We start from the raw sequence: 114,400 nt of genomic DNA on the forward strand, positions 1-114,400 counted from the left end.
TGCCCTCTCTTCCTCCTTCAAAACTAGTTTAAAGCCCTGGTAATCCATTCAGAGAGCTCGTGCCCCAGCATGCTTGTGCACTACTTGCTCAGTTGGAGTCCATCAGAAGTCCACACACCTGGTTTCTCAAAGGCCTAGTCAAGATCAAATACCACAAACCTTGATCAGGACATCACCCCCACAGCCAGTCATTTACCTGACATGTTCTCCTTTCTGGGTCCCAGCCACCTATCAGGAGGACAGAGGAGAACACTCCTGACCCCTTCAGCACCTTTCTACAGTGTGCAAAGTGCCTTTTAGCATTCTTAGTTTCCTTATTGCATCCTGGGACCCCCTGAATGCCAATAAAAATCAGTAGTCTGTGGTTTAATGAGCTGTGGTAGAGCCTTCCTAATATCTTTAACATGTGCCCCTGGAAGATAGCATATATATTGTTAGTTATCAATGCTTTGAGCTGTAGACGGTTGTCCGCCAGATGGCAGTCAGGATGAGTGGTTTAAGTATTTCTCTAAGCAGATTGAAAACTGGGAACAATGTAGTTCTGATTCTTCTTAGGTGCTTCTACTTTTTTCAGTCAGACTGTAACTTCGGGTCCTTGTGTATTTTTTCCCTGTCATTACCTCCACATTAATACAAAAAATGCTCCTTGTATTTCAAAGTAGTTCAAGATTAATCTGAGGGGTCATGACAAAGTAGTGTTGCAAAGTGCCGTCAAGCACATACTTCAGACTTTGAATCTTGCTTACTCTAATTTCTGTCAAACTGCATATTATTAATGCAGTACCTGAACATTCTTCCTCGTGAGATATGAGTTCTCAGAGAATGAAAGGACTGAAGGAATAAGGCCTGTACACATGACTTGTGATATGTTTTCTATGTCAGACCCTGATCAGATCAGCAGTTCCAGGTGAGCAGAGCAGCTAGTGGAGTCAGGGGTTTCCTTGCATACCTGAAAAATGAAGGTAAATCAGCCACTGAGAGAACTTCGCACAGGTAGCTCTTATCAACAAGACTCACTTTTTGCCTTTTCTGAAACAATTTTGGGCTCCATGTCTGGCATAAATAGCAATCCCTGTAGACATTCCCTATTTAGCATGTGAAGAGACTGAATATCCTGTGAACCACTCTGTCAGTTTCTAGAATGGTTGTGCCTGAGACCTCTGCTCTGATCCCTTAAATACAGAAAGGATGATGGTAAGTAAGTGTTGCTTCCAGTTGGTCTGTGATGGTTAGTGCAGTGATGTGCTTCTCCAAACACACGACCCAACTAATCACATTGAATTTTTTCACTATTTTTTTTCCCTGGGATGTCTGAAAAGATTCTTAAAATAGTATTTGACGTGCTTTAAAAAAGAAGAGTAGAAAACAGATGATCGTTCTCTGCATCCTACTGCTTTGCTGCAGTAGGAGTACCTGAGGTGTTTTTAATATGCTCTGGCTTGGAGCTGTTACTTGTTTTCAGGGTCCATCTCTGGGACTGCTGCCCCAAGCATGCTTCAGTACTGTACTGATCTTAAGAGGACTTGCTTTTCGCATACAGTGTGTGTTGTACTGTGATGCAGCACAGGGGAACTAACCCCACCGACATACAGCTGTGCTTGCAGACAGCAGCGTCCTTGTGTTATATGAATGTTCTGCTGGTACCCTTTGTAACTCTGCTACATCCCCTCTGTCACCAGAGTATGGGTTTACAAGCTAAGAAGATCAGGACTTTATTTTTTTTCCCAGTAAGCGGGCAGGATCTTTTTGGAAACAATTACTTAAAATATACGGGGCAGTTGAGTCCTTCTGGATAGAAGTTACCTGTATAGCACTATGGGAGAAGGGTGGTAAGTTACAGAGAAGACAGGTGCACAAAGGACTTTCTGTTATTAAAAATTCAAGGGGGGTGAAAACCCCTTTCATGATTCTCAGGTTTACTGCAGTTGAAAATAAATCACCAGGTAAAAAGCAGCTGAGATGATGGGAATTATGACTGATCACAAAATGACTGTCAACGGCTTGAGCAGGTCAGAGAAAATGTATCCCTGGTTGCATCGAGACCAAGAGAATGTGAAGGAGCACTCGCTACCCAGGTGGGCAGGTGCCACCAAACTGGTGGGGATCAGCGGATGCACCGAGTGGACCTGAGCAAGCTGAAAGAGAGGCGCCTTCTGCAGTTCAGATGGGACTGATGCTGAGCTCTTGTAAGATGTTTTCAATGATTCCTTGGAGCCTGAACATCTTTTTTACTGTGACCGTAACAGACCATAATCTGGTACATGTCATTCTTTGAAACCTTCCAGACCAGACAGGATAAAGCCATGAGCCATACGATGCAATCTGTGCCGATGCTCTGAGCAAGACATGGAACTGAAGATGTCCTGATATGCTGTCCAATATGAATTACTATCCTATGATCCCTAGTGTTTCAGATAGCAAGAGAAGTGAAGTAGGCTGGGGACTCTTCTGAATTGGGAATATGACTATTGTAGTTTCAGTCTTCAAGATTAATTGGAATAGCACACTATTATACTATTGAAATAGTATTTTGAGGGCAATCAGAGATCTAGAACAGGCAGCAATAGTGTAGAGAAGTGTACTTTGGATTTTGTTTCCTAAGTTAAGATGATTGTGGGGCAAACATTAAAGAACTTTGAGAGCAAATGTTCTGCTTTTGATGCTAATGGATGGCAGACTGAGTATGAGTGGTGCCCAATTCATCACTAACAGAAAATGTCAATTACTGGTTAACAGTCCACAAAAAAGATGTGGAGCTGTTGCAGTGAGGCCAGAGGAGGGCCATGAAGGTTATCAGAGAGGTGCAGCACCTCTCCTACAAAAACAGGATGAGGAAGCTGGGCTTGATTAGCCTCGGAGAGGAGAAAACTCTGCAGAGACCTCACTGCAGCCTTCCAGTACCTGGAGGGACTTTTTACATGGTCTGATAGTGACAGGACAAGGGGAAACAGCTTTAAACCAAAAGAGAGTAGATTTAGATTAGATGTTAGGAGGGAATTCTGATCTGGTGGGTGGCAGCCCTGCCTTTGGCAGGGGGTTGGAACTGGGTGAGAGTTTAAGGTCTCTTCCAAGACAAACCTTTTCATGATCTGTAACTACTCGTGGGCTATAGACTAGTTCTAAGGGATTTCAAATAGGCTGAGAAAAGCAAGCCTTCTGACATGTAACAGTTTGCTGGCTTGGGGTGCATCTCCACTCAAACTTACAGCACAGGGAATCAAGGCTGTTTTAAGCAGGCATTCAGGCTGATGAGTAGTTTGAACAGTGTGTCATCAAAACTGCACTGAATAATTCAAAGTCCTTCACTATCTAGATTGAACTATTATGAAGACCTTTTTTTTTTTTTTTTTTGAATTGTGTATCCCTGCAAAGTAGTTTTAAAAAATACCAGGGGATAGACCTATCTCTCCTTACAGATCTCTACTGGGGCAGGAAGTAAAAAGCAGTCTTGCTAGATGTCTTATCCTGGATTCAGCTGGGACAGAGTTAACTTTATTCCTAGAAGTTGGTATGGTTCTGCCTTTTGGATTTCAGATGAGAATGCTCTCTATGACACTCATCATAAAACAGTATGGGTTGGAAGGGACCTTTAAGATCATCTAGTCCCAACCTCCCTGCTACGTGCAAGGACATGTCCCACAGGAGCAGGTTGCTCGAAGTCCCATCCAGCCTTGCCTTGAACTCCTCCAAGGAGGGGCTATCCACAGTTTCTCTGGGCAACCAGTTCCAGTTTCTCACCACCCACTTAGTAAATAATTTCTTCCCTGTATTTAATTTATATCCACTCTCTTCCAGTGTGGTAATAGCCATTGCTCCTTGTCCTATTGCTACATGCCTCCTCAGCTTTCTGCAGGCCCCTTTCAGGTACTGAAAGACCACTGTAAGTTTTCCTCCAGAACCTTTTCCAGGCTTAACTACCCCAACTCTCTCATCTTGTCCTCTTAGGGGAGGTGCTCCAGCCCTCTGATCATCTTCATGGCTCTTCTCTGGATCCACTCCAAGAGATCAACGACCTTCTTATGTTGGGGGCCCCAGAACTGGATGCTGTACTCCAGGTGGGGTCTCAGGAGAGCAGAGCAGAGGAGCAGAATCATCTCTCTTGGCCTGCTGCTCATGCACAGGTTGTTGTCTTCTGTTAACTTGCTGAGGGTGCACTCAATCCCAGTGTCCATGTTGCTGACCGATGTTAAGAAGTACTGGTCCCAGTACTGTTCCCAGAGGAACACTACTTATCACTGGTCTCCATTTGGACAGTGAGCCACTGACCTCAACTCTGAGCATGACCATCCATCCAGTTCCTTATCCAGCGAGTAGTTTGTCCATCAAACCTGTACTTATGCTATTTACTGACCGGGATGTCACGCGGGACAGTGTCAAGCACTTTGCAGAAGTCCACGTAGATGACATCAGTTGCTCTTCCCTTATCCACTGATGCTGTAACTCCATCAAAAAAGGCCACCAATTTTGTCAGGCACAATTTGTCCTTGGTGAAGCCACGTTGGTTACCACCAGTCACCTGATCTTGACTTTTAATGTGTTTAATAGGGCCTACTAGAGGATCTGCTCCATGATTTTTCTAGGCACAGAGGTGAGACCAGCCTGTAGCTTCTTGGATCTTTTTCTCCCTTCTTGAAAATGGGCATTATGTTTCCCCTTCTCCAGTCAGTGGGAACTTCACCAGACTGCCATGACCTTTCAAATAGGATGGATTTGATGGACCTTTCAAATGATGTCATGCTAAACTATAGCAGTGGGGAATTTTATGGGGACTGCTGTTGCTTGGGGTCTGGGTTGGTATTGACTGGTGGTTACCAAGTGCATGGTACATCGCTTGGTTCTGGGTTCTTTTTTTTTCTTCCCTTCATTAAACCATCTTTATCTCAACTCACAAGTTCTTGCACTTTGTTTTGAATTCTCTCCCCTATCCCACTTGCAGGTGGTGCTCCGCTGGCTGCCAAGTTAAACCACAACACACTGTCAGTAGGTCAGCATAAAGTGTGTGCTCCTCCTTGATTTAGGACAACCTGTGTCCCTTTCAGGCTGCATGGTAGTACATGGCCGTGGGGTTATTTTTGTTTTTGTTACCAAGTTCAATAACTCGAATGTACTATTTAGCAATTCTGAGTAATAGTGACACAAGAGGGAGTTATTGTGACAGATCGCTATTTTTACCTTAGTAACACTACATACAGTTGTTACTTGGTCAGATTCGGATGTCTATGTTTGATCCCTAGTAACTGTTGAGATGAATATTTATGCTGCTGTTCTTTACGTGATGGTTTCACATGGGTTGGCAGCTAAACCTCACCATGCTGCTTGCTTTAACGACCCTCCTCAAAAAAAGAGGGGGAGAAAATACAGCGGAAGAAAAATCTCAGGGGTTGAGATAAGCAAAATTTAGTTAGAGGGGAAAAGTGGAGGGAAAAAAGTAAAGACCACGTGGAAGCAGTGCGAGAGAAAACAACTGTTCTCTACTTCCCATCAGCAACTGATGTTCAGCTGCATCTTGGGAAGCTTAGCTGGGAGGGCAGATGTTTTTATAACAAGACAGCCCTTCTCCTCCCCTTTTCCCTGATTTATTGCTCCATGTGGCACTGCACGCTGTGGGATATCCCCTTAGGGAGGAGCTGCCCTGTCTGTATCCCTTACCCACCTCCTGCCCACCCCCAGCCTCTGGTTTTGGGGGATGGAGAGAGCCTTAGTGCTGTGCCTGCCCCACTCAGCCACAGCCAAACATCAGTGTGACGTCAGCACTGCTCCAGCTATGAGCGTAGAGCTCAGTGCTGTGTGGGCTGCTCTGGGAAAGCAGACCCCTTGCCCCCACCATACTGCTGATTTAGTCCTCTCAGCAAACTTTTACTTTCTGTGAATATACTGTGTATGTTTAGGTTCAGTCGTTGGCCACAAAACTTCTTTCAAGCACAGACACTGCAGGATTTTTATGCTGTGAATGCTTCAGTCATTTTTCTCAAGGGCAGCAGCCAACAAGCAACAGTGGAAGCGCAGTTTCTTAATGTTTATCTGCCCTCTCCCTTCACCCCTTCACACCCTGTTGTTTTTGTTTTGTTTTGTTTTTCTTCCCAATTTTTATTTATTTAAATTGTTCAAATCAAGTTGGGCAATTGTAGGCTATGACTCAGTAGTGCCTGAAGAATTAATGTTGAATGTTTTTCACTTTATACTATTAATTTTCTTCGAAGTGTGTCTGCATTTTTAAGCACCTCTAAATGCAGTGAGCTTGGATTTTATTACTCTTCATTAAGCAGAAATGAAACTGTTGCCGTAAGGAAGGATATTTAGAGGAGCTACTTTCTGTTCAAGGGATTCAGTTCCCTGTTCAGACAGACTGAAGAAGTCAGTTGGAGGCCGGAGACAGTAATGAAAATATTTCCTCTTAAGCTCCTAGGCAGTTCTAGAAATATGATTCATAGGGTAGTGAAGCTCTGGCACAGCTGCCCAGAGAAGCTGCAGTTGCCCCATGTCTCGAGGTGTTTAGGGCCGGGTTAGATGGGGCCCTGGGCAGCCTGAGCTGGTGGATGGCAGCTCTGCCCACAGCGGGGGGTATAGATGGTGGACATAGATGATCTCTAAAGTCCCTTCCAATCCAACCCATACTGTGATTCAGTGGTAATACTGATGACCCGCTGTTCTTCTGGAGACTGTTGCAAGCGTGTTAAGATGGTGCTCTGCAACAAACAACCCAAGCCACTGTAAGGAAGAACAGATGCAGCTTTGCTTTTTGTTTTGGTAAAGGAATTTGAGAACAGCATTTCAAGATTGAAAAAAAAAAAATAAAATCACCAGTTTTTTTTGTATACTTGGGATTCCAGTTTCAGTCAACATAAATTCATTACCTGCAGGTTTTCAAATGGAATGTATAGAGTTGTGATCAGATATCCAACAAATTAATTATCTCTCAGCTGGACTTTTATAAGACCCTCACTTCACAACTGATCCTTATTCACATCTTCGCTTTTTTTGGCAGTATGTACATTTGTGAACATCTGTTTTTAAGGATGAAGCACAGGAAGAGTAAAATTTCGTCAAAAATCTCTGAGCAGCACCTTGTAAGCTCACTAAGATTTGCAGCCGCTGCCAGTGAACTAGTCTGGTCTGTTAGTTGTGCAAAAGCAACGTCAAATATCCCATTAGTTTTATGGTTTTATTATTTTTAAGCTAAGTTTTAATAATACTGATATGCATTAACTGTGTTACATATTTTATATGTTAACCAAGACGATCTCCACTGAATGCAGCCCAGGCAAGCCAAAAGATTGGAACCCATGCTCTGAACTGTACCCACCCTGAGGTGCTGGTGCCACCAGGCTGGCTGGTGGGCTCAGCTGTGTCCTGTTCCACTGAACTACCTCTGATGTCTTCTTGCTCGTGCAACCTCCTACTACCAAACCACTGCTGTTGCAGAATACATCCTGGCCTGAAATGGAGCACAGTGGGACCAGAAGTCACATCATTTTAAGGGAAGAAAACTGAGAAATAATGCTTTCCCCATCTTTGGATTGTAAGGTGAGCAAAGAGCTTTGCTGCTCAGAGATTGAAGAGTTTGCAGTTGTCAGGTTTTGCCTTGAAGGAGTCTATTTTGCCACTTGGAAATTAATTCTATATTGTTGGTGTGGTACTGTGATTCCTACCCTTTAATTTGGAGAAGTGCTTTCAGCCATGTCACCTTCAAAAGGTGCCCGCTCCAGAGATAACATACAGGTCTTCTTGAAGCTGCTCATAGCATGTAGGAAGAGAGAAATATCTGTATAACACGTCATTCTTAGGTGTGAGGCTTTTTCACTTTTCTGGTCTTTGTGAAATGTATGTTTTTAAGAAACTTGATGTTGGTGATTGTTATTTCTAGATGGGCTCTTTTTGTAAGAGGTAATTTTTGTTGGTTGTGGTCCTAATAAGGAATCGTTGCTCATTGTGTTCTCATTATGGGAAATTAGAGGAAATGGCATTGTGTAGTCCTTTCATTAAAGTCATGTGAGGTTCATAATAATTCAATAATTCCTTCAGCCTGCTCGTACAAATGGCTATAATTATATTTCCCTGCCTTTGTAATCATAGTAAAAGGTTTGGGAAGCCTGAGTTACTGTAGGATGAAAACATCTGAAATGTTTCTGTAGTAAGCCTCAGAAGGCAAGACTCTTTGCCAGCATTTTAACTGATTGCAATTACAGCTGATGTTATGGTGTTGCAATACTGTAAGGGGAGATGTGACGGGAAGGAAGTATTGCGAAGTTCCGTATTCTGTTCTGAAATGGATAACGGCTTTGTGGCCTCCTTAGGAAAACACCTGATTCTTTTCTTGAGGAGAAAGAATATTCCTGAGAACAGATTAAGAGCATGTATGAATGATTAAATTAATCTAGCTTTCAGAATCCTTCTGTATATGTTAAATATGGACAGTTGCTCACTGCATAACATGGCCAATACTGTATTTTTTACCCATCTTATTAGTTTTGGACAGCTTGTATGTCTTCTGCTAATTATAGATCAAACTAAAATGATACAGTTCTGCTTTTTTCTGGCTTATTATACAATCGTGGTGTCTTGGTCAATGTAGTGCAGTGAAACTAAGGCCGCAGGCATAAGTCAGGAGTTTAAAAACATGGTTTAGAGGGTGCTGCTGTTGTGAAAAGCATTTTTTTTTTTTTTGTTGTTGTTATTTTAAAGTGAAATCAAGGAAGGACATAACTAATTTGTTTACATACAGTGCAGGACCTGACTGTTGGCAGTGAATTTTCACTCCCCCTGCCAAATTCAATCAGCAGGGAATAGCTGGACACTCACTGCAGAACTACACACAAATAAATGAAAATAAATCAATGAAGGACAGCACCAAACCTTCCTCTTTACACTCAGAATGAGGAATGAGGCCCCAGGGCACCACCCAACAAGCATATCAACCTAATGCATGATACAGCACAGAGTTAGCTTGTGCAGTGTCTAGTACTGGCACCAGCAGTGAGTAGAACTGTCAGTGGGACAAAGGTGAGACTGTGGCAGTGCCATCTTCTATGGGCCTGTACTGCTATAGAGCTGTATCTTCTACAAAATAATAGCACATCTTCATATGCAGAATATAGTTTTATCCTGTTACAGACAGAATCAGTATTACTTTTAAAGCGATCCTTTGCATCACGCATTATCGCTATGCAGCCACACATATTTTGTGATCTCACCATGAAGTACTCTAAACGCAGCTCAGTTTTCAATGTAACTTTTACCGTAGTGCTACCCATTTCCTGTTACACTGATCCACCAAATCTGAAATTATATCCATTTGAATGTTACCATGCAATTAAGCTGTATGATCTCAAGCACCCAGACTTTCCAACTGCGAGTAAAAACTACTGATTTTATTTTCTGTGCTGAATACCAGGAAAGTCTTTTCTTTTTTTTTTTGAAACAGACACTGCTGTTCTTTTAGTAGGGAAAAGCATGAAGTAGGTTGTACTCAGGAACTATGCTTCTAGTGAAGAAGTATTAAAACTTTACAAACAAACTGCTTTTGTGTTAATTAGGACTGTGTCAATACTTCTACAACAGTAAATTCAAGTCTTGATTCATTGAGTCGTCTTATACAGGCTATTATTAGCATGCTGTAATTTAAGCTGGCTTAATAATGTGAACAAAGATTCCTTTACAAACTGATGATGTCATGTTTTTCTGCTTCCTCTTGCAATTACATTAGGATCACAAATTCCTGGGAAGATGAAATTATGGCTTTGGTATTCCAAATTAGTCAATACCCTACCCCCAGGTGTGGGGAAATAATGGTTTTCACCAGAATGGTTCATCAAGGTCTTACTGATGACTGCATAGCAGCATATGGGGGGAAAAAAAGGAAAAAAAGGGTAATGTTGTAAGGGCTGGGAGCCCAGATAGCTGCAGGCAGGATGGAAATAGATGGAATTGTGATTCCATTGTTTTTTTAAGTTCTGCATTCCAGTTATGTGGGGTCAAAAGGTGATGTACATGCAACTTAACAAGGCAAAGGTTTGAAGTGCTTCTAAAAATCACAGTTCCAAAGGCCTGATGATTTCTTACATATTAGGCTGAGTTTTAGAAAAAGTTACATAACTTTCCCTGTCCCTCTCTCACACATGCTCTTCCTAATACACCAGTGAACCTTCAACCATTTCAGAGTTAAAACCAACCTAATGAAAACTTAGTTTCATGTCAGGCTTGCTTTTATCATTATATATCAAGATATTGCACATTTAAATTCTGCAAGGTCAAATGACAGTGAAAATGCACCTCATTTTTCCAGATGATTGCACAATTCTCTGTTCTGTGCCAAGTGTTAATTCACATAGACTCTCAGTAAGTGTGCAATGATTAATATCTTTATAGCATGTGGTGATAATACAGAAGATAAATACTTCTCAAAACTGAGCGACTGTTATGTAAATATTTGATGGGTGATCAGGATCAGATTTTAGCAGTAGTTCTTTGGTGTCCTGCATTGTTCTACCTACATGGGCAGCACATATTCCTTCCTCCAAGGAGTATCACTTGGGATCCGTCCCTCAGCCTCTGAAGCAGCTGTCCATGAACTGGCAGCTCACTGGCCAAAGGAACGCAGAAGCAGAAGAGCAGACAGTCAAAACACTGAATCTTCCTTTCAAGAGTATTTGCTTCCCTGAAGTTCCAGGAATAGCAGCTTCACTTTTCTCCTATCCTCACAGCAACAGTTTATCCTTTAAAACACTTGCACAAAGTAGATAAAAACACCCCTAAGTGTCAATGTGACAACATTTTTTGGCATGATTATTGCTGCATCCTAAAGGTTTCCAGACTCCAATGGCAAATCATTTTTGGTAAATGACATCAACTTTTTTTTTCTTCTGTAAGATGCATTTTCCCTCTCCTATTAAATCATTACAGATGGTGGTAACTGGAACAGTTATTGCTGCTTTCATTAAGTGTCCTCTGCATCCTGGAATGTCCTAAGTGCTGCAGCCTCCATGAAAACATTTTAAACAAAGGAAGCTTTAATTAGAGCGTGTGCCTCGTCTTCAGGCAGTCAGAAGGATGCTCGGAGATTTTACAAAGTTTAGCAAGTGAATAACTTCTTTTGTTAGGTCTGGTGTAACTTTCTGGTCACTTTAAAATATTGAGCCATCTTTCAGTATGTTAAAAAAAGCAATGTACTGTACTAATATGTGGATACAGGCAACTAATAGGCCAAGTCCAGGGTACCTGTGCAAACAATGTAAAAAAGAGTTATAGAATCATAGATCAGGCTGCCAACAGCCCCATCCAACCTGGCCTGGAACACCTCTAAGGATGGGTGCCCACAGTCTCTCTAAGCAGATTGTTCAAGCACCTCACCACTCTCTGTGAGAAACTTCCCCCTGACATCTAATCTAACTCTCCCCTCCTTCAGTTTAAAACCATTTCCCCTTGTCTTATCACAATATACCTGCGTAAAAAGCTGGTTTCCCTCCTGTTTATTATCATCCTTTAAATATTAAAAGACTGTAATGAAATCTGCCCAGATCCTTCTCCATTGTGAACAAATGCAGCTCCCTCAGCCTGCCTTTGCAGGAGAGGTGCTCCAGGGCTCTGATCACCCTCATGGCCCTGCTCTGGGCCCTTTTCAAAAGCCCCATGTCCTCGAGCTGGGGTCTCCAGTCCAGGATGCAGTACTGCAAATGGGACCCCATGAGAGCAGAGCAGAGACTGACAGTCACCTCTTTTGATTCAGCCCAGGATACTATTGGCCTTCTGGACTTCAAATGCACAGTGCTGACTCATGTTAAGTTTTTCATCTACCGGAACCCCTAAGTCCTTCTCAGCAGGGCTACTCTCAAGTTCTTCTCCCAGTCTGTACACATACCTGGGACTGCCCTGACCCAAACACAACAGCTTGTACTGGGCCTTGTTATACTATATTAGGTTGATATGGTCCCACCTTTTATCAAGGTCCCTTTGAATGGCATCTCCTCTGCCATATCAACTCACCGCTTAGGTTGGTGTCATGTGGAAACTTGCTGAGGGTATGCTCAGTTCTATCATTGATGTAACTGATAAAGATGCTCAAGAGTACCAGTCCTAAGATGAACCCCTGGAGGACAACATTTGTGATCAGCTTCCATCTCAACAGTCATTTATCACAACCCTTTGGCTGTGAGCATCCAAGCAATTCCTTATGCATTACCTCGAACTCATCTCTCTCCAGTTTAGACATATGGATGTACTGTGGGAACATGTCAAAGTCCTTGCAGAATCAAGGAGAGTTTAGCTTATAGTCTGAGTCTGTTTTTGCTTCATCACAGTTCCTTTTATACCTAATAGCAAAATAGATGGGAAATTTCAAAGTATTGCTGTACCTACATGTTAAAATTCCTGTTAATAGCAAGGGAAACATTGGCACAGTGCAGTCTTAGCATGAGTCACAGATGATCAAGGGATGGCAACATGGTTTCAAAACTAATAGGTGAATCAGTAGGCTACCCTCCGAGGTGACTGTGGGGAGTTAACTGAAGAAGTGAAGGCTGGTGGCTGCTCTGAAAGTTGGAGTGGATGATGAGGTTCAGGGTGTAAATGTCTGCTCTGTGGGAAAAAGGCAAGCAGACAGGAGCTGGATGACAAACAGCAGCAGGAACAAGTAAATGAAATGGGTGGGACTGATGGTACACCAGCACATCAACAGCATGGTCTGAAGTGCTGGGTTTTTGCTTGGAGCATTTTACTCAGTCAACCAGCCTGCTCATTTTCCAACTGGGATCAGGAGAATGTATTGCCACTGGGTATTTGCAGAGGGGGAAAAAATAGCAATTGCAGCTTAAATTGCTGACAGGCAGCAAATTCATAGAATCACAGAATCATTAAGTTTAGAAAGGCTAATAAAATCATCTGGTCCAACAGTCAGTCCATGTCCATAGCTACTCCTGCCCATGTCACTCCATGTGACAGCTACCCTTTGCTTGAAAACCTCTTGGAAAAAGCTCCACCAGCACTCAGGGCAGCCTGTTCCAATAGCTCATCACTCTTGCTGAGAAGAAGTTTTTCCAAATATCCAATCTGAATCTCCCCTGGAGCAATTTAGGACCATTGCTTCTCTTCCTATTACTGTTACCTGCAAAACGAGGCTGACCCCTACCTCACCACAGCCTCCAATTCCAGTTCCTTCAGCCACTCCTTGTAAGACAAATGCTCCAGCCCCTCCACGAGCTGTGTTGCCCTTCTTTGGACATGCTCCAAATTGTACAGATGTGCAGACAGAGTGCTGGCAACTGATATGCACAGGCCTGCAGCTTGCTTGCCTCAGATCTGTGGGCTGTCTGTGATTCCTTTAAACATCCAAACTAAACAAAACAGAGCATTTATTTGCTCCTCCCATAAGTAAGCAGGTACGACCTTCTCAGCAGGCTGATCCCACTTCTGCACCTAGACTGTTGGATTAGGAAAAGCAGGGCTTGGGAAGCATAGGGACTGGGGACAGGTCCCGGAGATGGGGGAGATGTGGTGGAGGCATGCTGGGGAAACACTGATGACAGTGAGCAGCCACGGACAGAGAGGCAGCACAGCTTCCAAACAGCATCTGTCTCGTTATCCAACTCAGTATCTGATGGGCAGTGGTGGTGGGCCTAAGCAAGAGCCAAGTAGATCTGCCACGGATGGTAACTGACTTCATCGGGTACAAAACAGCCTCCTGCGTCTGCATGGGCAGCAGCTTCTTGTATGCTCTGACTTCCCAGGGATGCTAATTTGGCATTAACACCTCAAAGTAGCAGGGATCTCTTCTGGGCTAGGGGCAAGACTGCTGGATGGCATCGGCATTGATTACAAAAGTGCATTATCTGTTCTCAGGGACTGTCTTCCTAGAAAGGATTGTGGGTGCTAATCAGGAGGCATATTTCTGGGGAGTATGCCATTCCATTTGCACAGTATCTCTCATAATTGCCATCTTCCTTCCAACTCTTGTTCCTTTTATTCTGTTTTATGTGGCTGATGGCCGTCATTAGTTGGCATGCATTTGCAAGCTTTAGGAGGGATCATAGCTTTATTTGTTCCAAACGGCACCGATGACCTAAATAATGCATGAAGCGCGTCCCTGAGTGCTCATCAGCACCGGCCATTACCCAGCCCTCTTGTTTCGCTGTACATGTTTGTGCAGTATAAAGACGATGTGTATCAACACGCATTACAGCGCTGATGTACTTAAGCGCTTTGGAAGCAGCGTGAGATGGGTGCCAACGCGCCCACCACCGACAGCTCTGGAAATCACGGGCCCGCGGGACACCGATAGGTTGCTATCTGCCCCGGCCCGGCAGGTGGTGAGGGCGGGCGGGAGGCGGTGCCGAGCCCGGTGTGCTCCGCCGGGCGGGAGTTCGCTCTTCAGTCACGACGGTGAGGGGAGCGGCTCTGCGCGGCGGGCCGCTTTCTCTCAGGGTTACGGGAAAAAGCGTGGCCGTGCCGCGCCCGCCGCCGCCCGCAGCCGAGCCGCGCTCCGCCGCGCTACGTCCCGGCGCTTCGGGCGGGAGGAGCCGTCCCGGGGCTGTGGGGCCGCGAGCGGCGCGTCACGCAGTGCAGCCGTGGAGCGCGGCGATGGCGGTCGTTTCCTGACGGCCCGGGACGTAAGAGCCGAACGCTGTCGCTGAAGTGCTGTGCTGCTTGCTTTGGGGAAGAAGGCGTCCCGCTCGGCAGCGGCGTTACCCGAGGCGTTCCGGGCTGTGGGACACACCGTCTGTACGGACGCGCTTTCTGCCCCGCGGGGCGTCGTCGTTTCCCGTCACGGATCTGCCACAGGTACCGCCTGCGCACGCTCGTGCGTGGACTGGGCGCCCTGCGCGGGACTCGGCGGCTGTGCGCGGCGTTTGGGCAGAAACGGCTAAAAATGCCCGAGCCCGGCTGCTGAGCTCTGAGAGACTTCGTTACGTGGTGCTCCAGGCGGGAGCACGGGGCAGTCGGCTGGCGTTCAGTTTGGATGTTAGTGTTACTTTGGTGTCTGTGTTGTGACAGTGCGAGTCTGATGGCTTTTTCTTGGGACGTGCAGGGTGAGTCTTCATCTAAAAAAATGTTGTTGTTGTACCGAGTAGTTTGTAGTAGTTGGTTCTGTCTGTGGTTCTGTCAGCCAGCGCTTTGAGCTGAAATATGAAAATATCGTTAGGATGAGTTTACTGTATTAGTAGAAAACAGAAGAAAAATGGCTCATACAGATGTGCTGTTTTAGTGTCAGTGTTTGGTTGTGTTGTACGGGCTGTCTCTTAGATAAATCATGTCTGGAATCAAAGCAGAGAGTACACTCAGCAGAACAGAGAACTGCCTCCTCTGCTGGGGACAAGGGGTGGTGTGCTTGGACACTCGTGTGCCAAGAGTCTGGTGGGGCTCTTGTGTTCCTTAAGAAGGCGAGTGAGGGGATCTGGTGTCACACAGAGGAAGATGAGGGATGTGGTGAAGATGAGCTGTGCAGAGGTTTCCCTGTTATGTCATGCAGGTGCTGCATTCATGCAGCAGAGACTGCACAAATGCCTGCTTCCTTCATGTCCAGCTCCAGCTGTTTCATGAGTTTGTCCACTGGGTAGGAAGGCCGTGAAACACTTAGAGTGTAATTTTTACCTTCACGTGAAGTTGATATGAGTACACCTAGGTGTCTGCATATGGAAAAGCAGAGGGATGTTTGAAAGTGGAGATGCAGGGTAAGCTTCTTAACCACTCTACGAAAGATACAGGATGGAGTGGTGTGTATTGTCTATATTCCAAATTAATTACGAAAACCAGGATAAAGTATTGCAGTGAGCTGTATAATTGCAAAACTCATTATCGGCAGTGTCTGTAAGTGTAGCTGTGGTATGGGGATTGGTAAACGGCACACTCATGGCCATCTTAATGATACATTTTATTCTCATCTTGTTCTGTCTTCTACGTGTGGGAGTGCAGATTTACCTGCATGGCCCTCCCTCTTCTGGTAACACGCACAGCACTGTGGTGGGTAGCTAATGCAACGTTGTGCCCAGTGAACAAATGCTCTGAAGTACAGAAAATCTTCCCTCTTATGTATGGACTGATACGTATTTTTCATGAACTCCAAGTTAAAACAGTTTCCAGATTTGGGAGGTAAGAAAGGGATTTGGATCTGGCTTGTAGAAAAAACCTCTTTCTTGATGAGAGTTCTACCTTTATTTAAAGGACAGTGCGTGAATCCCTCTGCAGGAGCAGTCCACGTTTCTCATCTAGTTGCTTATGCTGGCAGAGGTGTTTGGTTCAGTCCTGCTCTCCACCTTTCTTTTAGTGACCGTACCCAAAGAAAGGGTATGAAGGCAACTACCTTAATAATGGCCAATGGACTGGAGATGTGTGACAAAATCATCTCCCAGTGTATACGCTAACATCTGTGGTTCCTCAGACACTAAAGTTAAGAAGTAAACTCCCAGGGTCAGACCTGTACACAAGGCCTTTAAAACCTTACTCAAAAGTTTTTTCTTTTTCATGGCTAAAAACAGAATGACCATGCAGTGACAGTATTTCTAGTTCTAGTTTCAATTAGGGTAGTATTGTTGTCCTGCCCTTTCTTTTAGGGATATTTATCAAATTCCATATGATCATGTACTTAAAATGATAATAATAATCATAATAATGACCTTAATATCTTACTCAGCATTTTATATCCAAATGTGTTAACATGCTGCTAAACACTGTTCTATACTGAAGAAGAGGTTTTCTTAAAACAAGTTTTTCATTCGTAACTTTAATGTACACTAAACAAAGTAATATTATCCACAGTTATTAACTGAACTGACCTTGCCCGGCCACCACATCCTTCAGGATTTTAGAACAAAAGTATCTTATCATGATGTTCCTATTTTTTATTTAATTAATTCTGCTTAGAGAATGGCAGAGTCTTTCCTGTTTTTTTTTTTTTTTTTTCAGATTCCAGTCAATTTACGGCTTGTAAATTAAAAAGTCCTTGAACTTTCTGGATGCAGAACATTCTATTTTACTTCTTGTTGTGATATCTAAAGAACAAGTTTCTGTGGTTTCAAGGAGCTCTGCTCCACAACGGTCCTTTGGATGTCTCCGTAAACTTCCTAGCTTCCCCAGTATGTCTGTATTGTTTGAATAATACTGAGAACTTATTCTAGTGAATTAAATAGGTAATGGCAGCAAATTGTCATCATTTCAAATATAAATAGGTTTATTTTTCAACAGAAAATGTGCTTAGCTTCTTTGGCTTGAATTTCTATTTAACCGAAATACTACAGTGTTAATTTTTATTCTTCCTGGACTGAGGTTCAGCTAGCTACATTTAGTTAGGGACTACAGGCTATGAAACCAACGTGCCCAGGATCATTTACTGTGGCATCTGCTGCTTTTCCCACAAATGGTCCTATCAAAGTGCAATTTGTACGGCTTAGGGAGGTCAGAAAGGGCATCAACTGTCCCTCAGCTCTGCTGATTCTTTCAGTTTGTTTGTTCTTCTCTGACCTGTATGGATGAATCTTTGTTCTTCCTCCTCTGATACTCATCCTTGGATTTGTTCCTGGGAGCTGATGCTTCTGCAGCCTGTTTTCGAGGAAGGGGACTGGAGTTCATATTTGGAACTTCAGGCATTCTGTGCCTGAAATGTCCTCTTTTACCCCTGGGATTTGTGTGAACACTAACAGATTTGAATAGTGGAGTTTGGGACACTTATGTTTATAGCTTGTTCAAATGAGCCTGTTTCCAAATGAATTCTACACTAATTCACTGGCATAGCTCCCACCTGGATTCCTGTCAGTCAGCATTGACTGATCTGGTATAGAACAGAGGCTGTCTCTTTATCTGGTAGCTGGCATCATAGAGATGCTACAATTGCTACTAACATCTGAATGAAAGACATCAACAGCTCTTCAGTTTTCTATATTAGGGTTGCTGTAAGCATTGTATTTGTAGTTAGTAAGAAGGAATACCCTGCTAGGTCTGAACAGAAATGTTAGAGATTCTTGAAGAGTGCTTATGTTTTATGTAGGCTAAAGACATACTGCCAGTTCAATTTATAGATGTACTGTGATTTTCATTAATGGCATAACAGCTACCTTGTGTGCAGAAGTATGTGTTTGTACTATTGAAAATAATCTTAGAATTAGATTTGAATGGAAAAATCTTTCCTATCTTGGAAGAGGGGAGATATTATTGAAGTAACACCACATAGAAAATGTGAGGAAAAGTTGTCATGGGTCTTTTTTTCCTGTGGCTTCGTCATATATTTACACCATAATGAAATGTATTAAACTTCAAAATTAAAAATGGAAACCCTGAGGCTTTGCTGATGAGGCAGGTTTGCCAGACATGTTACATTTTTCTTTCTTTTTGAATGAGACCTTCATTGAGTTTCCCCCTTTGTGCCAGAAACTTCAGTTTGATTAATCAAATCTTTAAATAGTTCTTGTTGAAGAAAACAGCTATGTTACTGATCTGAGTTTAGCTTTTGTGGTTGTCTTTCAGTCATTCTGTCCACTTGTGAGGTTGGAAGAGTCCTCTGGGTCCATCTTTTTCAACACCAGCTCCAGCAGGGACATCCAGATCAGGGTGCCCAATAGCCACATCCAGGTGGCATTTGGAGATCTCCAGGAAGGAGTCTCTGCAGCTCCTGTGTCCAGCCACCCTTATGGTAAAGGAGTGCTGATGCTTTAACATGTTTCTTCACAGGTGCATGACTCTGCACTTCTTGTTGAACACTGTAAGGCTCCTGCCAGCCCGTCTGTCCAGCCTGTTGAGGTCCCTCTGGATGACAGCACAGCCCTCTGGTATATCAGCCTCTTCTCCTAGTTTTGGGTCATCTTTAAGTGAAGCATTTCTGAGTTTATGATGTAACTTGTTCATCACCAGACAGTTCTTTCAATTCTTTCACATGCGTCTTGAACAAGTAAACATCCAAACTGCTACTTAGTCATGTGTGATTAGAGTGACAACCACATAAGGTGTAAGCAAATCTGTAACCTGCTGAGTTGCTACACTGATTTCTGACATCTTGTAATTGGCAATTTGCACACTGAGTATCCAGCTGCTAAACTGGGGAAGGAGAAAAGAGGTGCTGTTACAGCATCAGTACTGAACCAAAGTAACAACTTACAGCTGGGAGAAAACATAATAGGATCTCCCTAGACCCTTTGCAGTTCTCTGTTTCAGGAAAGTCAGATACTTTAAAAGCTATTCACGTTTGCTACTTAACAATAACATTATTTTACTAAGTGTGTGTGTCTGACTGTGTAATGTGCACTGGAGGAGCACTAGAACAGAACAGAAAGTTGGATGTGGGTAGAGGATGTGGGTAGAGATTGCTAAGTACAGATGGGATCCTTGATCTTTGTTTAATCTTTTATGTAAATGCAAGGAGCTAGAATATTTTGAAAGCTTGTAGCCTGGCACTGCAGCTGGATTTCCCATGCCTGGTCTTCTTAGCACTGTGCTCCACTGCAGTAGAATATGCAGTAGTTTGGGATATTTTTGGCACAAGCATAACTTGAAAATAGGTTTATGACTTTCCTGTGCTTTTGAGTCTCAATTGCTTGCTAAGAGTGTGGGAGTATGGGGTTGCTAGGGTAGGACTGGTCATGAAAACATTTTCCCTATTCTTAGAAGTGCCTAAATGTTTTTTTTTTGGCTGAAAGGCAGCCTCAGTCTTGTCCCTTCAAAAACACAGAACTGGCATGCTAAGATTTCAGCAGAAACTGTTAGCGTTTTGAAAAATTCCAAGGATATAAAACAGATTTACTGTGGGAAATGTGAGGCATACTTAATAGGCCTTTTAATTATTGATTGATTGATTTACTATATGGCAGATTGTTCTATTTCTCTGTGCTAAGAGTTTCTGCATCCTTTGAAGTGTTTTATGCTCTAACCAAGTTGGTTCTTCTGCTCATACTTCCTTTATTTCTCACATTTATTTATTTATTTATTTTGCATGCGATCAATACAGTAATTTAATTTCTAGTAGAAGGATCGTTGCTCCCAGGTAAAATCAAATTTCCATGTCATGTTATAGGGTGTTCCCCCCCCACTACATTTTGTATTGAAATTGACTGTTAATTTCATTAAAAATTTTTGTGTGAATTGATTGAGACCTTCTCATAAATGGTTGTTGGCTAATCTAGAAGGCATTTTGTTCTGTAGTCGTGTGCCCTGTCTGGGGATTTGTTTGTTTTGTTCTTGGCATAGGTTGAGATAATATTTTGAGTAATCTACAATTAAGAAAACTTAACACCCATTTTACCTAGAGCAGTGAGATTGCTTCACTCTAGATGACTGTACTGTGGTGACTGTTTTATCTTCTTTTTACTTTACTTTTTTAGGAAAAACTGTGTTTTTAACATTAGTTTTATTTCCCCAAGTCTTTACAATTAAGAATAGATGTTGAGCTTTTGTCATGGGTTTTTATTAAAGGCTACGAAAAAGAAATAATAGAGCTCTATCATTTATGTAAAATGCCCCAAGCTCTTTCCTGTAAACAGCTATAAACGCTTATCTTCACATGCCACGCACAGGATTTGGTGTTCTCATGAATTAGTATTTCCTCCAAGATTAAAGACATATTCACTGAGCGAGCTGTTACAAAACATTTTATTTAACTATCTAATTAAATAATTAACTTTTTGAAATGGGGGAAAAAAAAGTTCTTATGCCAGTGCAGCATCTGTAATTCATTTTTGCAGAATGTTGATTTGTACTGGGTTCATCCTTCCTCCTCTGTTCAATATTTTGGATGAGGCTCATCATCTTGTAAAGTTCTTGATGATTTTGCTTTGTTTTGCTGGTATCAGTAGTTGCCTCTGAATCATATCAGTTGCACTGCAACCACTAGTCTCCTAGGTAGTAAAGTACAGTGGAATGCATCACTGTTGACCACAACTGCATAGCAGTCTTTGGTGTGTGTTCTACTGGGCTGGTTAAGAGTCATCTGACTGTTAGGATTTTCCTTTATTTTTGAGTGGAATATAGTTTTCATTTAGCCTTTTTAAGAGGTGGCCCTGTTTAATGCCTGTCCCCACAGAATAGTTAGGGAGGCCAAATTTCATGTAATTCTCTTTCTTACCAATCCTTGGACTTCTGGAGGGGAGACTTTGGTCCCTTTCAGGCCATGGTTGAGAGAGTCCCTTGGGAGGTGGTTCTGGAGGGCATGGGAGCCCAGGAAGGCCGGGAATACTTTAAAGAAGTCATTTTAAAGATGCAGAACACAGCAGACAAGCTGACAGGGAAGGAGATTGATCTAGCTGAACAGAAACCTTGGCTGGAACTCGGGAACAAAAGGAAGGTTTATGGTCTTTGAAGGAGTGGGCAAGCAACTTATGGGAATTACAAGTACATAGTGAAGCTGTGCAGGGAGAAAATCAGGCCAAAGCTCAGCAAAAACTGAACTTGGCAACTAGGGTGAAAAGCAACAGTAAATACTTCTATAAATACCTCAGCAGTAAGAGAAGGAAGGGCTAGGGAGAATATCCGTCCTTTGTTGGATGCAGAGGGCAGCTTGGTGACCAAAGATCAGGATGAGGCTGAGGTACTTATTACCTTCTTTGCCTCAGTCTTTAATAGTAGGACTTGTTACTCCCTGGGAACACAGCCCCCTGTGCTGGTAGACAGGGATGGGAAACAGAATAAGACCTGCTTGATCTATGATGAGATGGTTTTGGACCTGCTCCAAAAGCTGAGTGTTCACAAGCCCATGGGGCCAGATGGATTGTACCCTAGAGTGCTGAGGGAGTTGGCGGATGCAGTTGCCAAGCCACTCTCCATCATCCTTCGGCAGTCCTGGCTAACTGGGGATGTGCCAGAGGACTGGAAACTGGTAAATGTGGCACCCATCTTCAGAAAGGGCTGTCAGTCTCACCTTGGTGCTGAGGAAGATTATGGAATGGATAATCTTGGGAGCTATCACAGACCTGTTACAGGTCAGCCAGGGGATCAGGCCCAGTCAGCATGGGTTTACGAATGGTAGATCCTATTTGACAAACCTGATTTCATTCTATGACAGGGAGACATGCTTAGTGGATGATTGTAAGGCTGTCAGCGTGGTCTGTCTGGACTTCAGTAAGGCCTTTGACACTGTCCCCCACAACATCCTCATGGAGTAGCTGGCTGCCCATGGTTTGGATGGGTGTACATTCTGCTGGGTAAAACACTGGCTGGATGGCCGAGCCCAAAGAGTTATGGTCAACGGAGTTAAAGCCAGTTGGTGGCTGGTCATGAGTGGTGTCTTCCTGGGCTCTACTGGGGCCACTTCTATTTAAGATCTTTATTAATGATCTTGATGAGGGGACTGAGTGCATCCTCAGTAAGTTTGACACTGACACCAAATTGGGAGGAAACATTGATCTGTCTGAGGGGAGAAGGACACTTCAGAGGGACCTGGGTAGACTGGATTGATGGGCCAAGGTTAACTGTATGAGTTTCAATAGGGTCAAGTGTTGGGTCCTGCATTTTGGTCACAGCAATCCCAGGCAACCCTACAGACATGGGGAGCTGTGGCTGGAAAGCTGCCTGATGGAAAGAGACCTTGGTGTGCTGGTGGACAGTCTGCTGAGTATGAGCCAGCAGTGTGCCCAGGTGGCCAAGAAGGCAAATGGCATCCTGGCGTGTATCAGGAATGGTGTGGTGAGCAGGACTAAGGAAGTCATTCTGCCCCTGTACTCAGCACTGGTGAGGCCTCACTTTGAGTACTGTGTTCACTTTTTGGCACCTCAGTACAGAAAGGACATTGAGGTGCTAGAGCAGGTGAAGAGAAGGGCAACAAGGCTTGTGAAAGGCTTGGAGAATATGCCCTATGAGGAGAGACTGAAGGAACTGGGGCTGTTTAGTCTGGGGAAAAGGAGGCTGAGGGGAGACCAATAAGCTCTCTTCCAGTATCTGAAAGGTGCTTACAGTGAGAGTGGGGCTGGTCTCTTCTTACTGGTGACAGGTGGCAAGATGGGGAGAAATGGCCTCAAGTTGTGCCAGGGTAAGTTTAGATTGAATATCAGGGGAGGAATGTGACCTTCCCCCGTCTGTACAGATGCACGGCAGGAGACAAGGGTGGGTGGAAAGGGGGAGCCTGCGCATACTCAGATTGCACGGAAGTAGGGTGGCTCCTGAACCCCCTGCTACTCCAGGCACTCAAGTACTCACATAGCTCACCCACTAATTCAGATTGTGACCCTGGAATCCTGCTACAGGGGGGTTGTTAGGTTGTTATGGTTAGGTTGTGGTTGGACTTGATGACCTTTAAGTTCTTATCCAACCTGAGTGATTTTATGCTTCACACTGCAATTAAAAGACAGATTGGATCCCCCTCAGAAGGATTTCAGATATACTTGTCCCTTTCATCTTTTGGGAAAACTGCTTCAAATTTCTCGCATCATGCAGGAAACTAACACTTAGGTAAATCAATACCTAGATTGAACCCAAGTGAGTCATTATTCTTGTTATATAAATGCTTGCAAAGTGTTGAAGTTACAAGGGCATCTACCTGCTTTTTATTTATTTAATATTTTTATTTTTTGACAGTGTTTCCTTCCCACAGTTACTGGAAAGGAAATGTTCCAATGTTGGATTTGGATATTTATCTTGCTCTGTAGAAGCTCTGCAGCAGGTATGTTTCTTAATTACTAGCACTCATTTTGCCAATAGAAAATTTACCAGCAAGGATCCTTTGCCAAATATAATTTCTAAGTGTTACTAAAATGAAAACCAGAGTATTTTAAACATAGGAGTTAGCAGGTGATTAGGTAATGTACAGGATAGGGTGAAAGATTAACTTACGGTATTCTTGATCTGTCTGGTGTGTAAACTGTGATCTCTGTAAGTTTTGTTCTGTTTTTTTTTTTTTTTTTTTTTTTTTTTTTTTTTAATATATATATATATATTTAAAAGTTACCTTGTTAGCTGTTTTACTCTTGCACAGAATGATGGAGGACTCTGCATCTGGAAGTCATATCAGTGTTCAGTTCTTGTTGGGTTGTCAAGGTTTAACTTTGGTGATCTGATAGTCCAAATGAATACCTTTGTAATACACAAGCACCCAAAGAGCAGTGAATGTCTGCTGTTTTAGGTCTAGTTAATGCCAAATGTTAGTAGTCATTACATGAATTTCTGAGTAGTAACATTATCCCCGATCTTAAAAGCCACAATAACAGTAACAATGTGTGAAGGTTTGTTTTTTTTTTTTAAAAAAACTGATTAATTAGTTTTTTAGAACTGTGGTAGTTCCACAGTCAACTTAAGTTTGCACAGTAACTATTGAAATTGTAATGAATGTTGTATGGCTGGTTCTGAAGTGGTTAAGAAACAGATCTGAATGGAAAACCACAGGATTTTATTTTTCATCTGTAGTCTGTAGGTTGCTTCAAAAGTAGTGCCTCCTATTTATTTCCTTAGAAACTACAGCAGATACAGAAAGCACAACAACACAGTTTGGTAGAGCAGCCAAAAACTTTTTCAACATAGTCACCACCACTTGTTACACACTGTCAATAGCAAAGATATGGAAACATCATTCTTACACATACCTATATCAATAGATATAATATGGGTGCCATCTGAGCATTTTATTTGAATAGTGTTGATCTCTGGGCATATATGTTGATAAGTTGCCCTTTTCTTTTCTTTTTTCTTTTTTTTTTTTTTTTTGAGAGAGAGAGAGAGAGAGACTAGGTTATATGATAACTTTAATTTTGTTTTTAGATGAAACCTCTACAAGAGATGCTGACATTTTTCCTTCTTCTCCTGCAATTGAAAGAGGATCCACCCTGAAGCTATTCTGTGTTCTTGGAAAACACTACACACCTCACAGGAACGCAAGCCACATCATCTGGAAACTGAATCGTGAATTAATTGCTCAGGAAAACTACAATATTGTCAATGAGACTGTATCTAGTATAACTATCAATAATTTCACTCACAACAAAGCACATGTGAAATGCTTTATTAAGTACTTAGGGAAAGAACAACTTCTGGTTCACACTGAAGTGAAATCTGGCTGTAAGTAGAAATGTGGGGCAACTAATTTTAACGTTTTTGAATAACCTAAAATAAAAATATTTTTAAAACAACTCTCTTTTTTCCCAAAGTAAAGCATTAAACTTCTGGCAAACCTTATTCATGCAGGTCCATAATCTCTCTGACCCAGTGTTTGGCCAGTTAAATCAGTGCAAGTTTTCTCTTCAGTTGTTTCTCATGTCTAGACTAGACAACTTTATATTTCTCTAGGGATGGTTTACTTTCTATTCCATTCCTGTATTCCAAACAAATTATAGTCTCATCTGGAGAAGACTTAAGGGTAAACTAAATACTATTTTTTCTAATTTATTGAGCATATATATACTATATACTAACTGTATATGAGCATCTGCATGGGGATCCCTTTCTAGTAAAGAATAAATGCAAAGAAGTAAGTTCCTGGCTAAAAAGAACAGCAGAAAATATTGCCTGTTTTCCAGGTTAAGTGTATCTTAAGCATGTTAGCAAAAGGGAAATCTTTTAATAGAACAGAGGTAGACTGTTTCAGAGAGAGGGCTTCTTGTAGAGTTCATAGAACTCTGTTCAGCTAGTTTATTTCATTGGAGGTCTTTGTCTTCTCTTCAACTCCCATTTCTTCTGCTGAGTAAAGAAGACTGGCTTTAATACAGATACAGCTTCAGACTATGAAGATTGCATTCCTTTGTGTTATCTTACTTGGAAGAGTGGGAGTCTGGAATTAGGGGGGTCTCTTCAGAGTTGTATTGATAAGTTTTCCAGGAAGTTATCTTTCTGAGGTCATGAGGGCTTTTCAGATCAGCAGTTTTGGTAGGGTAGGTGGTAATGGGAAGGAACTAAGTGAAACTGTGTCTCTCAGAGATTACCCTCTTTTTGTTTCTTTGTTTTTCTGTTACTAACTGTACTGACATCTAGCTATAGGTGCTTTGCAGGCGTTATACTTAGAGGTTCAGGCTGGAGTGCATATTGATTTGATACAAATTTTTTTAGTGAGTTACTATAAAAATTCCTTTAGGCCCACTTAGTTAAGTACATCTGAGAAGTAGCTGGAGCAAATCTCTTTTTTTGGTTTTGTGAAAGGTTATGAAGGAGATAAATTCTTAAACTATGTTCTATGCAAGTCATGTAGTGGTGTGATGTAATCAGCCTGCCTACTAACATTTGAAGTTTTATATTAAAATTGCTTATTTTCATGAGAATTTATTTTCCTTTGTCTCTGCAGTTCCACCAGGCACACCAAGAAATATTTCCTGCATTTACGATGTTGATATAAAGCTTACTTGTAACTGGACTTCAGGAAGAGAAACAAATCTTGAAACAAGTTATACTCTTTACAGAAAAATGTAAGTATAGGATGTACCAGGAACTGGTATGCTGGGGTGAGACCACTAGTTGTGTCCCTATCCCATCCCTTCTATCCATTCTAATGTATAACTCCTGTTATTTCTCCCATTTTTTCAATTTTTAGTATGAGTGTACGAGGTCCAATTATGCAAGAGCCGAAGATCTCCATCTGCCCAAGCAAAACTGAGTCATGTTCATTTCATTACCCAAATATTCCATTTGGTGATAATCTTTGTGTTCAAGTGAAAGCTGAAAATGTTTTGGGTGAAGCCTCATCAGATTGTGTTCCTATAAATATGGAAGAAATAGGTAATTAATGGATAGTTAAATAAAAACAAAAACATAGTATCTGTTGAGCCATTTATTCCCATTTATTTTTCCTTCTTTGTAAAATACTGCTTAGAGATCTCTGGGACAAAATGTGTAAAGTAAGTTAGTTTTAGTAGAATAAAACTATGAAATATAACATTTCCAATATAATGTTTTGAAATAATTCTTTAGATTCAGTTAGTTTTATATTGGTTTACTTTTGAATAACCATCTCATTTTAATTGCTAGTTAAAATTTGTAGAGCAGTAGAATATCCAAAGTTGAAAGAGACCCAAATGGATCATCAAGTCCAAGTCCTGACTCCACACTTGACTACTTAAAAGTTTAAACTGTAAGACTTCAAAGTGTCTGAAATGAACGACATCTAGTGTTTAATAAAGTGCTTAATTCCTTTTACTTTTCTGAAAATTTGGATACTTACAATTTAGAAAAGTTAATCTCCTCTTATGGTTTAACTGATGGTCTTTCTATGTAAATGTAACAGTCTTTGAACTGCTGGGAACAGGCAGCAAATTTAAGCAGTTTCTTGGCCCTACCAAGGGGTGATTTAAAAAAAAAAAAAGCTTTATTCGTATTACAGAATACCTAGAATATCTGACCCCAGCAATATTTTGGCTAATGTCTGTAAATCACAAATTACTGAAGCATTTTTTAATCTACAAGTAAAGGCAATGAACTAAAATTTTTTCTTAAAATAACTGGTGCTTGGACTGTTTGTGTTTTTGAGTAATACTAGATGTCAGTAGAGCATCAGGCTGTATATGAATGCTATTATCACCATATCACCAGAACTGCCTATCATTTATTCTTATATTCTACTTCCCGGTTAGGAAAAATCACCTGTTCTGCAGTTCTGAAGAACAGTAGTACTATTTTGACCCCCTCTTCTTCTGTACTGCATTCTTCTCTATTCATTCTGGTGTAGGTATTCCAGATTTTGTCTCAGCAGAGGGAAGTCAGCACTGTCACTCTTTCCTGCACAATGTACGTCCCTCTAAGTACTTCTTTTTTCAATGTGAGTGACAGGCTGCTGCAATGTGTTGGATTTGGTGGCTCTATGTGAGACGTTGGTGGAAAGGGTGAATCTAGGATGAGTCGCAGATACAGGGCTTGACCTGAGCTGGATTTTGTGGAATATAAACAACTAAGCTACAGTGAATGTTTCTGCTCAAAACCCGTATGTCAGTTTCAGGTCCTCAGTGGTTTTCAAGCATCAGTGAAACAGCTGCGTGTACCACACACACACACAAGAAGTTATGTGAGGTGCAAATTTTAGCTGTGGTAAAGAAATGTCAAGAAGAGCCAGTTATTCTAGAGTCAGTGCTAAGAATATGAGAGGCTTGACAGTACTGTTTCAGAGGAAACAAGCATAATCCTTTGAACTGCGTATTTTTGATGCAGCACTCTGTCAGCTCTCCAGCCTTGTGTGCCTTTATGACTTGTGTTCAGGCTTGCTGTAGCTCCATGTTACTTTCCACATTCTACATATCAGTCATCTCTCTTCTGTGTTTATCTGTCCTTTTGCCATTGTCTTCTTCACATTGCTCTTACCCTGAAATCCTTCGTGACAGAATTATTTCCTCATCTGTAATTAGAACTTGACCTTAGCAACTGAGCTCCAGTTCTTTTATTTTCCCTGCTGTTGTCTATGAGAAGAGATTCTGGTAGTATTCTTGAACACTGATAAAGGTGAGAGAAATCTGTACATCTACTTGAGAGTGAATTTATTAGCTTTAATTACATGTGCAATCTCATAAATAATTTCCCGTGGGTAGAATTATGTCTATAAAATACACCATCATATGAATTCTCTGCTGGATTGTATGTAATTGGGATAGTAGTTAAACTTATTGGAATTCATATAGACTAGTTTTGATATTTATGTAAGCTTTTTCTTTTGTTTCTCCATTCTAGAGAGATTTCAGCCTCCTGAAATACTTTCATTAGAAAAATATGTTGGTATAAAGCAGTTGCTTATAGTAACCTGGAAAATACCTGAGAGAAGTACACCTTTACTGGATGTAAAATGCCAGATTCGATACAGAAACTTGTATACAAACACATCGGTAAGCTGCTCTTGTTCTCTATTGAATGTGGGCTTTGTAACTAATTTCATAATGCTATAAAAGGCTAACTATAAAAAAGACAAGAAACATTGGAAATGATGATAGAACCTTTTTATTTTAGTGCAGGAGGGTATGCATTCAGTTTCTTTTTTTGTTATCTAGGATTAATTTTCTTTTCCTTTTGCTCAATATATATTTTGATACAAACTGTACTGATATTTCTGTGAATGGCAAAGGAGTGGCCTGTTATACACATAATTAGTCAGGATGTTATTCTTGTTTTTCATTCTGGTGAAGAAAACAACATTTACTTCCAAACACAGTAGATGAGTCAGATTAAGACGGACTAATTATATGATATTTTTCAGGTACATCAAAGTATAGATTTTGCAAGATAGGAAATAAGCATATTATTTTTCTGAGTCTGTCTTTCTGACACTTAAATGAAGGACAGCTGTTGTCAGAGTAACTAATAGAAGTTCTTGGAGCTTGAAAGAAGTTCCTGATGCTAACGTGTTTTTTAATTAGCATCATCCTGATGTTCTCAGGCCGAGCATATTATCTGTTGGTCTGAGGGTATAATTTCCTGAGTGAACTGATGGACAGAATGGCTTTGGTTTATGGTGTATGTTAGTTTATTTAAAAGATCTGTTCAGTATGTCCAGGCGATCATTGCCTCTTGAAGGATGTTTTCAGATGTATCCAGGGTATTATGGTGATACTTGACTCTAGCAATACTCAGTTGCTCCCCAGTTGTTAGGAGATATGGCTACCCAGCACCACCTCTACCAGCACAGCTGCCCAGAACCCCTGCCCTAGAACTACCTGGGAGCTGCACATGGTTCACGTCACACGTCAGTCAATCCTAATCTTCTTTAGGCTGAGGTTTTTCAGGAACCAGAGTTTTATGGGAGGAATGAAGATACCACACAAAAATTTAAATAAAAAACAAATGATTTGGGGTTTTACAGGAGAGATGTGAGAGGTCAAAACTTCATTGTGAGTATTTTGAAACCAGGCTATGTGTCTGCATCCAATCTTATAGCTAACCATTTTTGTTCATGCATCAACTTCAGCAAATCGACACTGTTATGGTGGCTTCTGGAGAAGAGATATCAACACATAATCTCACAGGTCTGTGGGACTCCACAGAGTATTTGGTTGCCATTCGGTGTATCAGTGTTGAGTCAAAACACTGGAGTGAATGGTGTAAAGAGGAAAAAGCAAGCACAGAAGATAAAGGTAGGCCAACTATATAGTGTTTTTTTATCATCACTCTAACACTTAGAATTTATCTTAAGCCATGAAGCTAATTATATGACCTTAGGGAACTGAAATAAATCTCACAATTAATTCACAACTTTACAACTTAGCAATTTTATGAGAGATAAGACTTTTAAGAAGCCAAAATAATTTGTGCAGTTACTTAATTATTTTATAAGAGAAAAAGAATGAAAAGAGAAAACTGAGGAAATAGGAGAAAGAATGAGAGTTAAAAAGAGACAGGCGGGAAAAATTTGATCACCGGTCTATTTTGGAGGTTTGTTTTGAGCTGGTAGCAGAAAAGGGGTGCAGGGGTGGGGAGGGGCTGATCATGCGTTCAGGGGTTGCAGTCTTGAACTGGCAAACAGCAATGATGACCATGAAGATGACAACATGGGGCCCCTCAGGCATCTTTTTATGTCTGCTAGGTTTGCTGGTGCATTGTCCCAGGGCTCTAAACAAGTGAGTTTGTGATGACAAATCTGTTAAAAGTAAGTTTCAAGCAAAAACGTGCTTGTGGGAAAGTTAGGCCTGTTTGTCAGCTATCCTGTGTGAGAACAGGATCCCATTCTAGGTTGTTGTCAGCCTTTGGTTTGTTGTCATCTCAACAGCCTTGTACTACAAATGTTAGAGACATACCAAGTAATCCTCAGAGAGTCAGCGTGTGTTTTTTGCTTGTCCTTTGTGAGAGATTGTTGAATCCAACACTTGGTTCCACATGGGACCACTGAAATCCTACATCTCAGAGCACTGTCCAAATGCTCCTTTAAGTCCAGCAGCTTCGGACCATGACCACTACCCTGAGGACTCTGTTCTAGGGCCTGACCACTCTCTGATGAAGAACCTTTTCCTAACGCCAAACATGATCCTCCCTTGATGCAGCTCTATGCTGTTTCTGTCACTGTCCCCAGAGATCAAAGCTCAGTGCTGCCCTCCGCTCCCTCCAAGGAGCTGCGTCCCCCATCAGGAGAACCTCAGCAACTCTTGCTCTGGGCTGAATAAACCCCGAGGCTTCAGCTACTCCTTGTACATCTTCTCCTCCAGACCCATCACCCTCTTTCTAGTTCTCATTTGGACACTATCTGATTGCTTTATGTCTTAAACTGTGGTTCCCAAACCTGCACTCCATACTCAAGGTGAGGGAGGACAGATGCCATCATTCTGAGCATCCACCCCTTTGTTTACTTCCCAGATTTTTTTGCTGAGCACAATGTCATGATATGAGGCATCCCTTTGACCACTTATAACAACAGATTTCAGGACTTTTGTTGTTGTTTTTTAATAGCTCCCTCGGAAAAAGTGGATTTGTGGAGAGTAATTGAGTCTTCATCCCCAGCTGGAAACAGATCTGTGTATCTTATGTGGAAGGTAAATACACTCTTTCGTTGTCATCAGAAAAGCAAATGAATGACAACAACATCCTCCCTGAACCAAATCAGAAGTGAAAAGGCTTTGGTTAAGTGAGGGGTAGATTAATAGAGCTTTATAGTAAATGCAGAAAAAGAGGGTTTCATTGTGTTCAGATCATTGGAAAATCTGATTGAAAATCCTTGCAACTGATCTTGAATAATGCAGTTTACCAGTGCTGTGTTTATATTCACATTTAAATTTAATAGTCATTTAGTAAAACTGAATATTTATGTAATGAAATTACTGAAACAAATGACTAGGCGTTTGTTGTAGTTTTCTCTCAGCTAATGCTACAGTGCAGTTTTTGGGTTTTCTGGTGATTTCAGGTACAGTTTTGTGAGATCATTTTTGATAGATGTTTTTATGAGTTACTCTCTTTTGTGATTTCCTAATGTGTCTTTTTAGAGCAAAATATCACTATAAAATATTTTAAAGGAAAGATTATCTGATTGTTTCCAGAGCTGCTGTTTTGAAGTTGTGAGGTGTTCTAAGGAATCTGTATTGAGAAGCAAGATGATGAACTGCCTGTGAGCTAGTACATTTGCATTCTATTAACTGAAACATCCCCCTAACTACCTTCCGCTGTATTTTTTATTTACAAAGATTCTATGTTCTTTAATACAGAATATAATTTTGATTATAAAGATAACACTGTGAAAAACTTACTAATGCATTCTTTCAATAGCTGTTAAGCAACTTTCCACCCCATGGGAGAATTCTAGGCTACAAAATACAGTACTATCCCGAAAATAATGCTGCACTTCAAATGACAAACTTCACTTCTGATAAGAAAATTACTTTACTTTTAAATGAAGAGGCGTATATAATATCTCTTACTGCCTATAATTCTGCTGGAAATTCTCCTGCAGCTATTTTGAGGATTCCATCCACTGATGAAAAATGTAAGATTTTTTGAATATTGCAATATTTTTTTTCTCATTGCAAGCAAATGATATTCTTGACACCTGTGTAAGTCTACTGTAGTGGAAGCAAAACTGTGATAAGGACTTTTGTCTTCGAACTGTATGTAGAACTGTATTATATGTAAGACTACGTAGCCTGCTAATTTTTACTGGAACAATAGTGCTTCTCTTGCTGTATTTAGCTATCAGATGCCATGTTTCTTTTGCAGAAGATTATTGTTTGGACTTTTGTGTTATCGTATCATTGTTAAAATACCCGCATTTTCTGATGTGTTATTATTTCTGTTGCATTATTTTATTTTTGTTCAAATCCTGAATCTCCCCCAAAAAATTCATAGCACCATCAAATTATGCCTCACCCATCTCCCAGACCATAAAATTGGTTACCTCAGGGCATTATTGCACCATGTTTGATGTTATTCCCATTTTAATAGAAGACCCTAACAGAAGTGGAGAGAGAAACATGCTTTTTTTTATATATTCTGCATTCTTCCATGCACTTGAGAGCTATTGAACTCTTTTATACTTAATTCAGATATCTTTGTTAGCCTTGTATTGCAATATCCTGCTGGCTACCCATGATCTGGGAGAAACGTGTCAGTTGACCCAGTGTTGAATCACTTCTCCTACATCAGTTGTAGAAGTGCTTCTCTGGAATTGCATAATTAAATTCCAGTCTAATCAGAAACATTGGATATGCAGACACAATGTCATCATGTCCTGAATGCTGCTGACTGCTTCTCAGTTCACTTCCATATTCCTCAGTAAGCATTTCTGTTTTTACCATGCTGTGTTTCTTCTTTCTATAAACTTAGACTTGACAACACAAGGTTAAGATATTTTTTTCCCCTTCTGCTTTCCTAGGTTAAGTTTTCAGTCATATTTCCATTAATTTTGTTCTACAGGTTGATGGTCAACTTTTACTTTGGTGTCACTTAACAATCCTGCTGACTTGCTTTACTTGTTTTCTTATTGCCATTTGATGCCCCAATGAAAACTTGCTTATCTGCACTAGCTATAATCTATAAGCTGTGAAATTTAGATCCTTTGATTCTGTGTAAATCCTTTTATGGACTGTCTTGATTATTTTATTGGCCCCTCCCTCTTTTTTAATGCTACAGTTCTTATATTCTTCATTTTAAGTTTGGTGTGTATGTAAAGTCATTTTTTCTTAACCATGGCTAAGACTCGTGCTTCTCTAAAGAAGCAATCTCAGCTTGCTATGGCTGAATTCTTCTCATGCTGCAGTTTCTACAAAGATAAAATTGATGACGTTCTGTTACATTTTTAGCTTCTCAAATTATTGAAGCAGTGAGAACCTTTACAACAGAGGAAGAAATGATTCTGGAATGGACAGTCTCTAAACCAGAAGTAACCGAGTATGTAGTTGAGTGGTATGAGGAAATGGAGACAGATCCTTTTGGTAGATCATGGCAGTATATATCAAATTCTACAAAATGGAAACCTAACAAAAGTACGTTCATTTACAAGTTACAGCTGTAATAATGGACACATATATGTATGCTTATATGTACATGTAGTTACTTGTGTGTTTATTTGTATGCAGACCAGAAAGAACAAATGAGGTTGAATTTGCAAGCAGCTGTTTTGAAATTAACATTGACACTTTTGTTATTCTGCTTTTTGTCAAGTTGATCCCTTTCATGTCTTTGTTAACATACGTGCTTGAAAAAAAAGTCAAAGAACAAATATGAGACTTTCATTGGCTTTGTGATAGAGTTCATGGGAACTGGGTGGCTGCTTTCATATTGTCTCTGAGAGTTTCACTCTTGATCCTGATCCAGACTACTGTACTTCAAATTGTATCACATTGGGCACATAGCGCATAGGAGTACTTGTGTACAATCCAGTATTAAAGGATTTGATTTCATGCAGCCTTATACAGACAAAATAGTAACAGACTTATTTTATGCTTTACTGAAATTGCTGCATGTAGTTCAACAGTGATTTTATCACTCAGATTTTGACACAAGATGGTCATTGGTCCTGTATAAAATTAGGTTATAGATACTTTGTTTTCATTGTCTTCTGGCCTGCTACAGAGATACGGTATATCTAGCAGAATAACCTAGAGCCAAAAAACTGAATTCAAAGATGGGAAAAGATAGTGTCTTCATGTGCTTTAGAGAGCAGGAAACCTGCAAGAAGATTTCAGAGAGAATTTTACTTTAAAATAAACAAATGTAGTGATTGATCAACCTCTCTGTAAGGATAAGTGGTAGCAGATACAGTTACTTCAAACCCAAGAAAGGTTGCAGTCACAGTCCCTTAATAAAGAAGGTATTGCCTACCCCTTTCTGAGGATTAGAACTCACCAAGTACTCCAAAGGAGCCAATCTCCAAGTAGAGGTACTTCCCTTGCAGCTGCCATCCCTTAAATGGGGGTCTGGAAATGAAGTCAAGATCCACCCTTTCTAGTTGTACAGGCAAACTGTTTCTGTCTGTGCTCCCAGGACTGGCTGTGTTCCTTCACCAAGTGGTGAAGTGGTTCCTTCCCCAATCAGTGGTTCAGGCTGTGGCCTAACAGTTCCCATGCACTCTCTTAAGTCTTTTATAATCACCTTTATATTATGACCTAAGGCATTCTTCAGAGGTTTCAGTGGCCTTATCATGTACTGACAAAACTGTGGCAAACTGTGAATGTTAATATCAGAATGAGTATCTCTTGCATGTTGTTTGCAGGTAATGAAATGAGTCTTTGTTTTTATTTTGTGATCACAGGATCAATTGTCAAAATGTTTGAAATAGTACATGATATATCTTGAATGTTACTTGGGTTCTTATTTCTTTAGTTCTCCATTGGAGAACTTAAATTTAATGAACTTGAAAGTTGCCTTTGTTCATATAAGGATCTTTCTGAAGCCTACATCTAGGAAGAAGAATTTCTGAAGTTTTAAGAAAGCAAGTGCACTTCATTTTTCTAAAGTAAAAAGGAACATCTAGTTTGTTACTGAGTGCTTACCTTACTGCTGAAATGCATCCTATTGCCACAGACAACACTGATTTAAGTAGTGTTTCTGCCTATAATAAATTAAACAACGGTCTCCTCAAAATAAAGTTCAAGAGCAGTTTAGTACTCACTGACTTGAGTCTTGACTTCTTAACTAAAAAGCAGCTTCCTCTTGAGCATAACTAGGACATCTTTGGTTAGCCTGAGCACAAATTACACTAGACATGTGTTTCGTCTATTCAAGCCTGATTCTGTCATTTGTGGAATTATTTTACAGACAACATGTGGGCCATCCTCATTTGTGCTGGGCTGTGATAAGTTTAAGAGGCTGAAAAAGCAGTGGAAAGCTGATATAATCTATGGATTTGTCTATAGAATCATAGTCACTGAGTCTGAGGAGGACTGGTACACGAAACCCCTTAAGCTTCTCATAAAACCAGAAATGAGCCCTCTCTGAGTTGATGAGTTATTTTAAATAGAGAGATGCATCCTGCTAATTGCTTGGCTACCAGGTGATTCAGTGCTGAAAGCATAATTTCCTGAGACCTGAACTATGTTTTGAAGCATATAGAAGTCCAGCGCAGAGATTTTGTTGTGCTGTGAGTCAGGTTGCTTAGACATGTGTCTACAGTCGGCATAACTGGACCATCAGTGTACAGTTACAAGCTGGGTCTCAGAAAACAAAACTCTTCGGCAGAGCAGTAAACCTCATGTGTGAAATTGAAAATGTCCCTGAAATTATCATTTTGTAATGATAAGGTGAAAATAAAAGCTTCTGCCAAAATCTCAAACTATTAGAGAGGAGTAAGTGGCATCATGTTTGGAAACTGTATAAAGCTGATAATAATAATTACTTGATCAAACTATTTCCTGTGAAAAATGACTCAGGATGCTGGTACTCTTACAAAATGGAATTCTGTCTGTTAAATGCTATAATGAATACTTGAAATAATAAATCGAATCACAGAATCATAGTATAGCTCAGGTTGGAAAAGACCTTAAAGATCATCAAGTACAACCACAGCCTAACCAAAATATATTCTGTACTTGGAAAACTGTATGTATGTATTTACTATCCATCTAGGAAGACACCGTGATTGAGTCTCCTTTAGGTTGCGTAAATCTCATGTGCAGAATTCTATGCAAATATTCCTTTTTTTCTTTACAGAAAACTTTAAATCATTTGTATGCTACAACATGTCAGTGTATCCTATTTATGGAAATAAAGTAGCAGCTCCGTATTCCATACAAACTTATGTTCAAGAAAAAGGTATGTATTTAAAACCAGTAATGTCGTGAAAAGTGGTTCCTCTCTTAGGGTGTATTTTATTTGTGAAATTTGGTACTGGCATTACTGGGGGGAAGAAGTAGATGATGAAGAGAATAGTACAGTGCTGCATTGATCCATCGATTAGTTGTAAATTCTATGTACTGTATACAGAGTACTTGGAAAGAGTACAGCTACAAACATGGAACAGCTGTGTGTTTCTGTTTAACGTTGCAGCTGCATTTAGATTTATGTTTAGGCTTGATTTTAATGATGCAATTGACTGTGCTACCTGTGCTTGTGTATGAGACATTCTACTCACAGATTAGAACAATAGTTTGAAAATCATGCTTTTTGTTAAGTTTTATATTGTAATAGTATATATGATGTCCTGCATATAAGAAAGATGATATGCAATGACATTTGTAGCTGAATAGAAACTGCAGATGAAATTGGGTGTATGTGTGTGAGAATTTTTTTGTTTGTGGAAGTTTAATGTGCATTTGGTGATTGATACAGCCAGCTGCAAGAATGTAGTTTACTGATAATTTAAAGTTTTCTGGAGAAAATTTCTCTTGTTTGTGCATACAGACCCCATGTAAATGTGCGTGCACACATAGTACAATGCAGGATTAAACATTATTTACTAGAAAAAGGTAATTGCTTTGTGATAGAGCAACGCTAACACAACTTGTATTTGAATGCTGTGATAGTATTAAATGTTGACAGAGATTACTTTTATAAAAACTGAAGTACAGTGAGCACTTGCTTCAGAGTTATGAGTTCCCTCTCTATGATGTTGTGAGGATAGAGCCTTTTAGTGGTCTTGAGATAAATGGATGCTGTAACACTAAGAAATATGCGAGTATCAAAATAGACATGGGGATATATTATCAGAAATTACACATTAAAGAGAGTGAAAAAAGTTAGGGGCTGTATCAGAGCACTAGTAAGACATTTACGTTTTTTGGTATTATTGGTATGTGTGAAGTAATGTGGATAATATTGACTGATAGATGAATTAACTTCTTTTCCTAATTTACCATGTTCCAATGCAGAGCCATCAGAAGGCCCTGTGGCTGATACGGGTTTTCCAGGCAAAAATGAAGTTACAATAAAATGGAACGAGATTTCAAAGGATAAAAGAAATGGCTTTATCAGTAACTACACAATATTTTATAAACCCGACGGTGGAAAAGAACTGAGTAAGTATACATCAAACATCTGAGCTTTGGACTGGGTTATGACAATCTGCTCTCTGTAATTACTAGCATACTTTGTTATTGTATGTCATAAAAATGTCTGAAAATACTGACATTAAATATGGCCTACATAAAGATCAGGGATTGTTTTTAGATTTAACTGAAATGAAGAATTATGCTAGTGAATGTTCCTTGCTTTAGTACAACATGTGCAGTCTTGCTCTGTTTCTCTATCTGTTTTGAGTTTATTTTGTACAGTATTGCTTGATGTTAATATATATATATTTTTTTTAATTATTTTTTTTACTGTTAATGTACTACCCTTGGTGATGCAGCCAGGACTGCTAATCACGTTGTCCTTTGTGCTTCATTGAGGGGGTGTAAATATGATGGATCTCAATGTTAATGCAGTCAGTGTGGTAGCATTATCATTGCTTTTCTCTTTTCCAGAGTAGGATGGATAGCAGCTCATATATTAGAGGGTTTTTGCATCTTGTTCTATGTAATGTTAAAGATAAATAAATAAACACATTTTTTTTGCAAGTTTATGCCAAATCAGAAACTATTATTTGCTGTATAGTTGTGGTTTTCCATTCTTGCATAAGTACTAGTCTTTTTTCATCTTAAATGTCTCTATGATGACATATTTGAAGCCAGCTGAAAGAAATCACAACAAAGGTAGAGGAGATAAAGTGCAGACGGAATACATTAATGAGGCATAGATCCTGTGCAAATTCATGAATTTGAAGTTCATGAGATTTCAGTGAGTTTGTAAGTTCCATGCGTGTCCTTGGAAGGATGCCTTTTCCAGGCCCTTGGCTTCTGGAACATTATGGTGGAAATTTTCTATTAAAACTATTTTTATAATAAAAGCTAAATAGTAAATGATAGCCACAGAGCTAAAATAAGCTGCCAAGAAGTTATGTCTTCGGACATAGTTTTTTGGATTAATCACTTCAAATGTGCTTAATGTCCCGTGGTTGATACAGCCCCCCTGCTCAGTAGGCTGCCAGCATTCTTTTTGGTTATTTTCCCAGTTTCATGTGACAGGAGTAGTATCCTTGCAAACTATCAATATAATTCTATCCGTTTGAGACTTATACCATTAATTTCCGTAGAATCTTTTATGAGAAGTGTTTCTGTGACCTAATTTTGTTCTTCCTGCTTGATTTATTAAGAGTGCTGTTGTATTTTAGAAATGGTTCTCTTCCTTCTTTGTTTCAGACATTGCTGTTAGCAGATACTTAATATCGTTTTAAACAATCTCAAACTAAGAAATCTTGGCATGTCTTCAGTTGCTTCTGGATGACCAGTTCAGAGCCAAGGCAGAAGTATTTTAGACAGTTTGTAAACTAGAAAGAAGCTGTGACAATTTCTGTCAGATGGTGCCTTCTGTGTACAATCTTTCTTGCCACGTTAGTTTCCAAATGAGTTATGCCATATTAGTTCCTAAGTGTTTTGCGTGGGGTCATTCTCCTACATGCAGCCATAACCAAAGCATAATGTGTAAGGCACTGGAAAGCTTCTCACATGAAACAGACCTTGCCTATTCTATGGATTCAGATTAGCTAGTTTTAAAAGGCAAAGCCCAGCTGTACTGTTGGTTTTTTAGGATTTTTTGTTGTCACATCTGTTTGTTGCATCTGAAAATAGAACTCTTGAGTTTGTGCCAGGGTGATTTCACTGATGGCCTTTTAACTCCAAGACTTCATTTTCCCCATCTTGATTTAGGGGAAATGTACTTTGTTTGTTCTCAGTATATATTGCAACATATCTGTTACCCCAGTGGTTCTTAATTTGGCTGAGGAGTAGTATACTGGCGTAGACTAAATTCCCCAGAAAATGTTTTAAATCCATGTTATGAAACATTTTCTTTATCAGTCTGTAGACATAGTATGTTAGGATATGTGCCCTGTCTAAAAGTAAAACTTACCCATATTAATTCCAATAGTTAACAAGGGAAAAAAAGACAATCTGTTGCTTTCTGCTAATTTCCTGTGTTTTCATGGGGGGTGGTATCCAAGGCCAGTAGATTGTGTTCTTTTGGGTAATTGGTGTCTAGCTGTGTTGTTAGAAATTTAGTCCAATTTTATGAGCTGCAGAAACACAACTTTTACCAACTGTTTTAATGCTTTAGTTTCTTAGCCTGGATTTCAGAGATCATGGAAATTAAAAAAAAATAATAATAATAATAAAAAATTAAGAAATGCTATTTTTTTGTGCTTACTGACATAAATGTTTTCCTTAAAAGATGAAACAGTGAGCTCTGATGTGCTACAATACACACTGAAGTCTTTACAGGCTAATACACAATACACTGTCTATATCATGGCAAGAAACAGAGCTGGTGGGACCAGTGGAGAGCCAAAAACATTCAAGACTTTGAAATTCAGTAAGTAGTTTTCAAGGTTAGTCACTACTATTTTGAAAGCAGTTTGGGGGGTAATAAATACAGGATTCTTTTTGTTTAGATGTTTGTTAGAATAACTTTTTATTATTATTATTATTATTTTTTTAGTGGTTATTAAAGCAAGTAAGAATGATCAACATGACCTGAATTTAGCTTGATTTGCTGGAAATCTTTACAAACTTAAACTTAAAGAGAAGGAGTCAAAAAAACATGTGTTTTTTGCTGCCAGTGAAGCTGTAGAATACTAAAAATTTTTGTGGGATCAACATGTTATTTCTATGCCATCAGTTCAGGGATAGAGTGCCTTACAGCTGAACAGAAAGTAGATATTTCCATCCAAGATACTAGGTTTAGAATGGCTGTGCACCGAGTAACTATTTTAGTAAGGGGTTTGGTGAAACGATTGCAAGCAGAAAATCAGATGCTTATTCTTTTCTGCTTCTGGAGGAATGTTTTCCATGCATACATGTTTGTATACATTTATATACGAGTGTGTGTATATGTATATATATATAGTTGCATATACTCACAGTGAAATACATGTATGTATGTATGTGTGAACTGAAATATGAGAAAGTACATTAGTTGCCCTTGAACAGGGTATGAGATGTGAAGCTAATTTTATTTTCTGCCTCTAAATTCTTCTGCTAGTTTGCCACTCACATACAAGATAGGTTAGGGTGTGCGGAAGTCTGATTTCTGTTGCTGTCTGTACCTGCCTCTGGTAGGTACTTGGAAGCTAGCTCAGAAGTTTGTATAGTATGTTTCACTCATTAGAGTAACTATATTCTAAGCATATTTAAAACCCATCTCTGGCACTGTACGTAAAATCTATTCAGTAGTAACAAGTGGCAGTTTTACTATATAGTGGTTTTAGGCAACTTGAAAGCAATGAGTACCCAGAAAGGTATTAGGCTTTTCATCCTGGATGGCAGTCAGTGGTACTAGCACAGGACACTGAACAACCTGATTCTGATTTCTGCATTGGACAGGGTAGGCTGGAAATGTCCACTCCAGACTGGATTATTGAGTGATGCTATTTTTTTTCTCCTTCTTTTCTGTTTTAGTAAGCTGATGGAAAAATGCTCAACTTTTCACACATGGTACGATGGGTACTATTCAGTATTCTCAGTAATTTTGATTAATTTTGGCAAAGGTTTTTATGGTGCTGCTAGTCAGGTGACTTTGATATAGGAAATCAGCTGTCTTATTGAAATACAGGAAGAAATGATAACCATCTGTTCTTTTCTCTAAAGACAAAGAAGATGTTATTTTCATTGCTATACCAGTTGGATTAAGCATGTTGTTTCTGTTAGGCCTTTGGATAACGTGCATTATGAAAAAACACCTGTAAGTACATTTTTCATGTTCTAAATTTGAATCTAGTCGATATATTTTATATTATAAAAAGGAATTTTTTATTAATTTCCAAATGCTTCTGTGTCAGTTTTCATACCAGTATCCAATTAGGAAAGTATAGTTGGCAGATAAAGTAATAAATAACTAAACATACAGATTATCTTGTAACTCCATTTAATATTCTGTAGACCAAAAGTAAATACTAATTTCAGAAAGTGCAGTTAAAAAAACAAAGAGTGAGAGAGGAAGATGGATTTGGTACTCTCTGCATCACTTTATGGAAAATCTTACGTGCTAGCGTCAGTTCTGTGGTCTGTCAAGTAAGAAAAGTATAATTTAATTCAGATGTTGAAATAATAATGCTAAATAAAGCTAAAAGAATGCTTCCCATACACTGTTAATATGTCTGCAAGCACACAACCAGAACACATTTTACATAAGCTGTATTGATGATCTTAGTTATGCTAGTATTACTTTGGTTCATTTATATACACTTTCCTTGCTCTGCAATAAACTAATGTGAAAGCAGTTGTATGCTTGATCCATGGGTCTGAACACATATTTTGTATGATCTGTAATTCTTTTATCTACTGTCAGAGATGCCCCCAGCCAGATTTCAGATTCCTCGTCAGTCAGGAATACAATATCCCAGAGATGGCTGTGAGGATTTGCTAAGGTTAAAGTGGTGTTTTTCTCTAGCCTGAGGAATGACTGGGTTGTTTGGACAGAGCTTAATAATAAACTTAACAGTAACAACTCTTTTGGAAGGTTCTAAGCTATGGAAAGTTCCAAAGAGAGATAAGTTGATAGATAAACAGAGTGTATAGATACTGCATCAACTTTACTTAAACGTGTGATTTCCAACAGTTTCACATCTTCACCTGTATTGCTTATTCTGACTTTTTGTAAAAGAAAGAGACTGTAATTTCATCCCAGAGAATGCTTTGAGATGTAGTTTAGTGTTCGTATTCTTGTGTAGATTAAGTTGTGCTGTGAAAAGTCAAGCTCTTGCCAAGTTCTGATTCACTTAAACACAATATGCACTATTTTCTCTCCTGTCTATTGTTCCATGAAAGGACTATAAGGTACCACTTCACTTTAAGTGATTTTCTACTGTTGAAACAAGAACTCAGTGTCACTTTTGTGTGGTCTACTGCTTTGGATGCTTTCAATAGAGTGAAATGTACTTGATTTGGCATTTTTTTCTGAAGAACTACCAGAAATGTAACCACAGCAGTTCTTGTACAAAGCCTTATTTTGGAATGCTCTTACTTAGTGTGCTGTATAATCAGAAAACTGACTGCTGTGCATTAACAGTTAATTCTGCACTGTCTCTGTAACACAAGATTTTTAAAAAAATCTGTGTTTTTTTTTTTTTTTTTTTTTTTTTTTCCCAACATTTGACTAAACATACTTTCTCTCAATAACAGGTTTAAAAAGGTTTGCTGGCCTGATGTACCCAATCCTGCAGAGAGCATCGCAGTGCATCTTGATGCATCTATGGTAACAGATATGGTTTCATTTATTAAGGAGGGGATCAAATGGGCAAAAGACAAGTATTTGTGACAGTTGTTTTCTAACTATAACCACTGACTCAAATCTCTACATCTCAATACTTCCTCAATTCTCCACAGAAAATGTAGTGCAGCATAAAATCGAAGTTGATTGATAATCCAGAGCTATGTCATTGTACTAATATTTCCATCTTTTTAATTGTTCACATATATCCTTACTGATGTTTTTGTACTTCTATCCTTTATATTTGAATGGAGTTGATCAAGGTTCTATAGCAAGTGTAAACTGTGAATTTTATATTTTGTCCATAAACTAGTTGGTTAGAGTGGACCAGGTGGAAACAGTACGTGTTCAGACCATGGAGTTAAAATATTTAGTAGATGGATAGAATAATGGCAGTATTTTGTATATTAAACAGTCTTCTGATAACTTATCTATCTTTATGTAACTTTCAAAATCCTATCTTTATACTGACAGAATGATTCATTTTCAAAGGGACTGGCATGTGAGGATAAAACCAGAGACCTGGAAAACATAAGTGTTTTGGAAGATTGTTTTCCTGAAGAAGAACATGAAGGATCACTACTAATGAACTGTGAAAAATGTGTTTCTGGAAGTACTGACATTAATACAAACGAAGTACAGAATACCTCTGAATACAAAATAACTCTGCTAAATAATGATAAAAAGATAATGAATAACGAAGAACAGGAAGATGCTAAGCACCTTTCACCGTCCGTGCCTTACATTATCACTGATCAAGATTTCAGAAGTCAAATACATTCAGCTTTGATACCAGCCAAGAAACTCCAACCCATCAAAATGCTGGAAGATGGTTTATGTGATTCCCAACAGATCTCAATTAAAAATGAAGAAAATGATAATGAAGAAGTATTAAACAGAGAAGATTTCAGTGAAAAAAGCCTGTTCAACCCATACCTTAGAAATTCTGTTAAAACAAGAGAATTTCTTGTTTCTGAGAACTTGTCAGAACACAGCAAGAATGAACCTGAACGCCAGGCAGCTGTTTTGCCTGGACTTCCACAAAATGTTGTAGGACAATCCTATATAACATTGGACATGGTTGGGCTGGCAACAGCTCATTAGCAGGGGAAATAATTCCTTGTGAAGTCCCAACCCAGTAGCACAGCTTTTATATTTTCCTGTGTTTCCTGGATGGTCGTGATTACTTTGGATGAAATTTCCCTGTTCCATTGAACAGCTGTGAAGAAGTGAATGTACTGTGTTTATTCCTGTGAAGTTTCACTCTGAGTTGTGGGGGATTTTTTATTTTTTATTTTTCTTATTTTTTATTTTTTTTTTAAACCAGAGAAATGTGTCAGTGGTAAGGCAAAGGATGTAGCTTTTCTTAGTTCTTCATTTTGATTTTCCTCATGAAAACATCAAGCAGTGCAAGTAGCTTGCTGCTTTCCCCCTTGGCAACCAATTCAGATAGATGAGCACTGCTGGGGCAGCGTGCACTAACCTGAACAGAGCCAACATCTGCCAGATATTTCCTTAAGTTACATGAAGTAACTTCACTGTTTCCTCCGGTTTGGCTCATAGTTGCCATATCTTTAATGAGAGGATATGTTATGTACATGCATTGGCTTCTTGCTTCCTTCCCTTTCTCTCATTTTTAATTGTTCTCTGTATTATGGACTCCTTCAGAGCTGTGGGTTTTTTTCTTTTTTCTTTTTTTCTTTTTCTTTTTTAGCTGTTTACTGCAAGATAAGATTTACTCCTTATCTTCTCGTCTCTTCTTGCTACTGTGCCTTTAATTTCTCCTTGTTTAAAGCTGTTCTCAATTGAAGTTGTGGTATTTTGAACTGGGGAGGGGGGTGGGGGGGAAGCTAAATTAAACATTCAGTCTTTTAGATTTATCATTTAACACCCTGGAATTTCAAATTCTACAGATGTCAATCCCCCAGATTTTAACAGATTAACCTGTTATGGACAAAATTCTTATGCTATGTGACCTATGATACTTACGTCCATTAAAATCCCCTTAATAAGAAGAAAAAATGCACTATTAGTGAATGCATGAGAGAGAAGGAAGCGTTCCTGTAGATACATCTCCACAGACGGTGTGGTTGCTGCTGAACAGCTGACTTGGATGCACTGGCGAATGGTCTGCTCTTGCCACAGTGTATATTTCATTACAAATGCTATGCTATCTTTTAATATTCCTGAAGTGGACTTGTTATAAATAGATCTCTCTTTTTGAGATAGTTGGTGAGTTCTTGAGATGGATGTATCAACTTGTAATCATGAGCAGGAGCTTGTTCAGAAGAGCTGAACTTTCCATCCCAGTTTGATATCTCCTTAGCTGAAGTAAACGCTTGCATATGACTGAGCCTTAATCTGAGAGCACAGTGTATGTGAGGGACTCACAGCTTCTATTCCTGTGCCTCAGCAAATGGGTTCACGTCACCTTCTCACAGTCACTTCAACAATTCTGCTTCGATTTGTGTGTTCCATTTTTTGCACAGTAGCCTTGTAGGCTTTGTGTTTGTATATAGCTTTAAGATTTAATAGCATAACATGTGCTTTAGATACAGCCCACCCTGTTGATGCCAGCTATGTCTCAGGGCAGGCTGGAAGGACCTGAGACCTTAACACCATTTGAAACTTGATCCCGTTACAGGCTTCTTCTGTAGGTACAGCTCATCTGAAATTAATTGCATGGATGTTTATTTTTTCCCCTTTGTTATTTCTCTAATGACTATTACCATTTCAGACGTTACAGAGAGATACCACACTCTTTGCATGTATGCCTGTTTTTACTGAATAAGCTTGCATCAGAACACTGAAGCATCCCTGTGGTGACTACAACAAAATTATATTGGCAGAGGACAGTGTGTTATTTCATATCTGTGTGCAGTACAGTTTTTGATATGTTGAATGTTCACAAGTAAGGGAAGCTCAGGTGTTACATTCACAGTTTGCTTCCTTGGAGTGTGTAACAAGCAGAGCGTCTTGGGATACAGACTTCCAGGAAGAGACAATGAGATGGCCTCAGTGCTGCTGCAAGCTAGTATGGCAGAAGAGGTGCAATTACACAGATATGTCATCTATGAAACGATATCAGTTCCTCTGGGAAACTGTCCAATGAATTGCTTTTGTACATATAAATATGTGTGTGCCCAGATACTAGGAAATAACACGAGTAATCTATGGTTTGTGCAGAAAATCGTGCACCTGTCTGTATAATTCATATTGCTGATGAATCAAAACATGAACTGAAGCAGATGCGTGTCTGTACAGTGCAGGTTTATTCTCTGAAATTTGTTTAAAGCAGAACTAAGCGCAGAGGAATTACTTACTGCTGTACTTTCCTCACCCGGTGCCTTTGACTCTCTTCAGCTCTTAAAAGGACGGCACACCACCGGCGTTTTTTGGAAGCCCTTGTCTTGTTCTTCAGGCATTGCTTAGCTGAAAGCCTCCTGAGCCAACTTCATGTATCTAGGTTACCGTGACTGAGTCAACAGAACGGAAGCTTTGCAGTGAGTATTTCTCAGAAGAGCAGCCTGAGATTTCCTGGATCTGCCATTGCTATCCTGGGAATGCCGCGCTCCCCTTGCCAAGGATCAGACAGCAGAGTTTTCTCCACTAGATGAGAAACTGTACGTGCGGTGGATTCTGATGAAGAAATACCGTGTTTTGTAACCGTGGGATTAGTCAGTAGTACTCAGGGATGCCAGAAACAAAGCTCATGGGATTAAACTCGGCGTTAGTGCTCTGCTGTTGTTCACTCGGAACGTTACTCAACAGAACGCTTTGGCCTGAAGGAAGGGAGCTGCAGAGGCTCCAGAATTACACTACAGCAAATTCCACCGTGATGTGACAAGATCTGGACAATTCCTCTTACCGTTCTTACCTTGAAGTGAGCGCTGCACGGCTCTGGGACAAACCCTTGTGTGGCCGCTCTCTGTCGAGTCTGCACGTGGCCTTTTGGGGATTCAGACATAAACATACGTTTAAAAAATCCTCTGAATACAGGAATTAATGCAGAGGACGGTGTCTTAGTTTTGAATGGGAAGCTCATTCTGCAGCTGCCCCACACCTGGGACCTCTTCCCTCCTGCTGCCTCCGCAGCCTCTGCTTTCTTCAGAGAGCTGACATCTCCAGCATGATCCGTGCATTTGCTTCTGTCTGAGCGCCTTCTTTGCTGCACAGCCGGCTTTGCTCGTTATTGAGGACTACCCTCTTCCCTCCTTTTCTTCTCGGAAGGGTTTAATTGCTTCTGTGCTCCTGATGAAGCTCTCCACAGCTCCATCTTAACGTGATTTTGTACTGTGCAGGCACTGTGAGGCAGGAAGCTGTGAATCATATCTGGTGCCAATTGCCTCCTACCGCTTCAGTCTGCGCTCATTTTCACCTCTCCTCCTACACTTGGGGCCTCCCCTGTCCTTTCTGAAGGGACAAGGAGGGCAGCTCCCACAGCCACTGCACCACCACTGTGCCACCTCGGTCTCCTGCCCTGAGCTGAACTCTGTTCTTGGTGCCCATGTGCTGCCAGGGCTGCCTCAAGCAGGAGATGGTGCTGCCTGTGCCCCGTGTGCCTGGGAGCTGCACTGCGCTGCTGTGTGCCACCTGTGCACTGCAGTGCCAGGGCTGCTCTGCATCCCACTCACAGTGCTGTGGTTCCCTCCTGCACCGCACACTTCCTCCCGCACCCACGGGAACCGCTCCCACTCTGCAGCCCCTGGGGATGGATCTGTTTCATTACCTTTAAAGGAGTTGTACTGTGGTCATCTTTGTTTACTTTGGGCGTTTCTATGTTGATGTTTGTATTTAAATGACTCCACATGTTGTGCTGTAACAGAGCCTGACCCTGCACTGCCTTCAAAGAGAGAAGTTGGCCTGTATTTTTCCCAGCTGTGTAATCACAGAATTGCAGAATCTGTAACCACAGAGTTGGAAGGGGACCTTTAAAGGTGATCTCCTCCAACTCCCCTGTAATGAACAGACACCTACAGCTACATCATGGTGTTCAGAGCCCTCTTTCAGCTTGGCCTTGAATGTCCCCAAGGACTGGGCGTCTGCTGCTTCTCTGGGCAACCCGTTCCAGTGCCCCACCACTCTTACTGTAAACAACGTCTTCCTTATATCCAGTCTAAATCTCCCCCCTTTTAGCTTGAGACCATTTCCCCTCGTCCTGCCGCCACAGGCCCTACTAAAGGGTCTGTCCCATTCTTTCTTACAGCCCCCCTCAGATACTGAGGGGCTGCTCTCAGGTCTCCACAGAGCCTTCTTTTCCCCAGGCTGAACAGCCGCAGCTCTCTCAGCCTGTCTTCATGGGGGAGTTGTTCCTTCCCTTGGATCATTCTTGTGGCCCTCCTGTGGACACACTGCAGCAGGTCTGTGCCTCTCCGGTACTGAGGACTGCATCTGGATGCGGTACTCCAGGTGAGGCCTGCTGGCCACGCTGCTTTTGATGCAGCCCAGAATACAGTTGGCTTTCTGGGCTGCGAGGGCACATTGCTGACTCATGTCCAGCCAGCCATTCACCAGTACCCACAGGTCCCTTTCAGTAGGGCTGCACTCAATCCTTTCATCCCCTGGTTTGTATTGGTAATGGATGTTGCCTGGACTCATGTGCAAGACTTGCATTTGGATTTGCTGAACTTCATGAGGTTCACCTGTGCCCACCACTCAAGCCTGTCTAGGTCCATCTGGATGGTACACCGTCCCTCTGGTGTGTCAGCTGCACCAAGGTTACTGTGTCACCAGCAGACTTGCTAAGGCTGCACTCAGCCCCACTGTCAGTGTCACTGATGCAGATATTAAAGAGTATTGGCCCCAGCACTGACCCCTGGGGAACAGAACTTGTCACTGATCTCCATCCTGATATGGAGCCATTGACTACCACTCTCTGGACTTGATCCTGCAGCCAGTTCTTTGTCCATCAAACAGGCCACCCAACAAATCATCTCTCCAGTCTGGAGAGGAGGATGTTTCAGGGTGCCACATCAAAGCTCTTACTGAAGTCCTGACAGGTGACATCGGTGGCACCTGTCCGTTGACACAGTGGTGTCATTACTGAAAGTCAGTTGGTCTGGTGGGACCTGCCCTTGGAGGAGCCATGCTGGTTTTCCTCCATCACCTCCCTGCCTTCCATTTGCCTTAGCGTAGCGTCCATGATCTTCCCTGGCACAGAACTGGGGCTGATAGGCTGGTAGTTCTCTGGGTCTTCTCTTACGTGTTCAGTTTTTGGCACCTCAGTACAGAAAGGACATGGAGGTGCTGGAACAGGTGCAGAGAAGGGCAACAAGGCTTGTGAAGGGCCTGGAGAATATGCCCTATGAGGAGAGACTGAAGGAACTGGGGCTGTTTAGTCTGGGGAAAAGGAGGCTGAGGAGAGACCTGACTGCTCCCTCCAGATACCTGAAAGGTGCTTACAGTGAGAGTGGGGTTGGTCACTACTCACTGGTTACAGGTGGCAGGATGAAGAGAAATGGCCTCAAGTTGCACCAGGGGAGGTTTAGGCTGGATATCAGGAAACCTCTTTACAGAAAGGGCTGTTAAGCACTGGAATAGGCTCCCCAGGGAGGAGGCCGAGTCACCATCCCTGGATGTGTTTAAAGCCGTTCGGATGTGGTGCTCGGGGACAGGATTTAGCGCAGGGCTGTGAGCCGGGGCAGTGCGGTCAGGCTGTGGTTGGACTCGGTGATCTTTCAGGTCTTTCCCAACTGCGCGACTCCTACGATTCCGTGATTCTTAAAACCGGCCGTGCCGTGTCCGCGTTTCCACTCACGACGGACCTCACCTGTCTGCCGTGACTTCTCGGATCCCAACGGCAGTGACAAGGTGACGATGCCGGCCGGCGTGTTCCATACACGAGCGTCCACCTCCCGCGGTCCGGAAGCGCCGCGTTTCTCCACAGAGCGGCAGCGTCCTGCAGGCCCGGCCAGGGCCGTGAAACCGCCGCACCGCGCCCCGTATCCGGGCCGGGTCCTCCCGCCCCCGCGGCGGAGCGCGAGGTTCTTCCAGGCAACGGAGCGCACGGCGGAGGCGGCGGCTGCCGGGTGACGCATGGTGCCATTGCCGTGCCCTCGGGACCGAGGTCAGCGGGTTGGGACGGGGGGAGCGATCGGGGCGGGGCCGGGCGGAGACGGTGCGTGAGTGGATGTGGGGCCGCGCCTTCCTGCCGCGCTCCGACTCGGCGCCGGGGAAAAAGCTGCATCCGGACCGCGGGAGCGCGTCTGTTTCCGCAGCGCACGGACGGCGGGCGGCGCTGAGGCCGGCAATTCCCGTGCGCGGGCGGCGTGAGCGGAGATTCAGCGGCGGCGCTTTACCGCCGGTCGGAACGCGGCCGGGACGTGGAGACGGATACGCGGCCGCTGCCGGTGCGGTGGGAGGGACGTAGGGATGGCGGAGCGGCGGCTGAGCCCTCCTGAAAAGAACGCGCGCCCGTAAGCGAAACCAAAGGCGGAGCGGGACGCGGCCGAGGGCCGTCCCGGCTCGCGGCACGTCGCGCTGCTGCCCCCGCCCGGCGGCGCTGCTCGGGGGCGGGCGCCCGGCCCTGCGCGCTTCTGGCCGTCCCGCCCGGCGCTTCCGTGCTGCCGCGGGGCGTTCCTGGCTCCGCGCCTCGTTCCGCGGAGGCCGCTCGGACGCTCGACCCTTGTACGAAGGAACCCGAACCGCCCGGTGCGGACAACGCGAAGCGCTGCCCTGCGGCCGCCGAGCGCACCGCGCCCGGAGCGAGAGAATAGGGAGAGAGAACGGAACGGGGAGAGAGAGAACGGAACGGGGAGAGAGAGAACGCCCCGCAGCGCCGACAGCCGCTGCGACACACAGCTTGGAATTTTGTCCTTTTTTTAATATGACATAGTAGACAAATGCAACGTTCAGGCTCAGCTGGGTAACAAAGACATTCCGACGTTACAGTAAAAAGTAAATTGTAGAAAGCAGAGTCTCTATGACAATAAACATGCAGCTTGCAAAAGAAGTAAGGTCGCGTAGTGCTGTGGAAAACACTTCTGTATAGACAGTGCTCGCAGCGCCCACAGCTCAGCTGGCTGCCACAGCATGCACTTAAAGCCGGCAGCGGTTACACATCAGCAGTAGCTCAGGCAGCCGTAACCCCATGTGGTACATAATAAAATCTATTTAACATTACATTCACTAAGTTCAGTTCAGCATCAAGGCACTTTCCTTGTTAAATATCCCCATGTCTTACAACTACGCTTACCGAGATGGACGTGGCGACACAGCCATGTTCACCCTCATCCACTCTGCCCCACAGAAAGCAGGTGCTGAGCAGAGCGCCCACGGCCGCGTGACACCAGAGTCCAGTCTGTTACAAGGCCGCGGTGGGCCAAGCGGATCCACGAACGAATGTGCTTTGCTGTAAGAGCGGCTGCTGTGCGCGGTCCCACAGCTGGCAGTTCCAGAGGCGCAGTGCAGTCGGTGCAGGTCAGGGCAGGAGGAAGCCACAATGCAGCCGTCCACTCGTTTCTCATCTATCAGCACTGTGTGCTCCTGCAGCGCACCCACGTCGGCACTGCCTGCGTCCACCTCCAGGCTGTCTCTGCATGCACACCCCTGCCCCGCGCTGCACGCTGTCAGTTATTCGTTCCTGCCCCGCCACGCTCTGGCCGTAGTCATTAGAGTAGTCTGCAACAAGTCCGTGGCCTTGATGTGCATCCTTGCGCATAGAGTCAGCACTGCTGTGCCTTATGAATGGCTCAGATTGCACAAGTGCTATGAAGGGAACGACAGAGAAAGCAGGTGTATGCGTTCGAGCTTCATCTTAACTCATCCTTTCACTTTTAGGGAAGAGAAACAGGAGTTGACCATCAGCCCAGGGTGGGTGATCCTGCCCTTCTCCAGACCGCTGCTCCGGGCTCCCTGCAGTACGGAGGGCGGTGGTCACCAATGGGCTGCTCCACCGCAGGCGATGCGGTACTTCTGCTACCATAAACTGCTTCCAAATAACATCATTGACAGCAGCTACGGGAATACAAAATGCCTGTATGTATCCATCCTAGCCAAGAGATCAGCGTTGATGGGGAAGTTTTAGGATCCAGCCATCAGTGGAGCTTTTTAATGCACTTCAAGGAATGTACCTAAATAGCAATTAGTCTCAATCACAACAACCATCTCACAGAAGACAAACCAGTCTGTTTAGTCCCTTTTAATGCATATAAAGCACAACTGAATGCGTACACATCTTGGAGGGGCTGACTACACCAGTTCTGGGTTGCTCTGGAGTTCTAGATCCTATTGAAGTCGATAGGATAGCAGCATATACTGAAGTGGGTCTCAGGGTATTTAAGACCTGGCGTTAATTGATATGTTACCTAAGTTAAAGCAGCACGACTCCCACACTCCCTCAGTGTGCTCATGTAGGTTTCAGCCAGCTGGTGGTGCTCACAATTTATGGTCAGATCCTAAGCTGAGAACCAGAGCAGCCTTTGTGAGCAAGGGGCAGCCAAAGGGACGTGGCCAAAGTTTCTGCACATCTGGATAAGTTATCACTTTGCTGGGCTGCTGTCAGACCGATCAGCCTACCACAGACAGTCCTAAACTAACTTAAGAACGTTTCTGCTCTGCTGTCCTTTGCCCTGTTAGCCCGAGGCTTAGCAGGTAGTTTAGCTTACAACAGTAAGCACAAACACAGCCTTTTTCACTGCAACAGAAGATATTCCCATGCCAAGTGCCATGGAAACAAGCCAACACAGCCACAGCATCAACCCCACCAACCGCCTGTTCTAGCAGAGCACACTGAACATCACTACAGAAATAACAAGCACTTTTCTTGCACGCAGAGGAGGAGTTTGGTTAGTCTGTGCCTGAAAGCAGCTCCAAGTGTGATAATACAGGAGAAACAAGTCCTTATTCACTGCCCCTACCTGCTGAAGACAAGCAGGATGCTTTCCTCACCTTTTATCACATCCCTACTTGACAAATTCCCGTCTGGGAAATCAAGATGGGCACTAAAGTGTCAATAGTAACGTGTAATTTTATTTTAATAATGCCTTTATTTTGTAAAGTGCACCACAGCTATTGGAAAAAAACATAAAAAATAAAAGCTTTTCCTTTAGTTCTCACATTCAGGCCAAATTCAGAGAATTTCGGTGGCTTGCTAAAATGCATGACATACGCTCTAAAACCTGTGTGTAACTCTCAGATACAACCCTGTTGCTGTAATGCAAACTAAATGCAAAACCAAGTTAAACCCACAGACTGCACAGCACAGCACTCTGGCACAGAGCTTTATGGAGCTGTGAGCAAACCTCTTACTCTGGCTTTCTGTGGCTTCCGTAGGCTGTTCACCCACAAGCACCTCCTGCTTCATCTCCACTATTTTATCCCTAGATGCATGCATCAGACAGAAAGACAGAAAGTAAATCTGCCATGCAGAACCCATGTCAGGATGCCCTCCGGTCCAGCTGTGTGCGTTCATTACCACAGACCCATAGACAACAATGAAGTAGGAGTCCAGACGTGACAGACTAGAGCTCTCGTTAGCACTGCCCCCCGAAAAGAGGGAATCACTTCAAGGTTTAACTTACTTTGGAAATGGTTCATGGCTAACAGCAACTGAGAATGAAATGCTTTCCCTCTACATGACAGAAAGAGAATAATAACTTTAGGAACAGCTGAAGTGGTCTCTCAGATACAGCATATGCTACCAAAAGTTAGTACTGCTGGATCACAGATGGAAGATAGCATGTTTAAAGCAACATTCGTTAAAGCAATGTTCAAGCCAAGCAGCCAGACCGTGGCCATAAAAATCGCAGCCCAAAACATTTCAGAGGTCAGCAGAGGGTGAATTAGACAGCATGTGGCTGTAGGGCAGTTCGAGTTAGCACGCACACTGACTTTCCCTTTCACTCTCGGTATCCACAGCCACTATGAAGTTTGATTAAGTAGACACACCTATCCCTGCACAAACTCGCTGCTGCTGCTTTCCAAGAGGAATCTGTTCTGACAGCAGAGCGCTCCTTCAGCCTTTGCAAAACCAGACACGTCTTCCTCGTGACTGCACAGCTTTCATTATGCCTTGCGCTCTGCAGGCGGAGGCTGAATGTGCTGAGGCGGCAGGAAGGAAGGTGGTCTGTTCTGAAGTACAGTTACAGTAACCTGCAACATCACATTGGAAAAAAAGTGCCCCGACATGAAAAATACTGTAAGCAGAAAGGAACTGCAGAATATTGCATACAATGCTACTGCAGCTTAAGAACTCCGTTTTGAGGAGTCCAAACAGCAATACTCTGAATTCACCCCAGCACTGAGCTGCTTCGAAACAAAAGTGTAAGAGATGAACATCACATCATGCTTCCACCTGTGGAAGGCCTTTAGCAACTGCTCTGCAGGACAGGAGCATCACAGCACTGGAAGGTTCTGGAGGTCCCCCTATTGCTGAAGGAGAATTAAAACTCTCATTTCATTCTCACAGAACAGCACGTAGTGTTTTGAATGAAGGTTATTAGTGTCAAGTTAGAAAAGCTGACTAGACTAAGTTAAGAAAAACATCTCCACGAGTGTCATAAAATGTCATCATTAGGGAAGAGGGTTATATTAATGCAATTGTATGTACCTTTAATAAAACACAGACCATCTGAACAGGGCTGAACTGAGACGTGAGGAATGTTAGCAGCCACAAATATTATCTGTGGCTTATGCTGGATAAGAGATTCCTGTTGTCAGTAACTGTCAATTTCAGGGCAGTTGCTTTTCTTTTTCCCTGAGCACTTCAGTGACTTGAGCGCTTTGGTTTTTGCTGTGGTCTGTTTCAAGCAAGTCCTGTAGTATTAATCTTCATAGTCAGTCAGGAAGAAGATCCTATTCCCCATCTCCTGGGCAGTTATAAGGACAGTGAAATCCGTCAGCCCGTTATCTACCCCTCAAGTAGTGCACTGCCAAAGGGGCACATGTAATACAAAGGCAATTAACGTGACCGGAGAGATGCAGTATGACCAGAAAGCGACTGGGGATCAAAAATCTTTGACTAATTCCTCATCTGTGTTTTCATATGGATTTAACACTAAAACACAAAGACTGAACTGCTGTGCATCCAGTAGCAAGGCACACTTTTAGGCCAAATTATTATATACTTCATGTGCAAGCATATCTAAATATAGAGAGAGTATCAGTGACTATAGTAGCACTCGAGTCAAGAAATCATAGCATTTTACCTGCACACCATCACAACTTCTATGTAGGTTTTAAATGGGGATGCATGATTTGCATACTGAGTTTGGTAAGTCTGAAACTGTGACACTGGGCCAAGTCAAAATTCAGAAGGTTGGTCAAGCTATTGAAGTGTTTGTACGGTATCTTTATGCTGTAGAATACTGAACTTCAGTCTCGTTTTTGCACAAAGATGCTCCAAGCAACCAAAGCTGGCTTTTTAGGCTTGTACACTGTCACAAATCAAAGTATTTTCTTCTCGGAGGTCTGTTGGCCAAAGTGATTAGTTGAAACTTGCTGTTTTCAATCGTGTAAATCTGATACGACAAGACAAAAAGCAAGGTAGCACATAGGCTTGTTCAGCTTTTCAGACAAATATGATTTCATGTAGTGCATAAAAGTAAGTCTCCAGTAGGTCTGGACTGCAGATTTTCCACGGAAACATAGTCCTTATTGTTCTTTGTCAAATTATTCTTCTAATCCCAATATTTCTATCTGCATTCAGATAAAAATACCTAGCTTAATTTATCAGGAACACAGGAAAAAAAAATGTGAACAGGCACTAATGAAGGCCTAATACAGCCAGTCTCTTCTCTCACTGAGGCACATAACCCCCTTGTCTCACAGTCTGCGGGAGGTAACTCTTTGGCATTTCATCAACTGATGGTTCGTTTCCCTCCACTGTTTCAGGCCTCACAGTTTGTCCTTCAGTACTTGTCTGTAAAACATCTGGCAGAGCAGCTTCCTGGGTATTTTCTTCCAGCTCAAAGCCTAGAGGCTGTGGACTCTGACCTGAGATCTGCAGTTGTGCAAACCCAGCGAGATCCTCCTCATTAGCAGAAATAATCTGCTTCGCTCTTTCAAAGAATGGCCTGTCTGTCTTGGTTTCCTCCTGACCACAATTTTGTCTGAAATAATGCTGCCTTTGAGTCATACTGTCACTCCCTCCAGCATGATCCTCTAATCTCTCTTCTGAATCTAGCAGAGGCTGAGTAGATTCAGACCTTGAAAAGACTTGTACAGGTGTTTGATCTCTGTAGCCATTAAGTACTACAGTTGAATACTGCACAGTGCTGGAGGTGTTTTGTGTAGTTTCACCTTCATCACTATCAGAGACACTTTGCCTAGGAGAAGACATGCACGAGGATCCTCCAATACCACTGCTGTGCCCTTCTGAAGTACTTTTTTCCTTTTTGAGCAAATCAAAAGGTTTTAGATCTTGTTCTGAAAAAGACTTCTTGTCATCAGCTTCTATTTCTACGACGCTCACATCTGTAAAACTGCCTTCAGGGTACATCTGATCTTTAGAACTAAAGTTGTGCTGAAAGAAAGAGAAGGATGTTGCCTAAGAGGAAGGTTATTTAAGTTGAAAACAAGCAAAATATTAAATAACTTATTTCTTTTTGTGTAGTAAGTCCAATATTCTTCATACATTTTGCCTCCTCATTGAGTGTGGCAATACCCTCCAACTATCTGCTACAAAATGAAAGATGTAGCTTTATATTCATAATCCCAAAAGTACTCTAAGAACTGCAACTGGATGTGCAAGCTTTGCTCTGATTTTTAATGGTTCTGAAGAACAGAAAACCATTCACTACGCAGTACAGAACATTCTACACAGAGGCCATGCACACATACTCTCAAAAGCATGTTCAACATCTGAACCTAAGATGTTAGCCACAGTTTACTGAACAGAATTTTTTGTCATCCATCCAACATGGGGCACAGATTTTAATGCCACACTTACCATCCATACTTTAGATCTCCCTCTTTCACACTTAACTGTACAAAGTTTTAAGAATCATGAATGGTTTAATTAGAACTTTTTTTCCCATAAAGTGTATAGTAATCGGGGTTTGGCCCTTTGAAATAGTGAACTCAAGCTCTATGCTGTGAACTTGAGCTAAGGATCATACATTTCTAACACTAAATCTATTTGACAATTAAGTTTTCTAGCCATATAATATAATGATGTTGTGAAACTTACATCCAGTCTTATTTCAAACCCTGAACTCTGTGTATTTTAGAAGGAAGAAGACTCTCTCTGGTTAGTTGAGACCTTATGAATTAGGAAAATTAAGGATGCAGAAAAATGAGTATTACCTTGGCTGGAACTTGAGGGGACCACTGAGCAATGTTACTCTTGGATGGATCAGGGACGTTAGGCCAGATATGCTTTTTAATTCTGCAGAAAATTAAAAACAATATTAAAAGATGCACTTTTAAATTCCTATGTGGATTCCACAGAACAAATATTTAGGTAGAAAATATTACCTGTGTTGGTATAAACATACACTTCTGTTACTCTGAGCTAACTATGAATATTACAAGTACAAACAAAGTTTGGACATGTTCCGAGACAGGCTTTCCAAATACAGTCCATTAAGAATTGATTTTAGAAGCAGCAGGGATATCAGAATGAGAAGGGCAAGAAGTTTTCCTTCTAAACCTGAAAGAAAAGTTAGTTGACTGGGGACACGTAAGAGATGCTCTTTGCTGGGGAAAACACTTCAGCTCTCAGCTAAAGCCACAGGGAAGAACTCTGAGGTAAAAACAGCTGGAATAGGACACAATACATCCCACTAAATACTAAATAAGAACTGAGTAAACTTAACATTTGCTAAGACTAAATAGCTTGAATATAGTTAAACCAAATATTCTGTGCTTTATGAAATTAAAGACTTCATTCTAGTCCCATCTGACGACTTATAAAACATTTACACTTACAAGTCACGTTTGTTGAAGCAAAACAAAACTCCAAGGAGTACAATCAACAGGAATGCCAGACACACAGGTACAACTATGGCTTCAATTTCTCCCCTTCCTGAAAACAAACAAACAAACAATCACAAAAAAAAAAACCCAAAACACAAAGAAAAGCATTTACAGCCCTTTTTGGTATAAAAGGAACTCAGCAGCAGCACACAGTTCCTCACAGGCAGGGACATACGAAACCAAACACACAGCATAGCCTTAAGATTCAGCTTCAGAAGAACCTTTTCCCTCTATGAAAAAAAGTCTGTTGGTAAACTTATGAAAAGCTCAGTTCAGTCTAATGCCTTGCATCAATAAAAGCCACAGACTGCTCCAGAGGCTGTAATGCTACAAATAATTTTTACAATGTAGGTAGATACAATTTCTAAGTGAATACATCTGTGGTCCAATTTCAGTGACCCACCAATTGCCATATCAGTATCATGACCAAGTAATTAATGTAAGCCATCTATCAGTTTATTCTGTACATCAAAACATCCTTTACCTACAAACACTTAAATCTGCACTGTTGGCATGTATCCCTTCCCAAATGACGTATATATTTTATAAGTAAACCCTACAAAATGCTTAGGGAAGAGCAGCACTATCCCGAACGAAAACTTAATGTTGCTGCTTTTACCCTTATAAACAGGAAGCTGCACTTATAAATTTAACTCTTCACAGTGAATTTCTGCAGAGAAGTGTAACAAACTAATAGCTATTAAAATAGGACTGTGGAACTGAATAAGGGTGGTAAAGAATGGCATATGCTGACAGGCATCCACATTAGCAGGTCGAGATTCCCAGCCCAACCCTGCAGCTTCGCAGAACAACAGCCGGGAAAATGAAGGCAATCTACTTTCAGATTAAAACCAAGCCTCTAGACACTGTCTTTAAGACCAGAACAGGAGCCATCCAATATCAGATAACAACACAGGGACACTGAGAAAATCCTGTTTACTCACACAAGTGGGCCACTCACAAGAAGCACATCTCAAACCAGCATGTTTGCCACATAAGAAAAATTCAGAAAACATGCAGAAGGAACTGCCCAAAGGAATCGTGAATGAATTCAAATAATAAAAGAAGGTCAAAGATACTTTTGTGTTTGAATGTTGGACAGTTTCTTGCACTTTGTGAGAATGAATAACTGAAATGCCTTTCTTTCTTTCTTTTCTAAATCACCTTCTTCTCCTGTCAGATCAGAAACTGAGCCCTCTATACTACTGCAACATCGATTCCTACTTCTGTGGATTTTTTCCCATTCTTCCTTACCAAACTTCTGTGTGGTAAAAGTAAAATCAGGACCACTCCTGCCTCCTTCATCTGTGTATGCCATCATCCGCACAGTATACAGTGTGTCACTGGTTAGAGAAGAGAGCGTATACTCTGTCTTGGATGGATCCACTGACACGGCTGAAGAGAAGAAAAATATACTAGTTTTCAGTATGGTTTGTTAGATCTCCATAAACACAAAAGCATTAAGACACTACATCTTAAGAGGAAGCTTCTGCAGAATGTGCAGTTGCATGGAAAACACAACCGTCACAGAAAGATTACCAACGTGTACAGTGAGTGCTGAGGTTAATTTGCTTCTGTGCACATTTGAATTTATTCCTTCTTTGTGACAATTCATTTCAGAAAGCAAACTCAAAGTAAAACTGAAGCTTAAAGGGCTCTAATACGCAGAATACATAGCTAGCTAGAAAAAGCTATGTGGATAACTAGAAGCATAAGTAAACTGCCCTTCTTATGTAGATCTCGAAAACAAAATAAAGCAAAACACCTTTCTACAACGTAATCTCCCTGTCTGTGTCTGGAGCTCATACAGACTATGAAGCCAAAATGCAGCTTTAAATAAATAATCAATTAAATAAATATTCCTTCACAGACTGAATGGCCTAGCTTCATCTTGACAGCCTCAGAACCGCTGAGGTTGGCAGGAACCTCCTGTGTTACAGTTTGTGCCCATCTTGTTACACAACCTCCTTGTTCTGTATTTAGATAGACAAATGGGAGTACAGTAACTGCCAATCAGCTTTCAGAAACCAAACTCAGTACCCACTCATACACAGACTGCACGTGCTTAATTCTTTATTGCTAACTTTTTTCTGTTCACTGCATGGGAGAGCTGTACCTCTAACATCAGCTTTATATCATCAGAATAAGACTGTCAAACACACGTGAGTATGTTTCTCATTTTCTAGGAACATGCATTAGGAAGGAAACAACAGATTGAGCACTTCAACACCACAAAGCATGTCTTCCTTCTGTTACCTGTTTCATTTCCATCGACAGTTTTGTACAATATTGTGTAACTTCTGATGAATCCATTTTGCTCATCTACTGTGAGATGGTTCCATGTCAAAACAGCTTCAGCTTTTCCTACTTTCTTTGTCTGAACAGTTGGTCCTTTTGAAGGACCTGTAATGGTAGATGAACGAGATGAACGTTAGTTTCTACTGCAGATCCTTCCATCCATAAAAGTAGTGCATTAATGAGAACTGGATTGCTATTTCATAAAAACTTCAGTAGAATAGCTGGACTAACTTATCTACAAAGCATTATTTTAAGACAACACATGATTTTCAGGCTATGTAGCAATTTCAAAGGAGCTTTAAAGGGAATATCTAGAAAAATGTATGAAAAAGCAACCAGATGAGATCACACAAAGTCTTCCACTGAAGTCAACTAGTCTTGACTTCATACACGGTATCTAAAATAAATCAAAGAACTAACACTATGTTGATAAAGTAACAAAATCCTGTGCCAAATTCTCTGATAAAAGCTGGAAAACTGCATATTAGCAGAATGGATGTTAACAGAGGGGACGAAAACAATTACATCAGATGCCCTTACGTGTAGGGCTACTTTTAATTATGCAGTTCACATGAAAGCAAAGGTTTCACTACTTTAGCCAAGATGTCAGCAAATGTGCTCCAAGGTGACTCTTGTACTTACGATCCTGCTGAAGGTAAGCCTTCACAGACTGTCCACTTCCCTGGCCATCAGCATACAGAGGGTACACAGTTATCAAGTAACACTTGAATGGTTTAATGTCACCTAATAAAGGGAATTTTAAAATATGTTGTTTCAGAGAGTTAAATTTCTCACTATCTACCTCATTTACTTTAGATGCAGGGTCCCAAGACTTGCCTTTTTGTTAAATGGCCTTATAACTAATGCTGTTATTCTAGAGCTCATTTACATATTGCTCTGAAGAAGTAGCTATGTGAAAAATAAAGTGGTTCACTGAAGTATAAGCAGACTTAATAGAATTTTGGCTTTCTTTCTAATTTATTCTAATTAAGCCTTTAGCTGTCTGCAACACTGAATCACAGAATTATACATGTGAGCTATTGATCATGATCTGAACAGAACTGTGAAGTTGATTGAGTTTCATTGTTTGACCTAAAGATGCATGACAATTCAATTTGGAAGGACCTCAGCCTTTTTACCATTTCAGTTGTTCCCAAGAATGAAGAGATTAAAAGCAAAATGCAGATAAGAGACTTTTTTTAGCATAACATGAATTTCAAAATGTAAAAACTAGTTAATTTGGCAAAAATATTGATATTTCCACATGGTTATAAATGGTTATAAACTAAGAGTAGCCCTTGCATTATCCCAGATTCCCATCCTACGAAGAGAAACCAAGTTACCATAAATATATTCTTCCCTTTGAGAATATTCACTAGGTTTTTAGTTCTACAAGATATTTGCAAACTTGTAAGCTAAGTACCTTTTAAGTATGTTCCTTGAATGCTTCCTGGTTCTATCTGCCACTCTGTGATGCAGTCTGAGCTGTTGGACATCAGACACCATTCAATCACGTATTTAAGAACATTATTAGGAGCAGTCCATCCTACCCACAATTTGCCATCTTTAGGTAGTGTTCTCATATTCTTCACAGGAGCTGGAATGAAAGAAAATGGAAAAGTCCTAAATTTTGACATTTCTTCCACCAGATAGTCAAAATAGCAGCTGTCTTGTCAAATGTGGATACTTTTGATTATTGTAATAGTTACAAGTTGACAGAATCTAAGAAAATGTTAGTCATTTGCTGAAATTAAGGAACTTACATCTGAATTTGTATCAGAGAGACAAACAATAATATTCAATAACTGTAAATCAGACACACTTTTTCTTCTACACAGCAAGTTGTCTTATTGCACAGTAAAAAGTTACCATATTTCTTCCAAACTAAAGGGTCTATATCACAGCAAAATCAAACATACAGACCTTCTAAATTCCCATTCCAATGCTGAATATGCTCATGTATCTTACCAGGCCCTTCTAGCTACAATACTACTATGCTGAAGCCTATCTTTAGTTGGGTCATTTAGTAGTTTTCGAATCTGTGGCTCTCCCCCAGTGTTTACGTACCGAGTATCAGACCCCTTGGATTATGCAAAAGGCTAGATTCAGCAGATGTGCTACAAGATGTGCTATAAGCAGAAACCAGCTTGCATTTACTACTAACAGTGCACAATAAAAGGAACATGATAAAAAGGAAAACGAACAGAGTCGTCTGTTTCCACCATTTCACAATATACAGGAAACACTGGAGGGTAAGACAAGGGCAAGAGCAGAAAAGGGAGGTGGGTGGGAGGGAATACCACAAAGCAGAAGGAAGAAGAACAATAGCTAAACTGGACATACACGAAGTAGATGACACTTGCTTCCCCAAATATTTTATTTTTAGAAAACAGAAATGCCTGCTATTCTAGAAGAAATAAAATAGAAAATACAGTGCAAGTTGCTCTGTGGACCAAAAAGAACTGTGAAATAGCACTCAAAACTTGCAATGAATTAACGAGTGCCTAAATTGCCATGAATCCCAGCATACATAGGTTGCTTAAGAAGTAATGCCTCCTATTTTTTGGTGAGGTACTCAGCTCTGGAACAGACACGTTCTGTGCTGAAGCAGGGAACTGCCTTGGCTGGTTGAGGGGCAGCCCTGTCAGGGAGCAGCTGCTGTTCTCTGCATAGGAGTGCTGTGGAGATGAAGCCAGGAGCAGCAGCAAGGTTACCCACTGCCTGTGTAAAACCTGCCACACAGCAAATCTATCCATGGTCTCCTCTAGCCAGAAAGCTTTGGCAAGTAAGAATGTGCCACAGGCAGCTCCCTGCTGAGACTAAGGGAGGGCCCTGTATGTCAGACCGACACTGCCCACAAGGAAGTGTGCTGCTTCCCTGGGGTCCAGTCAGGGATATTTCCAGGAAACTTCCTAGTCTGATTTGCCCCTCTATTATCTTTTACAGATAGTTCAGACCGGCAGTAATGAAGTTGCTGAGAGAAGCTTGAGGATTATCTAAAAGGACTTATCTAAAAGGGACTGGGGCAGTTAGTGGATGGAATGGGCAACACAGGTTGTATTTTCCTCTATCCCTTCAGTGGAAGCAAATGATACTTAAAGGAGCAGGAATACTGTGCCATTAGCAGCCCTTGCTCTCATGGGGGATGTCAACTTCCCCGATAAATGCTGGAAATACAATACAGCACAGAAAGAGCAATCTAGAAGGTTTTTAGTGTGTACGGAAGATAACTTCCTGATGCAGCTGGTACGAGAGCCTACCATGGAAGACACCCTGGTAGACTCTCATCTACCTGCAGGGTCACAAAAGATCCAGGGAACTACAGGCCAAGAAAAGTTACAGAGCAGATCATCTTGAGGGAGATCACATGGCATCTGTGGGACAGCCAGGGAATCAGAGCCAGCTAGAACAAGTACATGAAATGCAGGTCCTGCTTGACCAACCTGACCTCCTTTTATGTCCAAGTGACTTGCCTGGGAGATGAGGGAAAGGTTGTTGATGTTGAAGGTAGTCTACCTAAGCTTCAGCAAAGCCTTTGACAATGTTTCTCGTACTCCTGGAGAAGCTGGCAGTCTATGGCTTGGACAGATATGTTATTTGCTGCTTAAAGAACTGGTTGGAAGACCAGGCCGAGAGTGTTGATTAATGAAGCTACATCTAGCTGGCAACCAGTCATGAGTAGTGCTCCCCAGGAGTAAGCACTGGGACCTGTCCTCATGATGACCTGGATGAGGCCTTTAAGCGCAGCCCCAGTGAACTTGCAGATGACACCAAGTTAGCAGAAAGTGTCAACCTGCCTGGAGATAGAACAGCCCTACAGAGAATTCTGGACAGGCTGAATAGCTGGGCTGAGGCCAACTGGACCGATACTTGACTGAACATGAGCCAGCAGCATGTCCAGGTAGCCAAGAAGGCCAACGGGATCAAGGCTTGTATCAGAAATAGGGCTGCTAGCAGAGGCAGGGAAGTGATTATTCACCTGTACTCAGCCATGGTGAGACTGTACCTCAAGTACTGCATTCAGTTTTGGGCCCCTCACTATAAGGAAGACATCAAGGCCTCAGTGTGGTCACAGAAGGGTAATAAAGCTGGTAAGGGTTCAGGAGCACAACTCTCATGAGAAGCATTTGAGGAAGATGTGATTGTTCAGCCTGGAGAAGACGAGGCTCTCTGCAACTTCCTGAAAGTGAGGTGAATGTTGGCTTCTTCTCCCATGTAACTAGCAATAAGACTAGAGGGAATGGCCTCAAGTTGCACCACAGGAGATTCAGGTTGGATGTTAAGAAATACTTTTTCCACTTAGAGAGTGGTCAGGTGCTGCAATGGGCTGCCCAGGGAAGTGGTAGAGTCACGGCCCCTGGAGGTGATCAAGAAACATTTAGATGCTGTACTGAGGGACATGGTTTACTGCGAAATATTGGTGATTGGTAGATGGTTGGACTGGATGGCTCTTCAGTGTTTTTTCCAACCTTAGTGATTTTATGATTCTATGATTCATTTCCATGGAAACTGCAACATTTACAAAGAGGACAATAACATTTGATAGAGCAAATAGCTATAAAACACTGTTTTTTGAGCATAGTTAACACCATTAGCTGTGCCTCTTCACCAATGATGAAAAAGAGCTCACATGCTGTGCTTTTAAAAAAAAATAAAAAAATAATGCATAACTGTCTGGAACATGGCTCATCTGGAACAGTGCTGTTACCATAGCTGAAATGCACCACTCACCACCTCACTGTGCTCATATTCACTGTTTGGTCTCCATAACTGTTCAGCAAGTGTTGACAAATGTCAGTGAGTAAAATTTTTTTCTGCATGGAGGAATTCAATGACACATCTTTGCTTCATAAGCACTTCCATGTCATATGCCAGTTTGTCACACTTTTCCTCTGCTGCCACCAGTCACACAGCAACAAAATGTAAAGGAATATTGGTGGGAAAGTTCAATTTTTACATCCACCCCACCCACCAACATCTGACTCTGATGTCATGGACCAGCACTCTAAAACAGGAGGCATTACTTTCAGAAGAGCCCTTGTTCAAACTGCAGAGATTAGAAGGGGTTAAGAGCACACATGCATTTAGCAGTATTACAATTGTATGTTAATGTAAAAGGTGTAATTTTACAACACTGAACATTTTTTATAAGAAGTCACAGATTCTACTATTCTGTGCATTTGAATGTTAGAGACATTATTGTAATGCTAACCTTTTGAGTTACTTGATGGAATAAGTAGAACTGATGGAGGGGATGCCCCAACTCTGTTATGGGCAATCAAAGTCACTTCATAAGTTCCATTTGGCAGCTTTAATGTAAGGCTGGTGGTAGTAACGTTGTACCTCCATGGTGGATGGGAGAGGGGTGGTTTAGCTCTGACAGTTACTTCATACTGCAAGATGACTCCATTGGCTTCAAATGGCTCTAGTGCCTGTTAGAAATATATTTTTTTAGATTATATCAATACTGAACAAATGTGATTAGCTTTGAAGCACAGTTTGATGGTTTAGAACTGAGAGAAAGACAAATTACATATATGATTAAGAGAACTGCAAATAGCTTTAAAGTTCATTTCTGTAAAACAGTACTCTCTAGAACTATTTCTTTTTAAAATCTTGCTTGACTCATAATCCTATACAGCAGTCTAACAAAAGCACCTCTGTCAAGACTTCAGACCATGTGTGGAAAAAACATGCATTTTGTGCAACTTCACAACACAATGTTGCCAAAAGAATTTCATGTTATAGGCTGGGTTGATCTTAAATGCAGAACAGCATGAGCAATTTTATTATAAGTAAAAAAATATTTGTATCTGTATTATCTGGAACAATATTAGCTATCAGGGAATATAGAGAAAAATCTTAAAGAGGGTAAACTTAAGTAGCACCATTTTTCCAATTCTAAGTTAATTAATAACATCAGAGTGGCATGTGACATACAAGTTAAATCAGAAAAGGATCCATATACAGGGAAGTTCACGTAAGGCATGTATCAACAGGAAAATACTAATAAAACAAAGCTAAATTAAATATAACAGGTCAGAAACCAGAAGAAAGCAGGAGACGGACTGATGGTTGTATTCACTTTCACAGCTTGGGGTAATCAGTGGCCTACTCCACGCGAACACACAGAGCTGTAATTAATAAGTTACATCTCTGGAATATCTCTAGGGTTAATGGATTTTGCAGCTGAAGGATTCCTGCATGATACATCAGAAGGCATCATATCAAACTGTACTATGTGCAAGGGAATTTCCAGTTCCACACATTGGCCATGTAGACAGCAATTTGGAAATCTTCAAGTGGATTCTGGATTACTCACAGCCTTAAAATCTTACTTTCAGCACACTTAATAAGAAGTTATGAAAAAATTTAAGTCATTTTTTGTATTGATAACTGTTCCATTACAGATATCTACTAAGTCTGTTGAGGTACATTTACACACACTCATTTTTATAATAATATTCAATTTTTGCAGTTTAGTACATTGTTTTACCTTCCACATCAGTCGTACTGTCCAAAAAGCTGGTGAGGGAGATGCATCAATGGTCCTCCATATGGCTGGCCCTTTAGATGGTTCTACAAAAACAATAAAATTGTTCCCTTATTTCCCTGAGAAGAAAGAAGGCTTAGGTATGTTGAGTGAAACAGCTTCATGGAAAGGCTTCTTGAAGGGATGAATGAAATACCAGTTCTGCTCCAAACACATGATATCAAAGAAAGCAAGCACCACCAAAGTGAACATCAGTGACAATGGCCAAACTCAACAGGGCTGAGGTGCAGCTAAATCTACATTGTGCAGCTTGTGTTCAGAAGCACAATACCACTCTTCTGCACCTTGTTTCACTTAGTAACCACTACACCTTCCCTACCACCCAACATCAAGTCACTTCAAAATGGCAACTGCAAAATAGTTAATGAGGAGACTGGTTTCTCCCACAAAAAAAATACCCTTTTATTATAAAAAGGTAGGAAGAATTTGAATAACAGAACTGCAGTACTCTGTGTACAATGCTACAACAGTTTCTGGTGTCAGTACCATTAAAAATTTAAGTAGTACTTCCATTGTTAATTTCATTTCAATGCAGAATGAATCTATTACAGTGCATAAAGCAAGAAAAAGTGGCCAATTCTTGGCAAGGACTTTAATCACAAGAGAAAAAATAAGTCTTGAAATGCATTTACATTTATAATCTCACTAGGCTGTGTTTGTGTGGGAGTTCTTTTATTGCATTTTCAGTGTTAATAATTAAAAGGTTTGGCAGTTTCATATCTAAAAAGTAAAGTCAAGTATACAGGGTACATCTTGCTTCTTTTACTCTACATCAGGAGGAAAGAACTGGGAACTGACAAGCAAGCTCTTAGTCTTATTTCAGTACATACCTTTGATCCATGGAAAATGGATGGTAGATATCTATCTCACTTAATGAAGATCATGACTGCAACATGACTTGCCTCATGATCTTTTCCTACTTTAACACCTTGACTCTCAGGCAAAAATAAAACACTGATGCTTGATCACTAGTTTTTTTTTTTTTTTTTTTTTTCCTTGCAGAGCAGGCTGCAACAGCCAAGCAGCAGTGCAGTCTATCTAGTAAACAGGAAATCTGAAATTCCCATTGCTCAGTTTGAGCAGTAGAACACACTCCTCTTCCATGCAATAGAAAGCAGAAAAGCACTGTCACTGAAGCTGAAAAAAAATGGCTAGGATATTGAAAGAATATTTTTATAACACCCCCCCAGAAAAAATTAATCTTAGACTGCAGCTGAAAGTCATTTCATACATACGAATTCTACTCTGCTTAATGGCAGGTTCTACCTACAGGGGTTCTTACTGCTCAAATGTAAACTCAACCTAAAACTTCACTTCCTGAGAGCTCAGTTAGGATAAATAAGGAAGGACTTCTGACCCAGTGCAGTAGAACAATAAGCATGAAGTGGTGTTTTGACAACAAAATCCTTGATTGTTTTAACTCTGTTCAGAGACAGATGTACTGAAGTGCTTGCAAGGCACTAAAAAAACTAATTAGAAACCACTGAAGGACGACCAAGAAGAGCACAAGGAAAAAAGGCTATAAGCATAGGGAAGAAAAAAAGACTAATTCAGAAGCTAAACAAATACCACAAAGTGCTTATAGTAATCTGAGAGGAAAAAAAAAAAGGAGGTTCCCTGTCAGTGGTCAAGTATGTAAGCAGAAGTCAGTGCACTGTCTTCATATCGGGTAGGATCATTATGGAATAGATACAAAGCAAATGCTGCAAATTAGAAATGAAATGGAACTAAACCAAACAATGGTTTCAGACCTCACAGTGCAAGAATTGGACAGGAAAGGTTTCTAATAATAACCAAGTTCCTTAAGAAATAAGGCTTAAAATCCCAGCAGTGCTTATTTCTCTTCACAGACAGAAATCAGCACGTGATTCCTAATTCTGATGATGATGACTTACTTGGAAATCAAGCTAGCTTCTAAAAAAAAATCAATCCACTCTGAAGATAACTTATTCTTGCAATCCTCATAAATCACTAGACATACTATTGTAATACAATTATACAGCACACCTCCTCTGCTGTACATAGATACCTTTGGCTACAGTTACTTCTTGTGGGTACAAAATAGATGTTTTCTGAAAAGGATTATGAAGTAAAACGATAAATCATTTCGAATTAGTCAGAATTCTCAGATTACTGCTCAGCATCAATACTATACATTTGTGTCACTGCAATTAATGTAGTAAGTCACTGGGGCATTTTTTGAACACAAAATGCAAGCAACTGCAATTTTCTAGAATGCTGGTGTAACAGTCTTAAACAAAAGATAGTGCCCAAAGTTCAGTTTTCTAATTTGATTACACAGGCAATAATAATGGCATAAGTAACTTCAACACTCGGCCATTTCATTTAACTTTTGCAGCAGACAGCTGTGTAGTTGTTTTCATACAGGTTTTGCTAATAGTGTGAAATTGATTTCCTCATTCAAGCCTTGCACTTAAGTAGAAAAAGGATAAAAACGGAAAGAGAGGCTTCCTGAAGTCCTCTCCTACTCTAGTTACCCTTTGATCCTAGATATTTGCAAACTTATCTAGTTATTTGCAGGAGGTAACACCAGCACTGAAGCTGTAAGCAAACTCAGAAGAGAAAGTTTCACTCTCAATTCATTGGTAAACAACAGAAATACTGACTAATTAGCAAGCAATGCAGAGAAAGAATGAATATTGTTTTCACTAGAAAGTACAGCTAGAGCAATTTTTTTAAACCAGAAGACAGACTGTATTCACACTTACCAAAAGCACAGAAGACCCTACAACAGATTAGTTCACTTTAGCTGTAGCAAGAAACACACTAATACAAGGTGTTTTGATACCAACAGGGATTCAGATTCAAGAGGATAAAATTTTGCACCTCTTAAAATATCTATTTAGCACTCTTAAGTTAGTTCCAGTTCAGTCTAACATATGAGTCATTCAAATGAATGACAAATGTTCAATGGATCACAGAACACTGATGAACATCAACAAAGTCTGGGCTTGTATCTGGAAATGATGGTTTGAATCCTATGGATGAACACAGTGCAGCAGACCTGCTAAGCAGTTTGTACAATTAAACAGCTGTATGCATACATTTAGACTGTGTTTGTTTACACATTTCACTGCTTGCTTTAATAGAAAAAAAATGTAAGGATTCAGTCTTATGTACTAGAAGGTTTTGCAGTAACAAGCACATGGATGTTATTTTAATCTCAGTGTTCCAATAATTACTGCTCAGTTATTGTTTTGCAACTTTGGTTTACAGTTGCTGCAGGAATTGCTAAGGCATAAAATGCTACAAGACAATAAAAATACGTAACAGAAAAATGCTAAGCACATGCAGTATGCTCAACTAATAATTTTGGCAACAACTCAGTGGCAGAAGGCAGCATTCGCTGTACCTAAACACAAACTTGCAGGACTGCCTCATTAGCAGGATATACTGAAATGACTTCCATAAACTGTAAAAGGTAATATACACAGTAGCATAGTGAGGTGTAGTTACTTTTCAAGTAATGTACGTGATCACGAGCAACTGGAAGCAACCAACGCTGCTACGAAATACAAAATGCACTGAATACGCATTTTAGTGGAAGAGACCCAGTGCAGTAACTGTCTCGGTACCATCATCGTGAAGGAATATGACTGAGACTATGATTAAATAGCACAAATATAGAACACAGTTTATTGTAAAGAGACAAACAGCTGACTGGATCATGACAAGGAGCTGAATGGCCATGGCCAGTAAAGTTCATCAGCTGGATGCAGCAGGGATGGATCTTGCACTCTATGCTGAGTATTTGCCCTGCAGAGCTGTGGAGGCTCAGCAGCTTTTTCCCACTAAAGCTGTGAAATTGAAACTTAGTCTACTGGTTAAATGCATTCTATCTTTTGTGTTTGTTAATTGTGAAATATTTGGTGTACATTTAGAGGCTATGCACATCCTAGTGTTAGATACAGAGGTTGGTAGCCCTGCATGTGATAGGGGGGTTGGAGCCTGATGATCCTTGAGGCCCCTTCCAACCCAAGCCATTCTATGATTCTACAGTTCTATGATCATGCTTCTCAAGTCCTTTATGGCAAGACTAAACATGAAATGAACACTGCCCTTTAAGAGCTGCTACAGGTAAAACGTCTTCCTCATTAAGTCACAATAGCAGCAAACCACTGTTCAGCCATATTGCAAAGGGAAAGGATACCTTAAATCTAGATCTATAGGATTTCAACAAAATCAATAACTGTCATAAAAAATGGAAACTGTAACAAAGCAATCATTTTTTTTTTTAATATATATACTAAATATTGCTCAAGTAAAACCATTATTCACATAGGCTCAGTCTTGTTTAAAGTTAGTAATTTATCCACAGTGCTCTCTTTTTATGACCACCCATATCAATGTCTACCCTACTAAGGATGAGCAGCAAGATGTAGCAACTGTGGGCAGAGTATCGTAAATTAGTGGGTGCAAGACACTGCAAAACTAGGCTGTGATACTGTGACACGCAAGAAAGCGTAGCAAATGCAGGAAAAGTTAAAACAGCATTGTATTTACACACTTCAGTGAACAAGAGGCCACGCCTCCATCTGTGTATTTTTTCTTATCAGTGCTTCAGCCTGGAAAACAATCTTGTTCATAATTGATATTAGCTCACTTTACTCGATCACCTCCTTTGCCCTGAGCTGTTCATGACCTAAAGCACTCTGTCTACTGAAAGAAAGGTTTCATAAAAAAATGGATTCTGCTGCAGAATCAAGCTTACATAAATCAAACAACTCAAATGAGCATGCAGAATTTCAGTTGGCTATTGTCAAACTGCATTGCAGTCATATTTTTAAAGTTGGCGATTAGTTTTCATATATTACTTACTATCTTCAGTTGTGACCCCAACTTTTTCTTCACTCCAGTCACTCCAAAAGCCTACTCCATCTTCCTTCATGCATCGAATTGAAAAGACATACTCTGTGTATGGTCTGAGGCCTTGAATGCTGAATGAAGTTCTTGGTGAAGCTGTATCTTCAGGAGGAACCTGTAAGGGAAGGAAGATTGTACAAACTGATCAAAAAATGTAAATTTGAGTTCTGTTCTACTATAGCCTCACATTCAAGAGGAGTATCCATTTCAAACAGTTTATCCTCTATATTACAGGATCAACACAACATTGTTCTTGTCCCTCCTATTTCCAAAAGCTTAAATTCTGAACCACTGATGTGATAGGAGTTCAGTCACAACTCTATGTATTTATCAGGTGTACTATGAAGCATATATGCAAAAACAGGTAAGCAGCTATCTCAGAATAACCTCTCATGTTTCGTTGCTGCTTCTCATATAGATAATTTTCCGTTTTACTTACTACATAAATAACACAAAGTTTCTTCCTTCTCCTGTAACTCCTCTTATTGATATGTGATGCTCAGCAAAGCTCTGAAACAAGGGTGGGTATCTGCTGGATTAACCACTGCAGAATACCTGTGCTAGAAGGAACTTATCAAGTTAGAGAATGCAGGGTCATTACTTCCACTGTTTTGCAGTTGACATGGAAATACTTTGAAAGTCTGACATCTTCCCATTAGAGCAGTGTAGAACTTTGTTAATAAAAGTTTCTTTCCCCATAATTTTTTTTCCTTCAAAGATGACAACTGAATGCAAAAAAAAAAAATAAAAAAATATATATATATATTCTTACTGTATAAGTACAAAAACATATATGGATAACAGATTAATGCTTTTATACACACTGATTCCAGCACAAGTAATCCTACTTGCAAGTGAATGTCTTCGGAGTTTCTTCCATTTTTAATCAAGCAGTTCTATGACTTAATGTCAAATGGGGAAGTTAAAAAAAGACTTAACAGTTCAACAAATTAAGAGATTCTGAAGTTGCAGGATAAACTGTACTGAACAGCATTGCGCAAAATATCAATACCTTAAGTTTTAAATGCAGAGATTTATAGCAGAAGATGTTCCTTGAAAGAGATACACTATCCTAGTCACAGGCAGTTTGCTATGCTACCTGCTCCGACATTGTATTTTGTGAAGTTAAAATCAACTTTTCTTTCAAGATCTTGTGAAATTCAAAATACTTTTGGACCTACATGATGAAACAGAAGCTGGGTTGACTTTTAGTGGAAAAAAAAAAGTTTCTGGAATATTGTTGCTCAGAGAATGCTAAGGGGGAAAAACCTGATAAGCTTCTAACAGTACAGCCAGGGAATGACATAAAAGAAAAAACCTCTCAATGACACAAACATATTATACATGTATGACACACTCTCATTGTTCCCAGTTTTGACTGTGTTGAGCTCAAGGCATGTACGCAGGACAACCAGACTGCTGTACTGCACATACTGTTGTAGCTACAATCAGTTTAAAAAAAGAATCCAGCATTCTAAGTGACATTTAGATCAGAAGTTTTGCATCGACTCTGGTATTTCCATATACAAGTGTTCTAGATGTTCTACATACAAAATCAGCAAAATACACGACAAAACTGAGGTAATAGTAGAGAAGTCCACAAGAAGGGCACTGCACTCTGGACTGCCAAAGAACTTAAGATCACAGCTTTCAGAAATAGGCCAAATAAATTGTTAGGATACCACAGATTGTAAAATGAGATGAAATATTAAGTAAACCTCAGCAGCAGTTCAGCAAATGGCCAGGTTACAGCAGAATAGTCACAAGAGGCATTCTTGTTACCTGCATCCAGTTTGTATCACTACTGATTCTGTAACGAATATTGAATTTTAGTTTCATCACAGCTGCTGAAATCCGGTTCTCCCAGGAAAGCTTCAGAACAGTAGGCAGTATTCCTGAGTTGACTGATAGATTGTGCGGAGGCAGTGGTTTGACTGGAAGAGAAGAAGTTGGTCATCCCTGCAGCTGCATTATTTTTCCATGCCTCTAGCAATTAGCACACTGTGCTGCAACACTGTCATTAAGGCCTGCAACACTCCCAAATGGCTGCTATTTAACAAAAATTTCTAAAGCAGGCTACACAAGAACTTCAGGCTCTAAAAGCAGTCATATCTCCCAAATTCTGAATTTCTTCAGCACAGTTCAAGTTCCATTCAATAATACTTGGAAGTGTTACATTTACAATGAAAAATATTAATGTAGCTATTTTGCAATATATACAGGAACAGAAGTCATGCAAGATTTAATTAATAGGGATATTGATTACCAATCTCTATGGGATCAAAAACAAGACGATCAGATTCAGCCTTCCCAAGAGCATTTGCTGCTTCTACCCAGACCTCCAGGTTAACAAAGAACTGGACATCAGAAATGGTACAGGAATTATTTAAGTATCTCGGTATGCAGTCAGGAAAGCTTTCTCGTGACCTAAATAAAGAAAAGCATGTAAAATTTTATTTGCACTAGATTTTTTAAATTAAAGTTTTCTAGCTATCCATACATTCTACAACACTAATTACCAAAGCACTTTAGAAGAACCAGGGGAGATGGGAAGCTGTGGGCAGTTATTCCCAGGGGGGGAATACAAATCTGTTCTGCTTTACATGAGAAGAGGCCATTTGAATGAGTTTGAAAAACATTTTAATTTGACTTCACAGGATAAATTTTTGCTGAAGATTAGATTCGACTGTGGACCAACAAGACTGAGTTCTTCAAGAATACATAGTAGAGAACTACAAAATTTAATTATCATATGCTGTTTTCTTTGCATGTTTAGAATGGCAACATTCTAACAGAACCATCATCTAAGAAAAACAGTATGTTTTTTGGGTCCACCCACATCACAATTAGGTGTACTACACTGAAACCATGCTAGTTATATACTTGAACAAAAAAATTAAGATGCTGCTGATGCAAAATGAGTATAGTCGTTAAATTTCAAGTTGGAATTCTAAATTACTGTAAGCTGCTTTAGCCCCATCCTCCCCTCAAAAACAGGCAGCAATATTTCAGAACACTGAATTTAAATGTGGTTTCAAAGTATTGGTTGGACTTGATGATCTTCAAGGTCTTTTCCAACCTGAGTAATTCTATGATTCTATGATTAAATAACTTCAAGGAAGTTTGGTTTAGTGTACAAAATTTGCTTAAAATTATTTAGATATTGTATACAGAGATACTTACCACCTATATTTCAACCTAAAATGTGTGTCCAGGAATGTAGGCCTTCCAGGGTTCCACGTGCATTTCATAGGATATGTGAGTTTTGACACCTGATTCACAATACAACTTAAGTTTTCAGGCTTCTCTGGGGGCACTGTACAGAAAGAATTAGCAATAATTAATACATATATATATTTTACCATGTACACAGTTCAGTAAGAATCATGCTACATGTCCTGTTATAGCAACTTCAGAAAGCATCTGAGTACTTTTAGTCACATGTATTTTTAAAGGAGGGGGAAAACCAAAGTTATTAAGTTTAACCATCCACTCTGAGAAACCATAAGCAAAATAAGGAGCAAATGCCTGACAAAGTAACAATCAGGCAGATTCATTAAGGCAGATAAAAGTATCCGCCATCTCACCTACCATGCTAAACATACTTTAAATGACATGGAAGAAAACCAATGATGAGTAGTAGAGCATATGCAATGGCATACGTTGACCTTGCCAATAACTTCAGATATAAGGCAATTGTTACATGTCTACTCAGTCAACCCATATATGGGACAGGAAAGGCTTAGTCCCAAATACCTACAAGAAAGATACACAATCTTCACCAGCACACTTTAATAATATGTAAGAAATTTTCAAAGAGCATCTGAATGTTTTTCTTTGCTTCCTGAATTCACATAATGGCATACAGAGATAACACTGTAGCTTTTAGGATATCACGATTTACAACAGCGTAATATATTTAATCTTCTTTTCAAGCAGAAGATCCAATTTTAAACAATTACCAACTTATAAACATTCCATTTTGCTCTTCAGTATTTGTAGTATTCTGAAATATACTGTTTCTCTCACTGTTCATAGGACTTAAATTGATAGAATGAAAATAATGATGTACCTCAAAATTCACATGTGAATTACAACTCTAAGTTATCTGTAATGTCATTTAATTTATCATAGAATATTCCAGATGTCTTCCACTTTCCCCATATTTAATCTATTCCATCTTTCTTGGGAGAAAATGTACTCATCAGAAGTTGAAATTAAAATCTGCTTTTCTGCAAAATCTTTTCAACTCACAGTAACTCAGAATCATATTAGCTTAAATAGCAAAGCTAAAGCAGCCTTTTGCATAGAAGTCACACAGTAACTCCAGTATATTCAGCCAACATTAGGAAGCAATGTAATTTACCAGCTACACTCAGGAAGGAATTCAGGACACAGAAACACTTATCCATCATTTTATGATCTGTTCACCAATTAAGAAAGTCATTCATATTACACTTCAGTCTTGCCTCAAAGAACACTTGCTCAGAACTATGCAAGTACAATCCAGATTGAATAAGGAAGGTTTACAATTAGGAGTACTTTCTTATCTCTAAGAGTACAGCAATTCAAATAGGATCTTTCCTTCTAAACGCAGCTCAGGTTTAATTTCATGATACAGCTGGACTAGACATTTCTCAGTCCACTAATGATGAAAACAGTAAGCTTATAATGCTATTATGAAAGCAGAATTTATACATTATTGCACTTCCTTGCACAGTGGGGAAAAAAAAAATCAAAAATAAATAATCAAGGAAAGTTTGATTTCTCTCCAGGATCTTTTTCAGTTATATTCATATCTTCTTTCTGACAAAAAATAAAAAATAAAATTAAAAAAAATAATAATCAAGGCAGCTTTAACACTTTCATCTGCATGAAATACTCCAGAATATTTTCCATTTTTCAGAAAATTATTCAGTGTATATATTCACCAGCTCTGATGACATGAGATTTTATAGTATTTTTATATAATTATCCAGGAGCTGACAGACTAGAAATAAATATAAAGATGGATGCATTTTTCATTCTCTTCCCTGTTTCTCAGAAGCAATTTTCCTAGGAGCTATTGTTGGAATAAGAATTAATTTCAAGAAAAACAGTACTTACAGCCCACTGTAACTGAAATTCCATAAATATTCTGCTCAATCTGTCCATCTGCTAAAACGTTGCACGTCAGAGGAGAAGCTAGTGAAGAAGTGTCATTAAATGTGACACTAGAAACAGTTCTGTTTATTTCACGGTATTGTTCTTTAGGTACCACTTTATTTTTCATTTTCCATATAATTTGACTAGCATATATATTGCCAAAGTCAAGGCAACTCTCATTCAAAATACACAAGGCTGTGAAATTGGAACCCAGGGCCAACACTGGAGACTCCGGAATGATGTGACCACATGATTGTACAAGTCCACCTGAAACTAGAGCAGAAATTGTTAGAAAAAAAAAAACATTTAAAAAAACAACAATGCACTCTACAGTAACTGATGCCACAACACCACTGTAATATTGAAAATATTGCTACATATGCCTAAGCAGGAAACTAGTTAGCTGGCAGTTATGAAACAAACCTGAGGCGCAAAACTAGACTACTATTACTTGGGCTTCAAAAGAAGAGCTCTATCAAGCAAGAAAATCTCAACTAATAATCAAGGGCTTTTAAAGAGACAGAGAAGAGTCAAGGACAAAAACAATGAGTACATTTTGAAGGGCAAAGAAACTGAAGTTATTCTTGCATATAAGAAGTTATTTTCTGTTGAGGATTAACAACAAAATTTGAGGTGTACACCTTCGTTGCAGTAGGAATACTGTAGAAGAATCACACTTAAACAGTTGAATACTTGAGTTACCTATTTCAGAATCACTGATACATACAAGAGTATTTGGGAATGAAGATGAACAAGCATTTCTTTTTAAACATTCAGCAATTGTGATTATTGCTACATAGGCATATAAAAGTCAGCTCTTAGAAGATTAAATGTCAGATGACTGAAATGTTACCTTGATCAAACAGCCACAGTAAACATCTTTAGAATGATCACTTGCTACACAGCAGAAGTAGCCCAAGGTTGACAGAGACCAGAACACTAACTCACTGAAAGCTTACTGCTTTAACAGCTACTTAGTCTGATCAAGATAAACTTTCATTTAGATTTCACCTGCCATAGGCAAAATAAAAACCAACAACTTTGAAGCAATACTGTAGTTAAAATTAGAGAAATCACATTATAGCATCTAAACTGTGACTGTAGTCTGCTACGGTGACCCTACAGAGTAAGCTGTTTCTGATTCTCTGCCTCCTTACCAGTTGTAACTAGAAGGAGAGCTGAGTATTAGTGCATTACCTCACTGCAAGATTAAGAACACAGCCTAGATCATAACGTATCATTTTCTGCCCCAAATCTGCAGTAGGTCCCTAAACAAAAAGCAGATGTTTGCTACAAGCATCTGATTAAAGAATTTCTTTAAGTCATTATGCTTCAGATGGATGACTTACCTTCAAAGGAACAAATATTCAAAACCAGATACAAACAATAGACTGCCCAGTTCCACCCAGAAAACATGCTGGACGGAATTCCTGTTGAGAGATAAATGGGAAAAGTTCTTTAAGCTACTACTCTTCCCTTTAGATCCTGGTCAGATTAAAATTCCTATTTGCTCTAGCACAATCTCTCACGTATACACTTTCTCCTCCCCAACCTCCCAGAAGTCCCATCTCCTTTCTCTCTAGGAAAAGAATGGGTGTGTTTTTTTTTTCCCCCTCTCCATTTTTCTCACTGTTAAAACGAGCTCACTGTTTATTTGAGACAAATAATGTAGTTCTAAGTTTCTTATCTCACATAAGAGAAGCTATCATACATGAAAAAGTTCGCTGGTACTTCTACAGGAGTTCAGCAGTTCTAACAGCATGACACCATGACTCAGGTTTCAAAACAAAATCCGTGAATTTTATTACAATTACCATCCTTACCTAGCTTCCAAAGCAGCTAATACTTATATGAAGGTTCCGAATAATAGACCACAAAACCAAGTGTTTCATTCACACTTAAATTACTTAAGAACTGTGAAGCACACCTTTCACATTGAGAACTTTTGACTGCCACAAAAAATTATCTAGCTCTTCCAAAACTTGCTAGAGCCCCTAACTTCCCAGAAGCTGTTTAAGTTCCCACGTTTGCTGTTTCTACACTACAGCAGAGTTCTCTTGCTCTCAGTCTTGAGAAGCCTTCAGAACAGTTCAAGGAAGCTGAAGTAGGTAGGCAGATTTCACCTCAACTCTTCTGAGCCCACAAAGTCTCCTCTGGTTTACTTAACTCACACTTAGGAAATGGTCCAAATTAATAAAAGCAAGCTATATTATGTTTAATCACCTCTATGTGGTTTGCCTACTCAAATGTAGCATCCAGTCCACAACATTATTTCTAAAAACACTGTTCTCATAACTAGGAACTAAACCTAGATTCTCTAGTTATGAGAACAATTCTAGAAATGGCAGGTTCAGCTCAGCTTCTGAAGTTTTCACCAATCTGACAAAACTTATTTGATAATTACTCTGACCTTAATCGCAATAAAGGGAAACTCACAAAGAAATTTAAAACAACTGCACAGTATCTCCTGGAAAATAAAACTGAAAGGCAGAAATTACTAATACCAGAGTGAAAGGAAACTGCAGCATATAACAGAAAATACTCCTGTTTTTTGACTGCGTGCAGTTCTGCAGCTGGAAAAAGATACAAGACATCTTATACATGTCATGCCAGAATTAGATTTTATAAATCATTATTTACAATTGCATCAGTATCAATGTGGGCTCACATTCCTTACATATCAGTGCACCTAAGCCCTCAGATTTAAAAAGGAAGCTAAGTAGTACAATGTAAAGAAAATTTATTTCCAGGGGAATTAGAAGCCAACAACTGAACAAAAGCTGAATGCAAACCCCTACAGCAGCATCTTATCAACACAGATGTATTACAGTTTGGACTAAAATAATAGCTATTTAGCAGAATATTTGCATCCATACTTTAGAGCTCACTGTTCAAAGATTAAAAAAAATATTAAATTTTTATACTAGAAATATAGCTGAAGAGGTGATTTGGTAATTTGTTATTTATAACAGTCATTAGATATTTACTTATAAATAACATTTCTGTTACACAGTAATCATACTCTGCATGGAGTTCAGAATCAAAGCATTTTCTTTTTAAATATATCCTAGTATGGGCTAGGTATGAAAACCATTACATGGTTTGCAGAGCAGCAAATCTTTAGATAAACTAACTGCAAGCGTCCGGTGAAAATAAAGCAACTGACTTATGTTCTCTGCAGATGCATTTTCTACTATGTGAATAATTAGATTTTTACCCATCTACTTCTCTCTGCATTTCAAAATCCCAATTGGTTACATAAGTTTAAGCAGATCCAGGTGATGAGCAAGACCAATGGCATTCTGTTGGCTTTGGTCTTAAGTCCATGAGGGAACACTTGTACTTAGTGACCTCTTCCAGTGTCATAACATACTCTTATGTTTATCAGCAGTGTCACTTGCTAGATGAAACTTGCTGTACTTTAAATACAAACCTTAAGATATGTTATTTTAATCTGGATGATTTAAATTAAATAGCTTTAAAACACTGCGATAGAGGTTTTGAAGCTCCTGAAAAATCCCAAGGGAAAATATGAGATAGGTGGAAAGGAGGAAGATGCAACACTTTTCTGCTAATTGCCAAAACCTGTTAACAACAGCAGACATAAATTCTGTGCTAGAAAAAGAAAAAAGGAAAAAAGTGAAGCAAATGTGAGAAGTCAGGGGAAAAAAAAAAAAAAAAAAAAAGAATCAAGAATGCACAACACAACATTTCTCTTCCAGAGAAAAAAACATTACAAAGATGTTTGCTATCATTATTGGTGACATGTTAAAAAACAAAAATGAAAAACCTGTAATGTCAGCTAAGTGTTGCATCAGTGCAAAGTTGTTAGTTTTCCTTTCAGTAACCATTTATTTCAGGTTAGACAATAAACCCACAAGGCCAAGTAAAATCTGCTGACGTTAGAATTGTTAACTTAAATATGGCTCAGGCTAATCAGAAAAAAGATCTGAATCACCTGAAGGAACAAAAACCCAAAATAAAAAACAAAAACTAAAATCAGAAGTTAACAGTGATAAAGAATTATATAACATCTCTTCTGAGGTGTAGTACTATTATTTATATGAAAACAAAATAAGATGAAGTCATCGTTTTAAGTAAATATCATTACTAAGCTTCAGCTCTTCCTTACTTACATGTCCTGTGCATAATCAGATTTACAAATGAGGAACCTGAGGTCCAATTCCCTACTGCTCTGCACTTTGGAGAACTCAGTGTACATTTTATGGGAAGGAAAAAAGCCCACCAAAACAACAACCTCTCCACAGCTTATAATATTATTTCACCATACTAAGCTCCTGAAAGGCAGGAGAACTCAGACTCATGCTCCACCATCTGCAAAGAAACATTTAATTGAAAATCCCACTTGCCTACACTACAAGATAGCAAGCAGATGTGGACTGTATCTTCACAAAAATCACAGAGCTCAACATACATCAGAACAGCCTAAAAGCAGATATGTCTGGCATTTGTCCCCTGCCAATCAATCCAGTTACAAGATTTAAGCTACAAACACCTGAGTCCACAAATAGGCTACAGCAATACCCTCTAGTGTGTGCTATTTTTAAAACAAAAAGTTAATCTCTCTTTTTATAAGATTGATTCTGAAGGGAAATTTAATTACAGAGGAAAGTATCCAAGCTACACTAAACACTTACATTCATCTTGCCTAAAAGAAAATCGTAAGAAAAAAAAAATAATGATGGGGCTAATACCTAGCAAAACAAACAGCCACACTTTACAGTATGGAAGAGAGTTCTAATGAAACATTTGCTTTCTAATCCAAGCATGTAAATGTTAGCTGGTACAGAAAGCTTGCATATAAGCTATAATAAAACTTGGCAAGACGGTGTCATTCAAAAAGAAATACTACTAAATACTTATTGTTCACTGGTAACAGCTCTGTAAGTCAGACTAAGTAGCAGGTCTGCATAAAAGAAAACTCAGACTCAGCAATTAGACAGCACAGCCAGAAATCTTGTTTTATAAATGGGTGCTTTATGTTTGGAATCGAATGTGAAAGTTCAACCTGACACTGAACTAATGCTGGCAAAGATAGGCAGTTCAGAAGCTTCTCTTTTGGAAAAAAGCTACATCAGCAATTTATCTACACTGTGTACTTGTTCCAGACCACTAAAACACTTCTCCTAGCCAAGCTTACATAGGTACAAAGCTAAGTAAAGAAGAAAGGGAAGCAGAGAAAGAAATGGATATTGGAAAATATCACTATAGTAAAAACAAAAAACCAATATGATCAGTTTAGGACTACTTGTGGTGACAGTCTCTAACTCATACACCATTATTCTTAAGAAGAAAAAAAACATTTAAATGTAGATATTACTTCCGGAAATAAAGATATGTGAAATACATATGCCATTAAATCACTGAATTTGATTTCTAAATCATACAGGACTTCTATTATTTTTCACATTCCATTACTATTCTGATACCAAAACACTAAACAGCACTGGCATCCGAGTCCTTAAACCAACAGCTCAAGCACTGGTCTAGGGAAACCTAGAAACCTGCCTGAAGTCAAGCACCATATGGAGTAGCAACAGCATTTGGTTATCACAGTTTTAAAGTACTATTTCAACAGATATCATAGATTCAAGCAAAAGGGGTGGCTCTACTTATGCCAAGCATCATAGAAAAACTTGCTATTCTAATCTTATTTCCTAAGTTATGAAAACAATCCTTAAATGAATAACATGGTAACTACCATTTAAGTGACATACAAATGAAAATTCCAGTTAAAGAAACTACAGCAAAGTGACATCATCTTGCCAGAGAACTCCACTTACAAATCAGGCAGCATAATTTACACCAGTACACCACAGGAAGGTGTTCGGTCTCGTAGGGCTGAACACCAGGTCAATCACAGAAGCTCAAAGGTTGCTGCCAAACAGATTTTTGTTTATGAGGAACTTCTTAAAAAAAAGAAGTCAAGCTTACACTGTTAAGCAGAAATCTCTCACCCGGAATCCATGCATCACTGATAAGTAGAGTGAGGAAGCCGTATACAGAAGTTATATTGCAAATCAGGGCTACTGCTTGAGGTTTCATAACAAGCTATGGAGTACTTAAAACCCATCCACAAGCTGCATCTATCCTCAAGTACTCTTGATTACTCAAGCTATAACTGCTTTCTAATTAAGAGTATTTCATCTGCAAGCTTCCTTCCTTCCTCCAAGCTTACACCCTTCTTGGCCATACTTATGAGACTCAAATACATTTTCAAAGAGAATCACTTGAAAATATTAAGCAACTAAAACAGAAACTTTTAGTTTAACATTAGTAAGAAATTTTTTACTCAGAGGGTGGCGAGGTGCTAGAACAGACTGCCCAAAGCAGCTGTGGGTGCCCCAACCCTGGAGGTGTTCAAGGCCAGGCTAGATGAAGCCATAGACAGCCCCACCTAGTGGGTGGCAGCCCTGCCCACAGCAGGAGGTTGGAACAGGGTGAGATTTAAGGTCCCTTCCAACTGAAGCAATTCTATGATTCTATAACCTTACATGCATAGCATACTCCAAAATTCACCTTCCTAATGAATGCATCTATACTCTGCTACAGAGTATCATAGAATCGTAGAATTACCCAGGTTGGAAAAGACCTTGAAGATCATCAAGTCCAACCGCAGCCAAACCAGTACCCTAACTCTAAATACCCTCCACTAAATCATATCCCTGAGCACCTCATCCAGACGGCTCTTAAACACATCCAGGGATGGTGATTCAACCACCTCCCTGGGGAGCCTATTCCAGTACCTAACTACCCTTTCTGTAAAGAAGTTCTTCATAATATCCAACCTAAACTTGCCCTGGCACAACTTGAGGCCATTTCCCCTCATCCTGTCACTTGTCACTAGTGAGAAGAGACCTGCCCCACTCTCACTGTAAGAACCTTTCAGGTACTGGAAGCAGGAGATAAGGTCTCCCCTCAGCCTCCTTTTCCCCAGACTAAGGTCTATTGGAATTGTTTAGTTTGGAAGGAATCTCTGGGTCCACCTGGTCCAACCCCCTCTGCTCAAGCAGGACCATGCAGAGCACTGTGCCCAGGCTCGCGTGCATGCAGCTTTTGGAGATCCCTGAGGGGCAGGCTCCACAACCTCTCCAGGCAACCTGGCACCAGTCAGTGCTCCACCAGCTGCACGGCACAGAAGTGCTGCCTGGTATTCCAGTTAATGCCCACTGCCTCCTCCTGTCCTGCACAGGGCACCACTGAAGAGTGGTTCCATCCACTTCATCTAAAAATACATGGAGAGTACATTGACAAGATCCCTCAAAACCTTCTCTTCTCCAGGCTGAACAATCCCAGCTCTCTCTTAGACTAATCTCATACAAGATGCTGTAGGTCCTTCATCACTTTTATTGCCCTTTTTCTGAACTCCTTCCAGCATGTCCATGTTTCTTTTGCACTGCAGAGCCCAGAACAGTACTCCAGAGGGTGCCTCACCACTGCTGAGCAGAAAAAAAGATCACCTTTCTTGACCAGCTGGCAGCACTTTGCCTAACACAGCCCAGAGTACTAGCCTCCTATTTTGTGACACTGACAATATGTTGGTTCATGTTCAGGCTAGTGAACACCAGGACCCTCAGTTCTCTTCTGCCTGGCTGTTTCCAAGCTTAGTAACCCCGCAACCCAGCTGGTACTGTTGCCTGGGCTTATTTCTTTTCCATGTACAGACTCAGCATTTCTTCTTGAACTGCAATGCAAGGGTTCCTATCAGCTCACCTTTCCAGACTATTGAGGTCCCTCTGGATGACACCATCACCCAGTTCTGGGTCATCTGCAAATACACTGAACTCTGACTCGTCATCCAGATCATTAACATGTAAAACAGGAATGGAAACAGTATGGTCCATGGCGTATACAACCAGTCATTGCCACTCCACCTTCTACCATCAATCATCACCTTTTGGGCTCAGATGTTCACAATTTTAAACCCACTTTACTGTCTATGTGTACACCAACAGATTTTCTATGAGGTTCTTATGGTGGTCAATGTCAGCAGTCTTGGTGAAGGTCCACAACAGCCCACACTTTAGATCCTACTCTTCCTTCAATTAAAATCACAGAAGCCTTTTCTGATATGTGTGATATCCCTTGGCTAGATTTAATTCCATTTGAGATTTAGCTTTCCTAACTTAATCCTCTGATGCTTGAACAACATTTGCATTCTTCTCAGGCTCCTCATCCTTGCCTCCACGATTCCATCTTTTGTTTGAGTTTTTCCAGGAGCCCCTTGCTAATCCATGCAGGCCTCCCAGCAGTTTTGCTTGACTTCCTCTTTATGGGAATACACTACCCTTGAGCTTGGAGAAGATGATCCTTCAATATAAACTAGCTTTCTTGGATTCCTCTCTCACCTCCTCACCCTCCATGGCCTCATCCCAGGCAATTCTTATTCTTCCAGGCAGATCTTGGATAAGCCTATAGTCTATTCTCCTATAGTACAGGTGGGAGATAACTTCTCGCACTCCTCCCTGGCCTGAGGATCCTCAACTCTACCATCTTGTGGTCATTGCAGCCAAGGCTGCCTTTGACCTTCACACTCCCAAGAATCTTCTAATTGCAGGTGAGTATGAGGTCCACAAGACCGCTTCTTGTAAATAAGTTATCAGCATGCTCCAGGAACCTCCTGGATTGCTTATGCCCCACTGCATTGTCTCTCTCTCTCTTTCCTATTGCAATATATCAACACAAAGTTTGTTAAATTCAGAAATAACTTGTTTTCAGCAGATGATACCTCTTGTGAATCACTACTCCCTTGAAATTAACAACAGCATTTAGGACAATAAGAAATACAACTAAATTTGTCTTGTATGAAGAGGATAAACATTCTTAACTTTTCAAAGTGCCTGAACTCTTCAGTTTGTAGACCTCTATATTTTTTCCCCTCTTCTGAATGACAGCACAGAACACCAGTAACAAAACTGTAACTCTACAGGATTCTACCAGGTTTCTCTCCCAGAGATACCTAACAAGCAACAAATAGCAACCAGCTGGCAGCCACCTAGTCAGCCTGAAACAAGGATGAAAACTATGAGACTGGAATTTATCTGCTCTCCACTGCCAGTACATTTGGCAAACTGTTTTCCTTTGTGCCTGAATTTCATCATCTGTAAGATGGAAATACTGACAACAGTTTACTTGAGGAAGACTATCAGAGACACACTGCAGAGGCAGGTGGAGTTCAGGAACACACTGAATGTGCACAAGGGACCCAGCCTGCACGCTGTACCCGCACGTCCTGAACTCCCTGTGCACTCACTGTTGGGCCAAGTGTAAAACAAACATGTTTCTCTTTCAAGATGATGGATTTTCTACACCTTGTCTACAAAATACATGACAGATCAGTACACGCAACAGTGCAAAGCACGTTTCAGTGAGAAAGAAGATACGTGTAGATACGTTCAATCTTATCAGTCCTAAGGACGTCTGAAAAACAGAGGTCCTAAAGACACAGCCATGAGGGGCACAGCACCTCCATTAGGACCGCCAGCACACGGCACCGCTGGAGGAAAACACAGATAACCCACTCGCCACGCCAGCAGCTCGGCCAAACGGCGCCGGCCCAGGCCGGAGGAGTACGGCCGAGGCACTCCCAGCACTCGGGATCCGCAGCCAACCCCCGGCCCCACAGCGGACAAGGCACTCCGCGCCTCCAGGTCACGGCCCCCGGCGGCGGGAAGCGGCGATCCCCCCCTCAGGGCCCGCACCTCCGGCTTCGGCCCGGGAAAGCTGCGGACGAGCGGCTGCGCCGCGGGGAGAAACGAGGGCCCGGCGATCTGCGCGGGGCGGCGGTCGCTCCCGCCCTCGCAGCGAGCCTTGGCCTCACGCCCACCCACCAGGCCCGCCCGCGGCGTACGGCACGGCACGGCCCGCGGAGCGCGGCCCCGGCGCGGCCCGGCACAGGGCCCGGGACAGAGCGGCCCACCGACAGCCGCCACACCGGGAGGGGCGCGCCGAGCCCCTCCAGAACCTCAGGAACGGGGCGGCGAGGCGAGGACGAAGAAGCGAAAGGGAACCACGCGCGGCCTCGAGCCCACCCCGCGCACCAGCGCCTTACCCGCCATGCGGTACCGCCTCTCGGCGCCTCGCCGCGAGCCCTAAATAACGGCTCCGCCGCGCCCCGCCGCCGCCCCGCCGTCCCGCACGCGAGGCCCTACGCCCGGCTACGTCCTTCCCCGCCCCCACCGCCCGTCCCTCGCGGCGGCCGCCGCCATTGGCGCGTGTGGCGCTGACGCCGCCGGCAGGGGCGGGGGGCGGAGCTTCCCGTAAGGCGGCGGCCCGTGCCAGGAGCCGGGCGCGAGGCGCGGCGCGGGCGGCTCCTGAGGGGCGGCGGATGGCGGCGGCTGCGCCCCCGTTTCCTGCGCCTGCTGCTCGGCGCCTCGGCCGGCCCTCCGGCTCCCACCTGCGCTGCGGCCGCTGGTCGAGGAGCTCCAGGCCGCGCCGCTCCGTCTGGAAGCTTTTCCCGGCCCCGGGGCCGGCAGGGCTACGTCCTCTCGATCTTCGCCGGCGTTTCGCAAGCTGTCCCGGGAGCGCGGGAGGCCGCAGCGCAGGCTTATCGACTGCAGCCGCGTTAGCCGAGCGCTGTTATCAGGATCGACCCCCTAGAAGCAGTGTTTGTGGAATGCTGGGCTGCTGGGAAATACGCATGGTTTGTGTGCTTATTTTCCGGTGTGCCGTGGTTCACTAAGCCCCCCCAAAGTGACTCACGTGCATGGGACACAGGTACTATCAGATGTCCTCGTGATTTCAGGTTACACTTTCCGGTTCAGAAGTAAGAAGAAACAGGTGTAAGTGCCACATACACTGGCTTGCACCTGGTTAAGTGTCTCCAGCTATTTTTACTGGGGAATGTATTGAACATCTGCAATGTACAGCAGAGCTGCTTCCTGCCGCTTGTGTTAGGCTTTTACCTGTGCACTTCAATACAACATATGGCCTAGAGGGGAACATAAGTATATCTTCATGCTAGTCATGACAGCAGTAGGCAGATCAGCCAGGTGAGCAGGGTGTCTGGACTGATATCCTGGTCACTGGCTTGCATGATGGGAAAGATCTAGAAGTTTATAAATGGCAGTAGGAAATAACCTCTTATCTCACACGTTTTATTCCAGTCTCTGTGCTTGATTTATGTCCTGAAATTGTTTAATATCCTCATCTGTTGCTCTGCTCCCAACTGAGGATGTTACGTATGAAGGTGGCTCTGAAAGTAAGGCCTGCTGTTTTATTACATTGGCCAGCAACATCAGAGGTGGATGTTGGTGGTATGGCATTGGAGACTGAACCTTCCTACCAATATCCCATTACACTGTTTTGCCATGTGACAGATGGTAGCAGAGGGGCAGTCTGACAAAATGGTGGCTGACATAAAATACATGTGAAGTAAAGGCATGTTGCTGGACTCTGCCATATGGAAAAAATAGTGCTCACTGACATTCACTGATGCTTGCTGAACACTGATGGAGACCAACCAGTGGATGTGAGTGCAGCGAGGTGGTGAGTGATGCCTTTCAGTGACAGTGGGTCACCTCCACCGTCGCAGATTGTTACAAGCGCAGTGGGCAGTCTCTTGTTCTTCACTGGCAAAAATGTATGGCTAACTGGTGACTTTGTAGCTGAGAATGTGTGCTGCTAAATAGTATTATTGTGTACTTTGTATCTTTTCCCGCAGAAAGAAATAGGAGGCATTACTTTCAGAATGATGTGCACATTTTGTAGATAGCAGAAAGCCAAGCTGAAAGAGCATTTCAGAGATCATTTAGTATTTTCACTTTCCTCAAGACAAAATCAACTATCAGTCATCAAATAATTCTGATAGGTATTTATCTTACCTACGGTTCAAACTCATCACTTACGTTCCTACAATCATCTGGCACAGTTTCCAGCAACCTTTAATACTTGTGCTGTTGCTATTTCATTGGTAGTCTCTGCACTTAAGAGGCTTTCCTAGCAGGTTTTTGTGTGTTCAAACTATTCTTAAAGCATGAAGACAGGTGAAAGCTGGGCAATGTTCCTCTAAGAAGAAAAGTTAAGATCTTTCTTTCTTGCTTTGGTGGCCTGTCAGATCATTGGAGTTCTTCTGGTAAATACATCTTTCCAGGAGTGAACTACCAAGTCTCCCCCCTTCCCCTAGCCAACGGAAAGCCTCTTGTGACATTCTCCTCCTGAAATCTGATAGCCTGAAGCAATTCTTGATTTATTTCCAGAACTCCTAGAACAACACACTCTCACACTTCAAATCAATTCCTGTATCAGGCACATAAACATATGTTGGGATTCCTTAAGCAAGCAAGAATTTTTGTGTTTCACAGGCTATTTATGAGATCAGCGTAAGATGATTTTTGTGCAGCTGAAGTTGCGCACAAGAATAAAATGATTTGTTTGCAGTTGTACGTACTGTATTGGCAGAAACTATGATTAATGTAGTAACAATGTAGTTGTGTTGTTCTGTATTGTGTGAGCTCTTTTACAATGATTGGCTTTCCCAAAACTTTCCTTTGGAAAGCAGTGATAGTATCCTTGCCAATATATATCTTATCTCCTCTTCAGAGCCTTCTCCAATCTCACAGCGTACTGGAAGACAACTGGAAAATAGAAGGAAATAGTTTCATGGATGGACTAAATACCATTTCTCTACAGTCAGACCGTGGGCACAAGTCAGTCTGCTGTTTTCCATCAGCAGTGACTGTGTCATGGTTGGTGGTGCAGCTGCTGTCCCCAGGGATGTCCTGAAGACAGCCTTACTGGCCTCTGTTGATCAGTTTTTGTCCTGTCAGTCCAGTGATTTTTGGTCAGGACTGCTGTTTGTCTTGCCTTACACTACTTAGAACAACTGGTTAGACATGTGTTGCAAATGTGTGGGGTTTAAACCCAGCAGCAGCTCAGCACTGCACAGACATCTGCTCACCCCACCCCACCTCTCAGGGAGACAGGAGAAAGAACTGGGCAAAAAATGTAGAACTTGTATGTTGAGATATAAAATACTAGAAAATACCAAAAAGAAAGAAGATTAACAGTAATGATAGAAAGATATAGACATGTATTTCTCTCTACAAGGCAAGTGATGCACAATGGAATTGCTCACCACCTGTCAACCGAAGCTGAACCTGTTGTTGAGCAGCAGCAGCTCCCCCCCACCCAGCCGGCTTCCTGCAGTTTTGTGGTTTTTGCATGATGCCACATCATATGGAATATGTCTCTGTCTAGTTTGAGTCAACTGTCCTGGTTCTGTCCAGCTCCTTGTGACCCCCTAGGTATTCACTGGTAGGGCAGTGTAAGCAACTGAAATGCGCTCAGCTCCATGCAGTGCTGCTTAGCAACAACCGAAACACTGGTGTGTTATCAACATTGTTTTTCTCCTAAAGCCAAAGTACCAGACATTATGAAGAAAACTTTGTCCCAGCTGAAACCAGGACAAAGTGGAAGTAAATGGAATTACACTTTATAACGCATATCTTCCCTAAATGTTTACCATCTCTCCCAAATGTGATTTCTAGTAATACTTTCCTTCTTTCGCAGGCAGGGCTGGATGTTGTGGGCAATTATGTTACTCGTGCAGTGAGTGAAGTTTTGTTATTATTCTTATGAAACTTACGTTTTTAATCTAACAGACAGTTTGTTCATGTTGCAGTGATTTCTAGTTTTGCGTCAGCATCTTCTCTAGTAATGAATACTTCATTTAGTATCTTGTTGGTGGAAATGAAACTTAGAAGTCTGAACTTATTCACTGGGCACATACATGAACAGTAATTATTGCAAGGAATCCTCTAGTTAGAATATGAAGTAAATTGTTTAGACTGTGTCCTTTTAGATTATATTGACTGTACTTTCTACAACACACAAAGAATTGGACTGTTTTTAGAACATCATTAGACATGTGCCAATGCAAATATCTCTCCAATTTAGAGATAAGTTTGTGGTGTGGGACCATGTCAAAAGCCTTGCACAAGTCCAGGTAGATGACATCAGTTGTCCTCCCTTTGTTCATTGGTGTCATCACTCCATGATAGGCCACCAGATCAATCAGGCATGATCTGCCCTTGGAGAAGCTATACTTGCTGTCTTGGATTACCTCCTCATCTCACACGTGCCTTAATATCTCTTCCAGGAGCATCTGTTCCATGGAGATGGGCAGTACCACATAAAGAAAATTCAGTGACTGGCAAACATTTCTAGGTGCTGCTTGATTGTGATAATAGAGAAATTTTTAGAGATGCTGTGGAAACTGCCTAGAAACAAACTTGTACCTTTTATAATGAGTTGTTTCAGCCATTTTGTGGCAGGTTGTGACAAAGTGCAGTTGATGCAAAGTGCACTGAATCCCACAGCAGAGGTGTTACAGACAGGAAAAGATCTTTCTCAATTCTACAGCTATCTTGATATAATGATATCAAGCATCCTGTCAGGGGTGTGAAAAGACTCCAGTCCAGGATACCTGGGGTTTTGTTTTAAATGAGACACTGTCAGAACCAGGATTTCGGGGAAGATTTTCAGTCATGGAGACATTAAACAGTCAGACACTGGTGATGTTCTGACCCATGACAAGTCAGAGACATTTTCTGTGAGATGTTTGGATCACTGTATTTAACAATTCATCTTGGGGGTTCAGTGACACATTCAAACTTCTTACTGAAGTGATGGTGTTATTTCTGTCCTTAACTTGAACTCACAAATACAGGGTTTTCAGGGTGCTTATGTTTAAGACGTATCTCTGCATTCTGACATTATTTGGTAGTAAGAAATGTCACTTCTTCTTGCAAGAGTGAAAATGACCAGTCTTTTGGCCGGGGTGGCCAGTAAAGTAGTACTGTGTTGCTGATTTGTTTGTTTGTTTTGTTTGTTTGTTTGTTTGTTGGTCTTGAAGACATGGTAAAGTGCTCTGAAGAAGAAAGGAAGATGCAAGCTGTGAGGCAGCAGCAAGGCAAAGTGGGTGATGTAACTATTAGAAATGATTTAGAGAGGGTCGCAGAATTTCCCAGCCTCATAACTTACATGAGCTGTCAAGTGGCAGCAAAAAACAGACTTGGTAATTCATTACTTGCTTTTAAGAGAGATTAGAGTATGCTGTTTGTTCCCTAGAATAATTAGATGTTTGCAGTCCTTGTGATAATGGGGTAAAATTTCACTGAGCCGAGCAGCCTCAGTTGTAACCAATGAAACGCTAACAACCTAAGCAAAAGCAAGTCCCTTTGATACTTGGTAACACTTGTTGCACCAAGCAGCAGATGTGTGCAGCAACAGGGTTTGCGGTGATGAATGAGCCAGTCTTCTTCCTTGGCGTCCTTGTAGCTAGTAGGTTACTAAAAATGAGTCTCAGGACAAGGTATTACAAAATCTAATTAGGATATGTAGGACTGTAAGCAGGCCCCAGCAGTTCAGGAAAAGTGATCATTGGAAGAAGTTGGAAATGGCAGTAGCTGACACCTCTACAAGCGATAAACTTGTTGAAGTGAACTTGGTGTAATATTTTTGTTATGAGTACTCCTTGATTCTCAAGAAGAGGAATGACAACATCATGAAGCTACACCAGGTCATATGGATTAGAAAGAAGATTGGTTATAGCCCACAAAAAGAAAAAAAGAAAAAAAAAAGTAATTAAAAAAAAATAGTGCTCATATGATAGATTAGTGCTGAACCAAGAAATCAGCTTGTTTTTTTTTTTTTTTTTTTTTTTTTTTTTTTTTTTTTTTTTCTGGGGTTGAAGTTAATATTTTATATCTAGACTGGAAGCTTTGACTAATGGAATGCGCTGCTAAATAGTGTTTTTTTCTTTCTCCCTCCCTCCCCCAAAAGACAGTGAGTTGGCAATCAAAAAAAAAATGGAGTCTTACCTTTGCTGGAGGAACTTGGCCAAAAGTGAGGGCAGCAAAAGGAAAAGTCTTCTAAATCAAAACAAGCAAAGGAGATAAAATACTGAAAAAAAAAAAACAAAAAAAAAAAAACAAACGAAATTCCACTAATAGAGGAAATTCTTAAGTTAGAATGAACAATACAGTGAAACTGCAGTTCACTGTGAGGAAATGCTGACTCAGACTTGTAGCTGAGATGAACTCCAATGATTCTATGGTTCTACAAAGATGTTAGGACATGATGCATTCACTTGTGCTGCATGTGTGAACTGCCCATGAATTTAAAATGCTTTTGGCAACGATGAAAAAGTATTTGTGATTCTGCATAACCAAAACAAAGTGTAGATGTGTCCTTGAACAAATGCTTAGGGCAGAACTCTTGGAAAGGGGGCAAGAAGGCTTAACTAGAAATAGTAGAAGATGATGAAAGAAAGGAGGGTGATGTGATAAGAAGGGCTGGGATTATCTTTCCTGCTTGGCCACAAGGATGTTTATGACGTGTTTATAAGTCCAAAAAGAGGTATTCCAGAAAACATTGGTCATTCTTCCATTAACAAAGTAGCTTAATATTTGAACAAGATAAGATCATATGTGAAGAACAATGATCTGAGCCCAAATATGCTTTGCTGTAGGTTGCATCTTCACAGTCAATCTGTGTTTGGTTGAAGTATTTTTGGATTCATTCTGGTAATGAATTCTTAAAAAGCTTACATAAGTGACCCTTTTCATCATTTCCAATGAGCAAGGAAATAGTCCTAGTCAGACTAATAGTATCTGAGAATGGTTATTCACCCCTTCCTTGGGTTTTGTTCCTATGACAATTTTCCAGTTAGTGTAAAGTCACATGAAGTACCTCTTCAGATTTTACAGCAATTGCATTGCAAGGCACAGAATTTCAAGTGGAGATCTCACGCATGGCTTTGAAGTTGAGACTTCAAAGTAGAGCAGGGACAGTTGAACTCTGGCTTTTCCATTTGCCATGCTGAGACTAAAACTAGTTTGTGTGAGAGCTCGTCCTAGGCAATGGAATGACTAAGCACAAAGAGATAGCACTACCTCTTCATCCTTTTTCCAGATACTTCTTAATTTGTATAGAAAGAGCAGGATCATAAAACAACACAACATTAAAAAACAAACAAACAAACAAAAAGCCTGCCATATTTAAAATAGAATGAAGTACCATGTATGCAAGATTCCTACCACATATGTTCCCTTGCAAAAAGAGAACTTTGTGCTTCAAGCTGCTGTTTCATAACTGTTAGTCATGCTGTTTGGAGTTCTGTCCTGCTGGAAAGTCCTAGCGTGATGATTGTGCTTTAAGAACCTGAATGCAGTAGAAAATAGTTCAGCTTGACTTACTCTGACAAGCATAAATCTGCTTCCTGTGAATTCACACATCAGGGTAACACCCAGCTGCTGAAGACCTATTCTGTTGAGGCATGTTGGGCATGTATTGAGTTATTGTTATGGTTAAAAAGGTTGTCTTTCTGATATTACAGGGCATATGGAGATTACAGAGGTGAAATCTGCTGCAAGCAAACTACTGACAAATTCTACTTTTCCCTTTCTATACATACTGTAGACATAAATCGATACAGTGAGATAGCACTTGATTTCCAGGAAAACATCTATCAGCGATGATATACAGTTAATTGCTTTAAAGTGACGCATATTAAAACAGGGATCTTGATGGCTTTGTGCTTGAAGTTTTCTACATGAGCTGTTTTAAAACACAAAGGGCTGGAGCCTGTCACTGCAAGAATAATGATGTAGGCATCATGAGGAAATACATTCTCATCCATAAAACAAGAGCTGAGTTCTGTGTTAGAGAATCCCTCGTTCATTCATTGACTTTATTCAGAACAGGTAAGTCTGCGTGTAGAAAAGTATGTTCAGCTGTGAGGATTTTACAGAGAGAAATGTCACCACAACAACAAAAAAAACATTCTCATTAGGAATCTTGTAAGGTTGAGAAATGGAAAGACCAGAAACAACTGAAGAAACTGTGACAAAATTTAATACACCAGGCACATGTGAATGTATAAATTAAAAAATACAAGAAGGACTATAGAGATTTGTACATGAAATTGTGGCACAAAAATATTGTGTGTATAATGAAATAAATGACAGAATGAAAATCAACAAAGAAGAATAAGATTTCAGTAATGATTTCCCATTGTTAAGGTATACTAGACTGTGGTATAGCTTGCATTGGCTTTGGTCTTAAATAATTTATTATCTTGAGTGAATTATATATTTAGATACCTAGGAAACTTATGCATTCTCTGGAAAACAGAAGAAACAGTAATGATTTGTATTAACCAACTCATACCACAACTGTATATCTGGTGCAAAGTCAAGCGGTAAACATTTTTGCCTCATACAGTTCACTGCCTTTGAAGATGTACTTTGCATTTCCAGTCTCCCTGGTCTGTTTTCCTTCCTCTATCATTATTGCTTAGCATTTTTTTTTTTCCCCAATTACCTTCTGGTGCTTGGTTTTTCTCCCCTTCCACTGCCAGGCTTACTTTCATATTTTCTCTGCTCTCATTAGTTTATATACAGCTGTTATAGCCACAACTTGTGCAGAATCAGTCCTCATTCCAGAATAACTGCTTTTGAAGTGTCATTATAGCTATAAAGTTAATATTTGTGTGTCATATTTATACTGTCATTCATATATGCAGCAAAACATTATTTTTCACTTAATTCTGCTGAAAATCTAAAGTTGCAGACACTGCCTGTAGGTCTCATCTCACAACCTGCAGTATCAAGTGCTTTTCAGTCAGAACTTAGCAATTAAAACTTGTAGTGAAATAAGGCATAAGAAAGCTGATATCTCAGAAGCTCATTGTCTTGGTGATGTATAACATGTGGCAAGATACAGACTTTCTAGTAGAATCAAGAGTCCTAATAGATTAAATAAAATGACAAATGTTCATATTTAGGTATGTAACATGCAAACCAAATTGTCATGCTAATAGTAGGCTAACATTCCTTTACAGTAAAGACTGTAAAAACAATATAATTTTCTACTCCTTTCTTTCTCAATCTTCTGTGAATTTTCTTTAGCTTTTCTTCTATAACTGAGACTACTTCTCATTTAGCGTATAAATGCTGACTGAAATATGCTCCGTGTAAGCTGTGAGTGACTGTGTCAATCTTCTTGAAGATATATATTCTAGATGAGGTTCAGTTGTCAATATGTCTTTGAGACACACAGGCTGCTCCTGTTCATCTAAAAGTGCCTATTCTGAAAAGGTCTTACCTTCTAGACTCTTCACCATCTTTGTAGCCCTCATTTGCTGCTTTCTAATATTTTTAATGCCTCTTCCGAACAGATCTTATAGGAAACAGTGTGCTAGTATTTACTCCAAAGTTGTAATTAAAATAAACATGAGAAAGAACTTGCTAACTGGGAGTGTGATGTAGCACTGGAAGAGGCTGCCCAGAGAAGCTATGGAGTCTCCTTCTTTGGAGATTTTCAAGACCCCCTGGGATGCTTTCCTGTGCAATCTACTGAAGGAATCTTCTTTAGCAGGGAGGTTGGACTGGATGATGCCCAGAGGTTCCTTCCAACCCCTACAAATCTGTGATTTATTACTTGAATTTTATTATATGATTCATAATCAGTATAAGAGTAATTCAGTCACCAACTACGGTTTATCCAACAGGTGTCAACATTTTCATAGTCACAATAATTTTATGTGCAGTCCTTTGCAGTTTGAATAAATGTCTTTTAGAAATGCAAATGTATTTTAAAAATGCTTATAAATTCCTATGTCTTGTGAGCCCTTCCCAGCCCTTTGAAAGGACCACAAATATGTAAATGATGATATAAACTTGCTTTGCAGTTTATCTGTAGCTTTATTTTCTTATAACTTTCAGTGTTCTGGGAAATAACCTGAAGTTGCTATCTCTGCTCTTCTGCAGTATATAGTGTATAGATACCAGGCTCTCCTTTTCCTGTCTTGTCTTCCTTTTTTCTCTGTCTCTTTTATTGCTTTCTCTACTATATTTCCTCTTTTCCTTGACTTTTCTTTCTGGTTTTGCTTGGTGCAAGTCTTGGTGTCAGGAGGAAGATTTGGTAAAGTGGACTGAAATCACAGCATGTGATCTAGGAGCAGATACGACCAGGAAAGTAGAGACTTTTTTTGCAAGTTGCTGCCCTTGCATCTCTCTCTGGGTGCAAAGCTGACAACTGTAGCACGTAAAACAAGTTATGTGTGACAAAGAGGGGAGGGAGTTCAGCCCCTACTGCCTCCAGCACTGGGACTTGGTGGCTGCCAGAAACAAGTGTCTCACGTTCAGACAAGCTATTGATGATGTGGTAACGTGATCTTATAGCTTGCAAGGCAGCAGTTCCGGGCACCAGCTGAGTTCTTTCCAGCAGGTTGTCGTTGATGTAGAAAAGAAAAATGCATACAATCTGACATATAATCCTTGTCAAGTTTCTGACCCTTGTATCTGAGGGATGAGATGAAACTATTTTCAGTGTTAACACAGTTCTCTTTCCTGTAAGCAGTAATTCTTTGTCCACAGCCTTAAAAAAAAAAAGGAATGAAGACAGAAGTTTAGTTTCATTTCTCTGCATAAGAAGTCCTTTTTACACATGACTGAATTCAGCAATGTCTGGGATGAATATAACAATTGTTTAATAATGTAAAGCCTTAAATTATATTCAGTTGATGATGTAGGGAGATTTTGCAGGCAGGAAGAAGTTAATTATCCAAAGCTGGATCCACATAAAAATTAGGCTTATTAACTCATACGCTGTAAGCTTGGTAGCTCTAAAGTGGCCATTCTTTTTTAGTATCATTTGTGAGTATGTGCTGTGCTATAAGAAGGTACTTTTCCAGTCTGCTCAGGAAGCAACTTTTTGCCTGCTCATTAATCAGTTATGCTTTTCTTGAGAAAAGGAATGTAGCTCGACATATTTAGTAGCTTCAATGTTTGCTCTGAAGAAAAAATGAGTTCTACTGGTAATAATCTTATGACTGTTTTTTTTCCCTCAAAACTAATCAGAGTCAATACGACCAGTGCCTTGTCAGTGTCCTTATAGGTAATAGCATGAAGTCATCTTGTCAATATTTTGAAGAAACATAGAATTTTTTCATCATACTAAAGACTAGCTGATTTGGTTCCTGTAACTGCAAAACGGAACTTTCAGATAAAATTATAGACCAGCAAAGCTAATAAGCATTTCCTATGAACCCTGTACAGTGAAAATGTCTGAGGAATTAGATTTTCATCTGCTGTACATAAGCGTGCATTAATTCTAATTTCAGTTTAAGTTAATATGAATTTGATGTTGAGTTATTTAACAATTGGATTAAGTTCCAATTGGCAAATTCTTCAGAATTCTGTTGACCTCTTCTAACCCAGCTACCCAGCTGAGTGGGATCTAATCCAAATTTTTAAAAATTGCCGCAGTAACAGAGACCTTCTATATTTTCAACCTTTAAAACCTGTTCATTTTTTACACTCCGTGTTTTTGCAGATACCACTTTTTTGAATTATGTCAGTGTTTTTGAAACATAGATGACACCACTGGCGTCAATTTCTTTAGGACGTGAAGCAGACAATATAGCTGTGAAGTGAAATAGAAAAAGAAGAAAACAAGGACAGGATGCTTTCTGCTTGATTGACTGACATCCACACAGCTTGAAAAGAAAGGAAACACAGCAAATCCACTTCCTACTTGAGTCAAACCATAGTGCTAAAAATAAAATCAGATAACAGCAAGTAAGTTTTCTGAAAGGGGCTACAACAAGAGACTATTGAAAAGTCACTGAGAACATCATGGCTCTGTCACATCTCTAATTATTAATAATGTGTTCTGTTTCCTAGTTAATTTATTTGAATTTTTCTTGCCAATGATAATATTTACCTACTCCTGTAAAGTATGTAAAGATCTGAGAGGACAACAGTAGGTACTTCTAACATCATGTTGCCCAACACTGCTATGGCAAATGCTTTCTAGCTTAGCAACTAACAACACAAGAATGACAACTGATAGTTTTGTCATCTTACTATAATACTGCTCATGGTACACTGGTACAAATCCTGTACTAGTGCCTTCAGGTACAAGTATTTTCCTGCAATAGACAATAGTAAACTTATGTGGGTTTAGACTTGCACTTAAATGAGGGATTTTACTTTATGAGCCAGATTGTATGAAGTAACTGGCTCCAGAACTTTAAAAATCTGTAAATTTTTTTTTTCCTTTTCTTTTTCTGGGGACATCTGTTACTTTGCTAAGACTTATCATCAAGTGAAGCCCTTTGTGTTCTCCACTGACTGTGATTAACCATCTGGCAGATCTAGTTTCCCGAACTATAATTTCCTTCCAGGGCTAAAGCTAGCAGGATGACTAGGGGGCCTCCATTGGCGTCTGCTTTTTTGTTATTTTAAAAAATTACTTCCAGTATTTCTGCCCAGCACTTACTATCCTTATTTACTTTAGAGTATTTCCAGCAGATGGAGAGGAATGTTCCATTTTCCTCATATTCAGCACATTTCAAAGAATGTTGATTTCTTTTTTTAGGCTCTATAATGGAATGAGATACCACTGGAATAGTATGTTTCATAATGGGTTCCTTTGGTGTCTGGGTTTCTTGGTGATCTTAGAGATCTCTTAGATACCATTATTTTTCATCTTACCCTGTTTTGTTTCGTCTAAGCTGTAAAAGCAGAAGTATAGTCCGGAGTGCTATTTTCTGCTAAAGTACACCAAGTCTTTTCCACTACCTCTTACAGCTCTGCATTCATGAAAACCATGTTAACCATGTCTGACAATTTAGAAAACAAACAACTGTCCCAGCTTATAGGAAGAAGAAAATAGTGCTTAACTTCACCATTATAAGAATTGTTGAAAATGGAAAACAAAACAGTTTTATCTCTGTTTTCCCCCCTGGTTTGGAAGAACGCCCATTTGTGGGCTATGGGAACTTACAGAAGCTTTACATTATTAAGACTCACTATACATTTTAGCTATATATATGATCAGGGCTCCACACTCTCTGATTCAATGCATAGGATTTATATTTTAAGTATATTAATCATTATACCTGGAAGGCTGGGGAGCCTTGTAAAGACAAGTTTTTTTAAGAGCATATTATCCTACTGGAGCTATGCTATGCGGAGAAGTAGGTGCTTTGTTTTTAGTTGACTTAAATATTTGACACTGAAGTGGCTTGTTGTTAAGGGGGCTGGCTGAGAGTAGTGTTATACTTCACTATTACCATGTAAAGTCAAGAAAAAAAAAAACAACTGCCCCTATATTTTCTGTGGCCCATTCTCAAGTTTTGTCTAGATGACACTATTTTAAGGAAAGTTCTCATTAGCCAAATTACTACCTTTTAGAAGCAAGACTGACCAATATTATTTTATTCAACTAATTCATCCAGATCATTATGTGATATCAGTTCTGAATACACTGAAATCACTGTAGTTAAGAAATCTCTCACAAGGGTTTCTGATTCTTTTACATCTGTGGTAAGAGAAGCAATATGCTAGCTATGGATATGCTAGTATGGATAGAGAACTATTTTGCAGGTATACAGCATAAGCTCAAGCATTAATGGAGAAAGTCCAAGGAAGGACCCTGGGAATAGATCGTGGTTTCAAATCTTTCTGGGTTGCAACACAGGCTGAAGCTGTTTCAAGACTGTGCTGGAGGAGTAGGTGTGGAGAGTTGTGCAGTCCTCAGGGAGCTCATGATTTGGCAGGTGAATTCCCTCCTTACAGACACGCTCATAGCCTGTAGCTTCTGGCATCTTGCCTGTCTTTCTGGTTTGAAAAGGGAGGGGGGAATTTTTATGTGTAAAAGTACCTCTGTCTAAGTTCACCTCAAATAGTTACTAAGTAGCTGCCACACTTTTTAGCTGGCCTTAAGCCTCAAACCATGTGATAGACAACCCCATTAAAAACAAAAACAAAAAACAAACAACACACCCAGTATATATGTTTTTGTTTTTGTGTTTTTAAAATATATGTATTTAATATAAACACTTGCACTGCATAGGAGATATTGATCGGATACAAGTTGAAGTTTCCTAAAGAGGAGAAGTATTTAGTGAAAAGGATATTTGCCTTTTTTTCATTTTCTGCATCAAAACTTTCTAAGCTTGTTCATGCTGATTATAGTATTTCCTCTTCTTGTCATGCTTTCATTTAATACACATACTCACATAAATCTTGCTGCGAATGTATTTGTCATATAAAAGTAAGGAGTTTCTTCTTCTGTCTCTAACAGCTGCTGGAAAAAATAGTACTACTCAAGAGAAGAATGAAAAAAATAGGACAGAAAAAAGATTATGACCTGACCACATGTTAATAAAGAATCACAGACTAACTACACCCATACAAAAACTCTGTGTCCACATCTTTGGGTACTCATACTTTTGTCCTTCAGTGCAGTTCATGCAGGCAGGTGTTTCAGGTCAGCTGCTGGAGACAGAGAAACCTCTTCCTCTGCATTATTGCATCTAGTCATTAGAAGAGCAAAGTTCCTTAGGTCTGCAAAAAGCTTAAGAGACTACAGGCACCACCTCCTAGATGCCTCAAAGCATCTGAGCATTTGCTTAAGCTTGATGTAAAATATTTAATCATTTGAAAACATTAAATAGTTACCAGCTAAATCGTAGGCTATAAAAGTTGCAACTTAAATGAGTAGTCATATAAATGAGTTCTTAATACTGAAAATAAATGATGCAACTTTGAGGGAACTAACAGTGAAACTATTGACTATGTATGTATCTCATCTTCCTAATAATGTAGACTAATACTGTATTTTCTTAGACCTGTAGAGATTAGAATGAAATCCAAGGTCTGGTTGTCTTAGAGTCACATCTGGAAATAAACTGAAAAGAGTGTTCAGTTTGAAATAACAAAAGAATACAGATGATACATAGGCATGTTTCAGATTCTCCTTGTTCCATTGGAAAAGGTCTTTTGGACTCAGCTGGGATCATAGAAACCCCAACTGAAGAATAGAAGGATCCTTGTGGTTACTACGGCCTAACCCTGATATTGAGATCTCTTCCATGAACAAACGACTATGATCTGTTTTGCATTGTCTCTGCAGTAAACATATCTCCTATGGAAAATCAAAATCAAATTCACTGCAGTTCTTTTTACCTCAGGAGGTTAGGAAATGTATTAAAGAAAGGTGTTTTAGAATTCTACAGTTCTAATGTAATATTTAGAAAAATGCTTAAAATGTTTTTTAATACTTTTTTTTTTTTAAAAAAAAAGAGGAAAAAAAAAGGGAGAATTTACGTTTAATATATCACTCTTGTGACATGAGAAAAGATGGGTTCTGAAAAGCTTGCTCCCTAATCTGTGGTATGGTTTTCTGTCAAAACACAGCATCCCAGAGGCTCTGCAAATGTTCTTTCAAAATTGACTGGAACCTCCGAAAATCATTTACTCAGCTCTGACTGACCCAGTGTGCCCCTGTAGTGACTTCACAGTACCCTCTGCAAGAATTCAAACAACTGTAGTTTTCAACTGACCTTAGTATGTCTGCGGTATACCAAATGCAGTCTTTTGTTTTAGTGATTATGTTTAAACCTCTGGCTTCCAGAGAGTGATTTGAATGATGTAAATGGTCAGAGATCTGCAGCAGGATTAAAATGCACTCTGATAAAAAAATCCCTTGGAAGACAGAGTGTATGTAACTGTTGTAAGAAGGTGGCTGGTTAGAAGCTGTGTTGTATGAGGAAGGTCACTGTTTCTTAGTTTATGTACATTGCTGACATACCTGGAGGAATACAGGCTGTAACCAGTAATTTAAAAATAGCTGATACTTTGGGAAAGCCTAAGGAATTATGCTTATTTGATGGTTATATTTTATCCACTGCTAAAATGTAGTCCCTTTTACAGTGACTGCTAAAAGGGGCTGATCAGCATAGCAAGAGTTATATGGATCTGTGTTAACAGACTACATGCATACTACTTAATCTGGAAATATGTGCAATGTATGCAAAATACTGATGAAGTCCTACATTCAAAATAAAATAAGAATATGACAAGACAAACACACAAAGATCAAGTAGAAAGACTTTAGTCTTATTTGGAAGACCTTGTTAGATTGCCAAGATGATATAAACGTCTATGTAAGAAGTAAAAGAGAGTGTTAGAACCAGAGGTAAAAGAAAGATCTTTTGTTTGAATGTTTTCATCATAGAATCATTTAAAGCACCACTTACTTCATTTCTGAATGTTGTTTCTGAGATATCACAAAAGAAAATGAAATTAGAAATAAAGTTAATGATCTTTGTGATTTCCATACCATAGTTGTATGGAGAAACAAGTGATTTTTGTAACGTGCCATGAACAAATGTTCTTTCTAATTGTGGATACCAGTGGCCTTCTTCCCTCTTTCTCCAGTGTAAGACAGTGCATACTAGACTGTCAGGCCCAAATTTAATATCTTCCTTTTATAGCTATGGACCTGAAACAAGGAGGTAAAAGAGAAAAACATTCTCTGCTAGTCTGTAATCTTCATTTTCTCCTGAGCCATTTTGATTATCGTAGTGACCAATACCAGGGGATGCTGGCAAGGGAATAACACAGTTTTCAATTACAAATTGCAAATAGGCATTATATTTTAAGTTTCAGAAAGACAGTACCAAAATGTATGACTAAGTCAAGAAACCAAAACAGATATCCTTGCTGTATGATTTTAACTGAATTGTTTTATTTTAACACTGCTGCTGTACTCTTTACTCTGTGTGTAATCTGCTTATTTCAATTCTAAATTTGGAGATTGCAGGATCAATTTCTTGTGATGTATTATCACAGCAGGAAGAATGAGATTTAGATCTCCATTGGAATTCCAGGTGCTACTTTGGTATAAGTAAATGAATTACACGCAATTTAATAAGTAGTCACATCTCACATATAACAGATGTGCTTTAGTTCAATTAGAGTCTAATGGGACATGAATGAATAGCAAAAGATTTGCCTGCAGCATGGGAGAGGATGGATGCAGTCTGATGCAACTGACTTCTGCCACAAGCTGTATTTCCAGTTTTGCTGATGGCAAAGTGAAAGAATATTTTGCATAATGGAATTCAGTCTTGTTTTTTTTTTTTTTTTTTTTTTTTTTTTTCCTGCTGTTTAAGCTAGAAGCACAACCCTAAAGAGTTCCTTTTTTTACAGATCCCAAAAGAACTTAGTGTCATTTGCCCTGCTGCTCTGTGACATTCCACTCTCTCAGGAACTTATTTATAGGGAACTGTTTTAAAATCTTACTAGAGGCTATTAAGATCTTAATTTAAATTGGATAAGTATTGCCAGAAAGTCAAAACTGTCAACACAGTCTGTCAGTATATGACACAGCTGTATGAGTCTTAACTGTTCACATATATATAGACCACATTCCTGAGGTAGTAACTCAGCCAGCTTTGCTGCGCTGGCCAGTATGAACAGTTGTAAATAGGGACTTTAAATTTCATTTGTAGAAAATGCAGAAACAAGAGAGATCTCTATGGAGGAAAGAGCTGAAACAATGGAGAACATGTCCTAGAATGCTTAACCACAAGAACCAAGCAGTGAAGCTAAGAAGAGTTTTCCTATAGACTTACCAATAACAAGAGCAAAGGAACCAAAAAAATTGGTAATGTGAAGAAAGTGCCCTGAAACCCACAAGAAAATGAAGACTCACTGTTATTGTGACTCTACTAAAGAGAAGAAATAAACTTCTCTGGCTCTACCTGGAAAGCATGTTCCCTTCAACATTTTTGACTGTTGAAGTGGGAGTGTTATGTTGGTTGTTTCTTTGCATCCAGAATCACAACCTTGTATATATTCTTGGAAAATAATTAGATAAAGTTATAGACCATTCACCTCTAGTGAATATAATATTTTTATTTATTTGCTAGTTACTTAGGATCCAATGACAATAGTTTCTTACATAACTACTGTGGAAATCACCTTGAATTTCTTGGTTTAGCTGAAAACACACAGTGAGCATCATCTTGGGAATATATTGCCTTGCAGTTGTTCCTTAGTTTCACTGTTTCCCTGGCAACATCTTTCCACAATTCTTCTGTCTATCCACATGGGTACTCAGAACTCAACACATCATCATCTTTCTTTCCATTTTGTTGCTATACTGTTCTGTTGTGCTGAACTAGGCACCACTGTTTCCTCTTTGAAAAGAGTGGGAGTGTTAAATGTAAGCCTCAGGAAGCACGTTCTAAAAAGTGAGGTTTAAAAAGCATTTGTATTACAAACGCACTGAAAAATTTACTGAAATAATTCTAAGCAAAATGCTATCTTCATAGAGAAAACAACATTTTCAGAGTACACAGCAGGACTGAACTGGTACATTCTTTCTCAGCAGTTGTGGTCAACTGGGGAGGTCCCAGAAAACTAGAGGCTTGCCAATGTGATGCCCTAAATGGGAAGAGTCAGAAAGAGAATCCAGAGAACTACAGGTTTATCAGCCTGACCCCAGTTTCAAGAAAGGTTGTGGAGAGTATTATCTTGAGTGTGATCACATAGCATATGCAGGACAACCAGGAGATCAGGTCTAGCAAGCATAGGTTCATGAAAGGCATGTCCTGCTAGACCAATATTCTATGAGAAGGTCACCTGCCTGGTGGATGAGAGAAAGGCTGTAGATGTAATCTACTCAGACATCAGCAAAGCCTCTGATGCTGTCTCCTGCAATATTTACTTGGGCAAGCTGACCATCTGTGGCTTGGGCAGGCACACTCTTTGCTGGATAAAAAGCTGTCTGGATAACCAGGCCCAGAGAGTGATGGTGAACAGAATTAAATCCAGCTGGTGACTGATCATGAGTAGTCTTCTCCAGGGGTCAGTAATGAGATCTTTACAGCTTGATATCTTTACTGATGATCTGAATGAGGGGATTAAGTTTGTAGATGACACCTAGTTGGGATGAAGTGTCAGTCTGTCTCAGAGGGATCTGGGCAGACTGGGTTGATGGGCTGAGACCAATTGCATGGGGTTCAACAAGACCAAGTACTAGATCCTGTACTTCTCTCATAACAACCACATGCATCACTGCAGGCTAGGGGCAGAGAGCCTGAAAAGCTGCACAGAGGAAATGGATTTGGGGGGGTGTTAGTCAACAGCTGTCTGAACATGAGCCAGCAGTGTACTCAGGTGGTCAAGAGGTCCAATGGCATTCTGACTTGTATTCTTCAGAAATAGTGTAGCCAGCAGGACCAGAGAAATGATTGTCCGCCTGTAATCAGCACTGATTAGAATGCATCTCAAGTGCCATGTTCAGTTCTGGGCTCCTCACTACAGGAAAAACATGGAGGCCCTGGGGTGTGTCCAGAGAAGGGTAACAAAGCTGGTTGGAGGGACTGGTACAATAAGGAGTATCTGGGGGAATGGGGATTGTTTAGTCTGGAGAAGAAGAGGCTCAGGGACGGCATTATTACTTTCTACAGCTACCTGAAAAGAGGTTGGAGCAAGGTAAAGGTTAGGCTCTTCTTCCAAGTAGTAGCAACATAATGAGAGGCAATGGCCTGAAGTTGAGCCAGGGCAGGTTTGGGTTGGATATTAGGAAAAAATTCTTCCCAGAAAGTGTGTTGAGGTATTGGAACAGGCTGTCAAGGGAGATGCTGGAGTCACTGTCACTGGAGACATCCAAGAAATGTGTAGATGTGGCTCCGAGGGACAGAGTTTAGTGGGCATGGTGGTAACAGACTGATGGTTGCACGGGATGATCTTAGAGTTTTTTTCAACCTTAACTATTCCATGATCTGAAGTATCTGGTTTTGTTTTCCTAGAATTTTAACACACAGCTCATACTTCTTTACCAGAAACCACCCCAAGCCAAACTAACCAACTGAAATCTTACATAAAAAAAACTACAACACAACTAAAAGAACGCTAAATCCAACAAATAACCCACAAGCAATCAAACAACAACAACAAAAAGTAATCAAAACATCAAGTATTCTTATTCACTGTTTCCTTACTCATTATATAGACAAAACTACACAATCTGGAGGACTTTCCCAGTACAATTGGGTAATCAGTTTGAAAATGAGTGACTGATTGTTTTAAAAACAACTTCTGGACAAATTTATGCCATTACTTTGAGACGATACCCCATACCAGGATGTACTGGAAATAATTACAGCCAATTGATGTTATGACATTTCATCTTGTTTTGAGAGTCTGTACAGTATAGTTTATGTTCAGTGATGATTTTCGTTACTGTGTTGATGGCATTGAAGAGTTAATACTGATCATCTGACCGTGTGCATATCACTTGAACAGCTGGAGGATCAGTGCTGACTACTTTCAAGGACTTCCCATAAACACAACCGAAAAAAAGGAGTTATCTTGAGGAGAAGTCAAGCTCTTGAAGAAGTCCAGATGACTGCTAAATCAAAAAGGTCACTGGGGTGTTTTCCTCTCTGAAAAGTCTTTCTTGAGCTGAGCTGTGATTTCTGTTATGAAAATATATTTAAAAATAGCTTCGGAGTTGGTTTCTCAGACTATCTGCTGGGTTGAGATTGTTGGTGGATGTGCTTGAAAGGAAGTAGTTCACACCTGTGGCAGCATTTATTTGAAGGTCCTAAATAAGGAGAACATTTTGACACAGATTTCTGACACATCTCAGTTGCAGACAGCTGACGGAATTTTTTTTCCCTTGATGAATATTTGAAGTAGAAAAGTCTACTTGATGTCTTACATAATACACTATGCTTAGGCATAGCAACCAACAGAAAAATAAAACAACAACAGCATTCTCTTGTGTGGAATGCAAAATCAGCTTCCCCAGGGTGTAAACTTTGAGAAAACACATGAATGTGACAATTCACTTCATGATTTTGCAAAGTTGGGAAGGATGGATCAAAATATAAGTAAAGTTTGTGCACATTTAATAGCATATTCAAAGGAGACCATAAATAAGTGAAGACTGGTGCAGAGAGGAAGGTCTAAAGGATTTATTCACATTTTAAATTAGTATAAGTCAAGCCATCATTTAAAACAATTCACGCTTGTTAATTTTAACTAGTCCAACTGTTGAACATAACCCAACATCTGGGTTACTAAATTAGGATTATGGGTTTTAGAACACTAAACAGGGTAGTTGTGGCAATGTGGATTTTATTTCCATAGCTGCATGTTTCTGTGTGGCACAGTAATACATGTTGATTTTCAAGACTGACTGCTGGCTGAAATAGTGTTTGTAAGAACACCCTCAATGCCGTCAACACACAGTTGTTTGAGTGGATGATTTTTGTTCAGCTCACAGAAGACAGTTCTAAGCAGTGTTAAATTAGCTTTTTAATTTTTAAAGACAAGTCAAAGAAGACAGCAAAGAGACGTGATTTAAATTTTACTTCAGAAATTTTCCAGTTGTTACAACAGGAGAACATGACTACAATTTTCTCCTCAGCACTTTCCAATGGTTAAGCTGTAAATACAGATCTCCATTCCCAAGTGCTGGTCATATACCATCATGTCTGGGTGAAAATGGTGTGCTGAGGTACTTACCAAGTGATGATACCCAGAAAAGGCTGTGCCGACTTTGTGTGCCATATTTGGTGTCTCTCCATGGGCAGTATCAGAGGGCAGTTTTGGATGAGCTAAAGAGTGAGAAACAAAACCATTCTCTGTGAGAACCACTACAGTGTTAATAGTTACTGCTCATCATTGCAGAAAAGCTGTATGTATTAGGTGATGAGTTTGGGTGGAGTTCACAAAACCTGTCAAGAGAGCAGCTGAAAGCTGGTAGATATTAACTTGTTTAATCTCTTCTCTATTATTTGGGATAGCAGAGTGAAACTGTGACTCCAAAATCTCTGTTAGTGCTATTCCTTCCTCCAAGGAGATCAAAGATACAAATGAAGGGCTAATTTTGGCTAGCAGCTAATCTATCCAGTGCTGCTCTAGGCCTCTCCTAGTCCAGACAGTAATCACAAAAAGTAACTGCTGTGAGGAAGATTGTCATCTAATTTTCCTGAAAATTAAGGCTCTTTCTCAATCCTGTACTACTGATCTGGGGCTGTGGTTTCTGGCTAGGATCCCCAGTCCTGCACAAACAGTCTATAGCCGTGGGTAACGCTGCTTTTCAAACTGTCAGTGACAGCACTGTGACTACTACATGTCCCCCAGCAGGAGCTTTGCAGCTGAGCTGCCTCGGCTGACTAGTCAGGGTGGCTTTTGGCCAAGTACAAGCATAGGCCAGTGGCCAGGATCTAGCTTCAGTCTCTGATTCTCTACGTTGCATACTGAGAGGAGCCATGTATGATCTTTATATTTTTCAGACCTTAATTTGCTTCCTGCAATTCTCCACCTAGATTGTTATAAATGCTTAATATTCATAAGGAGGTTCCCATAAGCAGGGATAAAAGAGGCTATGTTTCAGATGGTTAACACCTGGGCTCTTCTGCTTTTTCCTTTTAGATAAAGAGCTTACACCAATTTCTGCAGCAACTTTAGAGACCATTCTTGCTGCTTGTCAGACATGTCCTGATCTGTCATTTACAAAGGTAATGTTGAAAACTGACGGCAGTAGATCTGACAGTATCAGTGGATAATCTTTTCATATTAAAAAAAAATCCAGAAAAGAATTTCTTGCTGTTGTGCACCAAGAGACTGAAGACCTCACAATTACCCCAGTTGAGAACTTTCTAACTGAATGCTTAATGACTGTTCTGAGGGTAGTAGCAATGTAGCTGTAAGTCCTGACACACTGATTTCTTTATTTTTATTATTTCTGAAACTAAGTACTTTGAACTTTGCATCGGGAACAGTAGAGAAGAGGCTTATTTACAGGGAAATAAATCTTTTAAAAATTTATAGCAGAGAGAAAAAGACTACAAGGACAGTGACAAACTATAAGTGGCTTTTGTCAGTAGTTTGTAGGACGTAATGAAAAGACACCCATATCAACAATAGAAAGATAATCTTTGTGAGTGCAATCTCAACATAGTCAGCTGTGGAAACAACACTTTAAAAGGAAAGGTCAAAGCACAAAAGTATTTTTAGAGTTTCAAGTACAATTTCTCAAAATCATCCAAGCCCTTTCTGGTAAATACCCTACATAGGATGTCTTGGATACACAGTAGGAGGGTGAATGAACATTTAAGAAGCTCCAGACTCCCAGATCAGTACAAAGTACAGCTATCTGGAGTTAGGAGTAGGAGAGAATGGGAGACAGAATCTCCCTATGAGTAAATTCATCATTTTAAGAATTTGGCATAGTTATTCTCAGTAATAAATCTCTGCCTTATATTCCAGAGCCTGCTATGCATAGTCACAGAAACAGAACATGACTAGCAAATCTTAGGAATACAGAATGTTACCTGTACCACTGTATACTTAGTATATACAGGTCTAGCATTTCCTATTACAATTTATATTTCTAAAATTTGGTGTTTATGGTGCAATGGAAGGTCACACTGTGGTCCAAGTATCTTTAGAAAACCCCTAATCGTGACATGGTGGAATGGGAAGTCAGCAGGAGGCTGTATCAGGTAGGTATCTGCAGAGACTAGGTTCAGTAGTAGCTTCAGAAGACAGGTCTTGACAGTGTTGTCTAGTAGGAAGGGAACACTTTTCAGATGGACTTGGATTTTACTTCTTGGCTACATGGCTGCTGCTCCACATCAGTTACTTCCCAGTGCTTCTGGTTAGAATTGGCTTTGATTCTGGATAAGTGACAGTTTTTACTGCTTCGCTGGTAATGCTGAACTTTACCACCAACAGAGATAAAACAAGAAAATCCTATGAATGTTACGAGATAAAAAATCCTTTCAAGATACAAAGTCACAATAATGTGCTATTGCAATATTTCTATCTTCTTCAGAATTGTTACTATAGACCAGATGCAGTGAAACAGGTTTAATGACTGATGGTGAGAATATGATCAAATTATAGAGAAGATTATTTAGGAGTTATCAAAAATCATTTGAAAGACTGCACAGTCACAGGTCGCAGCCAGCACAGGTTCATGAAGGAGAGACCTGTTTAACTAATTCAGTTATGACAGGGTTAGCCACATGGTTGAATAGGAGAAGTCAGTTGAAGTAATGTTTTCAGATTTCAGGAAAGCTTTTTACACTGTTCCTTATAGTCTCCTTCTGGACAAAATGTCCAGCATACAGCTAGACACGTACATGATGTGATGGGTGAGCAATTGGCTGATGAGGTTACATCAGCCTGTCAGTCAGTCTTTAGTGGGGTTCTGTATTTTACAGCCAGTTCTCTTTAAAATATTCAAAACTGACTTGGATGCAAGACTAGAATGTATACTAAATAAATGTGAATGCGTTGCTAAATTGGCATGAGCTGTTGATTCCCTCAAGGGCAGAGAGGCCTTGCAGAGGTCTTGAAGAATTAGAGGGCTAGGAAATAACCAACCACATTAGTTTCAACAAAAGCAAATATCCTGGGACAGGACAACCTGGGATATATGTACAGTCTCGGGGATGAGAGGCTGGAGAGCAGCCTGATAGAAAGGGATCTGGGTGAGCTGGTTGATGGCAAACTGACATGAGGCAGCAGTGTGCCCTGGCAGCACAAAGGGCCAGCTGTACCTTGGGGTGCCCCAGGCCCAGCACTGCCAGCAGGTGAGGGGATGGTCCGTGCCCTCTGCTCTATGCTGTGTGGAAGGACACAAAGCTATTAGAGACAGTCCAAAGGAGGGCTTCAAAGCTGATGAAAGATCTTAGGGCAAGGTGTGTGAGGTGCGGCTGAGGTCCCTGGGTATGTTCAGCCCAGAGTAGAGGAGCTGAGGGGAGGCCTGATGGTGGCTGCAGCTCCTCACAGGGAGAGGAGGGCAGGGTTGAGCTCTGCTCTGTGTGGCAGTGACAGGGCCTGAGGGAACGGCATGGAGCTGTGCCAGGGGAGGAACAGCTGGGGGCTAGGGACAGGGTCTGCACCAGAGGGTGGTCGGACCCTGGAACAGGCTGCACAGGGCAGCGGTCACAGCCCTGAGTTGCCAGAGCTCAAGGAACAATGGGACAGACCTCTCAGACATGGGTTTGGATTTTGGGTGGTGCTGCGTGGAGCCTGGAGTTGGACACAGTGGTCCTTGTGGGTTCATTCCAACTTGAGATGTTCTGTGATTCTATGATTCCATAATTAGATGAGCTCTTACAGCCTTTTTAGGATTGTCTGAAAAGTCGATGTTCTTTTTTGCTTAAAAGTGGTAATGATGCTTCTGATGCTTTGCAGTAAAAAGTACATAGATTGTGCAGATTTACCTTTGGTAATGATAGATGAATACAGTATTTGAGGTGGAGAGCTGAGATTTCCATTTCTGGCAGCAGTAGAGGTTTTTAAAATACCTTATTAGAACTGAGTTTTAGACAATATGGCTTACACTTTAGGTACTTATACTGGAAGACTGGCATTTTCATCACATACTCTGCTCACAGATTTGAAAGATCCCCATAATATTGTACATCATTTCGTTTTACTTTATGATAATTTCTCTTTGAAATAATGGAACAACGTAAACCTCCTTCACAATTTCCTGGAAGGGTAAAACACTGCATTCAGTATCAGTCTATATGTAAATTGTCCACTGGAATAATGACTATGCTGTTTTCAAAAGCATTTTCAAATTCTTCTCATGTTAGTGATATATGATAGGTACAACATGTTTCAGTAAGGAAGTGTTTAATGTTTTGGTCAGAAAATGTATCCTGTATGTGTACTTATTTTCATAACTTTGTGCCAAGCCAAACTCCCCAGACAACTGAGTACTGCAGCACTAGGAGTTAACATTTGACTAGTGCCACAAGAGAGTGTGTTTGAAATGTTTAATCCCCAGGCAGAGGGAAAACATCTCTGTTATTACCTACTGACCAGACATTTCTTGGTAATTGCTAATCAACTGTCTTAGTCTTCTTTTTATCTATCCAGCCACTATCGTTCAGGAAAAGAGCAAGAGGTCAGCATAGCTTAAGTAGGTATTGGTTCATTTGTTATCTTCTGTGCAGGGTGCTGCAGTGAACACTTCACATTCCTCTGAAGGTGAAAGACTTAACATTGTTTGACAAGTTTATTTACTATGGAACTTGGAACTTTGTTATCCAAGTAGACAGACAAAAATAGTTCAGGGTGAGAACGTTTTGGAGAATAACTTTCAGTGCTATCTTTAAGCATTATTTTTTAAAAAGATCTATACTTGTTAAGCTGTAATCCACCTTTTTACTAATGCTTTAGAAAAGAAATGTGTTAGTAAAGTGACCTGAATCTTTGTTCTGATTACAACGCATTTAAGATTGTTCAGGGAAATACTGCAGTCTACAGACAATTAGTTTTTCATTCCTTTCCTGAAAAAAGTAAATTTTCTGAGTTTATGACCCAAAGGAAAACACCACTTCTTTCCAGAAAAGAAGTGGGATATGATAGAAAACAAACAAACAAACAACAACAACAATAACAAAAGCAGCTAGCAGATGTCTCCTTCTAGCTGTTCACACAGGTTGATTGTGTAGACAGGAGGCAGTGCTAATGTGTTTCTTGCTTCAAGTGATTGCATCTGAAGTACTGCATTTTTAAAGGAATTTCATTTGAAAGATAGTGTTAACCTTGATCAAAAAGAGCTCCTCATTCAGGCTTGTCCCCACATGTTGCATTAACAATAGTAATGCCTACGCTGATGAATAGGATGAATACAGAGCTTACTTGCTGTCATTCAGTGCTGTATGAACTATGTTTTGCTTCTTATCATTGCCGTTGGCACCAAAACCATCTGCTTTGTGCCACTGATTTTTCAGCTTTGATAGTGTCCTAACACTTGCACTGAAATTTGAGTATTCTATGATGTTTTAATGTGACTTATGAACCACTTGCCTCTCATGTGAGGTGGCAGAGGGAAGTGTAAAGAGGCTGGAGTCCAGAATGGAGAGTTTCGGGGTTGCAGCTGATGGGCTTCCCTGGCAGAGAAATTTAGGGGCACTGGAGCTCAGGTAGAGGCCCTGTGGAACAGGCACAGTCTGCATGAGCAACTCTGGATTTTCCAATGAAGTTGGACTGAGGCTGGTCATGTGCAAATGCAGAGCACACCAGATTTTTCCTTTGACAGGGTATGCTTTTGTCGTGGAGTATTTTTTCCATCTGGCCCCAGGGACCAGGTTGCGTGTTAGGCACAAACACGCAAGCTTTTTACTCACGCATATTTCAGCATGAAGCTAGATGCATGCATCACTTTTCTACTTAAATTTGATGTTTAGAAATAAATAAAACATAATCTTATTTGTGTGTAAAATTCACTTTTCCCTTTGTTGCTTCAGAGCAGCTGTTGAGCTTTTTACTTACTGGGACTGCCTATGACAACCACCGGCCATTCTATTTAAACACAGTTCCTCAAGATACTTGGAAACTGTAGCTACAGAGACATGATTGTCTTGGTAGGCATGTCTTTTACCGTGACACAGAAAAAGAAACATTTGCACAGATAATAAAATGTTTATCTAGAGACAGAAACACCACATTCTGGTTGGAACTGTTGATACAGGACAGATTTACTAGCAACAGTGACAAAGAATGCATGATCAAAGGGAACTACTCTCCCCCTTGTGCTGCCCACACTTTTTTTTCCCCAGTGGTCTTTGGTTGGTCCTAGTAACCTCCTCCATAATCAGAAGTGGAGAGACCTCCTGGGTAATAGCAGCAATGCTTAGATAAGAATTCTGAGGTAAGAGAAGGCTGGTGACTTTGCTGGCCTTTAGAAGACAGCCTTGCGAAATGTTCAGTCAAAGGCACTTGACAAGGC

General features: G+C 40.5%; 2 protein-coding genes across 4 annotated transcripts; one reads left to right on the plus strand and one right to left on the minus strand.

Moving 5' to 3' along the window:
• Positions 1–14,393: 14,393 nt before the first annotated feature.
• On the plus strand, positions 14,394–44,269 carry IL31RA (interleukin 31 receptor A). The gene is made up of 16 exons (XM_072360069.1): positions 14,394–14,769; positions 23,476–23,560; positions 24,652–24,948; positions 26,165–26,285; positions 26,411–26,595; positions 28,531–28,682; positions 29,759–29,924; positions 31,231–31,313; positions 32,041–32,257; positions 33,570–33,752; positions 36,418–36,519; positions 37,575–37,721; positions 39,970–40,110; positions 41,385–41,478; positions 42,918–42,990; positions 43,498–44,269. Exons 2-16 carry the CDS (start codon positions 23,506–23,508, stop codon positions 44,107–44,109), a joined length of 2,628 nt encoding a protein of 875 aa, XP_072216170.1. The 5' UTR covers positions 14,394–14,769; positions 23,476–23,505; the 3' UTR covers positions 44,110–44,269.
• Positions 44,270–50,808: 6,539 nt separating this feature from the next.
• Positions 50,809–86,994, minus strand: IL6ST (interleukin 6 cytokine family signal transducer). Of its 3 annotated transcripts, none has more exons than XM_072359821.1 (16): positions 86,874–86,994; positions 78,151–78,231; positions 76,763–77,074; positions 74,840–74,972; positions 73,923–74,083; positions 73,439–73,590; positions 71,612–71,771; positions 66,716–66,798; positions 65,432–65,651; positions 61,643–61,816; positions 60,862–60,963; positions 60,178–60,324; positions 59,176–59,316; positions 57,874–57,970; positions 57,250–57,331; positions 50,809–56,467 (listed from the first exon to the last, which is right to left on the minus strand). In XM_072359821.1, the coding sequence occupies exons 1-16, from the start codon at positions 86,878–86,880 to the stop codon at positions 55,742–55,744; spliced, it is 2,778 nt and encodes a 925-aa protein (XP_072215922.1). In that variant the 5' UTR covers positions 86,881–86,994; the 3' UTR covers positions 50,809–55,741. The 3 variants fall into 3 exon arrangements, with proteins under 3 accessions (XP_072215922.1, XP_072215923.1, XP_072215924.1); XM_072359822.1 differs by having other exon boundaries at positions 55,618–56,467; positions 76,763–77,068; XM_072359823.1 differs by lacking the exon at positions 57,874–57,970 and having other exon boundaries at positions 56,282–56,467.
• Positions 86,995–114,400: the final 27,406 nt, after the last annotated feature.

This window comes from Excalfactoria chinensis, chromosome Z (assembly GCF_039878825.1).
Source record: "Excalfactoria chinensis isolate bCotChi1 chromosome Z, bCotChi1.hap2, whole genome shotgun sequence".
NCBI classification, from domain to species: domain Eukaryota; kingdom Metazoa; phylum Chordata; class Aves; order Galliformes; family Phasianidae; genus Excalfactoria; species Excalfactoria chinensis.

What these genes read in the sequence shown, in the direction of transcription:
- IL31RA (XM_072360069.1), top strand. Translation starts at nt 23,506, where the DNA reads ATGTTCCAATGTTGGATTTGGATATTTATCTTGCTCTGTAGAAGCTCT. An exon ending in AGCAAGCACAGAAGATAAAG is followed by an intron (nt 29,925 to 31,230) that starts GTAGGCCAACTA and finishes GTTTTTTAATAG; the next exon opens with CTCCCTCGGAAAAAGTGGAT. An exon ending in AAAATGGAAACCTAACAAAA is followed by an intron (nt 33,753 to 36,417) that starts GTACGTTCATTT and finishes TTTTCTTTACAG; the next exon opens with AAAACTTTAAATCATTTGTA.
- IL6ST (XM_072359821.1), bottom strand. An exon ending in GAATATTTGTTCCTTTGAAG is followed by an intron (nt 77,075 to 78,150) that starts GTAAGTCATCCA and finishes TTTCTGCTCTAG; the next exon opens with TTTCAGGTGGACTTGTACAA. An exon ending in CAGTACGACTGATGTGGAAG is followed by an intron (nt 65,652 to 66,715) that starts GTAAAACAATGT and finishes TATTTCTAACAG; the next exon opens with GCACTAGAGCCATTTGAAGC.